The sequence below is a fragment of the Canis lupus genome, chromosome 10 (assembly GCF_003254725.2).
Source record: "Canis lupus dingo isolate Sandy chromosome 10, ASM325472v2, whole genome shotgun sequence".
NCBI classification, from domain to species: domain Eukaryota; kingdom Metazoa; phylum Chordata; class Mammalia; order Carnivora; family Canidae; genus Canis; species Canis lupus.
The window spans coordinates 37,736,879-37,881,057 of record NC_064252.1 but is presented as its reverse complement, the minus strand read 5'-3'; the positions used below and the strand labels follow the sequence as shown (position 1 = coordinate 37,881,057).

The window sequence follows — 144,179 nt, the reverse complement described above, 5'->3', positions numbered from 1 at the left end:
AAATAATTTTCTATATTTGCAAAGGGCCAGCTTGAATGTGGCAATTGAACAAAATCAAGAGTAAATCAGCAAATTTCTGCAGATGAGCTACAATGTATAGTGTTTGATGGTTGTATTTCATAATACATAATACTAACATAATTTAAATGATATCATACATGTTCATAAAATACTGTTGCATACCTAATGTTACCATAGATGGTAATCAGTGATGCATTACAATTTTAAAGGAATGGGATATGAATATAATTTCAGGGTCTTTGACAAACTTGAATTGATAAAAATTTCCAAAGATGGCATCGCTTAACTGATAAAGTCCACATTTCTTAAAATAAGTCCCATGGTATTTAAGACACAGAGGCAGAAGCTAGAAAGGCATGATAAGATTTACATTTTAATATTTCTTAAAGACTCAAGTACATACAGCTAGGAGTTACAGGAAAGCACTTTGATTTGAGCTATGATTTATCAAATGATCTTGAGGCCTCTAGTGTTAATAATCATTTTGCATATTGCTCTTCTCTCTCTGAAGTTGTCTTTTTAATCAGCATTTGTACAGCTGCATCATCATAGCAATTTGTTTATTGCTCTTTCAAGCTGGAAAATTACAGGCCTTCTCTCTTTTTATTTTATTTTTTAGAAGCAGCTTTGTGTTGGCACTGTCAAGATTTACATTTTAAAGAGTCAGGCAGGGAAAAGAGAGAAAATGAAAACCTGCTTCTCTGAGACCTCTCATTTTCTACCCTATGAATTTCACAGTGAAAAGAATGTCAGCTGCTGCTCCTTTTCACTTCCAGAAGATTTCAAGGGCATGATTTTAACAATGCCCTGTATTTCTTATATTCTTCTTCAAAAATAAAAACATGAAAATATCTTATAGTAGGGTTAATTATTTCATTCCGTCAAGTAAACATGCAGAACCAATGCCTGGATACAATGTCGCAGTATTTCCTAACAGAGAAATCATCTATATTTCAGTCCATTAGGGCGACCAGGGATGCTTTAGAGGTTGTGCTGTGAATGAATGATGGTGTTGCTTCAAAGGGGTGGCATTTATACCACCAACGGCATGGATTCCTATTTTTATAACAACGGTTTTCCAGCTGGTGGAGAGAGTGTCTCATTCTAACAAAGTTAGTGTATTATGAAAATTTTCCAGTGGATGGAAATAAAGTATCTCACAGGAGAGATGCATCTTTCCTAATCTGAACAGTGAAGGGGTTGATTTTGTTCACCAAAAGTGAAGCTTGTTGGAGGCAGGAAATACTTGTAGAAGAAAGCTCTTGGGTTCAAGTTTTGATTGGTTTAAGTTGCACAGTGGCAAAGCCAAGAGGGCAATTGAGTATGCTTAACTCAAAGGAGGGATTTAGTTTAGAGATGAAGATGTAGGAAGAAACACCATCCAGACAATGATGATGATGTGATAGTCGATAAAACATCTAGGTACAGAGTACCGATCCACAAGAGAAGTCCTAGCATTAGAGAAAATTCAAAATCTAATGTGAAGGAGAGGAGGAATTAGTATACAAACAAGGAAGGCATATGAAGAGACATAAGAGGAAGGGATAACCATGTGATTTCAGGAAAGCCAGGCAAGAGAGAGCTTCAGGAAGGAAAGGATATCATGAGCATGAACTTGCTGAGAGTACAGACAGGTTGAATGAGAATGGCAAAGCGTCCCTTGGAGCAGGAGTCACAGTGAAAGTCACAATGACGTGTAACTGAATTGTGAGCAAGTGCAAATGCTTTGAGACACTTAGCTGTGGAAGAAAAGATAGTGATGATGTAGCAGCTGAAGGAGAAAAGGGACCAGTGAAGTGTTTTCTTTTTTAGTTATGAGAAATCTTTAAGTGTTGGGAGACAATTCTTCATGGGATTCTCACATTTTGGCATCTTGAAAACAAAGGCATTGACTGTCTTTTCAAGAATGTTTGTGTGGTGAATATCCTTGCAAGATAGAGACAATATGTTCCTCTGAGAAAAGAATAGGCTTGTTTACTGTCAAGTAAGCATGACAATGTCTCCCTCTGGGACAAAGCTCAGACAGGCTTTGTGCCTGTTATAAAACATCTGGATTCCCTCAGCTCAGGGTTCCTGAGATGCATCCCATTACAAATGCAGATATGACTTGAGTCTCTTCACATTGTCCTATGAGAATCAGGGCTCAGGGGACAGAGGCCAATAGACTGATGCTTATGCCACTTGCTATGCTGTGAATAATGAATCATTGTTTCTGATCCAAGAGTTTTATGCCTTCTTTTATCAGCCATAAGATTGTGTTGAGCTATTTGTTTGCTTGCAAAGTGGGTCAAACCTTGAACTTTCACAGTTCCTAACGGTGAGCATTGATGGTAAGGAATTTGTAGAAAGGAAGGGGAGGGATCCTTCCCAGGGTTTCTGAAATGTGAAGAATCAATTCCAAATTTTAGAAGACTTCCCACAATTCAGCAAATAGGTTGTAGCGCTTTGCCATATTGTGTTGTCCATATGTCATTTTTCTTTTCTCAGCTAATATGATACTAATCAATTTAACAAGTTTCAAATCCAGGGCAAAAGAGAGCTAAAACCTCATGTACTAGAATCATGTGATTCTTATATTTGCAATATGGTTTTTGTAATCTTAGTTATAGAAAGGGTTTGCCACTTACTGATATTTCTTAAAAGTAATTTTTCCTCAAAGTCTTATATCAGTATGTATATACTTCTTTTCATTTTTCCATCAGTCTGATTACTACAAAGGAGGCCTTCTTTCATATACTGCACACTCTTCTTTAACTCTCCATTGTGTGGAAAATGAACAAGATAAAACACAAAGACACATGGTGTCTGTACATGTCATTTTTTCTCCTTGTAAAACTCCCGAATCAGACTACTCTTGTAAGCCTGATCCTTCAAACTCATTTTTCCCTTACAAAATTTATCATTTCTCTTGAACCAAGGAGTACTATCATTATTTTCAGAAATAAACTTTTTGTTCATTTTCATTCACAAAAATAAATAATTTTGTGTTTTTAATTTTAATTTTTTTAAAAAAAGATTTTATTTATTTATTCATGAAATACACAGGCAGAGGGAGAAGTGGGCTTCCTGTGGGGAGCCTGATGCAGGACTCGATGGCAGTATCTCGAGATTATGCCCAGAGCCGAAGGCAGACGCTCAACCACTGCGTCACCCAGGCATCCCCAATTTTGTTTTTTAAACATTTACCTTAAATTGACAATTAAATGAAATTTCAAGGATATTTTAACCTAGAAGAAATAATTTCCAAAGATAAAATGTACTTTGAAGTAATGGTTTATCTATATACTTATAGATAGAAAGATAACATAATTCCATGATTATAAAAGCCATCATTCCTCCTGCCAGTTCCTTGGCTGAAGCTCCTGTTGTACTGCTTTAAACTCTATTTTACAGTAACATAACTTCTTCTAATTGAGCATGCTATAAGAGGGTTTTGTGTGCCTAGTACAATAAGCCAAGCAGCATTTGCCATTCCCATTATAATCTCAGTGGCACATTAGATTTTAAATTAACCTTGAGAAATTCTACCTTTAAAAGGCATTTCTTAAATGTGAAGATCCATCGTTATGACATCTTTTTCTCTTTTATGAGAAACAATATAGGATTCACAAGTTGAATTCCTATCATTGCTTAACATGGATGTGGTACATGCAAACACAGTGTGATCCTGTTGAAATAAATACACGTGCTGGCTTATATGGGGAGGCTAATGGTTGGAGGGTTCCATGGGCTTTGTTTTTCAATGCGTGAATATATCTTCCATCTCTATCTTTGGGGGCTGGGAACTCCCAGTTATTTCAGAAACCACTTTTGACATTAGAGGATAGAACAGAAGATCTTAACTTTTTGTATTATGACTTTTGTTTGTTTGTTTGTTTTTGGTACCTGACTCTTTTAGCAGTTTGGTGAAGATGACAGATCCCTACTCATAATTTTAAAAATGCATTAAATAAAATATGTATAGTCAACAAGTATAATAAATACAGCTGGTGCTCTGCCAAGATCCACTTAGAATCTTTTACCATTGCCATGTGCCTGTCTCTCAGACTGTATGCTCTGCTTCTTGACACAAGCTTTGAGATTCTCCAGAGGATTATCCTTGGCCAGTGGGGATTCCTTGTCCACAGAAAGAAAGCTGAGAGTGTCTGACAGTGTCTATTCTTTGAGCTCCCTTAGCTAATGACTGAATGGTATCAGTTTGAAATCTAGGTCTATCTGTTTCTAGTTGAGACATGCTCTGACTCTGATGTTCTCTACAGAGCTCCCACCAGGAGCAGCCAAGGCTGAGACCTCACCTGAAGTCAGATCTTTGCTTGTCTTTTCCCCGTTCCCTGTGCAGCTTCCCCATTCCTTCACCAGTCTCTCTTGGGAGCTCATCCTTTATAAACTACTGACACATACATCTCATCTCAGAGGCTTTTGTCTCGAAACCTAACCTAAAATATAAAAGTAGCTGGGAATCCAGTTGTCACACTTAAAAAAATGTGTCACAGTATGTGGTTCTTTATTACTACAACCAAATTCAATGGGAAGTGTCATAATAATTACAGCAATTTTGATGTATAAATGAATGAATAGCAACAATGGTATTGCTAGTACTATGGTGGTTTGTTGCCTATATCCACAATTGGAGGAAATACCAGATTTCAGTTTGATTCATGAAAATATAAATGTAAATCCCCCCCATGCCAACCGAATAACAGCCCTCAAAAGTGTCCACCTCCTAATCTTCACAATCTTACATGGTAAAAGGAAAATGATTGACATGATGTTCAAGATCTTGAGGTGGAGAGGTTATCCTGGAGCCAGTGTAACACAAAGGTCCTCACAAGAGGAAAAAAGAGAGTCAGAGTCAGAGAAAGTGATATGATGACAGAAGCAGAGATGGAGAGACCCAGCCAGTAGCTGAGGAGGCCAGCAGTCTCTAGCCACTGGGAAAAGGCAATGTAATGGCTCCTGCAGAATTTCCAGAAAGAACACAGCTTTGCCAACACCTCGATTTTAGACTTCTGATCATCAGAGCTGTAGGAGTACAAACTGATATAATTCAAAGCCACAAATCAGTGAGAAATTATAATGGCAACAGTGAGAACATTCCTATGCCACCCAAGTTCACAGACCCTTGCATTGTGCTCACTGCCTTGTAGGTCCATAGACTTCAGGTTAGGAGCCTTTTCATAGAGGTTAATTCCTTGGGGAATTAAGATCTCAGTTCCTCACATTACAAAATAATGGTTGGTCTTTTTTTAACTTAAGATTATTTATTTATTTATTTATTTATAGCACACAAGTGTGGGCAGGGGAAGGGGCAAAGGGAGAGAGAGAGAGAGAGAGAGAGATAATCTCAAGCAGACTCCCTGCTGAGCGTGGACCCCCCCCCCCCAACCTGGGGCTTAATCTCACAACCCTGAGATCATAACCTGAGCTGAAACCAACAGTGGGACACTGAACCAACTGAGTCACCCAGATGCCCCAATAATCGTTGGTTGTAATGATGTGCATGATCTTGCTATTTGATTTATGAATTGTGCTTTTTCAAGCTAGTCTGGGGACATTTGGCACATAGCACTAAAAGGAATATTGAGAAAAATTCCTTCCACTTACCTCTGCTCCCTCCTCTGCAAACTATGGAACACAAATATTATTGGCCAGAAAGGCAGAAGAGGCTAGAAAGGCTGGTAGCTAAGTCTTCGTGTACGGTAGCTAAACACGTGGCCTACCACATAGGGTGGCCTGAGAGAGTGGGTTGTCTGCCAGGTCTTGGGGGCAGTGTCTGGTCCTAGGGAAGCAGGAATAGTCATTGGGTAGAAAAAGACCTCTTACCCATGAAAAGGATACTCAGTCACTCACTAATATTGATTTCTATTCAAGGACCTTATAACACAATTGAAGGGAAAAGAAAAAGATGCAGAAGCACACAAGGAGGCAAAGCAGAGAGTTTTCCTGAGCCAAACTGTGGTTACTAGAGATACACAGGATTTTAGAAGGGAGAAGAATCATAAAGGATGGTTCTAGAAAGCTTAGTGGAGGAGGTGAGCATTGAGCTTGTTCTTAGTGAATGCTTAGAATTTGAACAGCTGGAGAGAACATCAGAAGGGCACTGTAGATAGAAACAAAATGAACCAAAACGTGGAGGTGGGAAGGGGGCTCTGTGCTCATTTCAGCTAATCATGAGCTAAAATAATTAACTCAGAACTGCTCCCTGCGCTCCGCACTGGGGTTACACTGTTATCTACATTCTCAAGGAGTGCTCTGGTGGTGGAGGAGGGCAGACAGAGGTGAGAACGATTTGCTCCCTGGAGCCCCGAGGATGAAGGGCCAAGACTGGAATGGATGGGCTTTGGGGAGGGAGGGACATGTAGGCTGGGTCAGTGCTGTACAGGGGAAGAGTGGAGGTGGCATCATGGGGGAGTGACTATGGAGTATAAGCCACAAGCACTGAGCCCAGCATGTGTGTACACTGAGCTGCATGGCTGGAGAGGTGGGATGAAAGGCTGTGGGGGAAGGTGTGCCTGCAGGCAGGTAGAAAGAGGGCAAGCTAAAGAAGCACATGAAATTCTACGACTTGCCACTATATTTCATTAATCCTTTAGTGCTTCCCTGAAATAGGTCAGATCCCTCGACCACAGTCCGTGGGGTTTATCAATTTTTGTGGTCCAGAATTTTGCTGCATTACTAAAAGTCCATTTCCATTTTATAAGAGCTAAAGACGAAGCAGCTATGTATTCAGCCTCTCCTTATTGAACCAGGGAGTGAAAAAAAGCCTTCAGAAAAAGAGGAGAAAAGGAGGAAATTTCATGAATTCCTCAAACCACAGCCCCTACAAACAAATTCTTCTTCCCCTCAGCCCCACTCCACTCCACTTTCCCAGTATTTGGTGGGTGGTTTGGGAGCGGAGGTTTTGTCTGTTTCTATTTCCTTTTCCCCAAGTACAGTTGACTCAGATGTGAGAGATGGGTTGAGTGGATAATTTATGCTTGGAAAAACATCAAAAAGACCATGAGTAGCTCATTCCTCTGAAAGAACCAGTCAGTTAATTGGAATAGTCCCACTACTTTGATGTGAGGCAGGGGGATCTTAAGTAGTTCAGGACTCTTCAATGTGCAGAATTTTTCAGAATGAAGTCTAGTTGAGTGATCCCAAACAGCAAAAGTGGCTAAACCATTGGGAAGTCCCGGATCAGCACCGTTCCAGATGCAGTGCCCCCGTTCCATCTCTAAATCCCCTCAACCGTGTCTTTAGGGCAAGATGGTGGCCAGAGCTGGCCAGCAGAAGGGGCCTGATGGAGCCTTGGGGGCCAGGGCCTCCATTGGAGCCCCTGTTTGGTAGTAACTGAACTCCTCTAATGGACTCAGGCTACCTCTAGAAAGGCCCTCCCTGTGTGAACTGGGCTCCCACCATGCTGGACGGCTGCAGCTCTAGCTTCTGGGGGGGATGGGGTGGGGGTTGATACAAGATCCTGAATCCACTGATGTGGTGTCATCTGTTCATGCCTCCAGCCCTAGGAGGGACAAACCTCCGTTTTGCCTTCCTGTCCCCTCTTTATGTTCTCAGCATTTTGCCCATCTGTGTAAATGAGCAATAGGATGAAATTCCTCTGTTTAAAATATCTAGAGTGATTTCTACTTTTCTGAATGACCCCTGGATGATTCCCCCGTGTCATTTCTACCCAGTCCCTACTCGCTAGCAGGTGATACCCCACCAGCCTTCAGTACTGAGTTTAGACAGGTTAAGGAGTTCTGGGTGGAGGAGAAGAGGGGTGGTTTATAGACAAGGCTGAGATGCAGGCAGAGCTTCAGAAAAAGGGACTTTGCCAACCTGTTTGACCCTCCAGTTGGTTTCTCTGGACTGACTGTTCCCCAGGGAAGGTTTCCTTCTGAAGACACAGTATCGCCACTCTCCTGCCACTTGCCCAGGGAGTCTGCAATTTTAGTGAAAGCTCTAAATTAGCACAGAGCTAATGAGAATCTAGAATGTTCTGAGGAAAGGACTCATTCTTATAATCAGCTCTTATTTCACCACTTTTTGGAGAAATGATGGAGTGGTGGAGACCATGGTGCCCACTCAGAATTGAAAAGGGTCTGGTTAATCTCCCATCTTCTGTCTCTATCCCCTGCTTATGATTATGGAATCATCACAGTTAGGAAGGTTCAGAGAAGTAGGCAGTGAAGAGGTATGATCTAGACATTCTTTGAATGAAAAATGAAAAAATGAAAAAATAATTCATTCTAGATAAGTAAGCCCACACAAAGGTCAAGAACCTTCTAATATTGTTTTTCCTTCTGGGTCTCCACAGGGCTCCATTTGTGTGACCATAACATCTCAGTGGGTTTAGAAGCACGTCCAATTTTACTCGGTAATATACAGAAATGTGGTTTCTAAAAATACTCTCATTTACGGAAGGGATAAAGATGATGATGTCAGCTGACTTACATTTCAGGCAACAGGAAGTAGTTCTGCTTACCTCAGCTTTTGAGAACACATTACTCTTACTGGTAAATTCTCTTTGAAAACTAGTATTCTACACACACACACACAATTTTTTTCATATTAGAAATTGCACTTCTCACTTATCTGAATCTTCCCTTTTTTTTTTCTCATTTTTGCTGAATACCTCCACCTCAGTGTCCATAGGAATCCAGATCTTTGAGGAGCACTTGTAGGAGACTTTGTAACTTAATTAGTACAGATCTTTCTCTCTTCTACTCTTCTTCCTGCTGACTGTGCAATAAAGTCTGGGCCTGAATCATCTCTTGTTTTAAAATTATACCTAAGCATGGCTCTCTCCAAGTTAAAGAAAAAAACAGGAGGAAAGAAGAAAAAAAGAGTAATTTTCTGTGATGTTTGAAGTAAGGAAACCTGTATCACGTTAATAATTTTTATTTCTTTCTTGACCAAGGAATCCAACTGTTCTTCTATGTCACTTAGTGACTTAATTGTCTTAAAGACTCCAGGGATTCTCATGTAGCCCTGCCTCATATTAAGTTCACAGAACCTACATTTCTTGCTGTGCTTTTATTAGAAGAACTGGCTGTCTTTTTGAATAGATGTTAGATTGTTCTGTCTTTTATGTTGTTGTTCTATGCAAGTGTTAAAAATGCCAGTTTAAAAGACAGGACTGGCAAATTGTTTAGTTAAATTGTGCGTGGCAGATGCCTATGAATTCTTCACACCCATTACAGTTTCCCTGTAAAGTGCTATCGTCCTGAGGAGATTACACTTTAGATATTTGCAGTGTTTATCCAAAATGATGCAGAAACATTATGTGGTCTGATTGGAAGCCATCCCTCGCTCCCAGCCCTCCACAACAGCTCACGGAGTATGATTAAATGCTTCCTTCCATGGACACTTTGGTTTTATCATCCTTTCATTCTGTGGAACCATCAGGAATATAATGTGCATCTAAACAATGAGAGATGTCACATTTACTCAGGTCTAAATGCTTGATTAGTGTCTAGTGTTATAGAATGATTGACCTATGGTCATCCCATTTTGTGTACAAGGTATTAAATATTTTTGATAAGAAATACAGTATTTAAGAGGCAAAACACTGAAACTTGAGGCTCTATTTGAGGAATTTTTCATAATCTGCAATGACACATTGGTCTTTTGCTATGACCAGAGGAACATAGAGATTTTAATAATATTGCCTCTTTTTTATAACCTTTTCAGTTGAGGAATTGCTTGATGATGTAAATAAATCAGTTAATTAATCTTCACCCCAGAGAAAAGACGACCATCATCACATACCATCAGAGTCTAGGATATTGGATCTGGAAGGCCTTTCAAAATTCTATAGTCATTGGATAAGGGATCCATCTTTTTAACCACATACAAGAGAAATGACAGATTCCTGCATGTCACCTTCTCTTGGGCCACTCAAAACTTCCAGCTTTCAATTCACTCTGCAACTCAAAAGCTTTTAGCACAATTCAACTGGTTGAGGGGGATATGATTGTGGGATGTTCCTAAATTGCTTCTAATTTTTTAATTTCCTTTTTTAGTTTGTTAAAAATTGAGGTAGGGCACCTGGTTGCCTCAGCAGTTGAGTGTCTGCCTTTGGCTCAGGTCGTGGTCCTGGGGTCCTGGGATAGAGTCCCACATTGGGCTCCCACAGGGAGCCTACTTCTGCCTATGTCTCTGCCTCTCCCATGAATAAATAAATAAAATCTTTTAAAAAATTGAGATGAAATTCACCTAAAATGAACCACTAAAATGTACAGTTCTGTGGCATTTTGTACATTCACAATATCATGAAACCACCAGCTATGTTAGTTTCCCAAACATTTTCATCACTCCAAAGGAAAAGCCCATTAAGCAGTTAGAATACATTTTGTTTGTCTGTTAATCTGTTAATCTGTTGTTAATCTGTTAATCTAGTTGGGGTTGTTTTCACCTTTTAGGTATTGTGAAGAGTGCTACTATGAACATTTGTGTACAAATATTCACTTTTTTTTTTTTCATTTTGGGGGGTATATACCTAGGAATGGAGTTGCTGGGTAATACTATGACTAACTTTTTGGAGAATTGCCAGGCTGTTTCACTGTACCTGCATCATTTTATATTCCCACCAGTGATGCATGAGGGCTCCAATTCAATTTCTCCATGTCCTTACCCACATTTGTTATTTTTTACCCATATTTTTCCTTCCTTTTTCCTTCCTTCCTTCCTTCCTTCCTTCCTTCCTTCCTTCCTTCCTTCCTTCCTTCCCTCCTTCTTCCTTCATTCCTTCCTCCCTCCTCCTCCTCCTTCTTCTTCTTCTTCCTATCCTAGTGTAAAGTCGTATTTCATTGTGATTTTGATTTGCATTTCCCTAATGGCTAATGATATTGAACATCTTTTCATGTACTTGTTGGGAATTTGCATATCTTTGAAGAGATAGCTATTCAGATTCTTTCCCAGTTTTCTAATAGGGCTGTTTGTCTTTTTGTTGCTGAGTTGTACATATTCTTTATATATTTTGAATATTGGACCCTTATCAGATATTTGCAAATATTTTCTCTCATTCTGAAGATTGGCTTTTTTACTTCCTTGATAGTGTTCTTTGATGTACAAAAGTTTTAATTTTGTGCAGTCAGATCTATCTACTTTTTCCTTTTGTTCATGCTTTTGGTGTCATATTTAAGAATTCACTGGTAAATCTAAGGCCATGATTACTAATATTTTCCCCCTTAGGGAAAATGGAAGGATTAAACTTTTCTTCCTCTTAAAATTAGGTATTGCCAGGTAACTTGCTTTGTCTAATCAAATATGAAGTGTGTCCCTTTTGGATGGAAGTTTTAATAACAAGTAGAGAATCTACCATATTTCCCATTTCTTGCTTTGGTAGTTATGGGAACACATGTGTCAAGAAAACCTCCATTGAGGAGTATTACTCAGCCATAAAAAAGAATGAAATCTTGTCATTTACAATAGCATGGACAGAGTTAGAAAGTTCTTTTCTAAGCAAAATAAGTCAGTCAGAGGAAGACAAATACCATATGATTTCATTCATATGTAGAATTTAAGAAAACAAATGAGCAAATGGGAAAAAAACAGACAGGCAAAACAAGAAACAGACTCTTAACCCTAGAGAACATAATGATGGTTCCCAGGGGGTGTATGGGGGGTAGGTGGGTGAAAGAAGTGATGGGGATTAATGAGGGCACTTGTGATGCACACAGGGTATTGTATGGAAGTGCTGAATTGCTATATTGTACAACCCAAAACTAATATAACACCTATGTTAATTATACTGGAATTTAAATAAAAACTTAACACCTGGGTGTTAAGACACCTGGGTGGCTCCATGGTTGAGCATCTGCCTTTGGCTCAGGTGTGATCCTGGGGTCCTGGGATCAAGTCCTGCATCAGGTCCCCCACAGGGAGCCTGCTTCTCTCTCTGCCTATGTTTCTGCTTCTCTCTCCATGTCTCTCATGAATAAATGGATAAAATCTTTTAAAAAAAACTTACAAAGAAGAAAATAAAAGAAAGCTTGCATTGAAAGGAAATGGTTTAAGGCATGAGGAACAAGGACAAGAACATAGTTCTCTTCATTTCTCTGAGGGGATTGGGATGCCCCAAGGCCTAGATACCCTTATGGAGGACTTGGAATTTTGCCTTTGGAACTCATTTTTTCAAGGTGTGAATTATTGAATTAGTTGGGTTTTTAATTTCATGTTTCTATAAATACAGGACCACATGGATGACAAATCTTCATCTGCCAACCAGTGTTCAATAACACTTGTCAATATGTCAAGCACATGTAATAAGCTTCGTAAGATTACTGCCAACATAAGTTGTAGGGGAAAATCAACTCTCAATGTTCCAATAGAAGCAGAAAATATTGTCTCATAAAGTATATATGTTTTAAAATTTAGAAGAATTTTAGGAATTAACAAGTAGGGCATTTGGAAACTTTATGAAAGCTAGTGTTGAAAACATAAAATACAGGGGCGTCTGGGTGGCTCAGTGGTTGAGAGTCTGCCTTTGGCTCAGGGCATAATCCCGGGGTCCTGGGATCGAGTCCCACATCAGGCTCCCTGCAGGGAGCCTGCTTCTCCCTCTGCCTGTGTCTCTGCCTCTCTTTTTGTGTCTCTCATGAATAAATAAATAAAATCTTTAAAAAAAGAAAACATAAAATATAATTTGCTCCAAAATTTTAGGGTAGACTGATGGACAGCTGAAATTTCTGGAATGTTGTAAAATAAGAAATGGATAAAATAAACTATACGTATATGTGTGTTTGTGTACAAATATGTGTGTGTTTTGGTTTTCCTTGTACTTTGTTTTGAACTTCAGAATCAGGTTTATTATGTCTGCTCAGTTTAAATTATGACATTTGGGGACACCTGGGTGGCTCAGTGGTTGAGCATCTGCCTTTGCCTTAGGTCATGATCCTGGGGTTCCAGGATCGAGTGCCATATCAGGCTCTCCTTGGGGAGCCTGCTTCTCTCTCTACCTACCTCTCTGCCTCTCTCTGTGTCTCTCATGAATAAATAAATAAAATCTTAAAAAAATAAATTATGACATTTGGTTTAATTGTAATGTCTTTGTAAATGATTTCTCAGATTCCTTTTCCATATATGAAAATTTCCAAAAGGTATATTTTGAGTTGCTGGGCTCTAATTATGGTTACAGGTCACTGGAGGGCCACTGTGAGTCTAACAGACTGCTATATTTTTTGTTGATGTAACTATTTATAGTTTTTAACATGCTTTGAAATAAATCTTGCCATGTAATCACAAGCGTGTGTTGCTATATATTCACATAATATTTTAAATGATTTTAATAGCTTACACAACTTAAGTCAATAAGCCTGATTTTAATAATGAAGATATATTTGAGCAATATATAACACCCAGAATACTATGTTATGTGCTCTGAGGAATGTAAATTATTAGAATTTATAGACCTCATGGAGCCATTTGATATTTCTAGATTTTATGTATGTATAGGAGTGAAAATTAAGAGAAATTCAGCAAGAATTTATTGATCATAAAACACAGCTGCACTGAAATTGACTGTTCAAAACTTTTAAAAATTAGTTTTCAGTATTTCTGTCTCCCCTTCACTTCTCCCTTCTGTCAATGATGTGGTCTGCACCATTGTTCACCCCTGATTCCTACATTCATATGTTGAAGTCTTCTTCCCCAGTATTTCAGAATGTGACTGTATTTGGTGTAGGACCATTAAAGAGGTAACAAGGTAAGATGAGGTCATTGGGGTGAGCTCTAACCCAGTATGACTGGGGTTCTTATAAAAGATGAGGACACACACATGCTTAGAAGAAGGAAGAGATTGTATGAGGACATAGCAAGAAGGTGGCCATCTACAAGCCAAGGAAATGATCCTCAAGAGGAGCCAAACTTGCTGACACCCTGATCAAGGACTTCAGCCTCTAGGACTGTGAGGAAATGAATTCCTGATGTTTAAGCCAACCATTTTTTAGTGCTTTGTTATAGCAGTCCTAGCACATTAGTACAGTCCTCTTACCTCTAGGAAAAATGTTAACTATTCACATAATATATAGAGCTATCCATGAATTAAGTTTTGCCCAATATTCTGGTTTTATTTTCCTTTATTGCCTTTCTCCTAACCTGTGCTCCAGCGGCTTCAAACATTCTCCAGTTCCCTGATGCAAGATGTGAAATGTCCCCAAGTCTTTACATATGCTTGTCCCCTCTGCTTGAAAAAATACTTTATTTTTCCAGATGCAGTTCAGGTTGCTTTTCACCTTTCTTTAGGGGATCCCTGTGACCCCAGTGTGGTGTTGATAACTTTTTTTTCTGAGGTATCCTTAAATCTTGCAAGTACACATAATAGTTCAACCATTCTCAAGTGTGGATGCTATTCGACACTTCTGTTCTTGGAATCTATGCAATGATTAATAAAAGTATACACAGCACTTGGATTGTGAAAAAACTTCCATGTTTTTTTGTCAATCTTCTAACATTCTTTTTTTTTTTTTCTTTGAGAGAGAGAGAGTGAGGATCTTAAGCAGGGGCCTGGGTGTGGAGTCTGATGTGGGGCTCGACCTCACAACTCTGAGATAATGACCTGAGTTGAAATCAAGACACTTAATTGACGCTAACCCAGGCACCCCTCAATTTTCTAACATTCTTAAGTCAGGACTCATTTGGTTGTATTTGAGAAAAAATATATCAAATATTCATTTAATCATAAGGCCAAATGATATTACCAAGCTACTTCAATAGTTGTGGTTAAAAAAAATTGTTGCTGGAAAAGGATGTCATTTTTAAAGAGTGCTCTGTATAAAGACAAATTTCATGGTGTATTAGCAGAGATTCCTGGGTGCAGATGAGAGAAACTGAGTTAGGTATGGTAAGGAGAAGAGGAAAGAAGAGGAAAGAAGTTGAGTGGCTTAAAACAATAGCAAGAAGGTTAAAAAATCAGTCTTGAGAGAAGCAGAGGCTGGGCAACCAGACAGAACCACGCCTACTTCCAAGGGCAGTCTGGCTAGGATGCTGTTGGGGTTCATGTCTTAATGATCTCGGAGACCCTGTGCCACAAATGCAGGTTGAGTCTTGGGTGAGAATATATTATTGGTCAAGTGTAGGCCATGTGCCTATGCTCCATGTTTCAGGCAGCCAGTGATAAAGAAGTTTCTGTCTTGAGGGATACAGAGGGGAGGGCTCTGTCTTCTGTAAAGACTCATAATGAAGTGTTCTTTCAAGAATGAGAGTCTTTGAATTAGAGTAGCACTCCCCTGGCAAGAAAAAAAAAATTTACTACAGCCCATGCCTTTGACTACTCAATAGCTATATATACCTTTCTTCTGTCCTTGCACTATGGAAGTAAGTTGTCCTGCCTAAAATAATACCTTATATAACTAGAATTCAGCACTTCCCAGTGGGATGCAATCTAAGTTATCATCATTTACTTCAACCAACTCCAAGTTTCTTGGGTGATACACAGTCTTCTATGTTCATTGCAATGCTCTCTGAATATTTTACAACTTATGATCTTAGTTTCAACATTAATATCACCACAACACCTTATTTACAATGTGGAGAAAAAGAATAGGAAAGGAAAAGTAGATCACTTAAAAAAATATGAACATAACCGTGACCCAGCAGGGAAGGAAATATAAGTAGAGACTATATTCTCCACAATCCATTCTGTGTTCCGCCTGTTTTCAGCCAGTACCTCAGCTATTGCTCACTGATTGGGATAAATCAACTTTTCTTCACCGAGGATCCTCAATGCTTGGTGAACTGGCCTACACACAGGTAGAGCACAGGGCATGGTTGTGTGAGGACCTGGGGGATCATCTGGATTCCATTCAGTCCCCTTCTTCCTCCCATTGTGTAACAGCATTCCCATATTTCCCCCAGCCAGCACTAAAACTTTTCCTCCCCTGCTGTCTTTTCTGTTTCTGCCAAATGGCATGAGATACACAAATGGCCAAGAACTTGGAGACATTGCTGTCTTCTGCCAGCAGCATTCCTCTCTTAGTAAGCCTCCAAGCAAGAGGAGCACTACACCGCAGCGACCAGAAATACAAATATTTCACTGGGACTTCAGGGGAGAAAAAGCCTTACCTCTACCATCTTAGGGTCTCCAACTGAGCTTGAAAATTAAATTGACATAAAGTAGGTTAACAGGAGAAAAGCACACAGATTTTTACATGTACATGGGAGCCTCCATAGGAAAGTGAAGCCTCAAAGAGGTGCTGAGCTAAAGTGTCTCTATACTGTATTGAACAAAGAGAAGTAACTGTGGAAAAGTAACAAATGTACCAGGAGCCTAAAGGAAGATAAAGTCAGAATAGATTTCTCTGGGCCTCAACGCCCCATCTGGTGATGAAAGTGTTCCTTTCCTCCTGGCACAGGAAGAACACCTTTCACAAGGGGGTGCATCTCCTGCTTTCAGGAAGAAAACAGATCAGAGCATTCTTCTCGCACTTGCTATTTTTCAAGTGCCTTGGGCTTAAAATAATCCTTATGCCAAAGTGGCACTTTTGAATGGCCTAATGGGCTACCCTTTAGATGCTAAGTCTAATCATGAGATGTGCCACCTTATTCTTATCTGAAATCTATGCATTTTGGCTAACAGTGAGAAAGCGCCACATACTGAGAGCTGGTTTAGTGCATATGTTGTACCCACAGGATAGTATCCCAAACTCGAAAAATGTTTTCTCCCACCTGGGGTCAGAACTAGTCTTTAATATGCGGTTTACCAATCTACAGAATGTCTGTATCTGGATGATAACACACCTGATAAAACCAGAGTCATACACACATCAGTGCATTGTCTATTGTCTTTTATTTGTAAAATTGATTTGTCAGAAACAATATAAGATAAATCATCATGACAATGGGTAAGAGATTTATAAAGCCCAGGGACGGTGATGAGAAAAGAATTATGAATGCAAACTGAAGCACAAAATAAGTAATAATTCTAGTGCAGGAAAATGGCTTTGTTCCCTGATGGAAGGTGTTCCGAGTAGTCAGTTTGCCACTGGGAAGCTGGCTGTTTCCCAAGGTGTGATAACTATTAGAATCTCAGTTTGGTAAACAATGCCAGCTACTTGGGTACTTCGCATGGTGAAACTGTCATTGAATCTGTGCATAACCTCTCTTCCTGCCACTTCAGTCCCTCGCCAGGGTCACATTGAGCAAATGATGGGGTGGTTGGAGAAGAATACTGATCAGTAGCCATTGAGTAAGACTTCTCATCCAGCTGGTGAGCAACTGCACAGAGTGCAAGTATTCTGACACTCTTGAACTCTTGTGTAAAGACAATTCACAGTCTCTTTTCTAAACATTTTGTCCCTAGTTCTACTGTGCTTCTTCTAATCCCCTGGCTATTTGGCCAGTACAGTAATCAGTGATGAACCAGTCCATCCCTATGTGAGGCCACTTCTCATTCAGGAAGTATGCAGCCTAAAGTTCTCTTCACTGAGGGGATGTTCCTCCTCTACTGCTGTTGAGAGCCACCAGGGAATGGTGCTGCAGTGCTCATTGGGGCTGTGATTCTATGCAGAGCCATCTATTTCCTCTGAAATCAGTTGTTCATCTGGAATTCCCCCTGAAGATGAAGGTGAAGATTAAAGAACAGGTAATAAGGTGGTAGGACCAGGCCCTACTGGCCTGGAAGTGGGTCCTCCAGGTTTGTTAGGTATAAAGCTTACTTAAGGTGCATTAGATATTCTTAGTCGTAGGAAGCTCAGGCCACATACCTGCTGATGTATCAGTCAGGAATGCCTCAGTATGAGAAAGTACAGAGTCCAACCAAAGGTGACTTAAGCCCATAGGACTTTGTTTCTCTGTGGAGAAAGAAGTTCAGTGGGAGACAGGCCCTGGCTTAGTTTGGTGACTCTGTAATTAAGACCAGTGGGTGTTTCCGCGGGTTTTTTTTTTTTTTTTTTTTTTTTGGTTTTGGTTTTGTTTATTTTGGCTTTTTCCTTTTGGTTTTAGAATGGTTCCTTCATCCAGAATGAAGTGTAGGATGTCTTCACTCAGGCCCACATTCTAGGCAGGAAGAAGTAGAGAAGGAGGAGCACCAGTTCAGCATCCTCTTGTATCAGGAGAGGAAAATCTTCACCAGATGCCTCCAGAGATTTCTGCTTTGGTCTCATTGGCTAGAACTATGACAGAGGCCACCCATATCCCCATCTCCAGTGGCAAAAGTGGCTCCGAATTTTACAATGTAGCTTTTCAGTCTTGGTAATGGCACAGGTATGGGAGTAAGAGCGTGAGCGTGGGAATTGGCAGCCAAGTGTTTAGTGCGCTTGGTGATGACAATCAGGCATTCTGTTTCCACAGGGCCTCATGACAAACCGAGAGCTGTTCCTTGGAAGGAAAGTAATTGCTAGTGCTGGGGACTCAGAGCTTCTCACTCTCCACTGGGACTTGCCTCAGGCTTCAGACAGCTGCCCAATCTGCTGCAGATACTTTACCCTCATATTGGCTCCACCAGTTTGCAGATGTTGATTGACCTAGTTGCTTGCATTGAACACTTGTCTTTTCCTCTGGGAACCTCTCAAAAATGGAAGTAATTTGGGAGAAGAGTAAATGAGTCAGTGCAGGACACTCAAAAATTATGGAATATGTTGCTTTCAAAGTTCAGATGTGCCTGCTTTGTGGCAGTAGGGAGGCTAGGTTAGGCTAGGTTTGGCAGCTCTTGCCCTTCACATGGGAGACGTATCCTGGCACACTCCAGAACACAAGACTCTAGTGCTTGACTGGGGCAGCACTGTGTATGTTTGTGGCATTTGTCTCCTACCCTGTGGCACAGCTGTTCCCTCAGGTCACTGAGAGCATCTGCTGCTTCACATTGGCAGGTGCAAAATGTGGTTTCATTACCATAACAGGTTCAATGGGTCCAGGAGCCAATATGCCAATATGGGAATCATTCCAGGTACGAGGATAACTAATCCAAGGATACATATTCTCCCAGGGAACTCCCAGGGAACTAGGAGAATAATCATATGAGGGGCTAGGGAGCCCATTTCGATGGCTGCCAAGGGAACTCAGATATACCCTCCACTGATTCATCGCCCTCATAATGCCCCGCTCTGACCCACGGATGACAGTGGTGCTCCAGGTTCCTGGGAGCAATTTTTTTTTCACTTTATTGAGACATATTTTACACATCATATAATCATCCATTTCAAGTGTACTATTCAATGATTTTTAGTAAATTTACCAAGTTGTGCAACTGCCACCATAAATTAGTTTTAGAACATTTCCCATCATCCCTGTAAGGTCTCTCTGGCACACAGGTACATCGCTTACTAGAGCGATGAAAATAACAGATCGTCTTTGAAAATATTTTAAAATAATCGCATAATATTCCATCTTATTGATGAACAACCATTCCTTACTTACCCACACTTAACTTTAAGATTGTTAACATTTTGTGATAATATACACAATGATATAATGAACATCACGACCTGCATATATATGTGTGCATTTCTTAATATACACCTAGGATGAGTTTCTAAAAGTGGAATTGGTGGGTATTACTGTTTTTAAGAAAGAGCATCCCCAAATTATAAAAACTATAGAAGTCTGAATGAAGGATAAACACAGTGGAATGGCTTTTTCTAACTCTGTGGTTGGCAAAAATGTCAGAACAATTATTTTTGGAGACAGCCGACACCTACTGTGATAAAGAGGGGGCAGTCTATCCATAGGCCCTAAAGTATACCACAGGCAGTTCTAGAAGCTTCCTTCTGTGCTGGTTCCTCTGCTGCCAGGAAATCAATTCCTCAGAAACTGCCTGTTAAAATTTAACACCTGACTGTTCCTAAAATGTTAAAGCAAAAAGCCACATAAATGATCTAAGGTCTGGGTCAGAATGGGCAGCTACGATGTGTTTTCCTTACTTTTTGTGTGTATCTAGTATTCTATTTTTATTTTATTTTATTTTTTTAAATAATAAATTTATTTTTTATTTGTGTTCAATTTGCTAACATACAGAGTAACACCCAGTGCTCATCCGGTCAAGTATTCTATTTTTAGAAGGCAAGGCTGTAGGGACTCTAACCAGAGTTACTCTGAGCACAATCTGGACACACCTGGGCCGGCAGAGGCATTCTGAAGGTGATGGTGACATTCATCACTCATTGGAGCCCTCCCATTAGTAAAGCTGAGAAAACACATTTAAGTTTCTCACTGTAAGTCAAGGAAACACCAAGCCTGAAATTCAGACCCTGCAATTCTCCAATTGCTTCCTAACTACTAATTTGTAATCCTTACTTCACAACACTTTCCCATCACCACCCTCAGGTAGATAGCTTTGATAAACTTTCAAGGTAAAAAGAACCTAACCCACAGCAAAGAAATTCTAAATGACATTTATTATTTCGAGGTACTTTTCCTATGTTTTGCTATATTCCAGAAAATTCAGAGCAAGACAATAAATGGTTTTGCACTCCTGGCAATAAATCACAGTGTTGAATGATTCCATTCAATTTTCACTGCTTGAGTATAAGTGCCTTGGTTTACCTTTTCCTGAAATAAGAAGGGAAAGAACAATCCTTGCTTTTCCAGGTTTTCGAAGGAGTCCATGGGGTTTGTGGGTCAAAATAGGTCTTACTCAGTCTACTTCTGATTTCCTAGCACCACACCTGGTACTACCATGTTCTGTAAGCTGACGTCTTTGGGCTTCACTGAGGTTCTGGGTTCTAAGGTTCCACTGGCCTTCTTTTGCTTGTTAATAAAGGATGAAGACAAACAAGTAAATTAGAGGCTAGAATAAACCCTATGATATCAGGAGACATTAGTCAACTTATACAGTTCTTATTGTATATGCTGAGAGATTAAAAAATAAATAACATGCTAAACTAATTTTTTAATTTTAAATTATTATTGAAAAGAAAAATGTGTATATACCTGGATCAGTATGCATGCATATGTTTCCTAGCCTTGACTGCTAAAAGGGCCTAGAACAATGATACCCCAAAAGTAATAGGCACACCTAATGCCCAGATCTTGGTTTCTAAATGTCATTCTCTAATCAAATAAGCCAGGATCCTTTGGAGAAATGGTTGATTCTAAGGCTAGAACAGGGACAATATAAGGGACTGGAGTTCAGTGCCAGAAAGTAAGGAATTGTTAAAAAGAAAGAAAGAGAAAGAAGAAGAAAGAAAGAAAGAAAGAAAGAAAGAAAGAAAGAAAGAAAGAAAGAAAGAAATAGGGAAGAAGAAGAAAATACGTTAGGAGGACAGAGGAGCTGATCTCCTAGTGGGCAAAACTGGAAAAATTTGACAACAAAATAAAAATGATATCTTTGGATTATTATCCAATGAATAAAATAAATATCCATGAGTCCACATTACAGAAGTTACTGAATTGAGAAGAAGAGACAACTTTTCATTACAGAACAATTCCAGTTAATACATGTCATAGGAATGAGGGAAATCAGTAATTATCATTAGAACATCACAGTAATAACTGCTGAAGGGAAGAACCACTGATGATGGATGCTAGAAGCAGTGTTTTTTTTTTTTTTTTTAAATGGGTTCTTTTTTTTTTTTTTAAGATTTTATTTATCCATTCATAGAGACACAGAGAGAGAGAGAGAGGCAGAGACACAGGCAGAGGGAGAAGCAGGCTCCATGCAGGGAGCCCGACGTGGGACTCGATCCCGGGACCCCAGGATCATGCCCTGGGCTGAAGGCGGCACTAAACCGCTGAGCCACCCGGGCTGCCCTAGAAGCAGTGGTTTTAGAAAGGTTTACACTACTTAGAATTCCTATGGTTACAAAATCCTACATCTTGCAAGTTTACAAGAAGGACAGGGTAACACAAGAGCAAGAAGGATAACCGAGCATCCAGATGACATGGATCCGGGGACTCCAATGCTATTGTGAATACCTTGTCTCTGCTTTTCTCTTGTTCATTCTACAGATTGGCTACCAATCTGTGTAGAAATATGAACTCATGCATATTTATGTAATATATATGCTTTCATGATATGTATCTTTTATAATAGAAAATAAATGATTTATTGATATTTCATTGTGCAAAAACAATGGCACCTATGTTTCCAGACTTTATGACCACCTTAAATGGTCATAGGTGGTCATAGACTGGGTAAATATGACTTACTTGGATCACATGATTGAGACAGAGGGTGAGTTAAGAGCCAGTAGGGGAAAAATCTAATGTTTCATACTCTTATATATTACAGACCAGTTGCTCCAGATAGACTGACTTTTGTCTCAGGTCCCTTTTCATGATTCCTAGGGGAAAATGCCAGTTGGCCAGCTTGGCTCAGATGTTTGCTGCCACCTAGACTGGTCAACTTTGGCCATGAGGTCACTGCAGCTCCTATAACCCTGTAACTGCCCCCGTGTATGTGAAGAGCTGGCTTGACAATCTAGTAGCTGTCTTCCAGTACTGAGGACAATCTCTCACCTGGGATCAGCCATGGGGCAGGTACTGTTCTAAGAACTGTACATGTCTATGTCACTCACGGTCAGGACGATGACTCTATGCAATCTCATTTTGGATTTCACGCTTAACTGCTAGCTCTATTGTCCATATTTTAAAGAACTGTCTTTTTTCTGATTATAACATTATAGATGTTTAGTCTGAATAAACTGAAAAATATAGACAACATGAAGAATAAAATAAAATACCTGTAGCATCGCCATGCAGAGAAAAGTACTGTTAGCATATTATTTTCTTACAGTTTTCTATGTGTGTGTATTTATTCACAGTTGAATCCATATTATATATTTACCTTGTCCCTTGTTTGTTTTGTTTTTTTTTAGATTTGCACTATAAGAACTTTCCTATGTCATTAAATAATCTTTAGAAATTTCTTTTTCCAAATCCTACTGTATAATGTTCAATTTTACAAGTTATTGAGTAGATATTTTGTTTCCTACATTTTTCCGTAAACAATTCCATCATAAATATGTTTGCATAAGTATTTGCATATGTCTCCAGTTCCTTCATAAGTAAATAAATTTATGTTGTGAATTTCTATCAAATTTTAATTTTAGGAAATTTATTCCATGGATTTCTGTATCAAAGGAAGATCTGTGACTTTAAGGGCTTTGAAATTTGTTGCCTGCCCTTTTTGAACTTGGCCAGAGCAACTTCTTGCAAGATACATCCATGAGGGCAAGAGAAACAAAAGCAAAAATGAATTATTGGGACTTCATCAAGATCAAAAGCTTCGGCACAGCAAAAGAAACAGTCAACAAAACTAAAAGACAACCTACAGAATGGGAGAAGGTATTTGCAAATGACATATCAGATAAAGGGCTAGTATCCAAGATCTATAAAGAACTTATTAAACTCAACAGCAAAGAAACAAACAATCCAATCATGAAATGGGCAAAAGACATGAACAGAGATTTCACAGAGGAAGACACAGACATGGCCAACAAGCACATGAGAAAATGCTCTGCATCACTTGCCATCAGGGAAATACAAATCAAAACCACAGTGAGACACCACCTCACACCAGTGAGAATGGGGAAAATTAACAAGGCAGGAAACCACAAATGTTGGAGAGGATGTGGAGAAAGGGGAACCCTCTTGCACTGTTGGTGGGAATGTGACCTGCTGCAGCCACTCTGGAAAACTGTGTGGAGGTTCCTCAAGGAGTTAAAAATAGACCTGCCCTACGACCCAGCAATTGCACTGCTGGGGATTTACCTCAAAAATAGAGACGCAGTGAAATGCCGGGACACCCGCACCCCGATGTTTCTAGCAGCAATGTCCACAGTAGCCAAACTGTGGAAGGAGCCTCAGTGTCCATCGAAAGATGAATGGATAAAGGAGATGTGGTCTATGTATACAATGGAATGTTGCTCAACTATTAGAAACGACAAATACCCACCATTTGCTTTGATGTGGATGGAACTGGAGGGTATTATGCTGAGTGAAGTAAGTCAATCGGAGAAGGACAAGCATTATAAGGTCTCATTCATTTGGGGAATATAAAAAATAGTGAAAGGGAATAAAGGGGAGAGGAGAGGAAATGAGTGAAAATATCAATGAGGGAGACAGAACATGAGAGACTCCTAACTCTGGGAAACGAACAAGGGGTAGTGGAAGGGGAGGTGGGCAGGAGGTTGGGGTGACTGGATGACAGGCACTGAGGGGGGCACTTGATGGGATGAGCACTGGGTGTTATGCTATATGCTGGCAAATTGAACTCCAATAAAAAAATTAAAAAAAAAAAGAAATTTGTTGCCTGGTTGCTTTCCTGAAAAAGTTGTCAACCCATGTTCACACTACACTGAAAGTTTGAGAGGAGACCCTGAGCTTGTGGGAGATCAAACTTTCTAAACAGAAGATAGATACTCAGTCTCAGGGGAATTAGAATCTTGGAGAAAAGTGAAGTTTTATGATCTGAGAGAAGTGCATGTCTTGACATTTTACATGAAAGCCGTGGCTGATGGAAAGAAGAACAGGGAAGGCAGAATCAGTTACTATTTCTGCGAAAGTGAAAAGTGGATTAGTCGGGGTAAAGCTCCTTCAGGAGAAATAGATTTGGGTAGCAGAGAAGATGTTCAGACATAGAAGGAGTGTTTCTTACTTGAAATTAATCAGATAAAGACTTGATCTTAGAAGAAAAGATAACAGGTTATATTTCACATACACACACACAGGCACACACACGCACACACGCACACACACATGTGCACACACACGCAGACATGCACACATCCTAGCTAGAACTAAGAAAACCAATACCAAAGTGATCAATATTAAGAAAGCAAAGGAGAGACAAGATCCATTAGTGGCACTAATGAGAAAAGTGAGATGTCAGGTAAGGGATATGCTTTTGTTAGATCCACATGGAAAGAAAAGGATTGGTTAACTCCCACAGGCCAGAACAGGTCTTGAAAGGGAGACGTAAAGAGAACAAGTTGTGCTTGAAGCAAGGAGACAAAGGTGATGCTATGGCCCCTTGCAAGAGCAGGCGGCTGCCTCCAGAGTGTATATTGCTCACAGAAGGGGGTGTGGGGAGAAAGACACAGGGAAGTTCCCTTAGGAGAGGAGGCCATGCGAGGCTGGTTCGGGGGTGACATCAGAGCACAGAACTTAGAGGTTTTCACTGAAGTGTAGGTAGAAAACATAGGGAGAAAGAACATAATATCAGACATGAAAGGGCAAATGACAATAGCATGAAAAGAATTTAAGGGATAATTGAGGAAATTAAAGACGCGGTGTTGCTCTAACTTGGTGGCTTAACGATACAAATCTACAATCTTACATTTCTGGAGTCAGAAGTCCAAAATGGGTCTCATTGGGCTGAAATCAAGGTGTCAGCAGGCCTATGCTCCTTTGGAAGCTGTGGGGGAGGAACCTTTCCCTTCCTTTTTCAGCTTCAGAAGCAGCCATGCTTGGCTTTAGCTCTGTATCACTTCAACCTCTGCTTCTGTCCTCAAATCTCCTCTGACTCTGACTCTCACTCTCCTGCCTCCCTCTTTTAAGAACCCTTATATTGGGCTCACTCAGATAATCCAGAATAATCTCCCCATCTCATGTCCCTTAAATTAATCACATCTGCAAAATCCCTTTTGTCATGTAAAGTGAGGTAGTCACAGGTTCCAGGGGTGAGGATATGGACATCTTTGGGGCACCAGCAAACATATCCAAGGTTCTTATACTCAAGCAGTTGGAAATGATCTTACAGGTTATCCAGGCCACCTTTCAAACCATGGAGCCTCCTCTTTGTCTATAGGCAGAAAAGATGATGAAGGCCCCAGAAATGGGGTCTTAGTTTAAATTTTTAAAAAAATTTTTAGAAAGTAGATAAATGAAAATAACAAGAAAAAGTATGGGAAGTTAGAGAGAATTTACCTGAGATGAACAGGAAGCAAAGAAAGTTAGTTTCTTTCCCCCATAAAATGTAACTGGAGCCATTTAGAATAAAAATCCAGTGCCTTGTGGAGGGTTTTGTAACAAAGCACTGAGCCAGAAGACCATCCTGGACTGTGAATGTGTGTTCTCTGACTGGTTGCCACAATGTGTGAGAGAATTTTCAATGTCATTTTGGAGAAAGAGAAGTGATTATAGTTCTTTGATTCATTTTGACAAGTCTATATTATCTTGGGCTAACAAAGAATCAAGCGTGTGGATATTAAATATAGAACCACGAGCTCTGGAACATAAGACCTGCCCGGGGAGAAGATATGCAGGATCCTGTTGGATGTGTGGACCTGGGGACTTCGAAGCCCAAAGGTTAGCAGGGATTGTCCCCAAAGAGCCTGGGCAAGAATGGAGGCAAGAAGCACAAACTCGTTGAAGGGAGAAGACTCGAGAGCACCACAAGGTGGCTGCTGGGGGAGCAACAGCTTGCATACAGGTTGCTTCCACCCGCAACAACCATCATAGGACTGTGGTTAAAGCATGATGGGACAGACACAGATCTGGATTTTTAAGGTAAAATAAACATAATCACATGATTATAAAATAGACCTATGGGCTAAGATTTGGAGAAAATCATGTAATGCAAAGAACCTAAGAAAATAGGAAAAAATGGAGGACAAGTGAATTTTTTCCCATTTTTGTTATTGAAAAAAGTGAGAATAAATGATTGGCCCTTACACAAAGGAAAATAATGATTTAATTGATATCATGGAGTCAGGATCTGTCCTTACAGTATACTTAATGTAATTCAAAGACCACATCTGTCAAAGAGGGAAACCTAGAGTCCACCAAAAAAAGGGAGGAGAGGCAGATGAGATAAATAATGGGAAACTTTTTAAATAAATGAAAGAATTTTAAAAATAGAAATAAAATGACCCTTTATTTTGGAATGATTCCTTTCTTATTATCTGTGCAAAGTAATAAATATTCCCTTTTAGAAAAAAAAAACATATTTTTGAAATTGTGTTTACTTTTATTGGTGAAATTCAAAAGAGTAATCCCCCTCAAAAGACGCATTTTTACTAAATCTTTAGTGTCAAAATGGCATGTATATCTTTTAGCTGAACCAGGAAATACGTAAGTGCCAAACGTAACACTCAACTGCTCACTAATGAGAAAAAAGGCTGGATGACTGCCATTTTAATTGAAGAAAATGAAATCTTATTTTGCACTAAATCCTGAAAGGCCTTAACTCTGGCACCAATAATATCAGACCCAAGGGTTGGTTTCCTGGTGGTATAAAATGTCTGTAGAGAAGACAGATTTTACTTATGAATTCAGAGTGCTCGCTTCGTTGGAAGTAAAACCTTGGGATGTAGGAAAATCACTGGTACAAGAGTTTGCAACTCTGCCACTCAGTTCCAAATTGAGCCCTTTGTTGGATTAGAAGTGAAGCATTTTGACCTTCATACTCGTGAGCATCCTTGTCAAGGACTCAGTCCAGTATGTTGTATAAACCCGGACTTCCTGTGCACTCTTCCTCTTGTTTGCACTTGTTGATGTGGTGGCAGTTACCACAGTGAAAGGACATATCTGTCAGTACAGGTGTGAGAAGTAGGGAGGGAGGTTAATGCCTTTGTGTGCATGCATGCAACATTATCAGATAATGGGCTAGGAGTATGGATGGCCAAATGCCCACTTCATTGGGATGTTCTGGAAAGTCCAAGGATGTGTCACATGGCCTCTACGAACCACCTTTGATGTAATTCTTGACTTCGCCAAACTTTCAAATAGGAAAAATAATGATATTGTGGTGGTCACATCTATCTCTTTGCAAAGGGAGAAGGTTCTAGTAAATTGGTTATGATTTGTGTAATCATGGCATCCCCCCCTCTTTTTTTAACCTCAGGTGATTTATTTCATTTGCTATGGTTACTGAATTCCGCGGTTCGTGCCTGGGGCCCCACTCCCAACCAGGATGGCATCATGGAGGAGCGTAAGCTCTGGGATCAAAGCAGTGCAGTCACTCCTCAGACTTGCCACTGGCCAGCCCACAACCTTGTCGAGGGCATTGAACAACTCTGAGCTCACTTCCTTGTCTGGAAACTGAGGAGGCAATAGCTTACCCTTGGCGCTGATGTGAGAGTCACATGAGCATATGGCAGATAAGAGGGAACCAAGAAAGGCAGCTTCCCTTTCTAAGCAAGGTTCCCTTTGGTTTGGGCAGATAGAGCTTATGCTAAGATTCCTGTGTTGCTTGGAAGGTGCCCACACTCCTAGGCAGAGGATTGAAGCTTGACATGATTCTTTTATTCCATCCTAGCCCTCAGTGCTTCCATCATTTTATATTATATTATATTATATTATATTATATTATATTATATTATATTATATTTATTATATTATATTATTATATTATATATTATATTATTTTTCTCTTTTTGTCACCTCCCACTGGTATAACCCGCCCAATTTTTTAAAAACTCCGAATGCCACAGCAGCACATATAACTACCCCACAAGACAGCTTGACCTGAAGTCCCATAGGAATTCAAATTAATTTGTTCAAAACTGAACTCTAAACCTGAACACCAGCAAGAACATTTCACAATACATATTTTTTAAGTTTTTTTTTGTAAATTAGTGAAACTTTCCCAGAAAGACGCTCTGGTCTCACCCCTTCCCCCAGTGTTACTCCGGTCTTCTGGTTTTCAGTTTTTGAGACTATCCTGAGCCTTTCTTAGAAAATTATTTTCTTAATATCATATTAACACACGAGACTGAACATATCTCACTTGTTATCAGAGTCACGTTCCATGTAAAGTCTTTCCTACCTGTAATGCCCCCTTTGTTATGAGAGTTATCCCCTTTTTTTGTGTGGAGGTAGAGTCCTTGGTCGAGGGCAGCACTGTGACCCCTATGTGATTTTTCAAACCAGTTTCCTGAAAATCAAGAGTTTTCTTGTCTTCACATGCAATTAATATCAAGGTTAAAGTCACCAACTGGTATTTGAAGCATTGCTCATTCTCCCAGCAATTCACAGTTTGAAGAGTGTTTATCAGCTTTGACATTGACATTATGATGCTGCTGCCATCATCTGGGGACCCAGTGGGTCTTATAATCACAAGGCAGTAAACACATACATCACCCCAACTGATCCTCAGAACTCTTTGAGGAAAACTTCTAAAAAGTCAGCAGGAGAACTTGTCTGAGCTGTTAATTATATATCGAGGGACTTGGGTTAAAAGTTTGATTGCAAAGAATTGTAAAATATTTTGCTCACCAACATTTGCTCTACCCTGACTTAAGTTGTTGAACACAATTATAAATGAATTAGACATGACAGCTTTAACCTTCTGTTAACTTGACAGTTGTAAAAGACCAGATGCAGTAAATTGGCAATAGAATAGACGCACATAGACTTTAATTTTAAAACTGAATTTGCTACTCTATTTTGCTTGGCTATGACCAAACCTGAAGAATTCTATCCCTTTGTGAAGCTGTAGATGGTTTTGCTCTGGAGAGTGCCAGAAAACTCTCTCCTTCACTGCCTAGAAGAACTTTCATAAACTAGAACTGGCATGAAATCTCCCCCTTGTGAACTTTAGTTCTCGTACAGACTGATGGGCAACTGAGCCCTGATACACACCAGATCCCCACTGTAGATCAATAATCCTCAAATCCAGTGTAAACAAATCTGAGGTGTCCCTATTCATGGCATATTTAACTTAACTGTGTTTGGTTCCTTAGCCTCATAGTTCTTCACATATACTGATCTGAACATTCATTTGGAAAGAGGATAAGAAGCTTTTGATTTTGGAGACCAAGGTCAAGAACACTATAGTTAAATTTTCTCAATTTATTTCCTCAAATTGATGGAACATGTAACTCTTTTTTTTTTCTTTCGTCCCGTGTAGAATTCACATAGGATAGTAAGAGCTAATATTTATTGAGAACTTTCCAAGCACCAGGAACCATTCCAGATGTTCTGTATCTGTTCACTCAGAAACCCCTAACAGCCCTATGAGTTAGGTGCACAGAAATACAAAAGGTATTGGACACCTTAAAAAACAGATTTCTTGGAAACCAGCTCGCATATGAAAATTGTCAAAAGCTGCTGGATATGGATCTTACACTATAGGTCACCCCCTGCCCAGCTTTCAGACAAGGAACCAGGACGTGGCTGCCATTTCAATCATTAACCAGGATGTATCACAAAAGTTCACAAGGAATCAGCGCAGACAGTCTCAGACTTTAATAGCCATCCACCTCACCTAGTGATACTGTTAAAATGCAGACAACGAAAATCTCTGGGTCTGAGAGGGGGTCTGGGAAGGTGTAGGTAAAGCTGGCACCGCTTCTCTTCGGAGCACACATTAACCACCATGGAACCAGACCCTGGGCTTGAGGTGAGCCCTGCCCCACAAGGGGTGCCCGCTGACCATTTGCAGGATCACGGGACTAACTGACTAGCCTTGAGGACAGGCTAGGGCGGCTCGAGGTAGGGGCCGGACAGGTGCCGGGATGCAAAATTGAAGTAGGTCCTCACTCCAGCTGCCCACCTACATTTGCATGGTGCTGTGGGTGAGTGACTCCTTCAGCCCTCCCCTGTCACCTTGCTTAAATGTCTTCCCTCTAACCCCTGGCTCTGATTTACTTGTCACATCAGCCACAACCAAATGAGAGATCTTGTACCAAGCTTTACCAATAATTTCTGGGCTACAGACAACTCAGTGCCACAGATGAAGCAGAGAGAGAGAGAGAGAGAGAGAGAGAGATCTGGAACATCCCATGTAGCTCCCAGGGGCTTTCTTCCCTTATCAGACCCACACTGTCTGGCAGAGAATAATAGATGGGCTCCAAGTGAAGTTCTGTGGGGATCCACAGAGCAGAGAGGGTTCCGATGCCAAAACATCCCGTGCTATGCCCCAGAGAGTTAAGCTTATGTGACATTCTCTCCAGGAAGCCTTGCTTCATAGATTCTGGGTTTATTTACTGAGAGTTATTCATTAGGACATCCTGTTAATGGCATTCACTAAATAAAGTCCCCTCCTCCCAGGAGACACCATTAGTGCCCTCACCCATTTGTTTAGCTGACAAGGATTTAGGCCAGGGTATCTCTTAGTACAAGGAGTGAATGGACCCCAGGCCAGCCGCTTCAACTCTTTCCTCCCTCCTAGTTGCTGAGGAACATTTTTTGGAAACGTTTGATTATTTTTGGCTCACTCTGTAATACTAGCATCGGCAGTTTACAGAAAGTTGGCGTAACTCACATAACTCATAAGAGTGGAAGAGCCAGGATTGGTTGCAGTCCAACAGCAGAACTCCTGTGTTTAACCACACAGTGGGCTTCACAGTTGGCGCGACCATGGAGCCCTCCTTCCTTGTCCGCGAGGCTGGCCTGCATGGAAGGCGACACTGGGCTTCCCGACCCTCTGCCCCCTGTGGATTTGGGCCATTGGGCATCAGCCGTAGGAGGTGGAATAGGAGACAGAGGAGGCTGGGGCATTTACTCTTCCTGCTCCCTTGTCCAGTGTCACCTCCGGCTGGACCGTGCCCCTGGACCATGCCACAGCTTCTCTCCAGTGGCCCCCACTGTGAATCACCCTCCCTTTCCTTGGTCCTTCAGTCCCAGAGGTGCCCCCGGGTGCTGTTCTATCCTTTGCGATCCTCCACACTGTGCCACATCTTTACAAATGATCATTCCATTAAACTTTCTTCTATGACACAATTTGAGTGTGATGCCTGTTTCCGGCTAGGACTGATTGGCTCAAAGTCGGGATACCCGTGGACCTCGAGTGCTCATTCGTGTTTGTTTTTAATGTACTTCCTGCAAACCAGATCAAATGGCTCAGTGTGAGGCTAAAGCAATGCCATCTTGTCTCAAAGTCCCCTAAGTGGTATGCTAAACTTCGAGGCATTAAAAATTCTCTCCGTGTTGTTGTTGTTGTTGTTTAGGAAGGTCATCCACACCCTGTGTAGCACATGGACCTCATTGCCTGGGATGTCATAAACAGTGGCATGCAGGATATTTTGAGCCCTTCCTCCCCCTCAGTGCTCCTGGAACATAGATTAAAACTGTCACCTTCAATTAGTGGAGAAACCCGCGCCTGCAGAAAGAGCGACTTTCTCAAGGTCACTACCAGCTGATGACCAGGGCAGCAGTCAAGCTCTGATTCCCCACATTCCCCATCATTTTCTGAGACTTTTGCAGCAACCGTGGAGTGTGTCCACTCTGTGCCTGCTATGATTAGTGCCTGAGATGAGCTATATGGAAAAAAGACAGCAATAACTGCACTTTCACTTCCGTCACTGTTTATTGAGGAGCTGAAACAGATCGAAGGAGACCTAACTCTGCACTTACAGTATGTGCCAATGTTGAAAGTCTGTGGGAGCACTGAGCAGCCTGCTGAAACATTTCGGGCAGTCCCCTGCTGTAGCTTCTCTACTCCCACCATAATTTTAGAATTTCCATAAACTTAAAATTTCCATTTAAAATGCCTAAGTGCCAATTTTATTACTTGTAAATTGCTCTGGATACTGATTGGATCCTAACCTGCATCCACTTGATTTTGCTAAAAGCTGTTTATCTCTACTTCTTGGGATGGCTTGGGGTTTGTTTCTATTTTTCCAGAGGCGATACAGGACAGAAGTCCCACCGGCTGATCCTTAGGAGATTCGTGCTCCCCCCACCCCAACACACCCATATGCTTTGGCGGCTGCTGCATGTGAATTGCCACCACTTAGTGGCACACTCTCCTCTCAGGTCTTCCCAGTTGCAGCCTACTTTCTGTCCTGGAATGTTGGTAGATGTTGTTGGAGGTTTGAGAGCAAGCTGAGTCCTATTGAGCAGTTTTCACTCTAAATTAAGGCACTGAGGTCCCAGGCTATGATAGCGACTGACATTGTCTGTGTTTACCATCCAGAGATTTTAAGACACTTAACCAAGTGTTATGAGATTTTTAGCAGCCATTGTAAATGAAGTGCTGCAGCCTACCTTCTAATCTCTGCCCAGGGAGAAGGGCTGACACGCAGCATGTTAATCTATGGAGGTCCAGCTTCTCTTGGTTTAGGGATTATGATCTCTCCTCCTTGGCGAGACTGCTCAGAAGAGTTGTAAACAAGAAACATATTTGCCTGATTTAAACATTTTTTGTCATTTAATTCTAAAAAGGTGGAAACACAAGGCAAGGTTGAAAGAATTTTAGAGGTAACACCCATGTTATGGGCTCAGTGTGTCTTCTTCATCTGAAGAACTTGTAACCCTCAGTAACCACAGAATGGGGCTGTATTTGGAGACAGGGTCTTTAAAGAGGTGATTAAGTTATAACGAGGTCATGAGCATGGGCCCTAATCCAGGCTGCCTGCTGTCCTTATAAGAAGAGGAAGTTTGGGGGATCCCTGGGTGGCTCAGCGGTTTGGCGCCTGCCTTTGGCCCAGGGCGCGATCCTGGAGTCCTGGGATCGAGTCCCGCGTCGGGCTCCTGGCATGGAGGCTGCTTCTCCCTCTGCCTGTGTCTCTGCCTCTCTCTCTGTCTCTCTGTGTCTATCATAAATAAATACATAAATCTTAAAAAAAAAAAAAAAGGAGAGGAAGTTTGGACACAGGCAGGTGCATAGGGAAGACACAGGAGAAGACGGCCATCGATAAGCCAAGGAGAGAGGTGTGGAATTAATCCTTCTCCCTCAGTCCTCAGAAGCAGTGAACCCTGCTGGCACCTTATCTTGGATTTCTAGTCTCCAGAACTGTGAGAGAACAAATGTTCTTTTAAAGGCACTGAGTTTGTGGTTGGGGATTGCAGCCCTAGCTGCAATTCATACGAGCCATATGCTCATCTCCTAGGTTCTCTGACCATGTTCCTATTCTGCTTGATTATGCACCTTCTGAGATGTCCATTCCTCTATCACCATCAATCCAACTTGATTTAAATGTTATCTCTTATTTGTTTGTAATCCCATGGCCTAAAAAGATACAAAGGAATGGTTCCCACTTGTGGAGCAATCAGCCCTTAGATAATTGAGGGGTGTCTATGGTGGCATGATCAAAAGTATACATGGGCTTTTGTAGTTGTATTCAGAAAAATCCCACACTTCAAATGTATTTGGCTTCTTGCATATAAAACAAGTCTTGTAGAACTATCAGCACATTTGGGTAGTGGTGACTTCTGTCTGCACCCTGAGCTCATGTGATTTCCTTAGGAGGAGAGATGCACAAGAACCTCCACTGGGCATGTGGCTGGTGGGGGAGGTGGGAAGCAGGGTGGGCAGACAGGATGCTTCTGTGCATGCACAGAGCAGCACTGGGCAGAGCTGCCCTGGTCCCCTCATTGGGAGATTGGTCCCCCATGGTCAGGGACAATGAAGATGTCCCCGTGCCTGTGGAGAGGGCAGCCTTGCCCCAAGCCCCAGAGACAGAACTAAAAGAGAGAACCCTGACCTGAAAATCATCCCTGGTCACCATCTCCATCCTGAGGGATTCAGGATCTGAACTTCTGGTCACTGAAATCATTTAAGATGGAGCCTCTGATGGGACGTTAGACAAAGTGGCAATGTTGTAGTGTGTTACTGATAAACCCTTCTTTCCAAACATGGATAGGTGGGCTCACCCTGGACCCTGAGCTTAGGATGACCAAATTAGTTTTAGAGTCCCCTCTGGCTCAGAAGAGGATCTTTCTCAAAGCGCTAAGCTGAACTGCTGGCTACAGGCCCTGTCTTCTCCAGGAAAGATACCTAGTGGGAGAGATTACTTTCATTTCTGTCTTTTGAGGGAGACTCAGTTTGACAGCCTTGTGATCTTTTTTCTTAATCAATCTGCACTTGACATTTAATACGAGCTCGATGTTGATAGCAATGATAATCACGCATTTCTGCTGCATCGGTAATTGCATGCCTGAGGAAGAAACAGTGAATATATGAATAAAGATGATTACATTTCTTTTTCTTCTTGGATAGTAGGTGGGTCTCAATTCTAATGATGTGCCTCATGGATCTCTCCTGAAACATTCCTGTGGTACCCATACCTCCATCACATATATGGGACTTTCACACCTGTCCAGTGTTGCTCTACCTGTAGCTTTACTCAGCACTTGGTTGCAAGCTCCCACAGTCAGAAGGAGTCTAGCACTTTCTAGCTCCTGCCTGCCCTCCCCACACCTCTCCCTATGCTCTGCTCACAGTGGGTCCTCAATACATGCATTTTGAATGAAGAGCTGAATGGAAGCATTTCTGCCTCCCTTTTGTGTGAACCAAAGCCTGAGGCTTCCTTTACCCCCCAAAAGTCCATCTTTCAGAAGGAACAGGCTCTGGGGTGTCCATAAGGGACAGACACAGAGTCCTCTGGAGAGATGGCTGCAGGAAGCTGAGGGTCCCCTCTCTGACACACGACCTTTGCTCTTGATCTCTTGCTGCTCTTCTCCTTCATCACTCTGCCCGTCTCCATTGTGTCCATCCTTCAATGCTCACCATTCACACCTACGATTCTGCCCTAATACCCAAGCCATGGCCTTCCATGGGGCAATGGACAACCAGCCAGTCTCTGATAATATAGATAATAGATATGATATAAATATACATTCATACATATTTTTGATCTTCAGCATTCTTATTTTTAATATTTTGGATTTAAGTGTAGAATTGTATGATTGCTGGTGAGGTAACGAAGATGTCCTGTAACATCAACGGCTTAGGGTGCACATCAGATCACATTCCTGTCACTCATCAAATTTAACCCTAGGAGCCCCTACCCTGCCAAACCCAATAGAGCTTTTCCCTCCCTGATCCCCTGTGTTAAATGAAACCCAGAGGTCAGCTCTGGTGTTGAGTGTCCTCTAGAGAAAAGTGGAAAACACACCAAAGCAATCTCTTAAACATCCATGCGTGTGAAGCATGGAGGACCTGACTGAGTGCAGGTGGTGTGAGTGAGACCTGAGACTCTGTACTCTGACACCCCCACCCCAGGGACGGTCACGTGCTGTCTGCAGACAGAGTGGCATGCCCACAAGCTCCTGTCCTGGCAGGCTGGTGTCCCTGTCCCTGGGACCGGCTTCCTGGCACCCCAGGGCCTTCCCTGTCCATGGGTGGGTTTGTCCTGGTGGCCGAGTCCTGTGCTGCTGCCACTGGCCTGTCAGTGATTCCTCAAGGCTTTGCTAAAGGAAGCCTCTGGCCTGCAGTGCTGCACCCACTCACTGACCCCGGGGATGTCATCACCTCCGCAGCTTTATAGCTTGTGGTCTCTTCAGTACGTGCACGCACATGTGTACACGCACATGCACACAGTTCCATCAAAGGAAGCTCATACTAGTAGTGTCTCCAACATCATCAAGTGCTGTTTGCAGAAGGACTCTTTATTCTTTACAGTCTAGGCCTTGACATTGAGCCAAGGAACATTCCAGACCTTCCTTCTGTGCTATAGGGAAATTTAGGCATTCCTGATGTCCTTGTAGGTCGGATTTCTTACATCAAGTCATCTCAGTCCATCAGAGGCATGGTGATAATATTGAACCTTAAATGTTGCCCCCCATCCCTCTGGGAGGCTTCTATGCATACAGTGTACCCCTCCCAGGATGCTGTGAACTGAGCTATGAAGGGAATTCTTCCTAAAACCAAAAGGAAGCCTCGTTACTTTTTTCCCTGGACAATAGCTGCCAACTTATTCTATAAGTACATGTCACAGGAAACACGTGCACTTTTTTTTCCCTCTCTCTCTCTGTCTAAAAGCCAGAGGCAGAATTCTTCTAGATTTGTACTCTATAATTTGGTGGCCGCTGTCATGTGCTAACAAGCACTTGAAATGTGGTCACTTAGAATCGAGATGAGCTGTAACAGTAAAATACATTCTGGTTTAAAGACCTACTAAGGTGGTAAAAAGAATTTTTAAAATATTTTTTATATTGTTTACAGGTGGAAATTTCCAATACTTCAGGTTAAATAAAATATATTATGAAAATTTATTCCCCTGTTTCTCTATTTTTGGATTTAAGCCCACCTTACTGAGGTATACTTGACATATGATAAGCTGTACATACTTAACGTAGACAACTTGATGAATTTGTAGATAAGTATATACCCGTGAAACCACTGCCACAATCCATGCCACATAAACATACCCTTCACTGCCACATGTTTCCTCTTATCTTATTTATTTATTGAATGGTAATAACACTTAACATATAAAACTACCTTCTTAGCAATTTTTTAAAGTAGATTCCACACCCAACATGGAGCCCAACATGGGGTTTGAACTCACAACCCTGAGATCAAGACCTGAGCTGAGATCAAAAGCCAGATGCTTAACAGTCTGAGCCACCCATGCACCCCAGCAAATGTTTGAGTAGGCGGTAGTCATCCTTTATTTGGGAAGCATACATTCCAAGACCCCCAGTGGGTGCCTGAAACCATGGATAATACCAAACCTCATATGTACTCTGTTTTTTCCTAGATGTATATACTTATGATAAAGTTTAATTTTTAAATTAGGCACAGTAAGAGATTCACAACAATAGTAAGAAAATAGAACAATCATAACAATATACTGTAATAAAAGATACGGTCTCTCTCACACAAAATACCTTACTGTGCTGTGCTCGCCCTTCTTCTTGTGGCGATGGGTGATGATAAGATTCCCGCACGATGAGATGCAATGAGGTGAATGACGTAGGTGTGGCGATGGAGCGTTAGGCTACTAGTGACCTTCTGACAATTCACCAGAAACAGGACCATCTGCTTCTGGACCCAACTGATCGCAAGTAATGTAGAAAGTCAGCAGATAAGGGGGAAGTACTGTAAATACAGGCCCTGTGCTGAGCAGTGGACCCTAGGACTTGCTCATCTCTGCTAACTGTGACTTGGCAGCCTTTTGACAGTACCTCCCCATTTCCCCTTCTCTTAGTCCCTGGGAACTGCCTTCTTACCCTGCTTCTGCTCAAATTCCATTCCTCATATAAGTGGGATTATATGGCATTGGTTCTTCTGGGTCTGCCTGTGTCACGCGGCACCATGGGCCCCAGGTTCAGCCACGCTGTTCCCAACAGCAGAGTTTCTCTTTAGGTTTTTAATGTGGCAAATGGCAAATTGAAAATTACAGATGTGGCTCACGTTCTCTTTCCATTGGACAGAGCTACTCTGGGGAAAGAACAGTTTTTTGTTAGGCAAATTATTTTGATGACCCTTGGCAGTGAGACAATAGGTGCCAGGGTTAGGTCTGAAGAAGGAGAGGTGAGCGAGCTGCGGGGCTGGAGGCAGCAGAGGGTCTGGCAGCAAGAGCAGGAATTCTGAATATTCCAATGGCGCTTTTTGCAAGTTAGCAGTGCCAACCTTCTCTGTCCCTCCTGATTTTCAGTAAAATTTCTGCTCAGGGGGCTTCCAAGGAGAGTCAAGGGCAGCGGGCTAGTTCCAGCTCTCTGCGACATGAAGGTACAAAGCCACAGGTTATGAAGTAGAGATGGGAATTCATCAGAAGCACATAGTCCAAGTCAGATCACTAAGGACCATGTGAGCCTCCAGTAAAGTCCAGAATCCCTGGAGACACAACTGGACTCAGGGAAGTTGTGGGATGGGCTTGTGGGTCTTGCAGCAGTGCAGTCTTACCAAGGGGGTTCAGTGAGACGCCATTCCCTGGACAGTGGACACAACATGATTACTGACTCTTTATTATGAAAATTTGCAAATATTTGGCAAAGTTGAAATAATTCTATAAATGAACACCTCTATACCTACTATCTAGATTCTACCATTAACATTTTATTGTACTTCAAAATTATGTATCCGTTTGACTATTTAATCCTCCATATATTCATCAATCCATCTTATCTTTGATGTATTTCAAAGTAAATTTCTCTTATCAGTATACTTCCCTCTAAATGCTTTAGCATGCATTTTGAAGCAGATCAGGATATGTTACCCCAAAATATGCCACTTTAGAATAAGGATTATTTTGAGCTGAAGGCAATTGAGAATCAACAAATGTATGAAGAGTTATCTTCTCTCCCTTTTTTTTTTTTGCCCAAAAGCAGGGCATAAATTTCCCTTTCCCAGGGTGACCCTGTCTCTTGTACCAGCAATAAAAGAGATGAAGAGTCAGCATTGAGATAAGTCTGCATAAACAGACCTTATCAAAATATCCCTTAACTTTCATTAGTTTCCCCCAAATATTTCTTATTTTCTTATATCTATCATCCCTCATATCTAAACTCTCTTTCCTTTTTAAAAAGGCATGTAAGTCCCTGAGTCTAACTGCTCCTTTGAGTTTCACTTATTTCCTCATGTGTGAAACGTTAATAAAATGTGTATCCCCACCCCATTAATCTATATTTTGTCAGTTTAGTTTGCTGGCCCCAGTCCCAGAACATAAGAGGGTAGAGGAAAAGTTTTTCCTCTCTCACAGATATCATGAACTGGAATCCAATATAAGGTGAAATTTACATAGAATGAATGCATAGTTTTGACAAAAATATGCACTTGTATAACACAAATCCCTATCAACATTGCAAATTGCTTCACCTAGAATGTCCCTCATACCCTTCCCCTGTCAATCGTCACTGTTACCCCCTAGAAGCATCTATTTTTCAGGTTTTTTCTGAAGGTAGATTAGTTTTATCTTTTCCAGAACTCCATGTAAATGGAATCATACAGTGCATACTATTTTGCTAAGACTACTTTTACCTAGCAAAAATTTTTGAGATTCATCCATGTTGTTGCAAAACACAGTATTCTAAGGCAGCTTCTATCACTAAAACAAGCCCAAACTGTTTTATTTCTACCATGCTAAGCATGCAGTATGGAATCTAACATAAAGATCAGGATACCACCATAGTCCTTCATACTCAACAGTGTGTTACTGACATTAACAATGGTACTTACACCCCCAGATAAGCCACTTTGTCATAATACTTACTTTAAACTGAAGGAAATTAAGAAAAAACAGTTATGAGGATGGCCTTCTGACTTCCTCCTTTCTACCTAAAAGCAGGGCATACATTTTTCCTGAGAAAGGTGCCCTCCCACACCAGGTAGAGGAGACTATCTTAATCACTGGGGACGAGGAGTTGACATGGAGGTGAATCTGTACCAAAAAACCTACTAAAATAACTGTGCCTGAGCCTGGATGGCTCAGCGGTTGTCTGCCTTTGGCTCAGGTCCTGATCCCAGGATCTGGGATGGAGTCCCACATCAGGCTCCTTGTGGGGAGCCTGCTTCTCCCTCTGTCTCTGCCTCTCTCTCTCTCTCTTTCTTTCTTTCTCTCTCTCTGTGTCTCTCATGAATAAATAAATAAAATCTTTTAAAAAAATAACTGTACCTTTCCTTAAGTTTCCCTGTACATTTCCTAGTCACCTTCCCACAACTTGCCCTCCCTACCTCAAACCCCTTATAACCTTGTCCTGGGATGTCTGCACAGTTATCATTCTTTGTAACAAGGGCATATGAACTCTCAAGCCTACCTGCTTCTTTGGGTTTTCATTCCTTATATATGGAGGCCTCCATGTTTATCACAAACATCACATCAAATGTGGTCTGTATGCTTTTCTCCTGTTTGTCTTTTATCACTGTGATTCTGAGGCCAGCCACAGAACCCGAAAGAAGAGGGGGAAAGTCTTTTGCCCTCTACAGTTCCAAGAAATATCTGTGACCAACACAATCTCACTTCAGAAGGTATATAAAGTACAAGAATACCCAAACATCATGTATTCCTTTTGAGAACATTTTATAAATTCCTCAGTCATAAACAGATTGTAATGCTTCTTTAACGTATGTATTTTATTTTTATCAGATATTTATATCATTTCAGAAGTTTCCTATCCTCTATGCTGAGTAGAACTGTATCGAAAGCTGCCCATTCATCTAATATTCTAAAACAAAATGTACCTTGCCCAAATCCTCTGAAGCTATATGAATGGTGCAGATCCATTAACGACTTCCATCTTTCAGAATGGATTCATTTCAGCCTTCTATTACCTTGGTTGCCCCATTTGATTGCCCCTCTATAGATAGATTTGCTAGAGTTTTATTATGCCTTTAGCCAACATGGCAATCAATTAATGGATATTTATCATGGGCTTCTTATGATTTACATGCTGTGGACATGGTGAATAAGACAAATATGGTCCCTGCCTATGTAAATCTTGATTGATTCTTTTTTTTTTTTTAAGATTTATTTATTCATTCATTCAGAGAGAGTGAGAGGCAGAGACACAGGCAGAGGGAGAAGCAGGCCCCATGCAGGAAGCCCGATGTGGGACTTGATCCCGGGTCTCCAGGATCACAACCCAGGCTGCAGGTGGCACTAAACCGCTGCGCCACCGGGGCTGCCCTGATTGATTCATTTTTAAGTGGGCAAGGTGGTATGAAAGAACAGTTAAGATGCTATGAAAATGTAAAGCAAGTGCCCTAACTTAGTCTTTCTGAGAAGAGGCATCCTGCAGGGATGACAATGATCAAAGTTAGGTAGTCAATGCAAGCATCCATCAGGCTTCTGGAAGTTGTCTCCCACAGCTGCAGAACTGAGGAGCAAGCACTTGGCTCACACTTGACCACATGGCATGAATCAGTCTGCTGAGTTTTTGGCTGCCACAATTCTTTGCCACTACTAATTTGGTGGTCAGTGATTTCCAATTCTCAATATTGCTCCTGGAACATACTAGGCGTGAATTTATCAAATGACTTTGAATGCTCTGATAGTTGCAAAAATAAAAAAATGCTGTTTTCCGTATCCACGAGGCTCTAATCTGAATGTGAATAAATATGGATGAGCAATAACATGCATATATTGAAAATATGCCTTCTTAGAAATCTATTACCTTTTTTTTTCTCATTCTAGAAGTTTCTTCAAAGACCATGGAATGCAGTAGATTTTAAGGATATGCATTTTACAAAAGGTATCAAAGTTCTTACTAAACTTTAATCCCTTACTTGAAGAAAGAATGTTGTCAAAAAAAAAAAAAAAATCTTGTGAATTGGCTCCTGGAAAGTTCGGAAATGATCTCCTTCTTTCTTTTTCTTCTGTGTCCTTACATAAAGTAGCCAAGTGTTATTCCTATAAACTATAAATTCTAAGAGAAAGCAAATCACATGTACTTATTAACCTTCCTAAATTCTCAACATGGCTTGCTAATCCCTTAAAAACAGTTCCCTCTTGGTCTAAAGGTAATGGCAGCAATAAAAACGCACATTACAGCATCATTTAGAATTGTTTGTTTTGTCTTGAGTCTCTCCTGAAGTTCCTCCACTGAATTAGGTGATAATGATAGCATTCAAAAACACACAGCATGGAGGCAGGGGACAAAAGAATCCTAGGCAAGACACAGATGATATTCAGTTGGGATTTAAAATTAGATGGGGGAACCAATGAGCCAGAAAACTGACAAGGGGAGAGAGGCTGCTTGGCAATCTGCAGCAGCAGCAGGAGTGAGCATCCACAGAGTAGGGGTCTCAGCTGGGGGAATGTCTGTGCCAGAGTAAATGAGTGACAGACCAAGACAGGATGGAATGGCCTCCTTTCTGGAAGTGGGTGATGTTCCTGCGTGGCCCTGTCTCATTTTGAGGGGAATGGTCCCACTCCTTTAAGGAAGGAACACTGTAGGCAGAGTTAATAAATGTCATACTGGAGCTCTGCAGAATTTAAGTACAAACCGTGGTGTGATTTTCTTGGCTGACCTACCATGTATAGAAGTCCTGGAAAGAAACTACCAACTGGTTGTAGCACCAGGTTACTAAAACTACATGAAATGCATGCTGCCTGCTGAATTATGAGGGAGTTCCAGCATTCTGTATTCCATAAACAAACAGATTGAATGCTTATCTTTTGTCAGGTTTGAGACCCTTTTTTTTTTTTTTTTTTGTCCAAGTTGTTAAACAGAAGGGAGGCAAGAAAGCAAACAGGAAGACCAGGTAAAGGCTCCTAAGTATTCCTCAGAAGAGAGGATGATGTTCAGGACCTTACAACATGAGAATAGGAACATTTGCTCATGGGTTGGATATGGAGTGTGAGAGAAAGTAGAATTAGGGAAGATTCTGTTGTTCTTATGCTGGGCAGCAGAAGAAGGGAGATTGAATTTATCAAGGTTGGAGATCTATAGGAGGTATTGAGGGAAAGCTAGAGAGCTCACTTTGAACATATTAACTTTGAGAACTCCATTAGATGTCTAAGTAGAGATGTCAAGAAAGCTTTTGGATATACAAGTCTAGAACCCAAGGGATGAACGGTTACTTTGGGGGTTATTGGTGTCTAGGTAGTATTTCAAGCTATGAGACTGGATATGTTGCCCAAAAAAGTTATTCAGCTTAATATTTGAAATGCCTGTTAAGTTGGTCCAATTAAAATGAAAAGACATATTAACTTAGAATATCGTTACCCAAGGAATAATAAAGATAGAACTTATAACTGGGCTCCTAAGAGAGGTGGACAGACAGACTGGAGCTGGGAAATATCTAACCCCAAGGCATACAGCAATTGTATCATTTATGCCTGTACCTCAAAGTGTTGCAGAGGACCCAGAACATAGTCAATGCCCATCAATATCTGATGAGTAAACGGATGGATGGATGGATGGATGGATGTGTGAAGCTTGCGGGAGAGGCGATCAGGCTTCTCAGAGACCAGGCTGGGATGCCTGGGTCTTCCTCACACTTCTTAACTGGCTTTTTTCTTAGCTATTTCTGACCATTTCTTAGGATGTAAATTCCTTGTTTTTTCTTATTCATGGTGTGAAAATTAACCCTACTATTTCCTTTTCTTTCATAATAGGAATCCACACAAGAGTGCTCAGGAGTCACCAGGCAGAGAAAAAGAAGGGTGAGTGAGCCACAGAACCCTTAGAACAGCTCCAGGGAAGCAGCACTATAGAGTCTTATTTCTAGAGTCACCTTTTATTCTGCAGCCAGTAGTTCTCAGTCAGGAATACCAACGAGCTGAGGCACGCTGCAAATTTGTGAGATCCAGATAACCTCTAGGGAGAAAAGCAAAAAGGCATTCTTATTAACTTCAGCATTGGGATAATTTGAATTTCCTTCTAAGATGTCTTGTCTCTTTTTTGGTTAATTACTGTGGCAAACCTTATTTTCTCTTTAAATTAAGCCTTGGAACTCCCTTAATTCAACTGGGCTGGTACTGAAGTGCAGTCTTCATGGGAATGAACTGGGAGTCTTTCATCTGAGCAAAAGTACACCTTCTTGGCTTCTGTAGCTTTGCCACTAATCTCAGAGAAGATGGTGTAGTGTCGGCCAGCCACACCTGTGGAGGGGCAGCCCCCCACCCTTTCCTGTCCTGCTTCCAATAAAAAGGATGCTTCTGTGTACAGTCACTACTCACCTCTGTTCCTCCTGAAAACCATAATCTTCCCTGTGAATGTGGAGCAAACACTGTTCAGGACACTTTTCGCTTTGTGTTGGTTGGGGATAGCTCTTGCTTGCTGAGCATGCACTGTGTGCCGAGCACCTTCCCAGCACCCTACCCAGAGGTTCTCATTGAATAAAACCATCCAAGAGGTCAGTACTATGGAAGAGCCTGACTGCAGAAAAAGAGAGGGAGGGGGCTTACACAGTTTACAGCTGACAGGCAGCCAGTAGTTGGGAGTAGACAAGGCTGCAGGGTCCAGACAGTAAACTCAGAATCACATCCAACTTGTCCTTACTTGCTCTCTAACTGGACATGTCATTTGTTTGTTATTCAAGTGGACTGTAAGCTTCTAGAGGTCAGGGACGCCTTCAGAGCACTCCCTCTAAAGCTGGGGGAAGCCACCTCTGCTAAAGCAGAGCACACGGCTGGCTCTGAGCAGGTACCAACCAGGAACCCTGCGCCCCCCTCCCCGCCCCTTGGCTTTGCCCCATGCATAGACTGTACTTCCCTTGGAAACTCCTGGCACTGCAATCCCCACCCCTCTGGAGAGTGGGTTTCCCGAGAGCACAACCTACAGCTTTCTATCTACCAGCCTGCTTCCTCTCCTATCTGCTCAGGGCAGTAGCTAACAGAGCATGTCACTCTGCAGAGCGCTGGATGTCCCCTGCCCTCTTACTCATGCTGGATCCGTACACTGACTGATGCGGGGTTCCCTGGAGGGGGTGAGGAAACAAGAGGTAGTATCCACTGAACAACCTTTTGTTTACACGGATTTATATCTCTCCTATAAGATATCCAAAGGAGAGCAAATTTGTGTTTCACTTTTTCGAACGCCCTATTAGCTAGAGTAATACCTAGAACATAGTGCATGCTTAATACCTTTTTTTTCTTGTATGAATACATCACACAAAAATGCAATTTTTTGGTCTCTTCAATATGGATGATTCTTTTCTTTTTCTTTTCTGATATGTTCCCTCTCCATGGTGAGATGATGCAAACCAGTATTCTATTCAAGAATTTTTTTTTTTTTTTTTACAGAGTGTGGTAAGCATAAAATGATCAAAAATGAATTCAAGACCAGTGATCTTAATTGGGACACACTTCATAAACAATAGTAAATAATGCCTCACCAATAATTTAAATATTTGATCACCTATTGTTATAAATTGTGGTATTTCTTAATACATATGCATATGTGCAGTTAGTGCTTGTATGAATGCAAAGCTTGGCCTTCTTATTACATATTACTGAGTCATCATATCATGATTAATGAAATGCATGGAAAGAACACCAAGAACAATGCTATTTCATAATAGAGACTGAAGCTGCTTAACTTTCTCTATAGAACTTCTGATGAATGATGTGAATAGAATTTTACCAAGAAACTAAGCTGAGATTCTAGTTTGAGTCTTATTTTAAAACTTAATACACCATAATAAGCCCTCATTGTAGAACTTTTGTGTGCTGGGCCTGAAAATACAGTCAGTAACACACACACACACACACACACACACACACACACAAATAAACCCTCAGGAAGCTTAGACTTTACACTTTCCAACATTATTTACAGATCAGGGTTACGTAAAAGAAGAGAGAACTGTTTGAACATACATCTTTTGAAACACAACCAGGGCAGAAGAATTTGCATGCAAATAAAGGAATCAATTTTAATTTCTTTCTGATATGCAGCTTTGTGGGAGCCAGGGGATAATTTACCAGGTGCAAGGATCTTTTCAATGTCTTTCACCAGCACAGAGAAAGAAAATTAACAGTTACTGAGCAACTATTAGCTCACGAATGATAGTGATAAGTATCACAGACTTTTAAACAATGCAGATTCCTGGGCTCTGCCTCCAGAGGATATGATTCAGGAGGTCCTGCAAGCTGGCCTGGAACCTAAGTGTGATGTGAGTGGCCTGAAAATATTATGAAAAACACTTTGTCCCTCCACAGCCATTGACCGAACTGACTCTGGCCTTGCCCTGAGAGACTAGCTCCTAATTCTCTGCCTGCCCTCAGCTTAGTTTCTCCTCAAACTGCTGCTTCTTCCCATACTCCTGTAAGACTCCTTTTATTTCAAAACCTAGTATCCTCATTCCCTCAGCTGCCAGCTCTTTGCATTATGTGAAGCCGAGCTGTCGTGAGTGACCATGGCATCACAGCTGGCCTGGGCTGCAATGGGATCCTAACATAGATGCCCTCACTTGTGTGTCCCCTGGCCCCCTTAAGGGTCACAGGTCCAGCCCCTAGCCTACTCCCTCACCTGCCCCGTCTCTCTGCTAGTACTAAGCTGCTCCATTCAGGCACTGGGGATTACACCTTCTTTTCTCCTTTGGAAGGTGTTTGAAGAATTCAGATCAAGAAGATTTTCACAAGAATACGGATCTCTTTAAGATAATAATAATATTATCATATCATAAATATAATACCAACAACAATAATGGGAGCCTTTACTGAACACGCATTGTGTCAGGCATTGTGACATTACCATGTTCCTTCTTCACTTGGTCATGTGAAGTAGCTCTGTTGCTGTCCCCACATCACAACTCAGGGCTTTGGGGTTCAGAGAATTTCTTTGTCTTGTCCAACGTCAAGGAACTAGCAAACTGAAGGGAGTATCTCCAGCAGAGTCGTTTTAGGCACTGGAACACAAGGGGGCGATTTGGAGGCAGAGGAGGCTTCCAAGTGTCAGCAAAATTGTCATTGACGGCTGACTCCAAAGTTCAACCTTGATTAGTAACCCAGGAAATCAGGAAAACATTTGGATACAATCAGTATACTATTTAAGGTACTGTTAGCTGGGATTAAAAAATCAACCCCCCAGATACATAATGGCTTCCAACAACCCAAGTTTATGTCTTGCTCAGGCTTCAGTTCTGAGTGGTTCTGGTCACCAGGGAGCTTGGCTCTGTGCAGCCCCTCAGGGGCCCAGGCTGAGTGAGGCTCTGCTTTGTTTAACTTTCAAAGTTGCCCTGGTCATCTCTATCCAGTCATGGGAAGAGGACACAATCTGGAGCACCATACAAGAGAAATGTTGGGCCAGCCCAGGAAGTGGGTCCCATCACTTCTGGTCCCATTCCACTGGCTGCAACTCAGCCACATTGCCCTATCTAATTGCAAAGGAAACTGGCAAATCTAGATTGGCATTACAAGGTCCTTCTGCTCTATCATGGGGCAAAGTTCCTTGATTCAACATCTTTTCTCCTTTCTAGCCTAGAAAGAACTGCCTTGCCCATTGAGTTCCGTGATTCTGCCTCTGGATGGGCTTTTCTTGTTCCCTATATCATGTGTTCACAGTGGAAGGGACTCCAGAGTATTAGACAGTGGAGGAGAGGAAAACACCTTTTTCTTTCCTCTCTTCTCTTTAAGTGACTGGGGTCTATACTTAAAACTGACAGGAGGCAGATTAAGAGGAGGAAAGGTGTATTATGTATGCATACGGAGGCTTTCATAGAAAAAGAATGTAGACTAAGAGAAGCAGTTAGACCCAAGGGCTTATGAGCCATTTTAACAAAGAGTGATGAGTTCTGGAAAAGCAACAAGACAAAGGAGAGGGACCTGGGCTTTAAGGAGTGGTACATTGTGGAAAGGTGGATATGTGGGTGAAATTAATGGAAGTTGAGGATTATTTTAGGAAAGTTTGCTATGCAGACTCAAGTTGGTACCAACTTTCTGCCTCCAGGGATAGTGGTTATTTGCCTCCTTGTACGGGAGAGGGGAGGAGGAACCTCTTCATGAATGGAAATTTATGCCCTGCTTTTAAGCAGACAGAGAGATAGCAGAGATCTTTTTCTGTATTCACTGCCTCTTAATTGCCTTCAGCTCAAACAATTTTTATGCCACAATGGCATATTTTAGGGGGTATGTTCTGATCTCTTTCAATAGGGCTGTGAGCTTCCATGGCTCAATTTCTCTAAGTTGGGAGACCAAGATTTCTTTAAGAATCAAAGCTTTTTGGTTTGGGAGCTTTGTTATTTTGTCTATCCTCCTCAGCAGGATAATTCTTCTAATCCTTCCAATCCTGTGAGCCCACTCTGTTCCACATGTCAGGAGCCCAAGGACATTTTCTAGATGTAATTCTCAAGACTGCATTGTTTTTTAATTTCTGAGTTCCGTACCTCTTTCAATGTCTGGGCAAGGCCATTGAAGCAATTGCTTGGGGCAAGGCAACATCCTTGATCTGATACTTGCCACAGTGATGACTCACTTTATTTAACTAAGGCTTAATGAATCATTATTACCCAAAACTTTTCTTTCTTCTAAAAGTTTGGAGTCTAGATGTTATTAGCTGTTTTTAATCCCACTGAGATCCTATGTTTATGGACATACCCTCCTCCCTTTTAATTTGGTTTGCAAACTGGCCAGACTTTTCTAAATTAATCTCTTTCTTGCAACATATTGCTAAATGCGATGAGGAGCAAGCGGTACACTCCAGTGTTTTAGCTCTCTCCCACCACTTTCCATAGGGTCACAGGCTCTGCAAGTCTTCAGCTAATTTATCAAGTCACGTTAGGCAATAATTTTACCAAATATTTTGTCTTGATCTGACAGGATCTGTATCAGTGCAGAGGTCAGGCTGATGGCAGCTCTGCTGTTTTCACAGGCCTTCTTCATCTCGTAAAAGGGAGAGGAGGGGTACTTATGGAAGGCTTATAATGACCCAGCTGGGATGTGGTGGGCATCGCCATTGCTCACATCCCGTTGGCTACCCTCAACCCGTGACCACACACAATGCCAGGGAATTGGGAGATGAGAGTTAGCCAAGCACTTTGTGTCAAAGCCCCTGGAAAATGACTCACACTCAGTGACTTCCCAATCAATTCACTAACATCTGAGTCTGACCACCTTTTAGCCTCAGGAGCACATCCTCTTTCTGTGGCAGAATTCAGGTCAACCTTGCCCATTTTCCCTTCCCCAAAGGGATGTATTCCTGAGTTGTGGCCACAGACATGGGAAGCTGCATGCAGGCTCTGACTTCCCCAGCCCTGAGGGCCAGGGCCCCATGAACTCCCCTCTGCACAGGGGACTAGAGCAACCCCTTCTCACCTGACAGATAGAGACTGAAGTTTGTGTTTTAGTCTCAGAGTAAAATTTTTAAATGCCTGGAGAAGAACGTGGATTTTGGAGAACATCTAACAATGTCTGCTACAATTAGAAGAGGGAAGCTTGTCCTCATCACCTTTGGACAGGCTTCAGGACATCAGAGAATCAACTTTTTATTTCCCTAGAGCTTTGGGTGTTTTTTGTTTGTGGCTTTGTGGAGTAAGGGCTAGGAAGAGGAGTATTTTCTCTGCCAGAGGCTCCTCACATAAATCCCAAATGCTACCTTTTGGAAATTTCTTGGTCGGTTGACAGTGTCACTGTCCTGATGACCTCCCTGGGAGCTGTGGTGGCACACTGAACCCTTTAACCCCCTAGAGCTCCACTCCCCTCCTCCATCTCATTAACACCTCTATCATCCTTGAAAAGCAATTTATTAAGTACAATAAATGTTTTAGCACTGAATTGTGAAAGACTGTGCACTTGTGGGTTCCTGTAAGACATCTGGAGGGGGAAGGAACATGGGTTGTGGTCACCAGCCTTGAAGGATTTGAAGTCATTTGAAGTCATTTCTCAGTGACATGCCAGGTCACTGCCAAGACCCTAATCTAAAGAAAGAACATCAAATTCAAAAGTAGATTCAGGCAAATCATCTATGCTTCTTTTGGACAGAAGAGTAACTTTTCAGGAATAAGAATTTAAATTCTGGCCCATCTTTTAAAAGTAGAATTGCTCTAATCAAAGAAATGAGGTTAGAAAAATGCACATAGGTTCATGTTTCATTGGTCTAAATGAGTCACGTGACCAAAGACCTCAGTCGATGATCTGGAAAGGGGGAGCCAGTATTTTGCCTGTGGTTTATGAAAGGTTCCTGGATCCACCTGTGCTAGTTTTGGGTCAGAGCATATGCCACATCACTGTTACTTTGTTGATGCTGCCATCCGTACGTAGCCATAGGGAATCCGGTGAAACCAGTGGATTCTGAGTGTAAGCTATTATCGCGCTTCCTGCACATAAAATGAGTTACTGGGTCAGAAGCCTTGCCCTGTGAAGTGGTATTGAGACAGGGAAACTAAAAGGACCCTATGAAAAACTGCTTTTTCTGCTCCTTTTCATACTTCCATTGTTGGTAGGACCACACCCCTGCCTTATACACACCTTATAGATCAGATAATATATGTCCTCCTTGTAAAGGTGGAGGAGTTAATGATTTCTTTGGAATTTTCCAGCACAACAGATAACATCTAAGGAGTGACCAGGTGGGGTCATCATGAATGTTTCCTAAGACCCTTGGCTTATCAAGTCCTCTGACTCCAGGATATGAGTGACCTATGGAGGACACCTAAACACCTTTGTTCCCAGTTTACTTGGAAGCCACAAGCACCAGGCCACCAGACCACCATCCTCAATAAAAAATTGAGGTTTCAAGCAAAAAGGAGATTCAGAAAGGAGATGAGAGTGAGTCTTGTTTCTGAGAGAGTCTTGTTTCACTCTCCTCTTCTTTCCGAGTCTCCCAGATGCTCTGTCTGTATCTGTACTCTCTCTATTTCTCTAATAAACTCTGCTCTTACTTTCTCTCCACTTGCATTTGATTTCTGTCTGCGAGAAGTCAAAAACCCTCTGGGCTGGTCCTCTGGAACACCACTCTGGGTCCTTGGACCCAGCTAGCCAGCATCAGAAAGACAGCTGATGAGATCTTCAAAAGTTCATGGATAGAGGCACTGGCAACTATTGCAGCAAGGAATGCAAGTCCTTATTTATTGTAAAGTAAGAATTCCAGAGAAGAATCCTACATCCCTTCCTTCTTCATGATGGAGTTGGGCATCTGATGCATCCAACCAAGTGGCTAGTTGGCTAGCTACCAAGAAGACAGAAACAAGAAAAACAGTTTAAAAACATATTTTCCTGTTGTTTTTTTTTCTCATTTCGTGAAAAAGGATTCCTGCAGTTTTATTTAGATCACCTTGAAAACAAATCACCGCCACTAAGAACTAGCTTTGTTTGACTTCTGAAACTTAAACAGATGAAACCTCTCTGATAAAGTGCCATCTTCAATGTTCAATGCATCCATCGGTGTTCTCTTTTATTAATTATTTAGATGTGTTAGACTGAAGAGATCAAAATATAATAATAATACCACCATCACCAATTCACATTCACTAGGTGTTAGGCCCTGTGCTAAATAATTTACATTTACTGTCTAAATTAATAACTGCAATAATTCAATGAGTAGGTACTGTTATCTCTATTTTACACGTGAGGGAACTGAGCTTTTTATGCGAGTAAGTAATTTATGCAAGGTCACCTAGCTAGTGTGGGAGGCAGGGACTGAACTTTGCCTTTCTAATCAATAATGTGATTCCAGGTGCTTTCCACAAGGGGTGACTGTTGTTGCTGGTGACATTGCTGGAGAGCTGGGTGCAGTGCTAGCTGGATGGCTATGGATATTTGAGGGCTCTAATTTCCATCACACTTGGGTCATAAAAATGAAAAAACAAAATGCAGGATGTGGATTTTCCTTTCTGACAACCTACACCATCAAAACCTATGTTCTTTTCGCTAAACCACACACACACACACACACACACACACACAGTGTAATATATAGATATGCATACATATGTACACATATATACATGTACATATAGATGTACACATAATGCATGTACAGATACTCTGGATTGAAAATTGAAGTAATTGCTTAGATTCCCTCACCCTTATGTTCTTATCTTTTGCCTACAATCTTCTTGTGTAGTTTTTTTTCAAACTGGGATCACAGACTCATCAGCCTCCTCAAATGTATTTTCAGGGTTTTGTGTTTGCTGTATTTGTAATTTAAGTTGTGTGCTTTCATTTCAGTGATAGTTAAGAAGTAGGTGTGGTAGATGGAACGTGGCTAAAAATTCTTTGTGTTCCTCCCACTAAGAAGTGAGGTCTAATTCTCCTCCCCTTCAACCTGCTTTAGTGACTTGCTTGGCCAGTAGAATTGTGGCAGAAGTGACATGCTGAGGCTTCTGAAGATGGAGCATAAGAGGCCCTCACCTTCCAACCCTGTCCTCTTGATGTATTCTCTCTGGGGGCTGTAGTTGGCCTTTGATGAAGTCTGACAACCCTGAAACTGCTATGCTGGAGACACCCCATGTAGACCCTCAGGTCAACAGTCCCAGCTGAGCTCGGCCTTCCAACCATCCTTGCAAAGTGCCAGATATGTGAAGTCACCTTGGAGTCCTCAGAGCAGCCCATCCATAAGCTAAGTACACAGAGCAGAAGAATCATCAGCCAAGTGCTGCATGAAAATGTAAATGATGAAATTATAAGATATAATAAAATGGCTGCTGCTTAGCTCTCTGAAAGTTAATTTCTTAGGCAGCAATAGATAAGTAGCCCAATATTGTGCATTTATTCCAAATCATCTCAATCTGGATGTACAATTATTTTTGGTAAGTATCAAGATAGTAAATAGTTTAGACTTTGAGAGTCATATAGTCTCTGATGTAATTTTTTAATTCTACTATTGTATCATTAAAGCAGCCATAGGCAATATGTAAATGGATGAGCCTGGCCATGTACCAATAAAACTTTATTTACAAAAACAGTTAGCTAGATTTAGCTGCAGAACATCATTTATTGGCCATGCACTGTCATATTTCAGTGTTTGCTCTTTTTTTTAACTATTCAAGTTGGCATCATATAGTACCAACTGAATGGGGGTTATCAAGACAAGAACACAAATTTAATGCTAAATGATGTAAGGATACACTATATAAACAAATTTTATGTAGAAGAGAGTATCAGAAGACTTGGTCTGTAATAGGATGGATACAGGAATTTTAAAGGAATCTGCTGTATTGTGATCCATATCCAATTTGTGTGATTCAGCTTAAACAAACCAATATTACATCCCATTAATGCTACTAATATGGATTTCATTCATTTAATAAACATACAAAAATTTGCCTAGTTTCATATTGAAATACATCACAGCATTATTATACTAAGGATAAATTGAGCTGATGGTGGGAGTCCAGGAAAATTTTCTTCTATATGAGAGCTCTGTACCTTCTCTGTGTGAAAAATACAAGAAATACTGCCCTTAGACCTCATGTCTGTGATGTTGTCACCATGGCAATCATTCATTGAACTGTGTTTGGCTAGCACATGTTGCTGCATTTTCAATGCCAGTATACAGTATCTCCACCTAAGGTGTTTCCAGAATGTTCATTTGATCCAGAACTTCCTATTTGGTACCCATTTCAATTGGCCTCCATAGTTCTAATGAATCTTTATAGTTTCTTTTATGTCTGGGTCTGGTTAACATTTTTGGTGTAAGTGGTTTCTCAAATTACATTCTCTAAAACACCAATCTGAATTAACAGCTGTTGAGCCAGAGACATTACAAGGCCGTCATCTTCCCAGGAGCACACAGCTAGACTACATCCCCAACACTGGCAATCAGGCATGGCGCATGTGATCAATTCGGGGTGTGGGCAGATGTAAGACGCACCATGTTGAGGCCCCTAACATGTTTCATGGCAGACTGCCAGCACTGTCTTCTCTCATCCTGGGGGGACATGGAGAGAATGTGTAGAGGGCTCCAAAGCCCTCAGGGGATGAAAAAACTTCAAATCAGAGCAGACTGTGTTTCTTTCACCATGAGGAAGAATGTCTGCCAAACAGCCTGTTGAACTCCCACCTAAGCAAAATTCAAATATGATATTGGGAGTTGCTTTAGCAACAAATAGAGCAGTCATCCGTAATTTACAGGGGGAAACAATGATTACTGGTGGCACCATCCACATTCTTCTCTTCAATCTTTGGTGCTGAGTATTGCTCATCAGCTAATGATGACAGCAGATGAGCAAACAAATAAACGAGAAGTGAAGGAAGATAAACTGTAAACCTGAGGTATACATTTTCATTCATAGCTCAGTAATTTGTTTTATTGTTCTTCAGGTAGGCCCATGGTTATAATTTTCTACTGAACATATATGAGAGACAGCTTTTCTGCAGAAAGAAAGCTTTTCTAGTATATTAGACGGATGCAGCATACTGACACTCGAAGGTTTCACAAAGACCTTCAGGTGTGGTGGAAATCATTCAGTTAAAGCTCTTCTTGAACAGGGACCAAGTCCCTAAGCCATGACTATTTCTGATTGGTGTTTCATTCAGAACTTGGTCATTTTGCAAATTTGGTATGTGGTGATAATAGTATGAAACAGTAATTTAAGCTGCCCCCTCCCCCACAATACCTAGTACCCATGGCTCTTTCTCCAGCTCAGGGGTTAAGGCATGTTGACATCATTCCTCAAAGATGGAAAGTGACAGTAAAATACAAAGAAATGAAGAGTCAGATATTTGGCTTTTGATTTTCTTTAGCCACAGTTGGTTTTAAGACAGAAGATTTGGAAGACTATGCCACATGAATAGCTAGTTCTTATCTATATCTAGATTGGCTAAAGGTTCTCTAAAGTATGGGTGAAAGAGAAGCCAGAGTAGAACCCAGAAAGGTAGACACTTGTGGCCCAGAACCAAGAGCTGTTTCGCTGCTCCCCCCACTCCAGGCTGACTCCAAAATGAAGTCAGTGAAAGCATCCCCAAGGTGGGTTTAAAGATCTCCAAAGACAGAGAACACATGACATGCTTGTCTTGGGGAGTCATGGGATAAGGCAAGATATAGGGCACCTCCCACAACCAGGATGGCATAGAATAGCAAATGGACTCCACAAGCAACAAGCCAGAGAGATTCCGAGGTGTCCCCTCACTCCAGCAAGACACAGCTGTGACTTGTGAGCCTGCCTGAAGTGGGAAAGAAGTAGCTTGTGAGAGGAACAGTCTTCAGTGGCCTTGAGACTGCAGGGAGAGGAGAGGTGGTGGGTCTTCTTGGATGCACCTGTGGTTGGACTCTAGATTGCAATGAGGACACTTCAGAATGGATAGATGGTGACCAAGAACCAGATGTTTCCTCCGGGGCCTCATGCCATGAGCAGCTGTTCCCTCACGGGGTCATGAATTTTACTTCAATGAAATTTTAGTTTTGTTTTTGAGTATAAATACATTTTAGCGTAAACAAAAAAGACATTTATTTTTCATTTGTTGAGATATAGTTCACATACCACGCAGTTCACCCTTTAAAGGGTACAATTCAGTAGTTTTGAGCATATTCACAGACTCATGGGACCATCACCACTAATTCTAGAACATTCCATCACCCCAAAACGAAAGCTCATACCCATCTGCAGTCACTTTCTATGCCTCTCTCACCCCAATCTCCAGGAACCACTAATCTACTTTCTGTCTCCGTGGATTTGCCTAATTCTGGACATTTCATATAAAAGGAAACAAAATATTTGTCCTTCTGTGGCTAACTTCTTTCACTTAATATGAGATTTTTAGTATCATCCATGTTGTAGTATATATGACTACTTCATCCTTTTTATGGCAAAAACTCCAGCATTCCCCTGTATGGATATACCACATTTTCTTTATCCATTCATCAAAATGGATATTTGATTTTTTTCTATTTTCTAGCTATTATGAATAAGGCTGCTATGGATATTCATGTATAAATTTTTGTGTGGGTATATACATTTACAATTTTTTGAGGATTTTATTTGTTTTTTATGGTTACTATAACAAATTACCACTAATAGTGGCTTATAACAAACATTTATTATTTTATAGTTTAGAAGTCTGATATTCATCTCACTAGACTAAAATCAAGGTGCCAGCAGAGCTTCACTCTCTTTTGGAGACTCTCCCTTCCTTGCCCTTCTCAGCTTCAAGAAGTTACCCAGTCTTTGGCTCAGGGCTTTCTTCTTTCATCAAAAATAGAAGCTTGGAGTGGAGATGGCACATTGCCATCTCTCTGGGTCTATTTGTATCTTTTAATTCTTTACTTTTAAGATTATATTGGGACCATCATCCAGAATAATCTCCTTATTTTGGGGTCAGCTGATTAATTCCTATTTATAATCTTACTATCCTTTGCCATGTGGGAATTCTTTGTAGTTTTTGTTGTTATTTACTTTTTTTTAAAGATTTTATTTATCCATTCATGAGAGAGACACACACAGACACACAGAGAGACAGAGACAGAGACAGAGGTAGAGGGAGAAGCAGGCTCCATGCAGGGAGCCCGATGTGGGACTCGATCCCCGGTCTCCAGGTTTAGCCAGGTGGCACTAAACCTCTGAGCCACCTGGGCTGCCTACTTTTTTTTCTTAATGTAAACTCTATGCCCAACATGGGGCTGGAACTCACAACACCAAGATCAAGAGTTGCAATGTCTCCTGACTAAGCCAGCCAGGCACCACAATACCCTTTGCCATGTAACATAACATATTCACAGGTTCCAGAGATTAGGATGGGATGGCTGAAACATTTGGTTACTGTATCTCTAGTTTTTTGAGGAACTGCCAAACTGTTTTCCTAAGCAGACACACCATTTTACATCCCCCACAAGCAACTTATCAATGTTCCTATTTCTCCACATTCTCATCAATACTGGTAACATCTGGATTTTTATTATCAATATTCTTGTGTGTGAAGTGGTATCGTGCTTTTGGTTTACATTTCCCTAATAACTTGATGTTGAGTGTTTTTTTCATGAGCTTCATGTCTTCTCTATAGAAATATCTCTTCAAATCCTCTTCCCATTTAATTGTACTTCTATACTTTTTTATTGTGTAGTTGTAAAAGTTCTTTATATATTCCAGAACTAGACCTTTATCAGATATATGATTTGCAAATATTTTCTCCCATTTTATGGCTTGTCTTTTCACTTTCTTGACGGTGCCCTTTGAAACACAAAGGTTTTTACTTTGGTGAAGTGCAGTTTATGCACCTTCAAATTCATTAATGATTTTTTCTGCTTGTTAAAATCTGCTTTTAGGCCCCTTTAGCAAAATTTTAATTTCCAAGATCATACTTTTCAACTCTAAAATTTCTATTTCATTATTTTTATAATATCTATAACTTTATTGATATTCTCTGCTTTGTGAATGGTTGTTCTTGCACTTTAAAAAAATTATTTAGACATAGTTATCTTTAGTTCTTTGAACATATTTATAATAGATGATTTAAACTCTTTGTCTAGTAAATCTAACATCTTTCTTCCTCATAGATTTTTTTTCTGTCTTTGGGTTGTACTTTCTTGTTTGACTTATGTCTCATAATCTCTTGCTAAAAGCTGGACATTTTAAATTATATAACATGGCAATTCTGGACATCAGATTTTCCTCCCTTCTCTATGGTTATTTACTTTTGCTATTTGTGTGTTTACTGACTTCCCTGGACTAATTATGTAAATTCTATATTCTTTGTTGCATGCAGGATTGAGGTCCTTGCTCAGCTTTAGTGTTCAGCTAGTGATTGGACATTGATTTTCTTCAATGCCTTGAACCCGTAAGTCACCTAGCCTTTGCCAAGGGGTCTATGTGTGTATTGAAGCATGTCTTCAACACTTGAATCTTGTTTTTTTTCTGGGCATACACATATCCCTGCATATGTGGATAGCCTTCCAGATTCACAGGAAGATGATGGAGCTTTTTCAAAGCCTGCTACAGACGTCTCATTCTCAGTTTTTTATTATCAGGTTTTGGTCAACTTGTTAGCCTTAACTGGTATCACTGTCTCAGCTGCCATGTTAAAGAATTGCTGGTGGTTGTTTTCAACAAACATGTTAGTAATCAGGCTATTAGCCCCAGACAGACAGCTCTGAGCCTCAAAGTAAAAGAACTACAATCTCTAAGAAAGGTGTTTTGCTGTGAGTTGCAAGAAAGGTCAAATAATGATGATTCTGTGGGGGCTTCTGGAAAGCTCAAAAGCTATTCTGACCCTCCAGTGGCTGCTAATATTCTGTTTTTCACAGCTATCACAGCTGTGAGGCTGTTGTTCAAGACTCTCATGGACCTGGAAAGGAAGGGAAGAGAATAGGGCAAGTTAAAAATGCCACAAAGCTCACTGTTCTTATTGAGATTTAGACATTTTTCTAGAATAAACACTCCTTAGATTGTTGTATGCTCTCAGTTACTGTCTTAATGTCTGAAAAATTTGATTTCCATGATTTCTTCCAGGGTTCTTGCTGCTTTTATGGAAGGAGTGGATTTCTGGAAGGCCTTACTCTGCCATATGAGAAGTGTTTTTCTGCAGTCCAGAATTTAAACACAACCTTGAGGGGAAAGACTAGGATTAAATCCAAGCTAGATTAGAAATATAATTTTTCATAATAATAATATTTTTTCCCCTCATATTTTAACATCTCAGAAGTTGAAATGCAGTTTCCAATCACTATTTGCCAGTCTGCAGTCCTAAGAATTTGTTCTTGTCTCCTTGTGGACATTAAGATTGCAGAATGCATCAGTAGCTCAGAAGAAAATTCTAAAGATGATAGTAGAGCACCCTTTAAAAAGTCGTGCATCCTCATTGCTTCTGATGGGTGCAGAGGAAAACTATGAGTCATAGAATTAATGACTCTTATCCAAAAAAGTGATTTAGGAGATAGAGCCTGTGAATATGAATGTTTTAAGAATACCTTAAATAGAGACCCTTGGGTGGCTCAGCGGTTGAACGCCTGCCTTTGGCTCAGGTCATGATCCCAGGGTTCTGGGATGGAGTCCCACATCGGGCTCCCTGCGGGGAGCCTGCTTTTCCCTCTGTCTATGTCTCTGCCCCTCTCTGTGTCTCTCATGAATAAATAAATACAATCTTAAAAAAAATAGCCTTAAATAATTTTGCATATATTTTGTTTTTCTGTATATACAAGCATGATAATGAAATAAAAATATGTCTAAATAAACCTAAAAGCCTTTTCAACCAGTATAGAAGTTCAAAGTAACTATTGTTTAGCAGAGATATAATGTGAGCATAGATACGAAGATCTTCTAATAAGCACATTAAATATGTAAAAAGGACAAGTAAAATTAAATTTCACGTATTTTTCTTTAACCCAAATGTCTAAAATATCGTTTCAATTTCATCAATATAACACAATGATTGAGATATTTTGCATTCATCTTTTCACAGTAAGTCTTAGAAATTCGGCATGGGGATCCCTGGGGGGCGCAGCGGTTTAGCGCCTGCCTTTGGCCCAGGGCATGATCCTGGAGACCCAGGATCAAATCCCATGTTGGGCTCCCGGTACATGGAGCCTGCTTCTCCCTCTGCTTGTGTCTCTGCCTCTCTCTCTCTCTCTCTCTGTGTGACTATCATAAATAAATAAATGAAAATAGCTATTAAAAAAAAAAAAGAAATTCGGCATGTACTTTACACTTCACATCTCAAGACTGATAAGCCCCATTTCAGCATTCAATATCCTTATGTGGCTTGTGGCTACTGTGTTTGGCATCAAACTTTTGAGTTTTCACTAATTTAATCACAGCATTCTTCTCTGCAGTGGTTCATCTTATACTTAATGATGTCTTAGATGACATGAAAAATGGTAGTTTTTACCTTGGGCTGGGAAGGTGATTCAAGACAGAAATTAAGTTTAGAGATGGAAAAAATAAAGTTACGTTTCTTATACACACCTGCCATGTAGGTTGGATGGGAGCTGTTCGGAACACCACCGTTTGCTCTGGATTCCTAGGTCAGCTGAGTGGGCCTCTCAGAGCCCCTGTGGTGAGGCAGCCAGGGTGGGTACCATGGCTTCTGGTTCTTCATTTACTGCTGTGCAATATGGCTGCCAAGGTGTCTGCGTGTCTTCTAGATGCCTTGTGCCAGGACTCACTCAAACAGGCTTCATGAATGAGAAGAAGAGCAGTTCAAAAGTACCCTCCCCAATGGCTTCAGACAAGCATCCTTTGTAAAATAGCCAAGGGGTATGCTATTGTTCTAATCCTCTTTTATCTGCTCCCCTGTGAGGATCAGGAAGTGAGCAATGACAGGAATGTATTTTTCAAAGTCAGTGATTATTCTTTTTCTTTTACTTTTGTGATCAGCTTCTCAGCTGACATCTCATTTTTCAAGTTAAGTACTGTTTGTTTCTCCAGTATGATAAAAGTTGTACTTGACGGACACATGGAGTTCAGATGCATTTTGTGTCCTAGGGATTTAGAAACCTTGAAAAGCCTGGATCTTCTGTGTTAATCTCCATAACTTGCATAGCACAGTTTCTCAAAATATTCAAAATATAATTATCCTCCAAAGCTGAGCCTGTGGAGTATTAGGGTACGGGATACTTGAGTATTAAAGCAGTATCTTTAGATACTAGAGGCTGCTTTAAAAAGCCTACCATAGTGGTTCCAAATATAGGCTTTGAAATCAGACAAGGATTGCAAGCCAGCCTCTGTCATTTCCTGGCTGTGCAATTATAGGCTGATGAAGTAACCTCTCTGAGTTTGAACTTTCCTGGGACTAATAAGATATCTACCTTAGAAAGTGATTTTGTGAGGCCTACATGCAATCATCTACCAGAAGCCTTGCCTAAACAGTTGTTCTTGGTTTATTGTACAGTGGCTTCCCCTTATCCCCAGGGGATACATTCCAAGACCCCAATGGCTGCCTAAAACCAAAGATAGTACTCAACTCTCTATATTTTTTTATACCTATGATAAAACTTAATTTATAAATTAGGCATGGTAAAAGATTAACAATAATTAATAAGAAAATAGAACAATTATAACAATATATTGCAATAAAAGCTATATGAATGTGGTCGGTCTCCATGTATTATTGTGCAGTACTCACACCTTCTTGTGATGATGTGAGATGATAAAATGCCTATGTGATGAGATGAAGTGAGGTGACTCACTGTGACATGGCGATACACTACCATTGACCTCCTGGTGATAGGTCAGAAGGAGGACCGTCTAGTTCTGGACGGCGGCTGACCTTGGGTAACTGAACCATGGAAAGCAAAACCACAGATAGTGCTGGGGACCACTGTATTATAATGGGAGCTGGGCAAACCTTTTCTGTAAAGGGGCAGATAATGTTTTAGGCTTGGTGAGTGGATGATAAGGATTCTGCTGCAACTCTTGGTATGTGGCAGCACGGACAAGAAGTAAAGAAGTGAGCATGGATGTGTGCCAATAGAACTTTATAAGCTGTGGGCCACAGTTTGCCAACCCCTGCTCCCGGAGGGGCCAGCAGAGGTTTAGGGCAGGAGGGGCTTCTTCCCCAGGGTTTCTTGAACATAACACTTCAGTTCCTAGAGCTCCACTAACCCTTTGGGCCTTTAGCCAGGAGGTAGGTTTGTTTGGGAGTTGATGCCTTTGCTATGAGAATAGTGTTAAAGATCCTGGGCACTTTTATTACCCTTCCCCTTCCCCACCTTGTTCTTCACCCTCACCCCCAGCCCTGCCCTTCCCCTCGTTCCTCCATCTCAGTGCAGGTGCAGGCTACCTGAACTATTCCTGGTCTTCCCCCTAGGAAGCAGCCAGACATGAGAGGCCTCCAGTCAGCCCCTGTGGAGGCACCTCTGCTGCAAGGCAGCTCATCCCCCACTGCTCTCTGAATGTAGGGGAACATCCTTCCCATCAGGGCCCTCAGAGCCAGGCCTGTGTTTTAATTATCTGGAAGCAGGCAGTCATTTTGTAGGGGAAGAAAAATGACAGTAACACAAAGGTGGTGGGAGCCCTCTCCAATTCAGCACAACTGTCGGCGGTGATTTATGGGCTCCCGAATTCCCCAGCTGCTCACATCAGTACTCACATCAGACATCACCAGCACCTCCTTTCAAGACTCCTCTTGCATTGTAGCCAGAAAGCCCAAATATCTGGGAACTTCTTTCTAGGAGTCTAATGAACCAATTTCCCCTTCACACGGTGAACACGAAGATACCAAGGCTAATCTGACATTGTAGCAGGTTAAGGTGATTTCACCATCCCTAAGCCTCCCTTTAATAATTTACGTATATTTTCTAAGACCTAAAACCCTGTCAAAGCCGGGGAAGAGTCTCCCAAGGCAATAAATTAGCCAAAATGCCAGGCCACTAACTCAACATTGTGATACGTTAGCCTAAATATGCCTTTCCTGCTTGTTTTTGCCACAGTGGATCTTTGTGTTTGGCAATTAGCCGTTGGGTGGAGAAGACCCAGCCTGCCTCTGGTCTGAGGCCTGGGCTGTGTCCATCCTCACAGCTGGAGGGCCTGCTGTTGTTACCTCGTTTACAACTTTATAATTAGCTTTCAGCTTTGTGCCATGTCCTCCTAAGGGATGGCTCCTTTTCTGCCACTCGCTCATTTGTAGCTGCGACTTTTACAAATTAAAACAGAGAAACTAAAATAAATAAATAAATAAACAAATAAAACAGAGAAACTTCTAGACAAATGAAAACATGTTTTATTTACAAGAAAAAAGTCTGTACACTGTGTATACATAAAAATATACAAAACCAAAATAGAAAATATCAAAGGTGTTAAAATGCATACAAACACTTTTAAAATGTGACTCCTGGAAAAACTTCAGGCCTTAATTAATTGGAAGAGTACACATTTCAGTTTAAAAATTATCATACAAAAAAATTCCCTGTTAAAAAAGTTCACTGGTTCCCACCGGGGAAATTTCTTAAGTATTTTAGCGAGAATAAAACAGGATGTGTGGTATCATAAATGTTAGGTTTTAGCACTACAGTGCGGCTAATTTGTTTGAAACCTACCAGGTAAGAAGAAGACTGTTTTCCACAGAACCAATATTCATTTTTCCCCTCAACCTTGTAAAAGCCATGAGCTATAATAAGTATCCTTCCCATCAACGTTCAGCGTTACATTAGGCTTCTGATGAGGTTACAACGTTCAGGTAGTGGTTCTACCTGCATAGTGCCTTTTAAATATTCCTGCCATACTTTAAAACATGTCCAGGGTGTGTTAGAATATCAGTGTGTTGGAAGACTGATTTTTTTTTTTTAAATAGAAGGACATATATCATTTATTTTCTTCTATTAAAAAACTGGCACTTGCATAATTAAAATAAAATTTATTGTAAAGGTTTCAGGAATAAAGTTTGATGAAAAAAGACAATATAAAACCAACCATGTGTGTAGATATGTATATATACAATTATATAACTATATCTACATGCACACTTTTATAACAAAAGTAAGAACTATAGCAATGTCTTTAATTCTTTAAATTCTATCATTCCAAGCCTGTAGGAGGAGTATTCTGGATTATTATTTCTTGCTAAAAGGCTTCATTCATTTAATAAAACAAGAATCAGAACTTACATTTTATCCTTGAATTCACAGAGAGATACCTTTCATTTACCAATTGCGTAAATAATGCCCAAGTGACAAGAACATGCAGAGTATTTTTGCAATGGAGATGTCCAGAATATAAAAAAGAAAAACCAAGTCTGAACTCAGGCACATTTTACCTAAGTGATTAATTTCTAAATGCAGCTGCCTTCATTGGCTATTAACAACTGAGCAAGAGCTCAAACCTATCAGAAAGTGGAAAGTCAAATCAGATAATACAAGACATGGAGACTATTTGGCCTGTCACGGATTTCTTGAGAATTCCCCATGTTCCTCTCTCTGTCTCTTCCCATAGCTAAGCAGAAATGGGACCAGGTCACTTTGTCCACCAACCTCAAACACGCACTGTGTGTCGATCTCTAAGAAAGGCTGGAGAGAGAGCTGTAATCATGTCATTTGTGCCTAGAAAATGCTTCCATCACATGCCATTACTCACATGAGACTGATCCCACTTAATGCAGCCAAACAGGACCTAATTAATTCAGTGGATGTAAGTGTTCCTGCCCGGAAGGGTCAGCCAACAACATAAGGTATTAATCTGTTCCACTAGAGTGAACTGGCTCATAAACACGTAATGGAGCAACCCCGTGGTGGCTTTAAACAGTTACTTTCATTTCCCAATTTTGAAAATACTAACGATTATTTCAGAACCGTTTTGTCCAGACGCTATGGCTACAATGACAGATGATGACTGGTGAGTTCAGGATTGATTAAATGTCTGGCTCAGAGACCTAGGGCATGAGACACTCGAAGTGCCGTGACTGAAGCAGGGCTCCCGGAGCTCTGCATCCAGGCAGAAAGGAAAGACTCAGTAATTGAAACATGTGCAAAAGTCCCTCACTTGGCTTAATACATGTCCTTGATGTTGCATGATGCATATATGCAACTTTAATTGACCACCTTGTGACCGAGGCATGAAGTTCCTGATAAAAGCAGCTCTGTAAGGACTTAGTGGGGAAGGTGAGGTACACAGGGCCAACACTGGTATTCCCTGGGGCCTGGGGAGCATTGGACACCTACTGAACCCCACCCTCATACCTAGTAGAGGGACCAGGGAAACTAGTCAGTGAGAACCTACATAAAGATGAGTTGTCCTTCTTGGTCAACATTGGTATCTTTGTGATAATAGCCACCACTACAACAAACGATGGAGTGAAATTACCTTGAATTGTAAAGCAATGTGACCTTTGCTAGTCTTCTGCGTGCAAGAAGGACACCTAATGGCTTCAGGTTGCACGTTAGGGTTTTTATCAGTATCCCTTCCAGAAGCGGATGGAGCGTTCAGTGAGGGACAGAGCCTGCGACAAATGTACTAGGACAGCATTCATTGTTATCCACTCCATGGAAGAGCTGTGTGTTTACTGCAATTCCATAAATGTAGCCTTAGAAGGTCTTAATCATTGTCTGGCAAAATACTGCCACTTAGGACCAATTTAGCTAATACTAGATGCAGTCATCATGTTAACGATAACTGCCTGATATTTTTGGAAGGCAAAAGAATTTAAACTCTCTCAAAGAGAAGACTGCCCAGCCACACTATATTAATATGTGTACCACATTTTCTGAATGCTTAACAGACCCTGATTCCCAAGAGTCTTTAAGGCCATAATAAATTCAAAAAATTTTAATTAAATTTCCTTTATGCTCTTCAGTCTTTCTTGTAACCTCAGTGAGACTGAAAGGACTTTTTAAAAGTATACACGTTACAACAAAATGCTACTTAAAAATCTCTAAAGTAAAAAAAAAAAAAAAATCTCTAAAGTGTTTTCTGGGGCTTTTGAACTTGAATATTTATATGGACCTCCAATGAATTTTCCTCTAACCAAGCTCTTATGTCACCAAAGGGAGTTGTCCTGGGTAATGAGGTCAGAAGGAAATCCACTGGGAAGACTATGAAATGTCATGGACATTTGAAGGCAGAGTCTGGAAGGTCCAGGGAGAAGAAAGGCCATGGGAGGACTGCTCAGCATGATCAGAGCTACGTTACAAGCCTCCAGTCACTGAACTCCTTACTCACTACACATGGAGACAAGACAAAGTTCTTTCAGGAAATCAGAGAGAAAAATGGCTTGACCATGTCAGCTCACATATAAGCTCATGTGTAGGATAAGATTACTGATTTCTTTTCAGAGATCTGGGAAGAAAGCTCACAAAATGGGCTTTTAGTGGATGCTGTCATGAAGGAAACTGCTCAATTACTCCTCTGCTTCACTATTATAATAAGACAGGGGAGATGCCTATTGCCCAACCCCATTTCTGGAGAGTGAGACTAGCCAAATAGAAGCGGTAAGTTTCTCTAAACCATTCTTGCTCAAGAAAGGAGTTTTGAGAGCACTCAGGAAAAAACCAATCCTGCAACAGAAAAACCTTTCTCACCAAGCTCTCCTGACATTCATGCACTTGCAAGGGAGAACATTTTTAATTAAAAAAGCCTTACCTGTACTGCTGAGATATGTTTTGGTTATATAGTGAGATACTGTGTTTAATTAATGGATTCCAAAATGTTTCTGTTTCACTACATTCATAGAAAAAGATTGTTTTTCAATGTATCAGTCATTAAAGTTGAGATTAAAAACAAGACAAGACAGATCTGAATATAGCTAATGTATGGGGGTGACTACTTCCTCCCCTCTAGCTGCCTTTGCCTCTCAAACATATAAGTGTTTTCTGTGTGGTTAAAGGTCAACGTTTTCACACAATTTTATTTAACTATATGGCTTGTATGTTGCTAACATAAAATATATTTGTGAAAACAGACAGGATTCCTCAAGGTCTGTCTGCCGGGAGAATTAGGGAAAATCCAGTACACCACTGCTGGGTTTCCAGCAGCTGATGTTGACCTGAAAGAAATCTCCATGAAAGAGACAGGCATGCATCCCCAGAAGCACAGAGTGAAGGCTCCGTATTCCCTCCTTCTAGACTAGAAGGAGCCCTCCCCCATAGCGGGGGGGTGGGGGCAAGGGTCCACGGGCGTAACAGTGTGAGGGCTGTGGGAAGGACTGGCAGCTGAGGAGGTACAATGCAGGAAAGCTGGAGCTGTGAACATTCTGGCCCTGGGCCACCCTGCAGCCCCCTGATTCTGGATTTACTTGCCAGAGTAATAAAATATTGCAGCAAAACAAAGTGTCTCCACTGTAGTGTTATTCCAGTGTTGGCTTTTTCTTGGACTGCTTGAGATGGATGCTTTATGGTTATAGAAATCTATCCTAATACACAAAAAGCAAAGCTTGGGTGGGGAATGGGAGGCAGAGCTGAGGAATGCAACCGTGTATCAACATGCACATCTCTCAACATATATGGGGGATTTTGCTATTAAAATAAACACATCTGAGTGATAATTCAGATGCACGTCATAAATGCTCGGATCTTTAATAATGAGTGAATGTACAAGTGACACGTTAAGTGATCCTGCACCTCAACATGGGCGTATAAACCATTTCGTAATATCAGGTACATCACTGAAACCTGTAGCTGAAACCAAACCAGATAAGGGGTGTCTACGGCGTAAGTAAAGCAAAGGTTTACGTTTCTGGAGGTATAGTACCCATTGGTCATACGTTTGCTTCTTCCTTCCTTCTTCTTCTTCTTCTTCTTCTTTTTTTTTTTTTTTTTTTTTGCATCTTTCTTGAGCTTTTTTTTTTTTTCCTTTTAAATTCCATTTCTGTATTCAAAACAGTAATAAATACTCAATGGCTTAGAAAAAGAACAATTCTCGTGGCCACCACTAAGTTAGAGTCTAAAGAGCGCAGACTACACTGCCTAACACGTATCTTCAAGTATTCTCCCGGACGTCGGGTAGGACAGTAGTACCTTATTGCACGTGGCCTCTCCGGAGCGTGGGTTCAGGAGGGCGCACCTGCGGGGTTGGGCGCGGGGCAGCGCACGGCCCGGAGCCCCGGCAGGACCACCTTCCCCTTGCGGTGTAGGTCCCCCTGGGCGCCCGTGTTCAGCCGCTGCACCAGCAGCTTCTCGTAGAGCAACGGGTGGTAGGCGCCCAGCGTGCAGGCCGCGTCGTAGTACAGCTCGTGGTAGTGGCACAGCTCCGTCTGCCGGATGGACGGGATGTATTCGTACACGTGCACTTCGCTGCACATGGACATCATGATGAGGATGCCTGCCTCGGAAAAGAAAAGTAGCCGATCAACAACTCCAAGCAGGAGGGAGGATGTTTTGGAGCGAGGCGGGGGGAATGGCTGCACCTGCTCTGCGCCCGCTTTCTTGTCACTTAGACATTTGCCGGGTCAGAACCTCCAGGAGTGGCCTCTCTGCAGTCCGTGGGGTGCGGGCACCCACAGAGACATGACACCATTAGACCTTCACACATCTGGTTGATCACTGTGTGCGGGGCAGCGAGGGAGGAGGAGACGGGGGTGCCCGGTTTAACAAGAAGACAATCCAGTGAGCCACAGATTTGCCTTCCCCCAAGTTAGAGTATCATGAGTCACCGTCCTCACGCAGGCAGCTTCTGTTCTCATTTGCAAGAGCAGTTTCCAAAGAAACACGTTAGAAAAAACTGCCTATAAAATAGTTGCTTGATTATAACTGATTACAGGATAGTTGTCTGAATGGAAAGAGATGGAATTGGGGACGCAGAGTTTAAGATTCAGATTATCAAAATTATTTATCTCCCTGGAACTGTCAATATTAAAGTTGCTTTAATTTTTCCTCTTTTTAAAAATGTTTCAAATAGAGAGCTATCAAACCTCTTCGTCAGTGAGCTAATCTAGCTTTTTTTAAAAAAGATTTTATTTATTTAGAGAGAGACAGAGAGCACAAGCAGAGGGCAGGGGTAGAAGGAGACGCAGACTCCCTACTGAGCAGGGGGCCCAGCAAATCTAGTTCTTGATTTAGAAGGGCTAATGGGTTTTCTTTTCCCAGCACCACCACCACCTTTGTTAACATCCTTTAAACTTTAAAAAAACATATATGCTCATCCCTTTCACAAAAGAGCTATCTTTCTTATAAAAAACATAGTCACAACAATTAGTTCCTGTTAAATGGCAGTATCTGTCTGCAGAGGACAATCGTGTTTCTAATTAATCAATCATGAAAATTCTCACAACCAGAGAAAGTTATGCATAAGGGCCACTGGGACAGAAGAGAGAAGGGGCCTCAATTTGCCCGGAGTCCAGAGGAGCTTCCTAGCAGACAACGGGAAGAACAGAAGCAGAAGAAGGGGTGCTGGTCCACAGGTGACAATGGCATTCTGTATAGAAACCTTTAAAGGTGTCACTCAGGAGCCATGACACAGTACTACGGCTGAGAATAAAACATACTCCTAACAGAGAGAAGGAGGTATTTCAGTTCAAATTCTAAGAAGCAAAAATGTCCTCCACAGCTCTGTCAGAACAAGTTACTGGTCTGTTCCTTTCTTTTTCCTCCCACAACCCATTTCTTCCTCCTTATCAGCTGACCTACTGCCAGGTTGCGGCCCCTTCCTTGGGATGCCTGAAGGGGATGGTGATTCAGGGGGAGCCAAGGACCAGCATCTCCCTCCCAAAGTCACCAAGGTGAGTGGGTATCATCACCTGAACATGTAGCACAGGCGATAAAGAAGTCTTTCTCTTCTGATGAGCATTGACTGCTCTAGAAATACTTTTTCCCTCCTCCTGATAAAATCACCTATTGATTGACATGGTGAATGAGAAAGCCATGTGCCCAGGGAGCATCAAATTCTCCCTTTGATCCTGGTTACTTTATACTTGCAGCAAACAAGAGCCCCTCTGATGTGTATGTTTTTTCTCGATGAGGGGCACAAGGCCTGTGTCTATGGAGCTGAGGATGGCTCCAGTGTTTTCTAATCAGGAGCTCTAGAACAAGTTCTTGTACCACATCACGGAGCTAGCTGCTCTCCCTCCCCTGGGCATGGCGCATGGCTATGCCAGCTGTGCAGAAAGGAACCACATCAAAGGATCCTAGCCATCATTCACACACCTAGACACCTTCCATTAATACAATTAATACAACAAGTTTCCCGCAGATGGCAGTGCAGAGGCTTCAAGGGTGTCCTGCACAAAGGCATCTCAAAACCTAGCAATGGAACTATACCTAGAAACCACAGGTCTCTTTTAGCTGGAGTGTGTTGTGAGCCAATGACACAACCTCCCCCATGAGGGCTGAAGTCAAATGGGTACAAGTTATCACCTTTGCAACTAAGGTCCTTGGGGTGGCTGGCTTTCAAAAGTTAATCTCTTACTTGAGAAATGTATTATTGGAGAGCCAATAACATGGCTCTCTTCCTAAAGCAGTTCTCAAACTCTGGCATGAAAAAGAATGACCGGGCAGCTTGCTAAATGTCCATTCTTGGGACTTGTACCCAGTTCCAGAGATTTGGGTTCCACTGGTTTATGTTGGGGTCCAGGAAACTGCATTTTTAACAAACATTCCTAAGCTATTTGTGGGGAAGGGCCATGGAAAAAAGAAAAAGTTCAATGAATCACAGACCATTACTTCCATAAAATATAACCCAATGATTTGCTAGAAAAATGAACACATATTTGGATGCCATGCTATGTTAAGTTACTACACAAGTCTGTAAATAGTTTCAATTTCTATAATGATCTGCTTGTAGAACAATGACTAATGTTTCCGGACCAATGCTGGCTCACTTCCCATGCTTTGAGGACCATTCTTTGGGGACCATGATGGTATTAACACACATATTCTTTGAAAAAGTAGACTGTAAGGAATTCCTCTGCTGCCTCCTAAGTAGCCTGACATTCCACATTAGATTAAATCTAGAGCGGAACTGCAATCCACACCTAAGTGAGAAGATCTGTAGGTAGTCTCTCTAGTCTTTACTATTGTCTTGGTCCCAAAAAGCACGGACAAAGGGCACCTGGATGGCTCAGTTGGTTAAGCATTCAACTCTTAATTTGGGCTCACGTCATGATCTCAGGACGGTGAGATGGAACCTCACATCGGACTCCATATACCCACTTAAGATTCTCTTTCTCCCTCTCCATCTGTCCCTCTCTCCCTCTCTTCTTGCACTCTCTCTCTAAAAAGAGAAGAAAAAGAAGAAGAAGGAGAAGAAGAAAAGAAAAAAAGCATCTACTAAGATGTTTGAATCTGACTTTTTTTTCTAGAAAGTTTCCCAGATAAAATTTTCACTCTTACATTTTAAATAATGCATTTGCTATATACACAATACAGATTTTGTCAGGAGACTAGGCAAGAAGTTAGTTTCACTGTGAGTAAATAGGTACATTTTAGCATTCTCATATATAAATACCTTGTATTTTACAATAACTTCTAGAGCTTCAGAAATGCAGAAACTTGATGTTGAGTTCATGAGAGTCCAAAATGGAAGCCAAAAGAAATTAAGAGTGTGGGTTCTTGCCTTGAGTTATCTGCACAATCCCTCCTGATCTTTCCCTATATGATACAGACTTATAACAGCTGTTTTCCTTCCCATCTGTACTCATGTGAACTTGTGGCTTCTGTAACCATGGGCCTAGAGCATCCTAAAACTTACATAATAGCAGAATCTGCTCTAAGTGTTTAAGTGGCAGCCAGCTGTCGTGCTGATATCATAATTGGTAGGGCAATACCTTCAAAGGGAAGGGAAAAATTAATTTACCATTTGTTGGGTACATGTAAAAGGTGGACAAGATTTACGGTACCAAAGCTGGAGAATACTCTTCTCATTTTGAACTTTTTTCAGACAGCATGGTCAATTCATTTGGCATATGCACACGCTGCTTTTCAATTTATTAAAGTCGTTATTACACATGGTTTTGAATCAGACTCTGTCATATAATAAATGCTGAAAATCACTATTACTAAATGTGGTCAAATCTACACATCAGTTACCCTTAGAGTTAACAGTACTAAGCCACACACAAAATCCTAAAGACGAAATTTCTTCTTGTTTTGCAAAAAGAAACTAGGTAAACATCAATATTTGGAGTTCTATAATGACCCTGGCACAGTTCACAGAGTGTTTGTTAGGGAATGGGGGTGTGGGTGTAGGCACTGCAGGGAGGCAGAGTAGGGATGGGGCTGGCAAAGATCAAAGCCTTCATGTTCTGCTGGAGGCCTCTTCAATTAAATTCAACATTTATTAAACTGGGCACAGTGCTAATCATTGGGGATTAAGAGAAAGTCTAAGAAAAGAAAGAAAGTAAATTAAAGAACTAACCTTTAAATTTAAAAACAGGTAGTGAGCCCATAACCTACAATTTTGTGGACCACTTGAAGAAAGTGTTTTACATAACGCACCAAGAAAAAAATGTTTGAGTACTACCACCAGAATTGCTTTTGTAAATGTTGTGATGCTGAGCCTATTATCCACAAATGATGTAAATACCAACAACACATGGTTCCCAGATGTCCTGTGAATTACCACCAATTAGAGTACCATGTTAAGAGTACCCAACTCATCCCCAGGTTTGCTGATTCACTAGGAGGACCTACAGGACCCAGTATTTAGTGATACTCAGCTATGATTTATTAAAGCAAAAGGATACAAGGCAAAATCAGCAAAAGTCCAGAGGAAACTAAGGCCAAGTTTCTACTCCCAAATGAGTCACACAGGATTTGCTTGATACCCCTAGCGACACATGTAAAATGCTGCCAATCAGGGAAGCTTTGGAGAGACTCAGTACTCAAGTTTTTACTGGGAACTGGTCATGTTGGCAGTCTCTGCCTGGCACATACCAAAATTCCAGGCTTCCAGAATGAAAGCAGGTGTGCAACATAAACCATACTACTTACATAAACAGTCTAGGCATGGTGAACTACTCTTATCAGTTATAGGGTTGGAAACATTCCCAAATCAAATATCCCAGATGCCAGCGAAAGGCCAACTTTGTAAGCATGCCTTCCTAAAGATCAGCAGTCAGGCCTGCCAGGTTAAATCTTTTCTGCAAAGATACCATATATGGATAAATTCAAAGTATCATGTTACTTCATAATTAATTCTCCATGCCAGACCAATATGGGGAATTCACATCTGGTTATGCTAAAAATGTTTTTATTCTTTTTTTCATTTCCTCTCTTAGGACTGCTCAGGATTACCTAAAATAAAAAAAAAAAGTACAAATAATTTAATTCTATTTGGTAAAGAATTTCTTATTTTTTTTTTCGGTAAAGAATTTCTTAAAAGAAAAAATTACTTAAACCTTTATGTTACGTAATTTTGTTTATGGACTACCACAAAGTAACTGCTTTCATCACTAATAAAATTTTACCGCTTTCACCCAGCATTCAAAGAGGAATTAATACCAATCCTTCTCAAACTCTTCCAAAACACAGAGGAAATGGGAACACTTCCAAATTCATTTTGCGAAGCTAGCATTACCCTGATACTCAAACCAGACAAGGACACCAAAATAAAAGAAATTATAGGCCAATATCCCTGATAAACATATGTGCAAACATGCTCAACAAAATATCAGCAAACCAAATCCAACAATATATTAAAAGGATCACATACCACAATCAAGTAGGATTTGTCCTGGGATGTAAGGATGATTCAGCATTGATAAATCAATTGATGTGATAGATCACTTTAACAAAATTAAGGATAGGGCAGTCCGGGTGGCTCAGCAGTTTAGCGCCATCCAGGGCGTGATCCTAGAGACCTGGAATCGAGTCCCAAGAAAGGCTCCCAGCATGGAGCCTGCTTTTCCCTCTGCCTGTGCTCTGCCTCTCTCTGTGTGTCTCTCATGATTAAATAAATAAAATCTTAAAAAAAATTAAGGATAAAAATTACAGTAGATGTAGAAAAGCACGACTAACTTCAACATCCATTTATGATAAAAGTTCTCAACAAAATAGGCATAGAGGGAATGTACCTCAACATAATAAATGTAGCCCACAGCTACATTATATACAATGATGAAAAGCTAAAAGTTTTCCCTGCGAGATCAGGAACAAGACAAGAGGGTCCACTTTTGTCACTTTTATCCAACATAGTATTGAAATCCTTGCCAGAATAATTAGGCAAGAAAAAGAAATAAAAGTCATTCAGATTGGAAAGGAAGAAGTAAAACTGTCACTATTTGCAGATGACATGATATTAGATATACAAAACTATAAAGACCAGACCAAAAACTGTTAGAATTAAAAAATGAATTAACTAAAGCTGTGGAATACAAAATCAATACATAAAAATCTCTACACTAATAACAAACTATCAGAAAGAAAAACTAAGATAACAATCCTATTTACAACTGCATTATAAACAATACCTAAAAATAAATTTAATTAAGGATGTGAAAGATCTGCACACTGAAAACTGTAAGATACTGATGAAAGAAGCTGAAGAAGACACAAATAAATATAAAGATATTCCATGCTCCTGGACTGAAAGAATTAATATTTTAAAAATGCCACAGTACCCAAAGCAACCTACAGAGTCAATGCAGTCCCTATCAAAGTCCCAATGGCATTTTCCCCCACAGAAATAGAACAAACAATCCAATTAAAAAATTGGCAGAAGACTGAATAGACATTTGTCTAAAGAAAACATACAGATGACCAAGAGGTAAATGAAAAGATGGTCAACATCACTCATCAGGTAAATGCAACTCAAATGCACCTCACACCTGTTAGGATGGCTATCATCAAAGAGATAAGAAATAAAAGTGTTGGCAAGGGTGTGGAGAAAAAGAAACCCTTGTGCAGTGCCAATGGTATTGTAAATTGGTGCAGCCACTATGGAAAACAGTATGGCTATTCCTCAAAAAAATTAAAAATAGAATTACCTTATGATCCAGCAATTCCACTTTTCAGTATTTACCCAAAGAAAATGAAACCACCTGGAAAGATATCTGCATCCCTATGTTCACTGCAGCATTATTTACAATAGCCAAGATATGGAAACAGCCTAAGTGTCCTTGAAGTCACTGCTAAGTGATAAGGTAGATCTAGAAGGTCTTATGCTAAGTGAAATAAGTTAGACAGAGAAAGACAAATGCCATGTGATCTCATTTATATGTGGAATAAAAAAAAAGGAAAAAAAACCAAGAAACAAAAAACATAGATACAGAGAACAGATTAGTGGCTGCCAAAGTGGGGGTCATGGGAAAAACAGGCGAAGGGGGTCAAAAGGTACAAACTTCCAGTTATACAGTAAATATGTCACAGGATATAACATGCAGCATTGAGACTATAGTTAAAAATGCTGAATTACATATTGGAAAGTTGCTAAGAGAATAGATCTTAAAAGTTCTCAATCACAGGAAAGAAAATTCTGCAAACCAAGTGTGGTCACAGATGTTAACCAAACTTACTGTGGTGATCCTTTTGCAATATATGTAAATATCAAATAACCATGCTATATGGCTGAAACTAATGTAATGTTGCACATCAGTTAAACCTCAATAAAAAATATTCTTGCTTTTCACATGAAGCCAGACTTTCAGATAGGCAGATCAGTATTTAGACATTTTTTAGTGTATTTTTGTAACCCAATCTAATGGGCATGTGGCTAGCTTTTAATTTAAAGACTTTAAATCTTTAAATATGATTCAATTAACATTCAGTTTCTTTGGCCAGTTTTTACAAGTGAGTCCATACTAGGGATTCTTTGAAAGAAAAAGAAAAGGTGCACATTTTTCCAGACAATTATGACTCAAGAAGCATTCATTTGCCAAATTGCATCTTTAATTATTAATGCAATGTAATTATCAAACCAATTAAAAAGCATTTCAACCAGTCTTAATAAAATGTCATATTATATGACTCAGCATACTAGAAGTATATACACTTATTTATTTATTCTAAAATCAGGATAAAAAGCAAGCTGCAAACCATGTGCAGAGTATCACAAATTCTGAATGAATGAGGTTTCCTCTATAAAACTGTACTTTGCATACCTAGCTTTGTATTTAATGTGTTTTCAGACCTAGTATAGTGTAATCATTTATAGTCTTGATTTTAATTGTGATTAAAATTATCTTGCTGTCACCTGGCAAAATATTTAAAGTAACATCCAAAATATTCAGATTGATAGAATTTTCTCTTTAATGAATATATTCTTTCAATACAAAGCACAAGAAGCTGTGGATATAAACAACATAATGCAAGTGACAGACAAAATACTGGCTTACATCAATCACTTCCAGTTAACATGTGAACATAAGTCATAGGAAAGGTAAATTAGGAATTTCTGAGAATGACCAATACAACATACAAAACACATTTCTGAAGGAGTGGTCAGAGTGAAACAAAACCCGTGTCTGGAATATGCCAGTCTAATGGAAATCTAGCAGCTCTGTTAGGTTTCTCCTAAATTCATCATGAAATAGGAAAGCATGAGAACTATTCGCAGGATTATTTAAAAGCAAAAGGACAATTCCATTTCAAAGGACAATTCCAGAAAATATTTGTAATTAAAAAGTGGTTTGGAGATTTGAACTTGATGTAATATAATAATAATTTAAGAAGCATCTACCTTATTAGATAAAATCATATAATGCAAGGGCAATACTCAATGGTCAATTTTTCACTGATTAATATTGTATTATTTGATGATAACACACATTCAGGATTCATTATTCACACAGAAATGCAAAAAGCTGTTCCTAATCAATGTAACTGTGACACACTTTACACAATCCTAAAGATGAATGTTAAATGGCTTATTATTTTGCGTTAAACAACTGAGTTTGGGTGATATATTGGGAAATTAGAACCTCCAAAAGAAATACAAAATGGATAAGAAAGTTATGACTTGCCTTTAAGTCTATTATTTTTGTGCATATTCAAATAGCCTGAAATTATAGTGCCTGCATTTATGAATTCCAGAAATATTAATCATAATATAATCAGTAGTGTCTGCCTTTTAAAAAGTGGCAGGATGTGTTGGTGGTTTCTACAATAAAAATATTGTCAATTGGTCAACTGTAGATTTAAGTAGAGAATCTCCTCTCTGTGCTGCTGGTTGGGACCTGTACTCCCAGGCCTGCCTGCCTGCTGGTCCTTGGGCAGTGAGCTAGGGATGGTGAAGCTGGTGCCTCCTGGCTTGGCTGGATGCCCCACTGTCTGTAGGTGACAAACCAATCCAGCCATGCTCTATGATCCTAGGTGAGTTCACTGATCTTCTATAAAAATACATCTTTATGAGAACAAAATGGAAGCTGTGGGATTCCAAGTAAATTATTCCTTATCTTCAGCCAGGCTAAGGTACAGTCAAAATGACTTCAAAGTACCAAATAACAAGATAAATCTCTAGTATCCAACTAGGGAGGAAAGAAAGAAATGCTACTCCTCTGTGCATGAATAGCTCCCCAGTGGGCTGAGGGTGAGGAACCTAATAAGATGACAAAGTTGTTCCAGGGAAACAGTCCTAATGGATCATCAAAATTACCTTGATCCATGTGACTTCCTTTTAATTTACAAAATCCATGTGCATCCACCAGGTGTAAGAATCCCTTTGCTGCTTCTCTAGAGAAGAGCACGGTACACATAGCACATTTCCAGGGTATCTACTAGTGTTCCTCTTTCTGTGAACTGTAAGGGCAAATATGGCTCTGATTAGAAATTCAAAGAAAAAGCAGTGTGTCAACACTTAACCAACAGGCATCAAAATGCCATACATACCCTTTGCTCAGCACTAATATTCCTGGGAATTTATTTTAAGGACATGGTTTAAAGGAAAGAAAAGTCTATGTGCTCACATACAGAATAAACTATAGTATTGTTCGTACATAGATATAGTGAGGACTCATCAATATAATTGTTTGATGTGCTGATATGGTCTCTGTAATATCAAAGAGAACAAGTCTATTTTGTTGATTATGTATCTTAATGAAAGAACAGCGTTTTTATATTCACGAATATGGTTGTATTTGACCAAGCATAAAGTTTTAGATGAGGAACATTACAGTAATAGTGAACAGTAAACGTCAGCTATTGTGCTAAGCACATGGTAATACAAACACAAAGGCACTACTAGTATCTTCATTTTCTAGTTGAAAGAAGTGAGGTTCGGAGGTTTAGAGTAATTTGTTCAAGATCACATATTTAGTTGACTGGTAGAACCAAGGTTTGATTTTGGTCTCCATAGAGCCCAGGGTCTTAACCACAGCACACACATATAGTGATATGGGAAGAGGTGGGCATCTTTCTAAATGTGAGACCAGTTGAATCAGAGGTGAGAGTCTATAAGGTGACATAAATCACAATTCCCCATTCGTCTGTTCATCTCATTCATTCAGCAAACATTTATTGTGCACCTGTTGTGCAGTGCCACACGCTGAGGGAAGCTCATTCATTACAACAATGGTCTTAGTTTTAAAGATTTATTTACTTACTTGAGAGAGAGAAAGAGCACAGGTGGAGGGAGGGGCAGAGGGAGAGGGGCAGTGAGAATCTCAAGCAGACTACCTATTGAGTGTGGAGCCCGATGGGGGGCTTGATCCCACACCCTGAGATCATGACCTGAGCTGAAATCAAGAGTCAGACTCAACCAACGCAGGTGCCCTTCTTTACAACAATGTTAAAAAAACAGAACTCAAGATGTGGTCGAGATTTGGAAGAATATAGACTAAAATACAATCAGATGGCAATTCTGGGGGTGGTGGTGGGATTATTTGGTGCTTTAAAAAGAGGTTTAAATATTTAGTTATAATGTTATTTTCCCCTTTGCATAAGGCCTACAAAGGAGACTTCAAAAACGTTACAAAGAAAAATCATATAAAGCAAGACAGTCTCTTCCTTAAGGTTTGATGAAAACTTTGGACCAATATCTATGTTGGGATAAATAATCCCTAAATCTCCTTAAACTTCCATATGTTAATAATGATATTTCTTACAAAGTTAGTCAAGTTTTCACTAATTTTCCCATAATGACTTTGTTAACAAAAGTCAGAATATATTTATACAGTTATTTTAAGATATTTTGAAAGATAATTATCACTAATTGATGTCAAACTTTGAGTCAGTTTTTATGTTTAATTGCAGTGAATATTCATCATTTTAACAGTGATTCTTCAGAATATTTTGTTTGGTAGAGTAGTTTGATAGTAATACAGGCTTGACGTTATAAAAAAAGAAGAAAACATAGTTTAAAAATATTCGGTTAGAAATATGAGAGTACTAGCTTGAGTATACATCATAGATATTAAATCTTCAATAAGTATCTTATTAATATTAAATAAAGCTTGTAATGAAAGTATAGTTTAATTCACTTGATGTTAAAACGTGTTTACATTGTGTCAATATTAGAAAAATTGTTCATTATGTTCTCTAGTTTTATTATAAAAAAGCATACTAAATTAATAGCTTTGGTAAGTCCTTTACATATGTGAATTAGACACTTCTGGGGGCTCCTAGGTGGTTGAGTGCCTCTTGTTTCAGCTCAAGTCATGATCTCAGGGTCCTGAGATTGAGCTCCACATCTGGCTCTGCACTCAGCAGATTTCTCTCTCCCCCTCTCCCTCTCCCTCCTTCCACCTGCACACACACACACTCTCTCTCAAATAAATAAATCTTTTAAAAAAACAAATAAAAAAGAAACTTCTGGAATGTTTTTTCAGTAATAAAATGAGTTTCAGTGAAGAAGCTCTCAGAGTTTGTTTTCTTCAATGCTGGGTCAACATGTTCCTCAGATCCCAACTTACTGTTCTTTCTTTATAATCAGAGAAGGCAACTCCTGTTATTTGTAGATAAAACAAGAAGAATTTATTTAGGTGCAAATCAAATCTTTGTGCTCAGATCTGATCTTACGAGGACGTCTTGCCCATAAGAAAGAACCCAGGAAATAGTACAATGCATACTCGGGTATTGTGATCCAGGACAAAGAAAGCTGATGCAGAAATACTCTGAAGCCTACTCTAGGGAACATTCAGAATGGTGCAGTGGACAGAAGTTGCTTCTAGACTCTTCTCTACTTCAACACAGTAGTCTCTCCTCATCCTGCAGGTTCAGTTACCCAGAGCCACCTGCAGTCGGGAAGCAGACAATCTTCCTGGCATATCATCAGAGGATCAATAGTGTCTAATCCCAAATCCCAGTGCCCACATCATTCCCCTCACTTCATCTCATCATGTGGGTATTTTATCATCCTCCACCATCACATGAAGAAAGGTGCATACAGTGCAGTAAGAGTTTGATAGACACTGTATTCACAAAACTCTTCTTGTGCTACATTGTTATAATTGTTCTATTTTATTATCAGTTATTGTTATTCACCTCTTACTGTGCCTAATTTATGAATTAAACTTTTTCATCAGTATGTATGTACAGGAAAGAACACAGTTGGAATAGGGTTTGGTACTATCTGAGGTTTTAGGCATCTGCTGAGGGTCTTGGAATGTATCCTCTACAGATGAGGGGGAGACTGTATTTATGACTTCTCTCTTCCCCACAGAAAACATTCATACCCACCAGAGCTCCAATCTACCAGGCAAGCCCTCATGATTTGTATGCCATGAAGGAGATGTCTGGGAAGGGCTGGGGTTCCTAATGAAGGTCCAAAGAGGATGTCATGCTTCTAGAATTAGAGATGTTGGCTGAACTATCTGCTTGAATATTACTGAGGATGGTTTCCTGCGATCAATGAGAGTTGTAACCTTGCTTATTGGTGCCCAAACTTACACCCAAACCATCAGTATATCTAAAGAATCTGGGTCCCAAGATGATAGAATCAACCAACCAAACCAACAAAAATCCACTTTTAAGAACATTTATAGCCAGCTACCATGTTTGACATTTTGCAAGCTTTCAGAACATGAAAGGAGTCTATCAGGAATGATGAGTAAATTTTTTAGCTATGTCTTCAAAGAAACAAAAGGAATAATGTAATTGGTAACATCCAGTGTTCTCCTACTTAGCCAAATGCTTATTACCTTGATGGTACCACGTCTATCAAGACAGGATCTGCAGACTAGATATGTAAAGTTCCCTCTATCTTTAAGATTCTAAAATGCTAGAATGGTAGTTCTCAACGCACAGAACAAGGACCAGCAGTATTAATATCACTTAAGAACCCGTTAGAAATGCAAATTCTTGCCCCCTCCACTTCCTCAGAAACTCTAGGGTGGGTGTTGTTGTCTGTTTTTGAAGGTGTGGTAGCCAGCCTCCAGCATGGCCCCCAAAGATCCCTACCTGTTGTTCGCATATTTGGTAGTTCCAACCCACAACAGAGGTACTGAATGATATAATAACCAGAATGTAGCCACAGTGATAGTTCATGACACTATACTAAGTACTGTGGCCTCCTCCTTGCTCTCTCACCTGGATTGCTTGCTGTAGGGAAGCCAGCTGCCATGTTGTAAGGACTTCCAAGTAGACCTAGAGAGGTCCATGTGATGAGGAACTGAGGCCTCTGGCGAACAGCCATCTTGTAATTGAGCCATTCAGAAAACAGATCGGCCAACCTGTGTCCAGACAGCTGCAGTGCAACCTCTATAAAGATACCACGTGAGCCATCCAGCCAGTCTGTTCCCACAACACTGACTACAGACACTGCACAAGATAAATGCTTATTCCTTCCAGTAGCTATGTTCTGGGGGTAATTTGCTTCATGGCATTAGATAACTAATACACAAGCCCTCTGAATGATTCTGATACATACTAAACCACTGAGCTAAAACCTTCATTCATTCTCCAAATAATTATTCCTTCCATTCTCCAAATAATTATTCCCATTCTTAGCTTAGCACACAGCAGGCTAAGAGCTAGGCTAAGAGTGGGAACAGAATAGACAAAACATGCTTCCTCGCCCTCAATACAGTTCGTTCTTTTCCTTCTTTGCAGTTTGTGATTATATTTTATTTAGAGAACACACACCTATGTAATGTCAGTCACCCACTGTACTGTGAGTTCCTGATGAGGGGGACCTTTGCCTGGTTTCCCTCCCACGATCCCTGGGCCTGGCACATAGGAGGTGCGTAATCAATATCCACTTTTCTCTTCCATCTTTCCCACCTTCCTCCTATATGATGAATTGAGGCCCCAGGAACAGGCTTCTGAATAGCAACCAATAACCTTACATTTAAGGAGTTCAAGGTGTGTTTCCCTGGGAATTGGCCATCGACTATAAATTTCCATACAAAGAAATGTCTTGTGTGTTCAAAACAGTCGACTTTTACTGTCCCTCTATTGTACACATGCAGATTCATAAGCACATATAAAGAAAATATATGCAGTGGGTTTCGAAATATAAGCAATTAAATGTGACACTATTTTCTCGTATAGATGAACATCATTAAAGCACAGAGACTCACCTTGCTTTACCTGCAGGTGGAGCCCTATGCTAATAAGGAAAGCAGAATATCAGGATACTGCTCTTCTCAGAGCAATTTATCTTCTCTGATAGAGGAAGTCCAAGAAACAAGAAATCCCCCACACCTGGGTGGAACCCTCCACAGAGCACTCAGAAATGTCCCGATCTTGCTGACCAGCTCTACAAGGGGTTCTTTTGTTCAGTAAGGAGATTAGTGTCTGGAAATGATAAGGTGGTGAGATAAGAAGTCAACAGTTTTTTTTCAACGTGACCTTGGAACATGAAGGAGTATTTGGAGAATGTTCTTATTTATTTATGTTTTAATGTAGGCTCCCCAGCTTGCATGGACCCCAGCGCATGGTTTGAATTCACAACCCCGAGACTGGGATCTGAGCTGAGATCAAGAATCAAATGCTTAACCGACTGAGCCACTCAGGCACTCCCGGGGAACATTTTTTTGATAAGAGAAAATAACTCGCTGATTTTTAAAAACTCTTATGGCAGATACTTTGAGATGTGAGCAACATCATTTTACCAATATTTAGGAATATCAGAGAAGTTATAAAACGGACTCTGGCTGCCTATTTCTGAGCAAGATCAAAGAGGAGGGAGTCACACTGCAACATCCTCGGGGGATTCAGAGGGTGAGGGGTGCTCTGCTGGGCCCAGCTCCCGCGGCTGCAGCTCCTGCCCATCCTTCAGGGGGGCTCACCCTTACAGCCGGCTGGGGATGGGAGCAGCAAATACATTTATTGATGGCAGGCCACAGTCTTCTGTGACATCGGTGTCATTTCCCCTTCTTCATGTAAAAGAAGTCCCAAAGGCAAGCATCAGCCTCTGAAAATTCCAAATTCTCAGTAAATAGCTATGAAAGGAAGCTAGGCATATGTGGCAGGATTCCTTCCAACAAAAGCACCAGGGAAAATATTTCTCTCCAGCTACGAGGATCTAACCTGAGTCTTCCAAACGCCACATCGCGGTAAGTATACCTGACAGCCTCCAGCTGGACTCTAAAACCTCTGCTCCAAGCAAACAGTAGTCCCATGAATTCATGAGAAGGCAACAATATGAAAAAGATTTTATTAAACTTCTGCCACACTGTATTATGCTGTCTAAGTGTTATTCTATCCCACTTAACCTTTGCTGACAAACTAGATTACATTTTCTCTCCTAAATCAACGGGATCCCATGAAATTGCATGAAAGATAAAGAACCTAGGATCATAAGACTGATTTGGAAATAGAGTGTCAGAGGCATGAGTTTAACAGGGGGGTTAGCTATGCTTAAGGAAAATCATCTGCAGAGTCAGACTGTAAATCCTGTCTTGAATTCTATGTAAAATATTTCTCATTATTGCAATACCAGAGAATCACTCCAAAATCCACAAGCCCCAACTCAGATACTTGTGTGTTCTGTATCCATAACCAAACCACTACTATCTCCATAAATCTCTCCTTTAATCACAGGGACCCACTGTGCAGCCTGAATTAAGATGCAAGGTTGTAAATTCATTGAAATTAGGGTAGAGAATGTCACAGGTTTTTCTGGACAAAATTAATATCCTTTGTTCTATTACAGCTTTCATATTGTCAGGGGGATCGAAGATATTCGATCAGGTAATATTAACTTACCCTACTCGGGTAAAGAGATAATAGGGATGATTAGCTGAAAGATAGGTAAAAACAATGGGGCAACACCATAAATTTTGAGGATCAAAGCCTGGCTGCAAAAAATATAAATAATAAGCCAAGGGTGATGATCCTATTAGACAAAAAAAAAAAAAACTATTTTTTAGATTAGAGCTAGTGCATTCCAGTAGCAAGAGCTGTTTAAGGTCCTAGAATTAGTCTCATCAAAGCCTGCACCTGCTATTTTGCAACACATGACACTACTGTATGGTCTCGATCTGGCATCACATAAACAATTGTGAATGGGTGAGTGGGAGTGGATCATAGACAACCCAGGTGGGATCAATGTGTCCTCCCCTTGAACCCCTGGGGCCTCGACTGCTCTAACCCACAGAATACAATGCAAGTGACACTGTGTAGGTCTCTAGGCCTCAGCCTTAAGAAATTCGCCAGGAGCCCTGAGCATCCATTTAAGAAGCCTAACTACCCTGTGACCACCATGCAAGAGACTACGTGCAGGCACAGAATCAACAGTCCTGGCTGAGCCCACCCTCCCAGCCACCCCCACCAAGGGGGCCAACCATGGCAGTGAGGCCATCCTGTGAAGCAAGTGAATACCACCAAGTGCCGCCCATCGATGCCTATGGAACAGAAGAATCACCCAGCCAAGCCCGTCCTGATGCACAAAATCATGACAGAAAATAAAACAGTGTTTGCTTTATACCTTGAAATGTTGGGGGTCGTTTGTTATGCAGCAATAGACAATTGAAGAGTATTTCTACAATCTTCAGCCAATCTAGGCTTCTTCCGAAACCACCTTTTAATTGCTCCAATTAAATAACATAACTACACATTTACTAAATACTAAGCCTAACCCCTCCTGTCACCCGTTTTCCTATACACCTACCAATGAAGCCAGAAGATGGTGGGTTGGGCTGAATCTTCTCCTTGGTGTTCTCCTGGATAATGTCCCAAAGCTGCCATATAAATTTAGGATGAAGAATGTAAAATGGTTGATTTGGGTTTCTCTGACGGTGCTGAACATATGGAGTGAACAGGTTGTAATCTGGCTTCTTGTACCACTAAGGAAAAAAAAAAATCAACAAAATCAAGTACAGAGAACCACACTGTGAGAAGGGAACCGCAGCGCCCGGGTTGGGGTGGAAGCTTTTTCCAGGCTGAAGGAACAGGAGGGGAGGGGAGGCGGTGACTGTCACTTCTGCAGGCATTGCCTCACTGGATGAGGGAAACGGAACAGAGAGGTACAGGGTTCCAGCCCTTTGGCACCGATGCTCTGTTTTTCATGAAATACGGGAGACAAGGCCGAACTTCTCTGTAAACAGACAGGCAACACTTCAAGCCTTGTGGGCCACACGGTCTTCTGCAACCAGGCAATTTGTCCACTGTATGGAGAAGGCCACGGATGATATATCACTAGTGGGCGTGGCTGCATTCCAATAAAACTTCATTTACAAAACAGGGCCACATCTGGGCCTGCTTGCTGAACCCTGGGCTCAAGCATTGCATTTCAAAAACATATTTTCCCTATCAAATGTATACCAAATGACAGCATACCAGTTATTGCCCAAGTCTGGGGCCAGGAAGACTGACAGGTGGGCACAAGGAACTGTGTGGAGTGATGAAAATATTCCATTTCTTAACTGGCGTGGTGGATACATGACTATATAATTGTGTTAATACTCATTAAAATGTATACTTCTATTGATTATATATGTTATTGTATGAAAAGATGCACAATAAGGTTGATTTTCTTTTAAATGTCTTTAGAATGTCTCCAGTGCCACCATGAGATGGAATTGCGAGGTATGTGGGGGAGAGACTGCTCATAAGGCTCCGAGGGGCCCATTCTCCCTTCAAACAGACACCTTAGGGAGATAGGAGGTATTTATTAAGATTCCAAGTAATATTCCCTATTTGAATGGGTTCTGTGGCTTTAACAGTTTTAAGAAGGACGAGGCCCAATCATCTCCAGTAGATTTTGCCCCCAAGCCAAAAGGCAGCAGGGAGGAAGCTAGAGGAGTATGGGCTTCAGTTTCCTCACCCCCTCCTCATCCAGAGCACCACCACTCAGAAATCCAGCCCTGTCGCCTGGATTTTGGCACTGTCACTACCCATGTCCATTGGGTTGGACAGCTCGGTGCCCTGGGCTTGGATGCTTCCACAGGAGGAAGAAACAAAGTCCAAAAGCCAGAGTTCTCAATCTGTCCACAAACAGCAAGAAATCCATCAGAATTTAAACCAGAAAACTTCAGACTGGAAAGAAAGCTCAAGAGTTCCAACATGCATTACACTCTTGACTCTTGGGAGAGGTACTCTTTGGAGAGCTTTCTAAAAAAATACACACCCAGGCTGCAGGCTACAGGTCTAGAAATGGGGCTCTGACAGATACATCTGAAAAATACTATCCAGGTGCTTCTGGCTTGTACTCCTAGTCAAGAACCTGTTAGCAATCGTGCTGGGTAAATGGCCAGCCTTGGTTTCAGGACTTACCAGGTTAAGATTTGCAGAATAAGGAGCAGGATCCCAGGCCACCAAAATGACGTCTTTATACAACGAACTGTCAATGAAGTGATGGCTAGGGTTGGTCAGAATCTGCAAATACATACCCAAATCATTTCAAAACAAGTGTTTGGTTTTTCAAAATCACATTTTAAAAAAAAGACAAAAATTTAAAAAATGAATCAGAGCAAGAAGAAACAATTTTGTTCAGACTTTGTATTTTTCTCTGGGAGAGAGAGGGAGGCGGGCATTGCGGACATTGCGTGCTAATGCGAGGTAAGCAATGAGGTAAGCAATGAGGTAATCCTCATTTCTGGGGAAATGAGGGTTAAAAATAAAATCCACCAGATCCTACATTTGCACCAGCAGTGTACTTACTACTCATAGCTGGTGGGATCGAATCAGCTCCTGAAAGCTATGATGGCCTCGCGAACTCAGCACCCCTAACCTCTTCTCCAATTACCTTCACGGGTGATTGGAGAGGGAGGTACAGCTGTGGATGATCCGCCTCACGAAGGCACCTCTAGAGTGCAGCCCCAGGACACACGGAACACGGACAGCCAGAGGACAGGCGGCAGCCCCCGTGTGACTTCCTCCCTCTTTGGCCCTATCTGGTTCCTGCATGAGTCCTTCGATCTCACCTGCCAATCACCTTTTTTAAACTACAGTTTTGGAGGCAAAAAAAGTATTTTCATCAGTTTTAAGGAGCAACCTTTCAGTTTTCAAGATGCACTTTCTCTCTTCACATTTGAGGATTTCTTAAGCCAGGATGTACCTTACAGGTGACACGGATTTTAATTTGGTGGGGTTGAGAACCCGAGAAGCTAGGAAGCTGGGGTTAAAGGAATGGGGCTCCTACGATCGATGGCATCTAGGAAGTAAGGAAATATGGCCCTTGTTTCTTCCGTGCTGCAGGCTGCCTGGCTCAGGGTACCATGCAGAAAGCTAATCTTCCCTTCTGCAGGCAACCTGTCATAAATCATCTGTCACCTCATGTGCTTTCTACATAGTCTGAAACTCCAGAAACTGCTGTGGTTTTGAGAATGGTTTTGAGAATGGTTTTGCTTTGAACTTGGAAAACATTCTTATGAAGAACACCAGGAAGAGAAATACAATCGTTTTTAATGAAACCATCCATTTTCCTTTTTAAAATTTTCAAATAATGGACTAAAGTTTGCGAGCCACCCCACTGACCCTTGGGTTCTGTCACCTTTGCTTTGCTCCCTTCATCCCCTTTCTCGCCACCGTGATTTCTTCTAAATTTAACTATTTTCCTCCATTCATAAAATGTGACACGCTAAGTCTATGATTATATCATACACGTGTATATGGATATACACACATATTTCCATATCTACTCTGATTTTCCCTTAAATCTTTCCTCCTATTCCTGTCACACATAAATTCCCACTTATCTGCATTTTTTTCTCATTAATTCTTTTTCATTACGAGACCCATTGACATAAGCAAGACCGTGGTCATGAATAACTGGGTAATTTCTCTTCACTCATCCAGTTAAACTACTTACCTGTAAGATGTACATCCATGAAAACACACCATCCATCTTACCTGGGAATTAATGATGCGCACAGTCGTTTTATTTCCAACATCTTTCTCATAGCCGCGTGTAGGGGCAGAGTTAAATCTCAAAACTGCATCGTGAGAATCTAAGGACACATAAATGACAAACTGACTTTATTTTTTGCTGTAGAATCAACACAATTGAGAAAAAGCATTGAAGCAAATGTCTCAATACCCGAAGTGAATTAGAAACAACCAAGAAAGTTAAGATACTCACGTACGGAATTTTCAGTACAGTGTTTATTTAGAGTGAGATGCTGGCTAGGGGACAAATCAACATGGGAACATATGAATCCACTACCAGTGGTCCTGTATCATCTCAGCTATATTTAGATACTTGTTGTATGTTCATATTCTTTAAAGATGACATGCTTTATGCAGCCATTCTCTCAAAGATCCCAGAATATTTCAAAGATGGAATCTGTGGGAGGCAAGGACGCTGTAAGACACGAGCTGTTTACACGGCTTCTTCCTGCTGGGAGCACAGAGGCTGTTCACAGTGCTGCTAATGCTCCTGCCTGCATCAAGACCAAGGGCATCTCTCACATAGAAGAGCCAGCCTTTAATATAACGTCTATAACTTGGGGTATCGGTTTGTGCTTAGAAAGAAAACCAGCCCTATATAACACTGTACGTTAACTATACTAGAAGTAAAACTGAACACTGATGCCCAGAACACCTACGTGAGAGCAACTGAGGGCATTCTGTATGCCCAGCAATGGTAGGACTTACTGCCGTAGCCCTAGATGATGGGAAGCTGGACCACCAGTGGTACTGGCTGCCAATGCTCTTTATATTCTGTAAGGCATACCTTGGTTCACCGAGCCTCAACTACAGCATAAATCCATGTCCCTCTTCATTCAATTTGACAGGCTTTTTCAAGTTCTCAGAGGTCCTGGGTGAAAAACCAAGCTTCCCGTATCCTAGAGGCTGACAAGGACACAAAGATCTAGAGGTAGAAGAGAATGGGCTAGGCTGATTAAGTGATGGGAATGAGGGTATGTTCCCTTCCCATAAAGGAGTCTAGATGCATACATATGTCTTGAAATTTCCTGAGCCAGCTACTGTGTTGCTCAGAAACCAGAGTTAATCAGCAATAAGGGAATTTCTATGGGCTATCTTTAGCTTCAAAAATTCTATGCACATCTCAGGTTAAACTTAGAGTAACAATAATGCCTGTGTTTGTGTGAGAAAGGTAAGATGACCTCTTTCTGATTTGCCAAAGAGCCTATGGATGTACCCTGCGTTTACTGTGATGGTACCCCACATGCAAGTCCCGTAAGCAGCCCATAATATTCCCTTGAGTCCTACTATCCTCTCCTGAGCAGATTCCCTGAGAGAGACCTTCCTATTCCCAAAGTAGCAGAGACTCGGGACACATGCCACCAAAGGTACCATCGGGTACCTTTCCTGACGAGCTCTAAGTTCAGAAGAATTTGTATTCCAGTTTCAAGCACCAAAATCAAATAGAACACAAAGAATGCATAAAGGATACCTGGCTAGACCATTAAAAAATTCTATACCGTCCTTTTAGGGGAAATGTTACAGGGGTCAGCAAGCTATGACCTGCTACCCGTTTTAGCAAATAAACCTGTACCATGACACAGACACACTCATTTGTTTATCTATTGTCTATAATAGCAGAGGTGAGTTCTGACAGTGATCCCATGGCTCACAAAGCCTAAAATATCTACTACTTGGCTCTTAAAAAAAGAAAAAAGATGTTTGCCAATCTTTACATTCTAGGCGATCCATGCTTTGCATAAATGATGCCAAAAAACATTAACACACTAACACTTTCTATCTTCTTTACAATATAAGCACTTGTTTGTACAATTTTTTGAATGAACTGTCTTAGTATTTATTTTTATTGAATAGTATTTGGTCATAAAAAAACAAATGCCATTTGAGCTAGAAAAATTAGATTACCCTAAGCAGTGATTTTCACTTTTGGGTCTCCGAACACTCCTACACTCTTGAAAATTATCAAAAACTCAAAGTTCTTTTGTTTATTTGGATTGCATCTTTCAACATGTGCCATCCTAGGAAGCAAAACTTAAAGATGTCTGTTTATTTATTTATTCATTTATTTATTTATTTTAAATTAAAACATTTTAATGAAAAATAACCATCTTTTCAAAAAAACAGCAAGAAGACTGGCACTGGTTTAAATGTTTACAAATCTCGTTAATGCCTGGCTTTTCAGAAGACCATTGGTTTTTATCTGCTTCTGCATTCTATCTGCCGCAATATATTGCTGTAGTTGAATTATGTCAAGACTCAGATATATTGTTGAAAATGTAAGGAGTACTTTAAGTCTTTCCAGATTACTGAGAATATTCTTCTTTGGTACTTCATCAAAACTTGGCAAGGGCTAGTTTCTTAAAACAAACAAACAAAAAAAAAAAACTTTTGTAATACGGAATGTGAAACAATATCAAGGAACTTTCCATGCTCCGTTGCATTGGAATACATCCAAATACTTCATCTTGCTTTTAAAATGGATTCACCCATGCACGGTTTTGTAGCATTGTGCAATGATCATTTGGAACTACCAGTTCCATCAGTTATATGTAGATCTTCCAAATATTGATGCATTTCATTATGAAGTATCCTTCCAAATCCCATCAGTTAGTATTACCATACATCTAAGCATGGAAGTGTCCAAGTCTGAAACCATGTGTCATGGGGTTGATGAGGTTGAAACTAGCAGAGTTGAAAGCTTGTTTTTCAGAGAACTGTTTCCCCCTAAGCAGCTACTGTGTCTTTTCAGACCCCACAAACAAGCCCACTGGCTGCTTCTGCAGAAGCCTGGACTCAAGATCAACTGATACGGTTCCAGGCTATGAGCAAAGGAGGCCCTGCATTCCTTACTCGTGGAAACAAGCCCAAGACCCCATCCAGTTTATAATGGCTTGGAGCAAACCCAAACCCTTTCTCCTCGTCTGAAGAAAACCTCCTGACATCAGGGGCTGAATGCCGCCTCATTCTGATGTTAAGTCTCCACCCCAAAGTGAACACAGGATGTATGTTTGCTCAATGTGCAGGTTCCATTTTTCCTCACGAGCTGTCATAAGTTTCCCTACCCTTTTCATCAGTATATATGCAATCTCAACCCCTATGATTATTAAAAACTCATTCTCTCCCCCTTTGGGGAGGCAGATTTGAGGCTTGTCCCCTTGTCTCCCAGTTTAGCTTCATAAATAAACCCTTCCTTTGCCGCACACCTGATGTCTTAGTGACCGCCTTTGCTGTGCATCGGGGACATGAACTTGGGTTTGGTTACAAGTTCATGGTTGAAAGCTTGAATTTTATCACTGGCAAAAATATTGCCAGTTATTTTCCTAAAAGTGACAGGCTCACTCAATTCCTTTTTGAGACAACATCTACCAAATATCAAAGTCTGAATAAAACAGGTCTATCAGTCATGTGTTTCAAGTAAAAATTGTGTTTCATGACACAAGTGGCTAGTTCTGCTCACAACTCAAACCACACGGAGGCCTTTCCATCGTGCACTGGTATGCAGAAGTGTGTTTTCACTTTACTGCCCACTTTGTCTTAAAAACACAAGTAAGTAGTCAGGGCAGCCTAGGTGGATCAGTGGTTTAGCGCCGCCTTCAGCTCAGGGTGTGATCCTGGAAACCCAGGATCGAGTCCCACATCGGGCTCCCAGCATGGGGCCTGCTTCTCCCTCTGCCTGTGTCTGCCTCTCTCTCTCTGTGTCGCTCATGAATAAATAAGTAAAATCTAAAAAACAAAAAACAAAAAACCCACACACATGTAGTCAAAGATTGATATTTAATAAAACCAGTATTTTTTCCTGCTTCAGCAAGGACATCCATAAGTGAAACTGGTACTCTCTTCTCTTCCTGCTGAGCATGACTCCGAAAACCACCACAGCAACTAGTCCTGTTGGGCAGGACACTAACCAACAGTGTTACCTACCACTGCCTCTGCATCATCAGTGGGAACATCAACCGTTCAAAAGACCCCTGCCCACTATTATGGAAACATTTTTCACCTCCTGAGCCCCTGAAGGGATCTCGGGGACCCCAAATGTGAACCACACCCACCATGTGAATTGCTGATCTGGGGCAGCTCTCTCCCGAGGCAGAGAAGAGGCTCCAGTGAGCTGACCTCCAGGAACTAAGATAATCAGGACAATCCGAAGACGGGAAGCCTGAGGCCAACACTCCTGAACCAAAATTCTGCCACTACACCATGCTGCCCTTGGTCACGGCCTCAATCTAAAGGAAAGCTGAAGAAGCCAAGGCTCCCAAGCAGTGGGTGCATTTCAGAGCCATCAGGTAGAAATTCCAATTCACCATACGGCCCCTGAAAATGTCACAGCTTTGAAATGCCGGTATCCTACAACAAGGTGTGTGTCCACCCTTCCAGCAACTGCACAGGGCACAGGGCACAGAAATGGAATCTGGCTTAACTCCTTTGGAAGTGGTAGGAGTCTGAAGAGTTAAGAGGCCAGTTTTTGTGGAGGAGGCAGGGAGGTAGGGTCGGAGGCTGCTATGGATGGAGAGTGAACCTCCTTAAAGCCTCCAGGAGGATCAGGATGGGAGGGGGGGCGGGGGGGGGGGGGGGAGGCCAAGCCCAGTGTGTCCATCAGGCAGACACGTTCTGTAAATGTATGCCTGGCTGTGCACCTCCCTGATAATGCGCCTGAAAAACTAAGCTGTCCATTCCTATTTACAGAAGGAGGAATGGATCAGACAGCAAGCACACGGGGAATAAAGGAAAGCCTCATTTCTGGAGAAGGCATTTCCAGGGTAGAGCCATTTCGTGTTGACCTTGAGAAGCGAGCCAGGCTACATACATTCACTGAAGGAAGATTAAAAAACCCTTTAAGGAGCAGCCAGACGAGTGATGCGCACGCACTAAGTCACCGCTTGCCTCGGGCACCGGCTCCCATGTCCCCCTCCTCCTCTCCTGTGCTCCTCCAGAAAACAAAATCTGAACCAGCAAGGGTGCAAAGCCTCCAGTCTTTAGGAAGGGCCTGCCAACGAGATGATTCATCCCTCTGGAGACTCCGTCACCCTGGGACTGCTGCATTGTGAGTTACTTCCTTTGTGCCTCCAGATCCGGGCTCTGGAACAGTCTCTCTCAAAAGAAAAGCTGACCCATCTGCTTCCCTGCTTCAAAGATTGCAAGGCTGGGACGCCCCGGGGGCTCAGTGGTGGAGTGTCTGCCTTTGGCTCAGGGTGTGATCCCAGGGTCCTAGGATCGAGTCCCACATTGGGAGTCCCTGCAGGGAGCCTGCTTCTCCTTCTGCCTGTGTCTCTGCCTCTGTCTTTCTCAGTGTCTCTCATGAATAAATAAATAAAATCTTAAAAAAAAAAAAAAAAAAAGATTGCAATGCCTCTCTCAGCACCGTGGGCCCAGGGGTCAGAGTTGGTTTCTGGAGACAAGAGACTGGGGTTTAATGGAGTCTAGGCTCCACCCCCTGTGCCTTTAGGTACCTCCATAAAGCAGACACCATTGGAGCCCTGGTTCTCAACAGTTAACATAAAAGCACCTAGAAGAGGACTTTGTCTGCAGCAGACACCCTGCAAGCAGCACCTTGTATTACAATTATTAAGTGAAGTCTATTTTCTGGAGGATGATGCCCAAGAACATCGTGAGCTGCCTGCCTGCCTGCTTATCAACTTAGGTTTGTCCCCACTCCTGGCCCCTGGTGCTCCCTGTAGCTCTCACTACCCATCCTCCATCTCCCACCCTGTACCCTCTTGAGAAGCCCCCACACCCACTCCTGGCATTCCTTACACTGTGTCTCGTCTCCCTGTGACCATGGCCTCTGGCCTGGATTTCCCTCTTCTGGGCAGTCCTGGCTCACCTTCCCTCTACCTGGCCACCAGCCCTCATGGTGGGTTAGGTTTCCGTTGTCATTTCTTCCCTGTCAGTCTGCGTATCTCTCTGTCCTTCAAACCATGAGACTGGAATTGCCTGTTACAGGCGGTCCCTTCTACTAGGCTGCAGAGGATTTGAAGTTTAGCTCTGTGCCTTATTCATCTTTGCATCCCTAGTGCCTCACACAGTATCAGGCCTCAGTGAGTTTGGGATCAATACATAATCGATGCCTGTTAAATGACTATATGATCTCCTTTCTCACCTTCCAAAGTATCAGGATATGCCAAATCCCCAAGCTTTTACCACCAAGTACTCTATGCCTGCTTCCTACACCCTCCCATTCCCCATACACTTCCCAGAATTTGATTTTCAGGCACACGGATCCTGATTTCCCACACCAAGGCTACTCCTGTTAGATATCTAGCAGATATCACAGAGGAGACTCTGTCCTGTGTTTGCACAGGACCGTGGGTAGCTGATCTCACCACCAATTTATTATTGTTTGTATGTTGGCTAAAAAGAAATCATCTCTAAGTTCTAGGAAAGGCTGTTCCATGTTTCCAAAAACAGTTCAGTTGGCTTTTCAATAATATATTCAAAGTGGAGGTGTTTACAACTGCTGCACTGTTCTCAAAAACCACCACACCCCTGGACTCCAGCATCTCGGAGCGGGAAACGGGGCTGCGCTGCCAGCAGAGCAACCAGCAGGGGGAGCGAGATGGCAGCTGATGCTCAAGGCTGAGGCCCGACTGGGTGTAGGGACTCGCAAGAGACCCTGGAGGACAGCCTGGAGAGACCTCCTCCAGCCCAGGGTTGACCTGGGGCTAGCCTCGGGTACTTTCCTAGCTGCTTCCCCAGTTTTTCATGAGCCCATGACCTTCGGTAAGTCCTCTGATCTTCACTTAGCCAATGTCACAAGCAGCGATGTGGGGGCCAAGATGCCTTTAGCTAACTAGCAGAGCATGCCCCAATATTGCAAGCTGCCTGAAGGAGTCCTCTGCGTGAATCTGTTTTCAGCAAGAGAGCCATTAACAACTATGTGTTAATAAGCACACATTCGTCAGGGGAGTAGGAAGGAGAAATGTCAGCACCTGGCATGCCCAAGTGTTGAGACTGAGAGACACTAGCTTATAAAAATGAAAGGCTTTCTTGTTTTTACACATTGAACTATGCTCTGATTATGTATTCTTTTTTAAATTTTTTATTTTTTTATTTATTTATGATAGTCACAGAGAGAGAGACAGAAAGAGAGAGAGAGGCAGAGACATAGGCAGAGGGAGAAGCAGGCTCTATGCACCGGGAGCCCGACGTGGGATTCGATCCCGGGTCTCCAGGATCACGCCCTGGGCCAAAGGCAGGCGCCAAACCGCTGCGCCACCCAGGGATCCCGTATTCTTTTAAAAAAAAAAATATTTATTTTAGAGAGAGAGCATGCACAAGTGGGGGGAGGGGCAAAGGAGGGGAGAGAGAGACAGAGACAGAGACAGAGATAATCCTGAAGCTAACTCCCCATTGAACATGGTGCCAGAGCAGGGCTCGACCCCAGGACCCTGAGATCATGACCTGAGCCAATATCAAGAGTCGACCGCTTAACCGACTGAGCCACCCACGTGCCCTTGATTATGTATTCTTAAAATCTTAGTACAAAGTTTGATTCAAAGGAACCTAGGCAAAACAATAAAGAGAATTTCTTTTAATTTCTGAGTGTGTTCTTCCGTGATGAGTCTATAATCCTAATCACGAAGCTTCATATAAGTGCCGGCAATATAAATTAAATTTGGATGCTAGAAACTAACAAAGATATAAGTGACATTTCACGTTCTCCAGAAATGTGTAATTCCTGGTATCTTTCACGCTGTCTTCCAAATTCTGAGTAGAGTTTACAAGACTCTGGTCAGGGATACATATGCCAGAATAAAGAGCAAGAGAAATCTCCCTGACACGCAAGAGCAATCCAAATACGCAACTACTGTGCAGAGGTGTTTAAAATGAAGCAAAACAAAACCAGAAGCAAGTTACTGCCTGCTTTAAAGCATAATACTTAAATTCCTTCTTACATTATTAATAATGGTCCTCGGGAATGGTTAAGAACTTCACCCCAGGGAGCTCTAACCCACTGTTCTTCCCTAATCAATTGCAGACTGCTCTGCTCCAGCTTTGGCGGCATGTGACACATGGACAGTGTTGTGAGCCTGCTATAATGTCAGCATGGGGACACTGGGACCCTAGACCTCAAGCGCATGCTTGGGCCTTGGTTTTCTGAGCTTTTTAAAAATTTCACATTCAGCTCCATTCCCAAGAATGTCTGAGATGGGGCTTGGGTTGTGGAGCCTGATTACAATGGCACCGGACAGCTCTGGCATATTGGCCGGTCCTCAGGAACACGGCACACTGGTGGGCCCTGGAAACAATGGCTCTTCCTGTCTTACAAGTGGGCAAATGCCCCTGCACTGTCACTTCCAGGTTGAGTTATGGGCTGTCACCAACACCATCTACTGTGAGAATGTATCACCCACAGCTGTTTGACACCTGGACGTGAGGCCCAGGCCATGTCTGAATCACACTTTTTTCTTGGCACCTAGTACAGAAACCTGCACACAGTAGGGACCAAACTCGTGTTTGTTAACTGAGTGAATAAGTCTGAAGGATCAAACGGATGACTCACTGCCATGCCAATGGGATGAGCCTGGGCACAAAGGGAAGTCTAAGGCCTTACAGCAGAAACTGAAGTTTCCTGAGGAAGAAGGAATTGTGCTTCCAGATGCAACAGAGAAACCCTGCCTCAGTTTCCCACCTGCTAGCCTGCCCTATGGACTTTGGGTTCCAGACTGCGGTCTCAACTCTTACCTTAGTTTCCAGCCTACTCACCTGCCCTACAAATCTCAGACTTGCCAGTCCCCACAATGCAGGGGCAAGTGCTTAAAATAAATCCTCTATCTCTCTATCTCTCTAATCTCCCATCAGTCCGTTTCTCTGGAGAGGCCTGATACAGGAACTACGACCCAGGAGTGCTCCTGGGCTCCTGACACGGCTTCGAAGGCCGAGTTCAGAAGGAAAGAAGGAGGCCCAAGCTGTGGTCCCGTTACTACCGTTTTGGAGAGAGGCCCCTTCTAGGTGCACGACTGTGACCCAAAGGCTGGACGCGCACCGACGGCCTGAGGTCGGTGCTCCTTGCTCCGACCCGAAGGGCTCTGCTCTGAGCCCACAACATCCACTTAGTCCCGGGGCTAATGAACACGATCATCATGCCTGCTTCTCTTTGGAGGCGACCCCGATCTCTGTCGCTGCCCCGTGGGAGCTCTGCTTTCCTTTCTGTCCCCTTGCTCGGCCGCCGTGACCCTGGCACCTCGGGGTCGGTCAGGCCTCCGCAAGCTACCGTGGGGCGCGTCCCGGTAGAACCGTTTCCGCAGGAGAGGAATGGAGAGCGGCTGCGGGGGGCGGGGGCGGGGGCGGGGGCGGGGTCCCCCCTCTGCCCTAGATCGCCCCCCCCCCACCCCCCCCCCGAGACCCGCGCTGGCACAGAGCCCGGGCGCCCGCCCCCCCGCCCCGCGGCGGGACCCACCTATCTCCTCGCCCAGGGAGGAGTTGAGGATGGCGCCGGCCGACATGACCACGGCGCAGCTCCGCAGGCCGCGCGGGTGCAGCCGGCTCAGCGGCACGGCGGGGACCAGCTTCCGCCAGCCGAGCGCGGCGAAGGGCGCCTCCCGGCCGTCCAGCGTGCGCACCCGCACCCGGCGCCGCAGCGCGCACAGCAGCTCGGCGCGGCTCAGCCCGGCCGCCCGCCGCCCGCGGAAGCGCACGCCGTGCTTGTTGGCGCTCAGGTAGTCCTGCATGGCCTTCTGCAGCCGCGGGGCGAGCATCTTGGACGAGACGTCCCCCCTCCAGAGCCGGTGCAGGAAGGCCCTGGACATGGACGAGTACAGCCTGTCCCCGTCGCCGCCGCCGCCGCCCGCCAGCGCCCGGCTCCCGCCCGCGCTGCGCGGCCGCTTCCTCGCCCGCCTCCTGGGCTCCGGGCCGCCCGCCGCGCCCCCCTCCCGCCGGCCCGGGGCTCCCGGGGAGGGGCCCCCCGGCGTGCCCTGAGCGCGGCCGCGCAGCCCGGGCTGACCCGCGGCAAAAAGGTAGTCGTCGTCCTCCGGGTAGAAGGCGCTCTGCGATTTTCTCCCGATCTGGGAGGAGAAGAACTCCTCGTCATTTTCCAAGCCGCCCTGCGCCTGGGCCCACCGAGGCAGGGCGGCCGGGCGGCCTTCCAGCGGCCCCTGGTGGGCGCCCAGGCTCCCGGGCCAGGCAGGCTCCTGCAGGGCGCCCATGATGGCCCTGTGCTTCCCCTGCACCGGCAGGAGCCTCCTGGTCTCCAGGAAGGAGAAGGCGCTGGGCGCGGGCTCAGCGGGGGTGCTGTCGGTGAAGTAAATGAAGATCACCACGAAGAGGAGCCCCCACGCGAATATCCCGCAAAGCATTCGTTGTCTCCATTGCTTCAAGTGTGGTTTCATGGCAGGGCTCTGGGGCCAGCACGTGGGGCCTTACAGCTGGGGGAGGCCCAACGAACCTGAAAAACAGCCAAGGTCTACAGTTAGCCGCCGGAAGACACCTGCTCCTCGGGCCCTGGCGCTGGGGTCAGTCTGGCCTGAGTAGTGGTCCTGCAGGGAAGAGTTAAAGGGGGCTTCGGAAACCAGGATCTTTGGGGAATTTTGACTAAATTCAAGTGTCATATGCCCTGCTTTCTCAGACCCAACCTCTGCAAGACAAGGGGTCCCACTGAGAGTCCTGGGAGAGACGAGGAGGAGTGGCTGTGTATTTGGAAAACCTCTGGAGGCATGACCGCCTCCCTGCCCTGACAGCTCCTTAACTGGGGCCCAGCCCAACAACCTCTCCCTGCGACTGCCTTTACAGAACTCTATTTGGTAAAGCAAAGCAGCTGAGTTAAGCAGAGTTGGCCCTCTCTTCTCTGCTTTATCAGAACACCAAAGGCTCAGTTTCTAAGGGGGTGACAACCATATCAGATTCTTCACAGTCCCTCCCAGGGCCTGGAGGCTGCCTGGAACATACCAGAAGTCCACCGATGGTCCCGAATAAGCAATGCTTCAGAGACCGTGGCCGTGGACCAAAGTTATGCCAGAGTGTCTGTGGACTTCAAAAATGCACTCAAATAAATGCCCTCCTACTTCATCCCCATCATGAGTCCCTGATGGAATAGGAGGGAAGTATGTTAACCTTTCAAATAAGGCAGGAGATGAGGAGAGAGCTTGCTGTTTCTAGATGAGCCTCCAACCGGGAAAGGGATAAAAAGTGTAAGATAAAATGTAAGACGGGGGGAACCTCTCCTTGATACAGTACTGTAACCCATGTTTCTTGCTACATTGCTGCGTGGGATAAAACATTAATAAGAAATGCACCTAACCTTCAGGAATGTAAGCAAAGCCCACAAAAGGAAAAAAATATAAGGCATATGTAATAATACTGGAGCTTACTGGAGCCTAACAATAAGCACAGCGTCCAACACAGGCAGGCACTGAATAAATATTGGCTAAAAGGATGACGTCAGCCTGCATGTGCGTGTTGGTGGTGGGGGCTATATGTTTGGGTAATGGGGTTGGAAGTAGAGACTGAACTGGATAGTGATGTGATCCCCATCCAGCCATGGGGGACCTTGAGGGCCTACTTGGATATCTGAGCCACAGGCTCTGTGAGAAATGGGGAGGAGTGAAGTTGTCTGAGCAAGAGGGTACCATGTTGGTTGCATGGGCTTTCGGATTTCTCTGTAGCAGGGAAGAGGGACAGGGCAGAGTGTAGGAGGGGGCTTCTAGAGGGTCCTTAGTAGAAATCGGGACATTCAGAGTAGAATGGGAGGTACTCAGAGGGGAACTTCCCTAGCATAGACTAGGGAAGACATAGACTTAGACTAGGAAACATAACTCAAAGGCATTGACCGTAATGCAACAGCTGGGTTCTTACTCAGATAACTCATATCAAAGTGAGTGATACATAAATGTAGTTACTGTGGAAGCTACACACTTTGGTGGTTAAAAGATATGCCAATGTAAGAAAACCACATTTGCTTTGTGGCTCTGTAGCTGATTAAATATGGACACAGATTCATTGACCCTCTTCCCATGGAGAGGTGGGGTCTATGTCTCCTTTCCTGCATTCTGGGGAGGGCTCTGTAACTGCTCTCATCTGCTGGACTCAGGTCCAGCAGCTTCCACTTCCTGCTTCTTAAAACTCTCATTCAGGGGGGAAGCTGGCCACCAACAAAGACATCTCTCTGACCTGAGTCCACCCAGCAGCCAGGATATCCAAGCTATGGAAAGGCCCTGTGGACTGAGAGACACCCAGAAAGCCCCGATCTGTTCCAGCTGTCACAGCCCGGCATCAAACATGAAGACCGAAGACACCGTGCTGCATGTCCAGGTAAGTTGAGCTTTCAGATGATCCGGCCCTGGCCAACCTCCGACTGCAACTGCAGGGAAAACCCCAAGTGAGAACCCAACCAAGCCCAGTCTACCCACAGAACCAGAGTGATAAGGATAGATTGTGGTTCTGAGCCATTAGGTTTTGAGGCAGTTTCTTACATCAGAATAGATCACTGGAACAGGCACTAGCGGAAATGTGAAATAAGAGATGCCCCAAATGCTTCCAACATCTGGGCATCCTTGAAATGAGAGTCTAGCCTCCCAGGGATTGTATGAAGAGCAATATTCATTGAAATGTTTAAGTTTTGGCTCTTCAAAAGTACCTTGTATTCACATAAAGGCAAGGCTGTCGATTTCATTTACAGTCGTAAATCAAACATGCATACACAGAGCATGCTTTCACCAAGCCACACACGGATGCCAAGAAATTGAGATCGAAGAAACAATGCCACCAGCTAACCTGCTATGTGCCACAGCCTGTGCTTAGCACTCTTCCTGGATTATCTCATTTGGTCTTCCCAGCACCTCGTAAGGTAGGAGATACTGCTAATCCATTTTATAAATCTCAGAGATTGAGTAACTTGCCCAAAGCCACAGAGGTAGCAAGCAGCAGAAACTGCGTACCACCCCATCTGCTTGATTCCAGGCCTCACACTTTGAACACTAAGTTCTGACTCCATTCGATCATACCAACTGAAGCTATATATTCTAAATAAGGCTCCTTAAACTCTCTGTGGTGAAGGATCACTTTTTCCCTCCAAGTTGTCACACTCTGATACATGTATATTTCCATTCCTGAACGTCTTGGCAAGGCCCGACTGCTGTAAAAAATTCAAAATGCTTACTACCAAGTTCCGTACACATCTCATCAGGAGCTGGTAATGAACAGTTTGCAGACGTGCACAGTCTGGGGACCACACTTTGACTAAGAATCTACTAAATGATCTTTCTAAACCTGTTCTACCCCAGGGCGAGTGCTTCAAACTGTAATGCCCGGCCAGAAGATGTAGAGCCTATTTCCAGTATTTCGACATTTCTATTAGAAATCAGAAAATCGCCCTTAATGACAGTAATTCTGCCTTTACCCCCACTGAGCACACTGCAGTACAGCTCTGATGCTAATCTCTGGAGTTAGCACTGTGCCCAGGAGTTAAGGACTCAGTCCTCACCTCTGCTTTGGACAACAGCCTTAAGTGGGAACCCCAGGCTTACCTGTACTTTTGAGCATTTGGCCAGCAATCTGGAAGGTTCCCAGAATATCCCTGGGGTTTCATCATTAGCAAGAATGATCTCAGAAGAACCTTATACTAACAATGGCCAGGTTTTGTGTAAGGTATATATGTAGTTCGAGGTCTTGGGAAGTGGATCCCAAACACAGATTCTCTGCCCTCTGTGGGGTCAGAGAACATCACCTTCTCCCAACGTAACCGTGTTCTCATGAACCACGAACCGCCACCAAGCCTTGGCATCCAGGATTTCTCCCAAGGTTTCATTTCCTAGGCATGACTGACTGAATCCCTGATTCAGTCCCCAGTCCCCTTCCCCCCACCCCCAGAGGTCAGGCTGGCCACAGGTCTTTCTGGTGACCAGCCCCCGTCCTGAAGCTAGGCAGGGACCCACCAAGAGTCACCTCCAGGACATAACAAAGACACTCCTGTCACACAGGAAACCGCCAGGGTTTTAGAAGCCCCATATCAGAAACTGAGGACAAAGACCAGACAAATGACCACACCACAGCAAGGCAGTAGTTGCTAATCCAAAAGGCAGTCTTCCTGCGTCTGGCTGGAAATCCTCGTTACTTGGTTAGTTGGTTGCCCCACACTGAGCAACAGCTCTGGGTGCATTCGTGGTGGATTATTAAAGAATGGGGAGTGGAGGTTCTTTGTTTAGCATTTGCTTGAGAGACTATTTTTAAGACGCAAAGTCAGAAGGGGAGGGGTTTGCAGAGGGCAGCTGTGGGTGATATGATGAAGAGGAAGCCTTGATCCTTTGGGAGGCCCTGGAAACCTCTGGCCTTGGGGTTCAGAACTGAGGGTCCCACCCCCTGCACCAGATGATAGGTGACCCTTAGCTGCCTGGGGGCAGCAGAATGGGAGTAGCAGACATACAGGCTCCATCATACGGCCATGCCTGGTTCCCCAGCAAAGCAGGCAGACTTTTTTTCTGTGGGGAGATGACAGACATGGAAGGGAGGGAGTGAGGAGCTCTGGAAAGCTTATGAGGGAAAAAAGGCAGGAGAGAAGGTGCAGCAGAGGGGCCAGGAGCCTGGGGCAGGTTGTGTTCTCCCTGCCCACTTTGTTGGGAGGTAGAAAGGTGGGATTTGTGAAGCCCTCTGAGTATCTTGAAAGCACTAGGGATCCCAATGCAATAATGAGGATTTTTCATTAGGTAAGATTTTGTGGCTTTTGATGCACAGTAATAATAGAAAGGAGTGGGATCACTGTCTCAACTCATGATTAGGCTGAACTTTTAATAATCCAAAGCCTTCCCCACTACCTCTGTCGCTGCAAACCTTCTGCTGCCAATTAAGGGAACATTCTCCAAAATGATTAAATTGCAAGGCAAGAGCAAATCCTCTATCAGCAAAATGCTACAGAAATCATTTTATGTATCCTGGGTCCTGTCATCAGCATCTTTATAAAAATCCAGGTTAGACAGAGGAAGAGGACATTGTCAAGTTATATGCCATTGGTCATTCTTGTCCTTAAGAGGACCATGCAGCCTCATGGGAAGAAATGTTCAGCTAAGCAACATAAAAAGAAAAACAACAACAATATTTTTTCCCTCTAATGTAGTATATCTGAAATATTATAATGATATAGCTTAAAAAAGTAAAGTATACTCGATGCTATATCCTTTCATTAGCTGGTGTGATATAAATTGCATGGGGGAGACAGAAGAGGCGCATCAGGCAAATCATCTGTCCCCAGGTGTCAGTGACAAAGTGCTCCCTAATCTTATGTTCACATGTGCTTCATTGGGGAGAGTTTAAGTGATTGAGGTGGTTGAGTTCCTGCCGGTTTCCCCTTGGGAAGAGAGCTGGCAACATTACAAGCACAGTGTGTGTGGTGTGGCCTTCTCTTCGCTCCGTAGCGATTCTAACATTATTACCCAGACGAGCTAAGGTTTGCATTCCAAGTACACAGATGTTTTCTGCCCACTTGAACTACTATTTGTCCGTTCTCACTTTTCTCCCATTTTGTTGCCTTTCGAGGCAAACCTCTAGGGAACCTGTATGGGAATGCTACAGCAATGATCACAGACTAAAGGGGAAAATGACCCACTGCAAGATATTACTTTGATTGTTCCCCCTGCTTAGGAATTTTGGTGGCTCTTAGATACTAATTCTCAAAGCAACGAGTCACATTTCTGCACAGATGTCCAAAATAATACAAAAGGGTATTAATTCTCCTTGAAATCGTTCAGAGAGAGATCACATTTTCCAAAAGGCACCATTCATTACAAGTAATCAGATGAAATTAGGAAGTGCAAGCCACAGATGATGCAGCTAAGGGTTAATATGACCAGCTTCTCATTTTGTTCAAGGGGAAAGAGAAGCTAATTCTGGCCTTTGCCTCTTGAACGACATCCCTCTTATGCCTGGAGGTTGACAGGCTGGCTCACCCTTTTTCCTGAATGGAGAGTATTTTTTTAACCCACTTTGATGGATGTGTGTATTACAGCTGCCATCTGGCCGGGTTTTCTGTTGGTCTGAGAAACACTCGTGTCTCTTTTTGTGTAAAAGTTGTCTAAAGGATCATAAATCTAAGTATTTACGTGAACACTGATATAATAAAGAAGATTTAGTCTGTGAGCTTTAGTGAGACACTCATGTGTCTTAATAGCCTTCAGGAGTCATTTTCTTCCAAGATTCATTTTTCTAAAATTAGCTCTTGTCACACACCCAAGAAAACACTCAAGTCTGCAGAAGAGGGAGGTGCCACCCCCAGCTGGAATGCTTCTCTCTCTTCACAACCCCATCGGCTCCTTTCACAAATAATCCCTTTTCTTTCCTTTCTTTCATTTTCTGTAAATGTAAGAAAGCCTCCAGACTACTGCATGCAGGACACCCAGGGCCCCCTCCCTAATTCTTTCTAGCTTCTGTCTCAGTCCATTCTTAAGCTAATGTCCAGAAGAAGAGAAAGAAGGTCAGCCCGGTCAGTAGGGTTGGAGTGCAAGGGCTGCCCACCCGCTAACAGGTCCTGGCAGAAATGCTGCTTCATTGTCCTACAAAGGCGACCTCACTGTCAGGCTATGAGCTCCAAGGGTGAGGCAGCGAGGCTCAGGCCGAGTCACCTGCGACCAGAAGCTGCTGGACTCCAGAATGGAACAGTTATGTTAGGCCTGGCCAACTCAAATGAGCTTGCTTGGTAAAGGCCTGAGTTTAAAACATGGGTGCCACGGCTTCTGGTTGATTTAAAAATTTGGATGCTTGAGTCATCTCAGTAGGGCCTAAGTGGGAGCTCTCTGAGGGTGGGACCACCTCATATTCAGTCTTGTATTCCCAGCAAACAGCACAGGTGGTCCCATGGAAGGTTCCTGATTGATACTCTAAATAAACTAATATTTTAAATATGAAAATTAATATTTTAAATGACTGCAATTCATAAAACAAAATAAAGTGAGATGGCACGATGGGACTCCTGGCTGGGTTCAAACGGGGGCAACACACTGCTGGCTATCCTTCCCAGGCCAGCGGGAGTGTGAGCATGGCTCCCTGCAAAGTAATCAGGTGTCATATGGCTAGGAACAGCAGTCAGGAGTGGTCAGGGAGATGGAACGAATCAGCAGCAGTGGTACCAGATGCTTCCATGTGCCAGGCACTGTATCAAGCACCTCATCTGTACTGTCTCATTTTAATTCATTCCCACTGTAATTTTTATATCAAGCTCCATAGTAAACACTACTATTCTTGTTCGGTATATGGAGAAACTGAAGCTCTAAGTGGTCTCCTTCATGCACACTGTTCCAAAACCCCAGTCTTGTTGCACTAACTATATCACAAAACCAGGGGATGTTGCATCGTGCTTGAAATTTTAACAACATTTTTTTCCCTCTGCCATAAAGTACTGTGCCGAATTTCAGGCTAGCTCCCTACACTGACCGGACCACGGGATCCCCTAGCATCCTGTCTTCCCTAACATGTGTTTGTCTGCGGGAGAAACTGATCTTCCAGTTAGGCCTTGGGATCTGCACCTCCCAGAATCCACCTGCTCAGCAATCACCGGAGACAGCGTAGACTTGGCATGCCAACTGAGTGGGTTTTGCCCAGTCAGAATGGGATGCCCTAACATTCCCAGTGAGGCTACAGGTGTGAAGGTCCAAGATCTCAAGGAATCTATTATCTAGGCAGGAAGACCCCAATCCTGGCTTCTCATTCTCTGCCCTAGGACAGGTGAATGTACAGAGGAGTGATATAGAGGACAGTAATCATGGAGTACTTTAAAGAGGAGGGGGACTAGGGTTGGATGCTGAAGCCCACATTGGTACAGAAGGAAACCAGTCATTTCCAGCCAGTGGAACAACTGGGTTAAGTGTGCCTGGGATGAGAATTTGCATGGTGCAAAGACAGGTGACCAGGAATGGCAGGCTCAGGCTGGACAAGGAGGGCCCATTGTATTAAGACGATGGTATTCTCTTTCCGGGTGAATAATTTCAGCACTAAAGATTTTCCTCACATGGCAGGGCAGATGGGAAATAGTTTAAAAGGCAAGGACGACCATATGTGAGCCACTCCGGGCAGCTTTTTAGCTTTCAGAACTTTCTGCAATGAGGTAGCAGGTGCTGTTGGGGCAGAGGGAGGTGGAAATGATTCCAGACGTCTATTACTGGTTGTACAGAGACAACACAAGCTGCCTACTAGCTAGGGTCTGCTGGCTTCCCGAAACAGCACTCATCTGCTCTGGACACAGTGGCCTGTTTGTTTTACGATAATTAGCATTCAAATATTTACACTTTATACCAATAATATGCCAAGGCTCATGATTGAAGCTGTAAATTAGCTTCAGCCATGATGTTTAATAGTCAAGAAGATGAAATATTGCCTACCTGCCACTGAGATTGCAAGGTTCTACTCTGTTCCCTTAAATATAAGTGGGCATCTGGGTAAAAATATAGGTGGTCTGCAGGTGGCTCTCACAGGGAGGCTTCTGTACCAGCTGGAGCCACTCTTTATTGGGAAAAGCATGCCCTCCTGTCCCAGCCCAAGAGGGGTCCAAAGCATCAGTGTGGGCTGACAGTGGATGTGTGTGATGGCAAGGGAGTGCTGGCACCACACAGGGGACAGGCCAGTGCCACCATCTCTGGCCTACCCAATGTTGCAGAGAGATACTGACGACTCTACCCACAAAGAGGAAAGGCAATGTATGGATGACTGGGAAGCCCTGTGGTCAGATGGCGTGTTCAGGGGCTTGCCAGCTGTGTTATTCTGGATAAATCCTCAGTTTCTTCATCCAATGTGAGTCACGGCTCTGTGAAATGAATGAGTAAGGCACTGCGTGTGACTTGACTGGCACAGTGCCTGGCCTGAGGTGAAAGCTACACAAATAGGATTTTTCAAATCCAGTTTTGAGAGTCTGTAAAAATAAAAAAGTGGTATAACCAGCATGGATTTCACTGTGAGTACTGGCCCCATATGTATATACTGGAAGGTTCATCCAGTGAACCTCTCTTTAAAGGGTCCCAAACTGATGTGCCCTCGTTCAGATAAACTCTAACACCTGATTCAAGCTAATAAGTGTAGACTAAACCCTGCCTCAATAAAGCCCTCTCTCTGGTGTCTCGGTCACAAACCACAGAACCTGTCAGAGACTGAAGGCCTGCGAAGTATCTTCTAATGGGTTCGCCCTGTCAGCTTTAGTTTATGTTGCTATACTTCAAGAAATATTTATTAAACCTGATGTCAGGCTGAATATTTATATCCCAGGACATTCTGCCCTTGGGGGACCTGAAGTTCTTGGGGAAAATAAGATTTAAATTCTTGAACACCAAGGGTGAACGAATGAAAAGCCCGCGGTGGATTCAAATTCCAGCGTCTCTTCAGTCCAGACAATGAGGCTCTCACAAGAGCCCAGGAAGAAAGAGTGCTTAGAAGAACCCCCTTTCAGGAAACTTCAAAGGCCCCACGGGGCACTTGTTTTGCCCATCAGGGGAAAGAAAGTGGTTTTCTGTGGCAAGAGCCACATCTTAACAAATCACAAAAATAAAAAAGGCTGACTGCTTTAGATCCATCTCCATAGATCAGCACCAGCAGATCTCAAGTGTAAAGCTGGGGGAAAAACAAGCTGCAGACGCAAACTCACAAGAGTTGTGCCATTTATGTAAGATTTTAAAATGCCAGTACCAACCTCAGCTAGGGGCTACCTCTGAGGAAGATGGGCCGAGATCTGGATGAGTGCGTGCGGGTTGGACACTTGCCTCATTGCTCAGAAGTGTCCCTTTAAAGAAAGGATCCAAATTAGTAAGGCAGAGTAGTGATAGGCATTAAATCTGAGTATATAAGCTCACTTCTTACGTATTCCCTGTTTTCTTCCTTAAGATTTTATTTACTTTAGAGAGTACGAGAGAGAGACAGAGAGAGAGAAAATGAATGGGGAAGGAGCAGAGGGAGAGGGAGACGATCTCCAGCAGACTCTGTGCCTAGTGCAGAGCCTGACACGGGGCTCGATCTCACAACCCTGAGATCATGACTTGAACCGAAACCAAGAGTTGGACACTCAACTGAATGAACCACCCAGGAGCCCCTGTATTCTCTTTCTCTCTCTCTTTTTAAAGGTTTTATTTTTTCATGAGACACACAGAGAGAGGCAGAGACACAGGCAGAGGGAGAAGAGCAGGCTCCCTACAGGGAGCCCGATGTGGGACTTGATCCCAGGACTCCTGGGATCACAACCTGAGCCGAAGGCAGATGCTCAACCACTAAGCCACCCAAGTGCCTCTTCTCTCTGTTTTGAACAGATTTAAACATAATAATTTTACACATAATAAAGGTTGTAAAAATAAAAGTTGTTATTAAGACTTTTAAAAATAAGAAAGAGAAATCAATTAGTTGTGTTTATATTTATATCCTTATTTCCTAATCTCTTTGGCTGATAGTTCCTGCTTACTCTGTTAGCACAAAATATAAATCTAACATTTAGATTCCACACTGGATTCCAGCTTGGTTAAGACTCAAGTGATACCATCGTCAATCCAGCAAAGAATAACTTACAGCTATAATGATTTATGAAAACACAGAAAAGCACTGAGATTCTGGCCCTCACTCTTTCTAGGTATGTGATTTGAGGCAAGTTACTTGACCTTTTGAAGCTTCATCATATGACTATGAAAATAATCCCAAGGTTAACAAGTTGACACGAAATAACATATTTTAATGATAAAATGCAAATAAAGTTTCTCTTGTTGCCACCTTAGTTATCTAAAAATAGCTATTCCATGTGGCCGCTGGCACTGTTATACACTCATGGTGCCATCTTGTTTACTCCTCATTGCCTGAGAGATGGAATCGCTCACAGTCCTGTGTTGGCTAAACTGACTGATTATCTACAGAGCAACATCTTTGGTCTCTGTTCCACCTCTTAATTCTTCCACATAGAAGGTGTTCCCAGTCCATTGAGAAATAAGGATCATGGTATGAACCTCTGAACTGAGTTGGCCCTAAGTCTAGTTTTGATAGTTGCAGCAAGTAAGGTGGGGAATTGGTAATCCAACATGTTCCCACACCCCAAGCCACAAGTTAGGAATGACTATCAGTCATGAATGTAATAATTTAACCTCCATCTCTCTGACATTTGTGTATCTTCTAAAGCACTGAACAGTTATTACTTCAGTGCCTCTCAAATCCTATGGTGAAGCCCATTTTATGGATGAGAAGTATGAATCACAGTCACTTAAAAGTCCCACTGTTAGCATGTGTTGGAGCTAGGACAGTACCTGGAAAAATTGTAGGCAGTTCAAAATGAGGACAGTAATCATGTTTGCTCTCCTTACCTTCCAGGGTTGTTGAAAATACCCAAGAAAAATGCATTAGTTGGAACACTTGAAATCTGATGTCCTACAAATTCATCCAGTTTTCAGGATATAAGGAATCATAAATATTTACATTTCATTATCATGTCAAAGTTATCTCAGTTGATTTTTTTGTCGCACAAAATATGTATAAATAAAAAAGATGGTCCCATTATGTGTTTAAAAATCACCTTGGCAGATGTAGAGGTGCCAGTGAAAATCATCAACGGTGAACATGTTTCTGGGCAAGTAAAAATGGCAATTGTTTGCTTTGTAAGGCTATTCAGTGGCTTCGGCCTTAACACTCCAGAAGTTTGATTTTAAGTTTGGAACTTTTAAAACATCATTAAGAGAAAGTGCCAAGTTGTTAACGCCCTAACACCAAGTTCCTTATGATAAGACACATTTTCCACAGAAGAGGACTAATGCATTAATTTTATATAAAGACACATATACACACATATTGTGGAGTCAAATATAAAATCAACTTGAAGATTTCATATAAAACATGAGACTTCAAAGAAATATCTCAGTGCAGAGCTTTGAACTTTGAACTCCGCCCTACAAACTTCCAAAGCTAAATGTCCTCCCTAAAGGAAAAGTCTGAGCAGCTGGGATGAGATGAGTATCAGGGCCCCAGCACACTTAAGACCAACCTAAGAAAAGTTCACAAATGTTTTCTCTCTAGTATGCTTCTCTAGTTTTTTATTTTTCAAAGCCAGTAAAAAAAAAAAAAAAAAAATCCAGATTATGAAATAATTTCTGCAGTTTCTAATTCTGAGGATTAGCTCACCCTTAGAATATCTTCTAATTGCCCGCACACCCCTGTCAGGACCACTGAGTCAAGGTTACCCTGTGAACAGCAGCACAAATCTGTTTTGTATCTGTGCGCACATGTTCATACGAGCACAGCACTGGTCTTCCATCACTTCACTCATTCATCCGGCCTAAACATAACCGGGCACCTCCATTCTACTATGTCTACCACACTGAGCAAATCAAATATAACCTGTCCCCTCATTGAGCTTGCCGTAAGGGAAAGACAGAAATCAGGCCTACTAATCTTGCGGGATATTGTGCTTGTGCATTTTAGCTGAATTTTTTAGCACATTCCCTTTTACCCCATGACCTTCCTCCATTCACCGAGATAAACCTAAGACCTCCCATGCCCTAAGGAAAACCGTCACAAAGGAACCAGAAGCAGTGATGTTAATTCTTGTCTTCACAGTTCAAAAGCTGGGGCACCTGGGGGCTCCGGTGGTTAAGCCTGGTTTGGGTTCAAGGTCAGAATCCCAGGGTTGTGAGGCAGTGCCCCGCATCCGGCTCTGCACTGGATGTGAGGCCTGCTTAACATTCTCTGTCCGCCTCTCCCTCTGCTCCTCCCCTGCTCTCAGTCTCTAAAATAAATAAATAAGAATAATAACAAATAAGTAAATAAATAAAAATAATGTTCCAAAGCTGTGTTTCAAGCAATGGGAAGTGCAGGACAAAACCTGGGAGGAATACTTGCAAAGCCAGTTTTCTCTTACCCAAATGGAGACTGAAAAGATTTCTTGCCTGATGGCAGCCATCAGAAAGAATGAATATCCACCATTTACATCAACATTGATGGAACTGGAGTGTATGATGCTGAGTGAAGTAAGTCAATGGGAGAAAGACAATTATCATAGGGTCTCACTCATACGTGGAATATGAGAAATAGTGAAAGGGGCCATAAGGGAAGAAAGGGAAACTGAGTGGGGAAAAATTAGAGAGGAAGACAAACCATGAGAGACTCTTACCCCTGGGGAATAAAGGGTTGTAGAAGGGGAGGAGGGTAGGGGATGGGGTGAGTGGGTGACAAGCATTAAGGGAGGGCATGTGATGGGATAAGCACTGGGTGTTATACTATACTTGGGCAAATTGAATTTAAATTTAAAAAAATTTTTTTTAAAAAGCAGAGTGGGAAGTGAAGCAGAACAGCTGGACACTGGCCAGGGCCCCTGACGATGGTTCTCCTACCAACTAAGAGGGCAAGGACAGAGAACTCTAGGAAAGTTTGTAGATGGGATCTTGCCCCACTCTGTACCTCACACCTCAGGGTGTGAAGGCAGCACAGGGATGGCTGTAGGAACCCGGGTTTTCTGTACCCAGAATGGCAGGGAGGAACAACCACCTGAGGCCCCCAAAGTAGAGAGAATCCACAGGCCCAGAGGGGGCATGCAGCATGGACAGAGGGATGAAGGGGAGTGGGTGGAGGGGGCACTGGACTGTAATGTGCTACAAGGCGGAAGGCCAGGCCAGCAACCCCATGCCCGGACAGTCCCTGGATGCTACAGGCTACATTTCCCTGAGGTCATGAGGCGATCTAAGTTAGAGGAAGGAAAAAAGAACCTAAATTAAGAACCAAGACTTTAATGGCAACTTTGGTTAATTTAATCAGCTGGAACAGGTTGGCTGAATTGGCAGTTACATTTTCCAACGCTGAGTGGAATCGGGTCTCAAAATATAGCTTACATTGAATTGAGATAGTTGCATTTCTTGAAGACTCCTGGATGTGGGCTGTAAACATACACCTGCTAGTGTCCGGGCCAAAGCGTGCTACATTTTCTCCCCTCCAGCGCTGCCCACATTTACATCCACCATGTTGGTTTGTCCTGCGAACTGCACCCCTATAACCAAGTGCTGTGTGACGGCTCCCCTTTAGTGTTTCCTAGCAATCTCAAGCTTCACGTGTCCAAACCAAACAGTCCTTACTCTCTTTTCCTCCCTTAGCCTTTCCCCATCCAGTAAGTGGCGCTGTCTTTCACCCAGGTGCCTGGGTCAGAGACAGGCAGAGGGAGAAGCAAGCTCCCTGTGGGGAGCCTGATGTGGGACTCGATCCCAGGACCCCGGGATCATGACCTGAGCTGAAGGCAGATGCTCAACTGCTGAGCCACCCAGGCGCCCCTGGGTCAAAGACTTTGGTGTTATTCTCGCTTTTTCTTTCCACTTAAACCCACATCCCATCCTGACCATCAGCCCTAATCTGACTTTGACAACCCTTAACCCTAAAACATGCATGGACTCGCACGGCTGGCTGTCTTCTCTACTGCCCCAAAGGGGTCCGAGCCACCTGACTGCACTGGTGCAATGACCCTTACCTGACCTCCCTGCTTCCATCCCGTCTGTCCTCTGTGGACGCTCCAGGAGGCACAGGGACACTCTCAAAGTGGAGATTTAATGTAGCCGGGTTTCAGCTATCAATTCTCCCTCCCCTTTCTTTCCCTCATGTATGCGATGTGTCCCCTGGTCTCACTGACCCCATTTCCCACCACCGTCCCCTTGCCCTCCTCCCTCCTCCCGGTCCCTGCAGCTTCCTGCACACTCAGCTCCCACCGCATCTGCTGCAGGGCCTTTGCTCAGGCCCTTCCTGCTGCCTGGGGCCATCCTCTAGAATCTGACCTGTCTTCCTCCGGCCTTTATTAAAGCCGGCTCTATTCAGAAGGGCTTTCCCTGCAACACGCATCCTCTTGACCCCTCTCAGCAGCTCTCTCCTCACCTTTGGTACCACTCACCACCTGGTATGTTGTATGCTTAAAGCTCTTCTCCACCAAGCCATAAGCTCCAGGAGGGGGACCTGTGTTTCCTCATTCCCTAGGTAGGGCCTGGCACAAGTAAGTGCTCAGCTACTCCAGGAACCAGGTGGGGAAGGAAATGAGAGACCATACAACAAAAGACTGCGGGGACCTAGGCTTTTAGGCTAGGGGGGACCAGGCAGGTCATGTAAAGGCAGTAATATTTAAGCTGAGATGGTGAGAAGTTTGGTACTTGAGGGCCAGGTGCATTTCAAGTAGAACAACAGGGGCTGTGGGGCCGGGCAGGTGAAAATCTACGTGCCTGCCTGGACTATAATTTGGGTGAGCACACAGGCATACAATGGATCTTCTTTGCAAAGACCAAACCACTTGTTACTTAATTTGCAAACACACCATGAGATGGAAACACCAGGTTCTATGAAATATACTATCAAGAACTTTTGAGAAACACTATAATTTTATTGTCTTTATCACATCTAATGACATAAATAAAAAGCAGTGGGTTTCAGCCTCCCCATCAGAGCTCAGTGAAAACCTTCCCTCACAGATAGTTTTTGCTAAAAGTCAGCCACATGCAGTTGGGGTATAGGTTCTGGATGTTTATTTTGTGAGGGAGAGAACTAGGAAGAAGAGAGAAACACGAAAATAATAATATATCCACATTCCCCCAGCCTTGATGGATTGCACAGAACTTTTGCTGAAGAGTAGGCCCAAACGTTTACTGACAGGACACGCAGCCCAGGTACCACGTCCGTGATGCTGGAAACTTGGATCTGCTCTGGAGAGGGGACAGCCCCACTCTTAAAATGTCAGGGAAAAGGAAGGAGGGATGGAAAGGTGAGTCCAGAGTCTTGATGAAATCATCAGAACGTGAACTTAATGCAACCAGGATGACACAGGAATACAGCGCATCAAAGCAGATGAAAGATGTCATCTGAAGACTGTGTCTCTGGGACGACACCACGAATCATAAATCATTCTGATGAATTCTGGTCCAATATCTATGCTAAACAAGCACTCTGGCATCTAATCCCATGCCCTCCCCAGCCCTTTTTCCATCCAGCTGTAATTTTTCTCTGGTCTGCAAAAAAAGCTCTTTTATCTAATTTGTAAATAAGCCATGGCATATTAGCTGCCCACCTATCCTTGGTGGGAACACACACACACACACACACACACACACACACACACACGCAATGCACGTGTTAAGCCTTTATTACATGTCCCAGCACTGTGCTACATGGTGGGGATTAAAAGAACAATGCAACTCATCCTTATCCTTCCCGATTCTATAATTTAATGGAAATAACTACTAAAGTTGTCTTCATGGTACCTGTATCAGCCAAGAACATTTCACTATTAGAATTTATACTCATTTATTTTTTCTTATTCTTATGAAAATATATGAATAGCACTACACTTAGAGTATCTGTATCTAATTTCTATGCCGAGGAAATGAAAGTTCTGTAACAGAAAAAAAAAAAAAAGATTGATCCAACATTTATTCACTCAACAAACATCTCTGTAAGGCATACACTCCGATATAAAGTTATTATGATTAGCGATCATACCATATATTCCATCCAGCTTAAATGAGATGCTGACACCAGAGCACCACAGTAATAAAACCGTATGGGTCTTTATGTTTTCTCTCACTCCACTGTGCATTTGCTCATTTTATTTCTGCTCTTGGCAAGATTTAAATAAAGGCGTTTTTTCCTTTGCTCTACAAATGTTTGCAGCAACTATATTACACTGACTTAACACAGCATTAACTACAGTACAAATATACTTTTATCAGATTGCTTTTTGAAAAAGGAAAATGTTTATGATCTCTGTCACAGAAACACTGAATTCATCAGTCTAAAATTTATTTAAAATGTCAGATGCATTTGATAAAAATCTATAGCAAGAATTCATTTCTGAACAGTGTGGAGTGATTACTTTGAATTGAAAAGAAAAGAATATACCCTAATGTATGATCTCGGTCTCTCAGAATATAAAGTTCAGGTCAAGCCACATGGGCTACCATGGGCTTACACCACAGTGTGTGCTAGAAAAGCATTTCTGACTTGGTTTCCCTTCTCATTTTAGTAAAAATTTTAGTCTCAATTCTATAAGCAAACAAAATATCGGCTCCAAGTAAAGACAACTGAGAGGCATGTGCGAGGAGGAGTGTAATTTCATCCTGCTTTATGGAGCAGGCCCTAAAAAGAGGCAGGACATATAAGAAAACCACATTTCTAGATGGAGGCAGGGAAGTTGAGACTTCTCTTTTAAGTCTAATTAATGCAATGCATAAAAATACATTTCTATTTTCCCCAAATCCCATGATAAGTGAATATAATAATAGAATCATGAGTTCATGGCTCACGATGTAAATGTTATTTGTCTTGCAAGAGCCAAAGAAGTAAAATCAGTGGTGATATTTGTCTTGCTCCATCCTAGAGACTCAAGAACTTTCACAAGAGTTGGGACAAATCTTAAAAGGACATGATATTTCTCTTCTTTCTGATGAAGAATGCATGGTGTGGGGAAACGAAGCGCGTTAACCGTGTCGCAAAGCTGGCTGGAGGCAGACTACTCAGGGTACATTCCTTGTCATCTAATGATATGGAATAGATCAGATCATGGATTTAACTTCTAGAGTGTTTCAAAGTTCTGTAGCCCAACAGAATGCTACAGAAATTGGGAATGAAGAATCCGAAGAACACGATTAGTACATTGTAGTGTTTGTAGAATTGCTCCACTGGAGTCCAAAATAGCCTGGAGAGCCCAGACAGTCAATTCCAGTCTCAACTGTGGAATAAGAAGAGCAATTAACTGCTTGGAACACCTCATCGGGTAAAGGTGGGGACAGACAGAGACTGAGTGTAAGAGCAGTGGGAAGCTAGGAAGAGCTGTTACCATTAACATGTGTGTGAGCTTTCTCTTCCTGGTGGACACAGCACAGAAGCTGTAGAACAAAGGCCCGGGGCCGTCTGGAGTCTCTACGTTGCATGTTAAAAAGGATATTCCCATGTTCCACTGCCAACTTGCTGAACCAAAATCAGAGGGGCAGTGCCCTGGAGCCTTCATTGTAGACACTTCCCCTTGGGCCGTGTGCCCTTGCCGTTGGCCTTGCCAGGGCTGCAGCGAGGAGGCAGTGAGCCAGGGAGGCTAGAGGAATGGGCTCTGCCTTCCAAGTGCACCGTGGGCAGGGGGGTTGGGGTTTGGAAGAAATCATGCCCCCTCCCCCCCACCCCCTGGTGCCCTCTGACCACAATCTCATAATCTTGTCACCTCTAACAAAACCAACCTGCACCAGGACACCTCACACCCAGGAGCCACACACTACACCAGCGAGGCACACATCTATATGTCTTTTAAGAACATCGCCTTTTCCGGACACCTCGGTGGTTCAGGGGTTGAGCGTCTGTCTTGGGCTCAGGGTATGATCCCGGGGTCCTGGGATCGAGTCCTACATCGGGGTCCCCGCAGGGAGCCTGCTTCTCCCTCTGCCTGTGCCTCTGTATCTCCTATGAATAAATAAGTAAAACCTTTAAAAAAGAAAGAAAAGAACATCACCTTTCCAGAGCCAGCCTCGGCATCCCACTCTGACATTCCCTCGTGATTTCCTGCGTTGCCCCAGGACTTCATACATATCTACTCCTCCCTGGGGCAGAGCCTCCGCATGACCATATCTGACTTTCAATGCTTGATGTGCATACAAATGAATGAAAGAAAAAAATCCGGTATTCATGACGGTTACAAAAATCTTACCTCAGCATTAGCAACACTATTTCCTTTTACAAAAGGCATTCAAATTTCCATTCTATAGGGAAAAGATAATGAGTTGAATTATAAACACCTACATTCAAATACTTCTTCAATATAAGTTCCTTCCCTTATTAACCCTATCAACGTGGGCAAGTTATTAAACCACTGACCAGTTTCTTCAATTGCAAGACTGAGGTAACATCACTCAGCTTAGCTGTCCTTTAAGAGGATTTTAATTGACCTCTATATGAAAGTCAATCAATGTACTGCCGGGCACAGAGGCTTGCCTTCCCCCTTTTCCCTTTGCACACTTTCTAATTGGTTCTGTGATGGGCTGCAGTAGCCTACAGAGCTTGTAACAAACCTTCCAAAAGAAACTTCTATGCCAATTTCATTCCTACTTAATAATATGCTGATAAATATTTGACAATTGGCTCTTGGGAAAGAGAAGTGGGAAGCAGAGAGCTGATTTTTGGCATCTGCCCATTTCCGTGGTCATACTTCTGCCACAGCCAGTTTTTTTTTTTTTTTTAATTTTTTTTATTTATTTATGATAGTCACAGAGAGAGAGAGAGAGGCAGAGACACAGGCAGAGGGAGAAGCAGGCTCCATGCACCGGGAGCCTGATGTGGGATTCGATCCTGGGTCTCCAGGATCGCGCCCTGGGCCAAAGGCAGGCGCCAAACCGCTGCGCCACCCAGGGATCCCTGCCACAGCCAGTTTTAAACTATTCGGGTGATGTCACTGAACACAGAGCTGGGAAGAGACACATAGAAGCGCATCATTGCCAAGTATTCGCACCATGCAGACACAGCAGATGTAAACAACCTCAAGAGCATCGATGACAGTAAAATGTAACTGAAAATTAGGAAATGATGAGTGCTGAGAATGGACTACCTTTGTTTTTAATGTAGTTTAACAATTGGCTCACAAAATTCTGGAATATGCACGAGCCAGCTCTAGCACACCACTGTATCTCACCTCATCAAGGAAAAGCTGATTATAGGGGTGTTAATTCCAGAGCATTAGGTTTTTCAGACTATACAGAGGGCTTTATTTTTTTATTTTTTAAAGATTATTTATTTGAGAGAAAGAGTGTGCATGGGGTGGGGGGGGGGAGGGCAGAGGGAAAGAGAGAATCTCAAGCAGACTCTCTGCTGAGTGGGGAGCCCAGATGTGGGGCTTGGTCTCAGGACGCTGAGATCATGACTGGAGCCAAAAACAAGAGTCAGACACTTAATGGTCTGAGCCACCTAGGTGCCCCTAGAGGGCTTTATTTATGTAGACCCTCTAAAGAGACATGGAAAATATATGCTTGTAGAAACAAGGATGAAATATGGTTACAAAACAGTCCTAAACATCTGTATGGTACCCATGGGTACACCTGTGCATTAGATCTGCTGGACAAAGCCTTGGCTGTAGAGAGGGAAGCTCCACAGCGTACCGCACGTTGCCAGCACCCAGCCAACATGGGGGCAATAGTAAAACGGATTATCACTCCTCTTTCCATCACGTTCTTATTACATACATTTGGAAGTCTGTTTTCATCTTTGGTCCCTTCCAGTCATAAGACCCTATGCCATGATGTGACAAGTTCTAGTATCCATGTCAGACACCTGACACTCTCAATTTACGCAGGAGAAAACTAAGGCACAGGGGAAGGAAGGAAGTTGCCCACAGGTAATGAGGTGTGGGACTAGAAGCCATGTTTCAATTTTTATAAAATCACTTTACCCTTCAAAGCCCTCAAGGCACATCTTACTTTCTTATGCATCTGTACAAACACTGAATCATTTCAAAAGAAATAAAATATATTTGTGACTTATAGTTTTTTATATATTTTTTTCCACCTGCTCAATTCTAGAAGTGGCATTTCATGACTCCTGCTTGCCTCCACATTAGGCTATCTTTCCAACAATAGAATTGTTTTGTTTGAAGACTCGCTCCATAGCTCAAAGTTGATTAAGAATGAACTTTTAGTAAAGGCATACTATGTACCAAGTGTGGTACTTCATAAACCACAAACAGGGTTTCATCTAAACATAAAAGCAACCTACAAGTTAGGTCACATTATTGATTGATTTTATCATGAGGAAACAGGTTCCTCGAGATTAAGAATCCATTCGATATAAGCAGGGCCAGCTTCGTGGACCTGTGACTTGTGCAGTGTCCTAGGTCCCCACATTCAGAAGGACCATGCTAACTTCACTGTTCTCTGGCCGCTGCCTGAATGTGCTTAATAATTTTGTCTTTGAGTCTGCTTCCCAAGAAAAAGCCAATGGGAACATGGGACAATGGGGCAATGAAGTGTGTGTATGAGTAGAGCAGGTGTGTAGAACGTGCATTGAGTATGTGTCCACCCTTTTCTGCCGCCCCATTCACTTACAGCCTGTGTGATGCCCCATGAGCCCACAATGCACAGGAAGTTAGCTCCACTCAGAGTGAAGAACATGGTAAACATGTTACCTCTGTGACCAAGTAGGGGAAACTGACAGCCCCCAGAAGCCATTCTTTGTTAGAGCTAGGACTGGCTTCAGAAGCAAAACAAGAAACACAATGGACCAAGGGCCCTATCAGGTCTTTTCCTACCTTCCTGGATTAATCATCCACACATGCTAAAAATGATCATGTATAGAAAAGTCCTTCCTTCCTTATTGGAGAGCTAAAGTTGGTAGAATGAGGATGTGTCACTAAGCGAAATAAGAAGCTGAGTCGGGGCACCTGGGTGGCTCAGCTGGTTAAGTGTCTGCCTTGGGCTCGGGTCATGATCCCCAGGTCCTGGGACCAAGCCCCATACTTGGCTCCCTGCTCAGTGGGGAGTCTGCTTCTCCCTCCCTCTCTGCCCCTTGCCCCTGCTTGTGCTCTCTCTCACAAATAAATAAAATCTTTATATATAAAGAACAGCTGAGTTAGTTTTGAGCTGTGTTTCCACTGTTCTGGTAAGAATGAAACATGTAAGCATGTGCCAGCTATGAAGTACAAATGGTGTAATCCCGGTGATTCCACACAGGCGCTGAATGCTCTTACATTTGCACTCAAAACTGGCATTGGACAATGAAAAGATGAACAGTAAAATCATGCTAACTATTAAATTTTAATTTTTCTTTACTTAGAACACTAAAAACACCATGACAAGTCAAGACAGAGGAATAAAGGGAAGGAAAAAAGTGTTTTGTTTTAATGGTGTTAAGGGCATTTCCCTGCCGCTTTTTGTACAAGGGGCCCCACATTTTAATTTTTCATGGAGTCCGTCAGCCAGCCCTGGTCTGGGGGCGGGGGGCACATAGAGTGTAAGTGGCATTGTCAGGATCTGAACCCAGGCTGACTCCAAAGCTCAGCTGCTTTGACACCATCTTCGTCAGTCTCTCATTAAAAGCAACAGGGTTCCCCACAGTTTCAGAACATTTTTGTCATTATTCCACTGTTAGCAATCTGGACATCTGACAGTTAACTGTTTATTCCCTTTGGCTTTCCTTTTTTTTTCCTTCTTGTTTTCTCTAAATCACTTAGGTTGTCTTTTCTCTATTCACCAAGTAAGTATTCACTCTGAGCCAGGAACACAGAACTGTTATCCAACAACAGAGTCTCAGCAAAGCATACAATTTTAGAGACGAAGATGGTGAAGTCATTTCTAGAACCTTAATAAAAACAAATAAATGAGGAGTTTTATGTAACCTCAAAGTCTTTCTGCTTCTTTCCCCCAATACTTAATTATCTCCATAACCAATGGCTGCATTTTATGGTAGGTGTAATGCTTTAGGGGTCTGGGCTGGTGAGGACGGAGGAGGGATGGGCAATGAGCACTTGGCAGCTAAACAGGCATTCCAGTGCAGAGATGGTGTGTTTGGTTGAACAGCAAATGTGGATGAGAAGCAGCAGGTTAAAATTTTGTGTACTTGAATCCCACAGCAAACTTTCAGTCAAGGGGATTTTCATCTTAGGACCTTGTTGAATCCTCAAGACCCTCAAACCACTTACTGGGTTAAGCTACCTCAGCCAAAACCCACTTCAAAGATTAAAGTATTATATAAGAAGGAAATGCAATAGCTAAACCACCACCACCACAAAAACTCCAAAACCTTGTCGAGGGCTGATTAAGCAAAGGCCAAAGAAATTTGCTAGACATGCAGAAAGTCCATTGCCTTTGACTGTGGTGGCACGGTTCTACTAATAATAGCCACAGGTGACCCTCCTGAGCCCAGGGCAGGTGAGCTGGTTGGTGCGTAAGCATCCTGTTTATCAAAAGAGACCCAGATGATTTACTCTCATTTTACAAGGGAAGAGTCTTAGTGATGAGAAGTAAAAGAAATCATAGGCCTAAACCCCAAAGGCAAAACTATAAAAATGCCTAAAAGAGAACACAGGGGAAAACCTTGAGGACTTTGTGTATTGGGTATGGTGAGGACTTGTTAAATCCAACACCGAAGGCACAATATATGAGAGGAAGAGTGGAAGAGCTGAGCTTCATTAAAATAAATAGCTGCTACTCCCTGACAATCGCAAGAGGATGAGAAGACAAGCCACAGATTGGGAGAAAATATTTGCAAAGACACACCTGATACAGGACTGTGATAAAAAATTATACAAAGAATGCCTAAAAGTCAACAGCAAGAAAATAAACAACCTGATTAAAAGATGAGTGAAGGACCTTAACCGACAAGTCATCAAAGAAGATATCCAGGCACCTGGGTTGCTTCGTCAGTTAAGTATCTATCTGCCTTCGGCTTAGGTCATGAACCCAGGGTCCTGGGATCAAGTCCCACATCCAGCTCCCTGCTCAGCGGGGAGTCTGCTTCTCCCTTTCCCTCTGCCCCTCCTGCACCTGCTCTCTCTCTCTCTCAATTAAATAAATTAAAAAATCTTTAAAAAAAAGATATACAGATGGTAATTAAGTGCATGCAAAGATGCTCTATATCTAAGTCGTCACGGAAATGCAAGTTAAAACAACCATGAAATAGATACCCCTACACATCTATCAGAATGGCCGAAATCCAGAATGACACCACCAAGGATGTAGAGCAACACAAGCTCTCGTTCATAGCTGGTGGGAATGCAAAAATGGGACACCCACTTTGGAAGAGTTTGTTGGTTTCTTAGAAAACTAAACATACTCTTCCCATACGATCCAGTAATCACATTCCTTGGTATTTACTAGAAGAAACTCAAAACTCATATCCACACAAAAACCCACATGTGATGTTACAGCAGTTTCGTTCACAGTTGTGAAAACTTAGAAGCCACCAAGGTGCCCCTCAGTTGGCCAAATGGATAAAATAATTCATTGGATAACACGAACAGATAAATAAATGGTGGTAACCAGCCAATGGAATGCTATTCAGCACTAAAAAGAAAGAAGCCATAAAAAGACAGGGAGGAATCTTCAAAGCACTAATACTAAGAAAGAAGCCAGCCTGTGGGACACCTGGGTGGCTTAGTGGTTGGGTGTCTGCCTTCGGTTCAGGTCATGATCCCCCGGTCCTGGGGTCCCTGGGTCCTGGGATCAAGTCCCACACTGGGCTCCCCACAGGGAGCCTGCTTCTCCCTCTGCCTGTGTCTCTGCCTCCCTCTATGTGTCTCTCATGAATAAATAAAGTCCTTAAAAGCAAGCAAGCAAGCAAGCCAGTCTGAAAAGTTTGCAAACTGGGATTCCAATTATATGCCATCCTGGAAAAGGTGAGGGAACTACAGAAACAGTAGATCAGTGGTTGTGGGAGTGGGGGAGGATTTTTCGGGCAGTACAAATACTCTGTGTGGTACCAATGGTGGATACATGTGAACACACCGTTGACAAACCCCCAGAATGTACAACCCCAAGAGTGCACTCTATGTGAACTACAGACTCGGGCTGACAGTGATGGGTCAGCGCAGATTCATAACCGTGACATGTGTACGGCTGCATGTGGGCCGCTGGTCAGGGAGGCTCTGCACCTGCGGGGTCAGGGCAGGTGGGAAATCTCTGTGTTCTGTTCAGTTTTGCTATGAACCTAAAACTCCTCTGGAAGTCCTAATGGAAAAAATGTAGAAATAAAAGAAGAAAAGGAGAAGAACTCACAGACAACCCCCTAGAGAGGAGGTCCTGGAACCTGAGACCCAGTCTATTGAGTTCAGGCCCATCTCTCTCCTCAGGCCGTCCTCTATGGTTTGCAAAGCACTTTCATACACTGAGCAACTCAGCACCATATGGATTTTGGATTAAATGTCCAATTCTGACCTCAGTTACACTGAAAATAAACTTTTCACAGGTCATAAATTTTTAGAACCTGCCATAATAAATGGAATATCTGTGTACAAGTCCCATAGCAATGATAACTGTCCTGAAAACCTCCAGCAGTGGTTCAATAGTGCTTGCTGTTAATGTGCAAGTTCTGACATCCTGTGTCACACCAAGAGACAGGGACCAGAAGCTGAAGAAAGATGGGGAGAGAATCCAACACAGAAAAGAATTGTCATCAATCTATCATCAAGATAGAGAAGGGGGCTGAAGAGATAATTAGAATAAGCCAACGTGTTCTCTCTCTTTTTAGGAACTTTCTAACCTCAGAATGTACCTTCTATAAATTTCTGTTCCCACTTGTGTTCACTATGGCTGAAGAGCATGAATCAGAGAATGCAAAAAAAAAAAAAAAAAAAAAGAAAGAAAGAAATAAAAATAAATAAATAAATAAATAAATAAATACACTGTTCATGGGAGGAAAGCCACCACGTTCCATGCCAGGTTGGTAGTAAGGCCAAAAATAGATGAATGGGTGATTTATTGTTAGGTTGCAATAAGGCTGTGTTTACCATGAAAGAAGCTTCTTTTATTCAACAAGTATCTACAGAAGGAATTTGCTAGGCCCTGGCTACACAAAGGTTAAGTGAGGAAAACCATCCGTATTTAAGAATTTTCGGGGTGGAGGAGGGTGGAGATTTGTGGGTGGACAGCCACCCCAGGAGATGTAAGCCATGGGGAGGGAGTGGTGCCCCATAGAGTCAGGGACTGCAAGGGCTCCTCTCCAGCAGGTGTGGCCAGGGAGCAAGGGAAGCACATCTGCATCTCTGGCAGCTTCCCCTGCACACAGGGTTTACCTCTTCCACTCACGTATTCCAGGAAATACCAAACCCAGACAACTCTGTTAATTTCCTTCAGCAAACATAAAACATATTTTGTGTTATCTTTTTACCTTGCCCTCCAGAAGCCCCCAAGCAATGGCTGGCCTTTGAACTCAATGATAACCCTTGCTGTCCTAGGAAACCTGCCCGAGGTAAGGGCCGAGGACCCCCTCTCCCACCTGTTATATATGGCCAGGAGGAGAGAGGCTGACAGTTCACATAGTGCAGAAGCTCCCTCCTGCTGCCTCAGCTCTCTGGGCAGGAGTGGGGCCTTCAAAGCTGTCAGTCAGACCCTTCCAGAACACTGATGAACCCTGGGGAGGAAAGAAAGGATTTGTTGGCTTTTAAGCCTTCTCATTAACTTGGCTGAGAGCAGAGGCCTCACTTGGCATCCAGGTATGCAGGGGTCCAGCCATGCTGGGATCTGAGGCTGAAGCCCCCTCCCTTGGCTCCCCCTTACACCGGCACCTCACACCTCACAGACTCAAGGCAGGACTGAGCAGTGGCCCCAGCCCTGGAGGCACTGTGAAGACTACCATTGAGCTGACTTCTGTGCTGAGCCACAGAGGTGCTACTTCACCTTGTGCGGCCCATGCGATGTGCCCCTGCCAACTGCGAGGCAGCCCATCTGCAAAATGGCCAGTGAGGGGAGTTCAGGGAGAGCCAGGTTTGTACAGGTAGTCACCTGGGGGATCCCCGCCCTCAGCTACTGTTTGGACAGGAATTCTCTCAATCACTGCCTGGCCACATCTCCACCCTTCCCTTAGCAGAGAGAGCTGAAGGCATTATTCATATCACCCTGCAGGATGCTAGTCTTCCCTTCCTGAGAGAAGGCTTTGCTTTCCTAAATAAAGAAAGAAAGAAAGAAAGAATAAAGACAATTATTTTGGTGTGCAAACTGAATGTTTTTTTTTTTTTTTAATTTTTTATTTATTTATGATAGTCACGGAGAGAGAGAGAGAGAGGCAGAGACATAGGCAGAGGGAGAAGCAGGCTCCATGCACCAGGAGCCTGATGTGGGATTTGATCCCAGGTCTCCAGGATCGCGCCCTGGGCCAAAGGCAGGCACCAAACCGCTGCGCCACCCAGGGATCCCAGACTGAATGTTTAATAGTAACTCAGTAAGAGAACCCGAAAAGTTGAAATTTTGAAACTACTTTAGATATGCATGAAATGTAAACAAGGTAAATGTAGTATGTCTTGTTAGATCCATTTATTCATCATCAGTTTCTAGGAAGCCACAAAATTGCGTTTACTTTGAGGCTTACTGCCTGAGAGTAAACCTTCTTAAGGAGTCTAAAGCCATTGTGAGGGGAAAAGAAAAAGAAAAAGAAAACCAAACCAATAAATAAGCAAAACACCAAACTCATCACTGAAGGCACAGACCAAGTTCACTGCCTCCCACAAAAGCCTGGGATCCATTTGAAAAGAGTTCCAATACCCAATGATTATTATGAATTTCCTGGAGGGTTCAACAAAAGTTGGTGGGTTGGGTTTTATTGCAGGAAGAGGCCTTCCTGGCTGGCACTAGATTTCCAGAACACAATGATAGAATTTTCTAACCACATCCAGTTATCAAAAACCATGTCTGGGACAACATAATTAAAAAGTGCAGAGAAACCCACTGGCATAGCAAGCCTTATTAAGCTGGCATAGCATGACTCATAAGGAAAATTAAAAGGGCTTGGGGGTGCGTAGAGATTTAAGGTCATTAAGAAAAATGAAATAATTTAAAAAGATATTCAGATTTGAATACATTACTTTAAATAACAGTAATGCCCTGATGCTCTGGGACCTAAACCAGACTTCCATCAGTAGATCGAGCTGTCTCACTTAAAGAGCTTCCTTTGCCTGGTCTGTGAATCCAGGGACAGCAGTGAGTCTGTGCTGAGATGTGATCTACCCACAGGCAATGGTGGGGTCTCCAGAATGAACTGCCCGAGTGCCACAGTCAGCAGCATGACAACTGCTAATAGCCAACACATAAGAAGTCATTAAAACCCACTTAACTTGACTATGAAAGCGATTTAAAGCTATTTCCGTGGGTGAGAGAAAATCCACACTTAGGTTCTTCTTTACTCCCAAGTGGTCCCTTGTATCTTAAGCATATGTAAATGGAGCAAGGAAATAGTTTATTCAAATGCTCCAAGCATTTTTTTTTTTTTTAATTCCCTGTGCTTTTGTTAAATTCCTGCCATGGTCTATTTACCACTGAGAACCGCCAAAGGTCCCTAACTTCAACTACTGGTAACATTTTTTATTTTATTTTATTTTTTTAAGATTTTATTTATTTATTCATGAGAGAGAAAGAGAGGCAGAGGCACAGGCAGAGGGAGAAGCAGGCTCCATGCAGGGAGCCCAACGCGGGACTCGATCCCGCATCTCCAGGATCACGCCCTGGGCTGAAGGCGGCGCTAAACCACTGAGCCACCCGGGCTGCCCACATTTTTTATTTTAATTCTAGTATGGGTTCAGAGCAAGGGAAAGAGTCCCTTTAATTAAATGACTTATCCCAGGCATGCCCTAGCTCTAACTCAACCTTCTGGGAGATTGCAAACTTTAAAACAAAACTGTCTTACATAGTGGGGAGAGAAATGCATAGTGTTTGGCACTTGAGGATATGCATCGGGGAAGATACTGTGAAAAAACACTATATTCGACATAAACTTTAAGGACCTCAGAGGCACACTGGCCCTAGCATGACCCTCTGTTGGGGGAAGGCATCCCTCAGCCCCCGGGGGCTGCTGGCTCCTGCAGGGAGCACTGGCAGGTCAGGGCCACGTATCTGACCAACACAGGAAGAAGGCACAGCACCGTGCCTTTCCCAGGCTGTCAACTAAAGGAGTGTGTACCTTTCTACTCACACTGGGTTGAACCGATCTCAGATCAAGGGACTGCATTTATAATTCTTCATGGACAGATGATATTTTACACTGTCCCCAGTCTAGCTGTACCTTTCCAAGTTTTAATACCCATCCATAGATGATTTGTGGGCAGCCAGAAAAAAAAAATGCAGTGCAACAACAAAATGCTGCTGAGCCCATTTGCTCCAGAGCAGCCTTTATTATCACACTAGGTGCTGATAATGTACGTAGCTCTAATTGTTAGAATTTGATACAACATTTATGAATCCTAGACAAAGTGCTTTTATGAAACCTCCCTGGGCAGATCCTACCCAATTTATTTACTAATCACTTACCAATTACACATGTCCTGTACTTGTGAATGCTTTGTTAAGGAGGGGAACAAAGATGCCCAACCACATTTGTAACACTTATGAAAAGAAATGTGAATTCCCAGTTTTCTCTGTGTGATTCACAAAAGGCATAAAAATTATAAGGGTGAAGGGTTTGATTCTAATTTCCTAATATTGCAAATAAATGTATTTTTCCAGAGTGATCAACAGTAATTCTAAAGATAAATATGTAAAGAACAGTCCACCTGGTCCATGACTGCTTATCTTTAGAATGTCTTGTTTACAAATGGATGGCTAGGTTTGGGGGAGCTATATACATGGGGATTCAGCTTGGGAAAAAAGGCAGAAAAGATCCCCCTCTGTCCCCTTCATTTATAGAAATCATCTTTTTTCTTTTCTTTCTTTTTTTTTTTTTAGAAGTCATCTTTACAGAGAGGACACTAGACAGGAAACAACGGATGTTGGAGAGCATGTGGAGAAAAGAGAACCCTCTTACACTGTTGGTGGGAAAGCAAACTGGTACAGCCACTCTAGAAAACAGTGTGGAGGTTCCCCAAGGAGTTAAAAATAGAGCTGCCCTACAACCCAGCAACTGCACTACTGGGTATTTACCTCAAAGATACAGATGTAGTGAAAGAAGAGGCACGTGGACCTCAACGTTCATAGCAGCAATGTCCACAATAGCCAAACTATGGAAAGAGCCCAGATGTCCATCGACAGATGAATGGACAAAGAAGTTGTGGTCTATATAGATGTGGTATATATATATATATATATATTCCACATGTGGTATATATATATATATATATATTCCACAATGGAATATGGCTCAGCCACAAGGACAAATACCTACCACTTACATCGACATGGATGCAACTGGAAGGTATTATGCGGAGTGAAATAAGTCAATCAAAGAAAGACAATTATCATAGGGTTATATTCCTCATATGTGGAATATAAGAAATAGTGAAAGGGATTATAAGGGAAGGAGGGAAACTGAGTGGGAAGAAATCAGAGAAGGAGACAAACCATGAGAGGCTCTTAACTCTGGGAAACAAACAGGGTTGCAGAAAGGGAAGCGGGCGGGAGATGGGGTACCTGGGTGACGGGCACTAAAGAAGGCACCTGCTGTGATGAGCACTGGGTGTTATATGCAACTGATGATTTACTGAAAACTATATCAGAAACAAATGATGTACTATATTTTGGTTAATTGTATTTAAATTTTTTTTTTAAAGTCCTTTCCAATCGAATAGTACTTTTAGGTCCATTCCTTCAGCCAACATTGATCAAGCACCTACTGAGCCCAGTATCTCTGTGACACAGAGATACAAAGACAGGGAGAAAGAAGCAGGTCCATCCTTAGACTCAGGCTGACATGGTCAGAGAGACCCTAAAAGTAGGAAAGTGGAGACCAAACGCCAGGGGCCAATTCAGAATCACATGATGTTCTAAAAATTCCAGGCTGTGTCCTGTATGCAATGAGAGGACGGAGTGGGCACTGGAGCATCTAGGGAGGGCCACATGACCAAGGTCAGGGTCAGGAAAAATGCCTCTTTGCCAATATGGACCACGGACGGGGGTTCCAGAGGTGAGCAAGAGTGGATGGAGCCATCTGTAAAATGAATTCCTCATAAAAAATGCTCTGCTAACAGGGCAGGGCTTCTCTCCATATTTTTCTGTGAAGAACACGATCAACAATAGCAGCTGAAGCCCAAAAAACACTTTGCCCTCCAGAAATGGTAAATGTCAGGAAAGAGACTCTGGACAGTCACATGAAGTATAATCACAGATTTCTGAGCCACTTAAGCAGCACATGCCCAGGGGCATGCTGTACACAAGCCAGCATTTTAAGAGGCAGGTAAGAGATACAGCTTCCCCTTCAGGAGACAGAAACCAAATCATGAGACTTTTGACGCTGCGTAAGCCTGGCTGCTCTCTACCAACTGGTTCCATTGGCATCTGGCTTTGGGTCTAAGCCAATCTTTTTGGCTTTGGGCAAATCCTGAATTTAGACAACATAATCTGAGTACATCGGATCATTATGAAGCAACCTGCCTGTAAACCTTTTCACAACTATTTAAATCACATTTCCAATTCTTATTCTTTTCCTTTCTGGTAAACTTGGAGGTATCATTCTACTTTTTCTTTATATCCCTTTGAACATTAGTTGTTTAGTATAGTGAAAGCCTCTCCCCAAGCTGGTCATTTACCTCAAGTATAGGCCAGGCAGTGGACAGCCTGGAACTGAGTTTTTAGATTTTTTAGGTTTTTTTTTTTTTTTCAGTTTGTGGATTTTTATTATTTCAAAATTGCAATGTAGAATATCTCTATGAAGACAAAAACTTTAAAGAATCTATGTGACTTTAATTTTCTATTTCTTGCTGAATTTTTCTGAGCTAGCTCCTTAAAAAACATCTCCTAAAAAGTCTATGTTATGTTAAATATCTCATAGAATTATCCATTTTTCAGCGTCCACTTGCAGTATTAAAGTAGGCCAAATTCACAAGTCAGAAGCTAAAAGTTGCCAAATGAAATTAAATTTAGTTAGTAAAGAAAGTTTCATTTTAAAGTTTCTTTCCCCACAGGACTGTCATATGTTCAGTTTTATTTTTAATAAACTAAAATATATTCAAATGTATCTCCAAGATTTAGAACGTAATGTTACTAACCTTTAATACACTTTAAAATTTATTTCTGATCCTGTGATGGAGCGAACACAAAGGAAGACCTATAGCATCCAACAAATGGCAAAACTAAGATCCTGTAATACTAACAACTGTGAGGTTGTTAATAACAAAATGCACTTTATGCAGTATGGAAGTTGAAATGACTAGAACAAACATGAAACTTCTCTACTTTAAAGCACCGATCACTGCTGGTTAATGCTGCTTTAACCCTAAAAAAAATAATACTGAATTATTAAAATGTTATTTTGTTTAAAACTGAATGTCAGCAGGTGACACAAAGCTAGTCTGTCCCGTGAGAAATCAGGAGAGATTATCTGCCACAGAACAGTGACCCGAAGGGCCTACGGGAAGCTCAGGATGTGGGTAATATTTGATTCTTGATATAGTTGGTTACATGCATGTATTCAGTGTAGAAAAATTCAGCAAACTTTTCACTTACGACCTGTGCACAGGAACACTGGCTAAAGATTCAATAAGTAACTTTTCTGTGCCACCAATTATCTGTTTAGTAATATGCCAAAGAAAATCACACAGGTAAAGCTGTTGCCCAAAAGTCAGAGTAGAATTGAACTTGGGAGAAGTAACATAGCTTCCCTCCCACACCCCACGGACACAAGAAGCACGTGACACACACAGACACGTTTAGAGAACAATAAAGAAAATAAGAGATCAGAAGTCTCTGGAGAAATAAATAAGGGGCCCGGGGGTGGGGTGGGGATGGGGGTGGAAATGACCGGTTTCTTTGTACTTCTTTTCTTCTCCTGGATTCCATCTGATGCCTTCCATTGCAGGTTTCAAGACATTCATAACACAAGCCAGTTCTTACTAATGAGTGTCTACCAACCCTGGATGTTTTAGCCAAATCTCTGATGGTCTATTTGATTTGCAAAGGAATAGCGAAGTTTGCTTCTCTGTATCCTCCTGAGACCCCAGAAGGTGGTTTGGGGGCATGGCTCCACCTCCATTGTATTTGAGTTTGATGAAAGGTGATATGTGAGCAAAAAGGTAGCTGACAAGAATAATGTCACACGAGAGCAAATGTAGTCCTCTGAATTGGAAAACAAACAAACTAAACAAAATAGGCTCTAGAACCTGTTTTGTTCAATGAGATCACTCTTCCAAGCTAAGCTCCCAGAGTCGAACAAACGCTGGCGGCATTAGCCTCTGTTGGTACAACGTGAACACGTATCTTCCATCCTACCAACGCAAGCAGTGGGGTTCCTGACTCAGTCACTGCTTTTTCTCCCGCTACAAACTGTCAGCACCAAGTGAAGGAAGCTTTATTTTGAGGTACACACGTGAGTACACAGTCCAAGGGACTTCACCTTATCTCAGAAATAAAAAGATCTGCTTAGCAGCTACAAAGAACAAACAAGGGGTTTAAATACCTAATTGCAATCATCAATCCTTGTTTTCTACCCACAACATAAAGAAAACCACAATAATATAAAGCAAATAAGCAAAACGCACATGACCTTCCTCCTATAATTCTGTTCTATGTCTACCTTTCCTCACATACAGAACTTGATTTTTTTTTCCTGAGAGCTAAGACTCTGTGGGTTCAAAGGAAATATGTACCCGGGAAAGCAAATTAATGGATCTATGGATGTATTTCAACAAGGAACGATTCTAAGGAATGGCCCTCCTACCAAGCTGTTCCCCTCTAGGTTGAACAGGGACCTGCAGACAGCAAGCCCGGGCACCTCGTTTGTTGCTTGCTGCACCAACTGCCCCAAGCACTTGAGGATGCTGCTTGGCACCATGTGGATCGGTAATTCTCAGATCAAATGTGTGGGCCATCATGCAGGGTAACTTTGTATATTATAAACTCACCTTTCATTTTCAATACCATGCAATAAGTTCAAGATAGATCTAATTTGAGCAACTGAGAAGCATGGGCCCACTAGGGGAGCTCTGGGGTCAGCTGAGTTTAGTTTTGTCAGTAAAACATGCACATCACACATCCGATTATACTTACAGAGCTCTCATGCTATAATTGGGTTATATATACCATCTACAGCTATAGTACTCATGCTGTAATTGGGTTATATATACCAACCAGAAACAACGAATATTCCTTATTCCCAGCATCTTTTGACTACCTCTCACGAAGCACATGATTTAATACAATTTAAAGCTTTTTCTTTTACCCACTTCTGGTTTTACATCTAATGCTATGCTTACTAGTCATGAAAATATTGAAAAACCCCCAAGCCAAAAATTAATTCTGCTCTTTCTGTGTATGTATTAAACAGTAATATGGGGGGTATTACTGGGGTAGGATTATAATACATTAATGATATGTTTTAATTATGTGAAAATTACAGAGTGTGGCCAGTAGAGACATGGTCATGTTTAACTTATGGAAGCACTTCCACTATTTCAGTCACATTATAGACATTTTCCTATTACTATCAACTCAGTTTCTGAATCTCTTCCACCTCAAATAGTTAATGAGGCAATCTGTTTAATGGCATTCTCAGAATGTTATCATAAAGTATCAAGTATTTAGTTGGGCAAATTACTTAATTAGTTCAACTCTCCTAGCTACTAATTTTGAAACAGAGGGCAGAGGAATACAGTTTGTAACTACACTGTGATTCCAAGGAAGGAAACTTCCCTGTGAGAAATGTAAATCAAATACCTACATACATGCTATATACACACAGATACATGCATATGAGTATAAAGTAAACCACGTTGCACTAGTCAGCCTCCCATTATTCATAAATTGCTCCAAAAAATACCTTGAGCACTAGAGGGTATCAAATGTTTTCTTAAAAAAATTAAACATGTGAGCTTGCTATTGCCTTAATTATTTTACCTAAAGTTCAAAGACCAGAGGACTCTACAATTCAGGGTAACTTCAAATAATTATCTATTGTCTCAGAGGGAGACTAAGTCACAAACACTGTTTGGCCAACTTTAGGTTGACCCGAAACTCCTAAAATGATTCCACTTCTTTCATTCCAGCAAACAGCTAACTAATGTATAGGACGCCAGCCTTGGTTCTCCCGGCTGCCCTGGCTGAGAGGTAGCCCTTGTGAGTTAGTGTCAAGAGTCAAAAACATTCTGCAAATCACCAAAGGTACCTTGAAAATGCTGCTGTTGTTAATACTTACAGATACACCCTCTCATATACATATACACACATAAATGTGTTTTCCCATATCTATCCTATTAATAATAAATAAAGCATTTTGAAAACCTTCATGTAAGCCATTGGTAATTTGGAACACGCAATTCTCTCAGAGATATGTAATATAGGAAAAAGAATGTTCTTCACTTGGTCAGAAGGTCAGGGCTCTGAGTCCTGACTTTTTTACTCACACAGTTGTGAATCCCAACAATTAAAGCCTAAGTATCCGCATTCAGGTTCCCATTCCCAATTACCAATGGCAAATCAAGTGAATACAGGGATGTATTCATCCTGTATTTGCATATGTGTGTGTGCGTGTGCATGCATGTTCTTTTCTGTATGAGATAGTTTTCCTAATTTTAAAATATAATTTACAGAGCAAGGTCCTTCTTCTCATCGTACAACCAAATCCATTCATTCCATCATGCACTTATAGTCCTTTACCTTAACTATGCCATTTAAGAAACAAATCCAATATTAACTGTATCTTTTTCTACCGGTTTATTGTCAGAGGCGCAAATACAGGTTTTTAGCACATAATAATATTGTTCAGAAAAGTCATAACTACACTTTCGAGGAGGCTACTTTTCAAATTTATCCCTGAATAAAGAAAGCTCTCAGATTATCTAAGAGATTTATCCTTTTTCAAATTTAATTTAAAGCCAAGTCATTTTAGAGACCACAATTGCCAACATGCAAGAACCTCCATTTGAAAAATGTGAAGAATTTGAACATGGAAAACCAATTGTCTTAAATTTAATAATACATTTCCATCTCAGGCTCAAATGTTAGGAGCAGCCTAGAGAAGAACTTAATGTGTGAATTATAAACTTCTGAAAACAGCAGCTTGTGATCAAGATATCGTAGGATTTTTCTTGATGGTGTATTCTCTCCTGCTTTAGTCGATATATTTCTAAATGTCCCGAGAGACTACTTTTCTGAGCTTGCTCTCTTCACTGACCTAATAACTCAGAGAGCCGGGATGATTTCCTTAAATCTTAGCTTACATTTTTTCCTTGAAAATTTCACCCTGCCTATGAGCCTGATTTTCATTCTAATACTGATTGCCTGGATAGTCTCACCCGTAAGGGCCATTGTTAGGTTGCATTTTATGTCCCCTTTCAGCCCCCACATTCCGGTGAGTCCATGGGCTTAGTCTGATGAGTGCCCCTGCCACCCCCTTCCATCCTAGACAACCTTCCTGATCCAGCAAGTTAGGCCATGGTTTGAGACCTGAAAGCTCATGGTCACAGCCCTCCTCTGGCTCCAACATGATGACTACGGGGGGAGTCAAGCCTGCTCCTCCACAGAGTCTGAGCACAGTCCACAGCACAGACTTCCAAACACATAAAACCAGGGCTAAATCCCAGCACTGCCACTTTCTCACTATAGGACACTTGAGGAAGGCACTTCATCTTTCTGGGGCTCAGTCTCCGCACCTGTAAAATGGGAATAACCGGACATCCCGGGGCTGTGGCTGAGGTGTACTTTGATAAGCTATGCAGAGCAAGCGGCCCAGTATGGTCCTCAGTAAGTGTGAAGCAATCACAGTTATTATTCTTTGTGTTGTAACTCTCCCCTGGGCTACATGGTATATGAAGGGATGTCCAGCATGTTGACTAAAGGCAAATTCGCCCCTGATCATGGGAATTTGCTCTTAAGTATGCGAGAATATGCAATTCTCAATTGCATGGAATCCCAGCAAGAGAAGCCACCCTGGGGAGGATTTAATCTGTGTATGGCTTCATTTCGCAGCCTTGGTAAGGCTCAGACTTGCTCCAGTGACCTGCTGTACAGTGCCAGCACTCCCTAGGACTCAGATTTGAGGGCTCTGGCCAAGAGTTTTCCTTGCTCTTCTCCGCTTGCTGAGAAAGTCCAGTGCAAAACTGCAAACCCAACCCACACACCTTTCCAAGCAGCTCCTTAGAGCCCCATGTCTACCTGGAATTCAGAGTTCTTTCCTAGGGAAGACCACAGGGGGCAGCAGAACCCAGAAGGGACAGAAAGCAGTTCCATGCAGACAAATCCCGGAGAGAGGGGTAGCATTTTTCTGATGTCATTTCCAGCCATAGAGCAATTCCTCCCCAAATCAGAAGGGCCTCGGCACTGCAGGATGGCCCGGGACCTGCAAGCGGCCAAGGAAAGACAGCGGCCAAGCAGCTGCTGGTAACCTGCTTTTACCAGACCCATTCTAGTAGTGCTGGACCAAACTACTGATGTCTGGAAAGCTTTAGGACTGCCAGTTCACACCTCACATCCTTGAACGGCCACCACTTTGCCCCGAGGTTGGGTGGGTTCCAAGCACAGCAATTCAGAGGAGAGGACTTGGAATTTCAGATCAGGATGGCATTTGGTAAGTGGCATAATAAATCCATATCTCTCTGATATTTCTGTGTCCTGTGTACTTAATAATGTTTACAGATAAATCTCTCAAAAGAAGGAGGGCTTAAAAAAAAAAAAAAAGAAGGAGGGCTTTCAGATAAATGGTAGATACATAAACTGAGGGTCTGAAGTTTATGTACTAACAGTAGCTGGTCCATTGCCATAGCACACTCAGTCCTTGACCTTGACCTTAACCTGTTGAGAACATTGAAAATTGCTATGTAAAGGTACACCTGGCACTTTCCTGGTTCCAAAATTAGCATCTGATTCTATGTAATTATTTCTCTTAGAGTCAGTGGTGAACTTCACCCCATAGTTTTTTTTTTTTTTGAGGAGGAGGAGCTTTCAATGCTTAAAAACTTCAAACTTAACGTACACGTAGCATGAGGGCACTACTTTTTGCTTAGCAAGTTGAATGAAGTATTTCATTTAACGTAACCAATCAAAATTTAAGGTTATATAACAGAAGATTGGGGGTGGGGGGGTGGACAACGACATATTACAGTTAAAGACGTGAATATTTAAAAGACTGTCCCCATTAACAACACATAAGATATTTTTATTCAGGAGTATCGGAAATGAGGCATTAAGTCTGAAAATCAACTCGGTTTCTCAAAAGGCAAATATTTCTGTTTGTGGAACAGAACTCATCATTTATTTGATGTAAGCAGTAGATGCAGAAACCTCAGGATGGGTTTGTCAAGTTAGGAAAGACTTAAACAGCACTTGGCAAACCAACACTTGGGTACATTCTGGACTTACGGTATGCAACTGCAGCTCATATAAGCAGTAGGTCAGAGAGTCACACACTTAAATCATCTCAGAAAGAGGAGAAACTCGGGGAAAAAAACCTCTAAAAACAAGCACCTCCAGGACTTTTTCAGCAACGACTTCACTATTTAACCTGTATCTTGCCAGCTGACCACAAATCTTCCCCTAGCCCCAGTTTAAGTCTTCAACCCCAGAGTAAACCCTTCCTTTCCTTTTTAACTGTCCTCACCAGAAAGTGAGCATAGTTGATTGATTGCGCTTACCTGCCTAATAAATCCATTCACATATATGTATTTTTTAAAAGATTTATTTATTTAAGAGAGAGAGAGAGAGCACGCACGCGCACTGGCACAATTAGAGGAGCAGAGGCAGAGGGACAAGCAGACTCTCCACTGAGCACAAAGCCTATACAGGGGTCCCTCCCAGGACCCTGAGATCATGACCTGAGCCAAAGTCAAGTCAGGCTTAACAGACTGCATCACCCAGGCACCCCCCGTTCACTTATTTTTAAACATTAAATTATCTCAGCCTCGAACCCTCCAGTCTGCATATCCTCATTTCATGATCTTTACTTCCTAGATAGCCTGCACCACATAAGAAACCCACCAAACGTTGGGCTCTGCTCTGACTGCTCACCAAAACTCTCCACCTTCTGTCTAAACTGTGGGGCTCAGAAATCCACTAAGAGCGAAGGCTCACATCACACTGTTCCCAAGAGATTTCCCTTAAAACTCCAGAAGCTCCAACTGCACCAGGCAAAAAGGTAAAATGCAAGAATTTACATCAATCACAATAAAAACTGGATCAAGAATCCAACAAGTCTGAGTGCCTCCATTTTTAAACGTAGGTGGAAAATTTTTTTTTTTAAGATTTTATTTATTTATTTATTCATGAAAGACTGAGAGACAGAGAGAGAGAGAGCGCCAGAGACAAAGGCAGAGGGAGAAGCAGGCTCCATGCACCGGGAGCCCGATGTGGGACTCGATCCTGGGTCTCCAGGATCGCGCCCTGGGCCAAAGGCAGGCGCCAAACCGCTGCGCCACCCAGGGATCCCCGTAGCTGGAAAATTTAAGGCAATTCACCTATTATTTTAGGTTGTTCTCCATTTTGATTATAATATTCATTCACCACTGCAGTTTTTCTCAGTCTTTAGTAGGAAATGCAAGCCTTGGAGTGTTGCAAACATCCTGGCTGTCAGTTTCAGAAAAATAATGGGAGAAGGAAAGTGGGTAAAAGTAAGTTCAAGGCCACACATCATTTTTTTTTTCTTTTAAAGGAAGAAGTCTGCAACATAGAGCACTTCAATTTTTGAAATTCGTCATCAGTCACAATTATTTCAAAACGGCAAGATATGTTGAGCAAAATTCCCCCAAATATAAATATCGAGTAACCCGCATGAGGCTTTTTAAACATGCACAAAGCACTTAACACAAAATCTGCTACAAGTGCTCCAATAATACCTTCACCCAGGCAGCCAGTCCCCCGCACAGGGGATCTGCAAGCCCCTTCACTGTTAGAAGGCGAAAGGCACGGAAAACAAAGATTTCAACCAAATATGGTTTGCCTCTCGTCGAGTTTTCAGCAAGACCCTGTAAAAATAAGTTCACAAAAAACCAGCCAAGCATTACTTTTCTCCCAAAGTGCTTCTTGGATTATAAAACAGCTTTGAAAGTTCAGCCTGACAAAACAAATATGGTACTAGGAGAGCCCTGGAAGGCAACCACAAAAAGTCTCATTTAAATTCCTGGAAAGCAGGGCTTCCCCAAATACAGCTCTAGCTTTGGAAGGCACCACTTGCTGCGAGCCACAAGTTTAACTTCGCTCCGTGCCCCAGCGCCGTCAAATCCGAAAGAGACGGATATAGACGCTGCTTATCCAAAAGAATGCATCGCGGATCTTCTCTGCACGGTGAAAAGTACAACTTAAAAAGCAAGAGTTTCCCTCGTGCGAATGCGTAGGAATGAACACCGGGGACGTGGGATGCGAAGGATCCCTTCTGTCCCTAAACATCACAGCTACAGCGAACCGGAGATCAAGGGAACACACTTTAGGCTTTAAGAAGTGCAGTTCTGCATGGCGGTGGGGTCGAGGAAGGCAGTTAAAAGCCCCGATGCCCTCCCAAAGCCAAATTAAATAGAATAAAAGATCGCCGTTGTAGTGACCGAACGGCGGGAGCACAACGGCGTCCACCGGTCCCCAAAGCGCAAGCCCTGGGTTCGCTCACCCTCCCGAAGAACGCCTTGCCTCTCGCCCAAGCCCTCGGCGTCCGCCCGTCCGCAAGCCCGGGTGCCGCTCGCCAGCCCAAGTCCCTGCGGAGCGGCGCCCCGGCTGCAGCGGCCCGAGGCCCCCGCCGCCCGCCGCCCGCCGCCCGAGCAGCGCGGCCGCCGGACCCACCTTCCCGCGAGGCGCGGCGTCCGACCCCGGGACTCGGCGCTGCCCGGGCGCGCGGCGCTGGAGGCGGAGGCGGGGGCGGGGGCGGGGGCGGAGGCGGGGGCGGGGGCGTGCCTGTCACGCCGACTCCCCGGCAGCCGCTCGGGCGCGCGCGCCACGCGCTCCCACCGCCTTGGCTGCCCGCGGAGCCAGGACCCGGGGCCGGGGCGCCCGACGCGCGCCGCGCAACTTGGGGGCTGCGGGGGCCGAGCGCGGCTCAGAGCCTGTGCGCGCGGCCGCCCCCGCCCCGCCCCGCCCCGCGCAGCCACCTCCCCGCGCCGCCTCCCGAGCCCCCGGCGGCCCGCGCCCGCGTCCCGGGAGGCCTGCGGGATCGCCTCCCCCGGGCCGGAGCCTCGGCGCCGGGCGGCAGCTGCAGGCGCGGCGGGGGGCTCGGCCTCGGGGCGGCGCGGCGCTGCGCTCAGCTCCGCGCCGCGCGCCTCATTGTTCCCGGCAGCGGCGGCGGCGGCGGCGACGCGGGCGGCGGGGGGAGCGGCGGCCCGGAGCCCCGGGGAGAGGCGGCGGCTCCCGGCCCCCCGGCCCCCGACCCCGCGGCCCCCGCGCCCAGCTCCCGCCGCGCCCCGCCCCCGGGCCCCGCGCCTCCCCTGCGCGCGCCCCGGGCCCCCCTCCCTCCGCCGGCGCCTCGGTCCTCCGCCTTCCCGGCCTTGGCTCACCTAGCGGCCGGGCGCCGGGCGCTGGGAAGTTGCACAGTCCGCTCCCCGCGCCCCCGACCCGCCGGGCGGGGTGCACGGCGGGGCGCTCCCCGGCTCGGCGCGGATCCGTGCCCCCGGCGGAGAGCGACTGCAGACTCGGGCGGCGTGGGGCGCGCGGGCGGCGCGGCTGCCTAAAAAGGCTTGCCTCTCCCGGCCGTCGCCTGCAGCCAGCCCTCGCCCCTCCGAGGGTGACCTGCACCGGCCCCGCGCGGGGCAGCCGGCGGGCACCGGGGGCGCGGGGGCGGCAGGGATGCAGGAGTGCGGACGCGCGGCGAGCGGCGGGCAGAGGAGTCCGGGCGCCCGGCTCCGCGGAAGTGAGTCTTTGTGTTCCCCACTTGAACACACCCTCCCGCCGCGCCGCAGGCCGGGCTACCTGCGCAGGAGGCAGCGCCCGCCCGCCGGCCGGGTGGGGCGCAGGGCAGCGCCGCATCCTCCCCGGCCCGCCGGTCCCTTTGTTCCTCCCGCGCGGCCGCCGGCTCCTCGCCCCGAGGGCTGCTCCCGGGCGCCCTGGGTCGGGCTTGGACTTGGGGACCAGCCACCTTCCACTTGCAGAGGGCCTCCCGCCACGTCCGGGGCAGGAATTCTGTAAAGGCCCCCGCCTCCCCGCCTCCCCACCTCCCCACCTCCCCGCCCCTCCCCACCGCCGGCCCCTGTCCCCAAGAGGACGGGAAAGTTCTCGGGACGGCGGCGCCCGAGGCCGCTCGTTGGGCGCTCGGAGCACCGGCCGCGGGCGCGGGTGGGTGGGGCCGCCGGGAGCCGCAGATCGGGTGTCCGTCTGCCCGCGTGCGGAATGTCCGTCTGTCGCCGCGGCCCTCCTGCCCTTCCCCGGGGCCGCAGCCGGCCGCGGGACTCGAGACCGCGCCGCCCTTTGTTTGCTGACAAACACGCGCCTTTGAATGAACTTCGACGTGGCTCGCCGCGGGCGTGCGGGTGGCGCTGGGTCCCCGCCGCGGGGTCGGCTCCCGGCCGAGGACCGCGCAGGTGTGGGAGAGCCCGCAGGTAGAACAGGTTGAGGTGGGTGGGATTACCACCTGGAGGGCCAAGTTCCCCTCTGTCCTCTCCAGCGCAGGTCCCTGCAGAGGTTAATAACATTTCGGAGACAAGTCCTTCACTAAACACACCACTTTAAAATTTGTACGACGTTCATTTGACTAATTAAGGCTTTTTAAACTAAAACAGTTACCGAGGCACCCAAGTCATTCAGCATCACGGAGTGCCTACTGTGTGCTGGGGCCCCGGGTTCAGCAGTAGGCGTGTAAAGGTGATGGAAATCCCTTTCCTACCGTCCAAAGGCTTGCAGAAATTTAAAACATCACGGGGTCAACTAAAACTGACTGGGCAAAATGCACTGTGCTCCATCAAGAGCATGTGTCCGGAAAGCTTACTCAGTATTTCCCGGGTTATGCTAATGGTTTCTGACACCTGGAATTGGCCAGAACTGCATGGAGGGATAATGTGTCACACGGATTTAACAACAAGGACGACTGTATTCCACTAGTGTGAAATACTATAGTGGGGCTAAAAGAAAGTTCTGGGAAAAAAAAAAAAAAAGGAACGTGATAGGGTCCAGTGGCTGGTGGAGGTGGAGGAAGGAAGTGATGCAAGGCGGGAAGTAACCCCCTTATCAACTGGAGCAGGTCACCAACTGTGGACCCTGCTTTTCCATTCTGTGTAATGCATGTAATGGTACCTACCTTCAAGGTTTGCTGTAAGAAGTAGAGAGCGGGTGTTAACAGTGTCTCTTAGGGCCTGGAATCTGATACTTAATAAATTCTACTACTTAATAAATAATGCTGTTAAAACACTTTAACAGTGAAGTAAAAACATAATTTGTATACATTTCTTGTATATTCTCATATTTGTATTTATTTCTTGTTTCTTTGCATGCATGCTGAAAAAGCTGACATGTTGACTACCATAAAGAAATCTTAATGAGAAGTTAAAGAAGAGTGGCCCAACTTGATGCTTGTAGAAAAATTACCACTTGAAGGCAAATATGCAAATTATTGTTGTAAAATTCAAAGTGAATTGAATTTATTATTTACGATTATTTATGGGGGTACTAAATGAAGTGGCACTAAAGTGGCATAATCTATTGCTTCCTGAAGAAATCAGAAAGCCAGTTGATGTACATAAAGCTATCAACTGATGATTCTTTCTGTCGAAGTGTAATGGTAAATAAAATGTTTTGACATCCTTTGGTTTAATTGCTTACAGGAATGCCAAATGGGAGTAGATTATTTAATGTTTTTATGAGTCTACCAATTGGTGAGACATTCCTGGGCTGTTCTGGCACTTAAATATCCCTTTCCTTAAACAGAACAAACCACAACAAAAAACCAAAATAAACTTACTCCTCCAAATAAGAAAAATTCCAGAAACTTGCTTGCTCTTACTCATTTGCTCATAATAACTTTAATTTCCTTTTCTGTTTTTAAACTCAGGGCTCCCTCCACTGTCCCACCCACTATTGACCCATGATGGGCTATATTGCACAGGAAACGTTCCTTCTGTTTTCAGGAACTTGTTACTGGGTAGCAGTCAAATCAGGAGGCTCAGTGAATCTCCCAGCTGGGAAGGATTTGAGTTTGGGTGGGAACTGAATTGCTGAATCTGGAGTATTTCTTTTCGCTTAAGTACTGTTTATAGAAAATACTTCTCTCTTATTTATTGTGCCATTCAGCTGTCACAGTAAACCCACAGATTCTTTTACAGGTGGGGAAACTGAGGCTGAGAACTTGTTTTATTTTTTATTTTTTTTAAGTATCATTTTTCTCTAAGCATTTTCTCTTCTGGTCTTGACTCACCTGTGATCACCATTCTGTAAAATGCATTTAGCACCTCAGGGAGGGAAATCGCCTATAGATGTGTTCTTCATATTTAATCAGTGAAACAAATCTGTATGTGGTCAGTGTAAAAAAATGAATTTCAGATACTCATTTGTTTGGAGCCCATTATGCGATACTAAGATCAGGAGGAAGCATTTGTTTTCTAGCCAACCTATATAGATTTTTAAAAATTTAATTAATTTACTCTTTAGAAATGTTAATAAGGATACAGACCCTTATGAAGAAGAAACAACTCTGGGAATTTGGACGTGTGTGGAGGTCAGAATCCTGGGCATGCAGGGGGAGCTCCTACTCTCAAGCACGCGTGTGCACACCCCCCCACACACACACACCCACCCCCCCACACCATTCTTTCCAATATTTCCAGGTGGAGAGAAAGACAAAAATTTTTCTAGCTTAAGAAAGATGTCATTTCAGCATCAGATACAGAAGGAAGGTTACAAATGCAAATAGTTGCCTCATCTGCAGTGAGCATCACTCCCAGCCCAGCCTGGGGCTCCAGGCTAGGTGACTGAGCTGGCCTCAGGGCGAGGTTAAGGGGTCACCACCTGACCTCTCCTAGCCAATCTGTTCCTTTCAGACAAAGCAGCATGAAAAAGTCGGCGTGGGAACGTTTTTCTTTTCCCTAAACTTTTCCTTGCTATCGAAAGGACAGGACTGAAAGCCACGCCTTTAGTTCTGAGCTTGTCACCTTGGTGAAGTCACTTGAGCTTGCTGTTCCTCAATTACCTCACCAACAGTACGGAGTAACCCATTGCAGTTACTTACAAGCATCTAAGCTCACCACAAGCTGAGGAACATGTGCAAGGGTACAGCACTTCACTGTTTATGTCAGGGTTTCCTGTCAATTATCGGAAACACACACACACACACACAATTATCAGAAACATTGGCGAGCGTACAGCACTTCACAATTTATGTAAAGGGTTTCCTGTCAATTATCTCACTGGATTTTCCACAACTCTGAATGATGAAGGGAAGGTAGGAAGGCACACAGAGAGGTGGCCCTGTCACTTCTTGATGAAGTAATAAGAATATGTAGTCATTAAAATTTTTTGAAACTATGTTCTAAGCTCTTTATAAGTATCAACTCATTTAATCCTTGTAGCAAAGGTTTTTAAAATTTTTTTCATTTTCAACCTTTTTTTTTGAAATAATTTCAGTCTTACAGGAAAATTGGATAAAAAAATGTATCTCTAGTAATTGTCACTCAGGCAAGATAGCGCCTCTGATTCTCTTTCTTCATCTATAAAATCAAAACAATAATCCATGTTATGGGGCTGTTTAGAGAACTAAATGAGATAGTGACTTCAAAGTGCCTACCCAAGGACACAATCAAACTCCTTTTCCCTATTCATTTGTTTGATATGATAATTGTTTGATAAACAATAACTGTCATTAAAGTGATGGAGAATGCCCATTTTGTAGATAAGAAAATCTATATTACATAGATTTTATATAGAGGGCAAGAGAGATGCATGACTATTTGGTACCAAGAAACAGTATGACACCGAGTCCATTCCATCAACAACTATTTTGAGTGCTAGCTATCCACCAGGTTCAGTTCTAGGAACTAGTGCTTTAGAAGTTGACGACAGAACAGGGATTTGCTCTCACTACCTTCTATTTTTTCCAAGTGAGACTAAACATACAAACCTACAATAGCCAGATTATATTGTAACAATAAAACTCTGACTAACAATCAGCGACAAACAAACCAGGAAGCAAAACCTTTGCACAATCCACCCCACACAGTCAGGGTGTAATAGCTGCCAGTTTCTCCAATATTTGTCCCCACTTACAACTTAAGATCATATATAGAAAGCCAAATATGCTTCCCTAACCAATCACATGGGATGATGCCCTGTGTCTAGTTACTCCATGCTTATGGGCTGAATTATGTCCCTGCCCATTTTATGCTGAAGTTCTAACATACTGTACCTCAGGGATATGACTATATTTGGAGATAGAGCCTTTCAAGAGATGGTTAAATTAAAATGGAGTCATTTGGGTGATTCCCAATCCATTCTGACTGGTGTCTTTATAAGAATAAGAGGTTAGGACACACAGAGAGACACCAGGGTACCCTCTCACAGAGAAAAGACCATATAGCAACACAGCCAGCAGCTAGCCATCTGCAGGCAGATAGGCCTCAAAGAAATTGCTCCTACCGACACCTTCCTCTGGGACTTCCTGCCTCCAGGACTGTGAGAAAATTAATTTATGTTGCTTAAAGCACCCACTCTGTGGCATCTTGTTATGGCAGCCCTAGCACGACAACACATCATCTGCTGCTTCCCCATTCCAACCATCTCACTCAAGGGACCCCTGAAATCATCCCTTGTCTCCATTCTAAAGCTTTCCCCCTCTTCCATCCTCGCGTCTTTGAGTCTCTGCCAAACGCATATGATGGTGGCTGACTCCCTTGCTAGAGCCAGCTCTGAAGAAATAGCCTCTGTGGGATCTCATTCGGATGGTCTTCATTTATTTCCTCACAGGGCAAGGAAAGACCCATCAGCAAGTTGCCAGAAGGATACTAATCCCGTCCCCATTCCTTGGCAGGATCTGGAGGTGGTCCAAGGCTAGTCAAGAAACCTCTTTTTTAAACACAACGATACAGGAACAAACCGCCCATATGTGATGTTTCTTTGATTACCTGTTCAAAGCCCTCTCTTCTAACAAACTAGCAATATAATTAATTAAAACCTACCTCGACTACTGGGTAATTTTTCCATTGATTAGCCTTGCAATTTGTTACACATCTCTCACAAAACACAAATCATCTGAAGGTGCAGCAGGCGGTCCCGACATACAATTACAACTGAGGTGAAAATACCATTCCATTTCAGAGCCTAAATCCTATAGCAATTTACTTTTTTTCCAGTCAATGCTAGAAATGGTACAAAATAGCTTCAGTTATAGAAACTAATAGATAATAATGGCACTAATTTAAGAGACATCAGATGCGTGAATGCAAAGTAGAAATTTCAGACTAAATTTTTCCTTTAAAAAACCTACCTGTTAGCTTTTCAAAAGAAGTGCTA

The 144,179-nt window shown here is 42.8% G+C and overlaps 1 protein-coding gene and 1 long non-coding RNA gene across 6 annotated transcripts; one reads left to right on the top strand and one right to left on the bottom strand.

Annotated features, from left to right (window-relative positions):
* Positions 1 to 6,088: 6,088 nt before the first annotated feature.
* On the top strand, positions 6,089 to 9,367 carry LOC125755938 (uncharacterized). The gene is made up of 2 exons (XR_007413529.1): positions 6,089 to 6,299; positions 8,318 to 9,367. It is a non-coding gene; the product is annotated as an uncharacterized LOC125755938 (long non-coding RNA).
* A 53,075-nt stretch (positions 9,368 to 62,442) lies between these two features.
* On the bottom strand, positions 62,443 to 138,795 carry ST6GAL2 (ST6 beta-galactoside alpha-2,6-sialyltransferase 2). Of its 5 annotated transcripts, none has more exons than XM_035696495.2 (6): positions 138,660 to 138,790; positions 96,707 to 97,690; positions 87,274 to 87,371; positions 85,696 to 85,797; positions 84,092 to 84,266; positions 62,443 to 67,492 (listed from the first exon to the last, which is right to left on the bottom strand). In XM_035696495.2, exons 2-6 carry the CDS (start codon positions 97,632 to 97,634, stop codon positions 67,221 to 67,223), a joined length of 1,575 nt encoding a protein of 524 aa, XP_035552388.1. In that variant the 5' UTR covers positions 97,635 to 97,690; positions 138,660 to 138,790; the 3' UTR covers positions 62,443 to 67,220. The 5 variants fall into 5 exon arrangements, with proteins under 5 accessions (XP_035552388.1, XP_048971339.1, XP_025318655.1 ...); XM_049115382.1 differs by lacking the exon at positions 138,660 to 138,790 and adding an exon at positions 138,248 to 138,395; XM_025462870.3 differs by lacking the exon at positions 138,660 to 138,790 and adding an exon at positions 137,541 to 137,630.
* Between the last annotated feature and the right edge of the window lie 5,384 nt (positions 138,796 to 144,179).

Coding starts and splice junctions, on each gene's coding strand:
- ST6GAL2 (XM_035696495.2), bottom strand. CDS start 97,634: ATGAAACCACACTTGAAGCAATGGAGACAACGAATGCTTTGCGGGATA. Junction 85,798..87,273: donor TGCGCATCATTAATTCCCAG/GTAAGATGGATG, acceptor ATGTATTTGCAG/ATTCTGACCAACCCTAGCCA. Junction 67,493..84,091: donor ACCATCTTCTGGCTTCATTG/GTAGGTGTATAG, acceptor TTTCCGAGGCAG/GCATCCTCATCATGATGTCC.